Genomic DNA, 132,202 nt, shown 5'->3' on the forward strand with positions numbered 1-132,202 from the left:
CATTCCACAACCCACCATATAGCCAGCCAATACAGCTAACAGCATACATATTCAAGCGTAAGACATACAGTATGGGGTATACAGGATATTCTGCCCTGTATACCATACTGTATATGAGTATACAGGGCGGAATACAGGGTGATACAACGAGAGGGGACAAATTCACCAGCAGCTGTATCAACACCAGCATGTTGGTCATGGAGACGGGAATATACAACTTGTGCTAATGCGGAAATAAATATATTATTCTGCTATACTTGTATTGATGTTAGGAACACCTGTGTGTACTGTTTTGTATACCCTGTGTGTGTGTGTACATCTGTGTGTGTGTATACCCTGTGTGTGTGTGTACATCTGTGTGTGTGTATACCCTGTGTGTGTGTGTACATCTGTGTGTGTGTATACCCTGTGTGTGTGTGTATACATCTGTGTGTGTGTATACGTCTGTGTGTGTGTATACATCTGTGTGTGTGTATACATCTGTGTGTATACTGTGTTGTGAGGCAGGGAGGGGGTGAGGCAGGAGGGAGGGGGGAAAGATAGGTGTGAAAATTGTTTTGTCAAATATATCGTTTAAAGTCAGTTTTATCTAAATAAGTTAAGAATTCTTTGTGAAGGGAAATATATTGTGCTATTCAAATGTTTTTGAGCACCCTGTATGTCGGATTAACGGCCTTGAGTCGAGAGACAGATGGTTAATCTACCTTAAAAGGTTTAGCAGGCGCCAAGGAGCACTAGTATCAGGGAAAAGATCTATCTTGTCATTCACCTCCCGGGCTAAGTCCCCCCTACCATTTAACTAATCCATTTTCTTAACACATATTCCAAAAGTTCCTCTTCCTTAAAGCACCTCTTGTTGTCCTTGATCTCATTTCAGGCTTCATGTCTGGTCAAATGTCTCGCCGGAATTTCTGGGAGTGTCTGAGGAAAAGCATTTCGGATACAGGCTGTTTGATTTTTCCATATGTGGCATTTTTAGATGCCAAAGAAAACGTGGTTTGTAGGTGAAGTTCGCGTAGATTTTTGCATACCAAAAATGGCCACTATCACGGAAGTGAGGCAGAATTGTTTTGATGGTTTCCAGATGTAAATTCCAGTTTCCTCTTTTTCACTGCTTGCACAAACTGTTTCACTAATATGACCATATTTAAATATTGTTCCCATAGCTTAGATTTAAGGTCATTTTCATTTTGTTAAATCTTACATTTTTTTCTGAAAACATCTTTACAAAACTTTGAAAAGTTTTGTTTTAGCTGGTTTTCCCAGAACGGATGAGTCATGAACCTTTCGCAGTGTTGCTAAATGCTGTTCTCATCATCACGGGAGAGTGGTGCGTACCTAGAACATACCTGGGGAGGGTTTCGGGAGTTCTAATATTCCCCGAGCCCGGCCCAGGGCCAGACAGGAACTTAAAACAATCTTTGCTAGAATCGACTTGAGAATGGTCCAGGACGGACCGAAACGTCGTCGTCCCTTCACCTTCTAGTGTGTGGTCTGGTCAACAATCTTTGCTAGAGCCAAATGAGTCAAGAGATATGCTTGCCAAGCTCTTGAGTAAGCATGTCTTCTTCAATTATCTTCAGATGATTTCGGGGTTTTAGTGTCCCCGCGGCCCGGTCCTCGACCAGGCCTCCACCCCCAGGAAGGAGCCCGTGACAGCTGACTAACACCCAGATACCTATTTTACTGCAAGGTAACAGGGGGCATAGGGTGAAAGAAACTCTGCCCATTGTTTCTCGCCGGCGCCTGGGATCGAACCCAGGACCACAGGATCACAAGTCCAGCGTGCTGTCCGCTCGGCCGACCGGCTCCCCACAAGTGCTTTGTCCAGTCCTCTGAAGGTTTCCCAACGTCAAGAAATACAGTAATACAGTTACTGTATTTCACACACAATACAGTCTGTTTAGTCCTGAAAAATACAAAACTCAATGATTTACTAATATTATCGGCATAACATTACAGAATCACCCGTAGCCTGACGTATTGTGCCTAAACACAAAACCAACAAATATACCTGGGTAAATAGGTACCTGGGAGCAGTAAATAGGTACCTGGGTGTTAGTCAGCTGTCACGGGCTGCTTCTTAGGTTATCTTGAGGTTATCTTGAGATGATTTCGAGGCTTTTTAGTGTCCCCGCGGCCCGGTCCTCGACCAGGCCTCCACCCCCAGGAAGCAGCCCGTGACAGCTGACTAACACCCAGGTACCTATTTTACTGCTAGGTAACAGGGGCATAGGGTGAAAGACACTCTGCCCATTGTTTTTCGCCGGCGCCTGGGATCGAACCCAGGACCACAGGATCACAAGTCCAGCGTGCTGTCCGCTCGGCCGGACCGGCCGACTTAGGGGTGGAGGCCTGGTCGAGGACCGGGCCGCGGGGACACTAAAGCCCCGAAATCACCTCAAGATAACCTCAAGATACATTTCAATGCACCAAAACTCTAAATTACTTAGAAATTACTGATAATAAATTATATTCAAACCCCCTTTTTTTAGAGACTGTTAACCCTATTTAGCTAAAACCGAAAGGAAATTAAATAATTTAACAAAATGAGTGGTGATAGACACCTCCGGCTCTCCGGGGTCTGGAGACGTCGCTTGACACTTGCTAGTGTCAAGTGGTGTCGTGTCATGACATCTGTTGTGTCAAACGTGACAGCTACGCCGCATCACAACACTCTACACCTTCTATAGATCTTTCTCATGGCAGGAACGACCAAACGTTCCTCACCATTCTCATCTTCGTAGACATAAGTGGAATTCAGCGTCGTTGGACCACTGAAGTTAGATCATGAGTGCAAATTACAGGTACAGATACAGGTACAGGGACAGGTACAGGTACAGGTAAAGGTACAGATACAGGTACAGGTACAGGTAAAGGTACAGATACAGGTACAGATACAGGTACAGGGACAGGTACAGGTAAAGGTACAGGTACAGGTACAGATACAGGTACAACGTAGCATATACGGTACACATCAATAGAATCCCTTGCTTCCCTTGCCCCCCAACCGGGTAAAAAAAATCGCCAATTCCCACAACTGATAACGCGATAAAAAGATAAAAAAATTAAATAAAAAGCTTTCCACCTTCTCAAAGAGTGGTTCAAGAATGTCCGGATGAGGCGTGTTTCCACACCGGACACTGTGCCTGGTGTGTGTGGCCCTACACCCTGAGACACTCTTAACCGTAGTGCCACAGTCACAGTCTAATAGCCGTCCGTAAAAGTATTTGATGCTATTTGGCGCTTTGTTGTGGTGGTACGTAAGTGCCGCTCATGTGTTTAGTTACTGTGGTAGTGACTGGTTGGTTGTGGTTGGGGGTGGTGTTGTGGTGGTGGGTGGTGGCGCTGGGGTTGTGGTTAGGGGTGGTGGCGCTGGGGTTGTGGTGGTGGGTGGTGGCGCTGGGGTTGTGGTGGTGGGTGGTGGCGCTGGGGGTGTGGTGGTGGGTGGTGGCGCTGGGGTTGTGGTTGGGGGTGGTGGGGGTGGTGTTGTGGTGGTGGGTGGTGGCGCTGGGGTTGTGGTTGGGGGTGGTGGCGCTGGGGTTGTGGTGGTGGGTGGTGGCGCTGGGGTTGTGGTGGTGGGTGGTGGCGCTGGGGTTGTGGTTGGGGGTGGTGGCGCTGGGGTTGTGGTGGTGGGTGGTGGGGGTGGGGTTGTGGTGGTGGGTGGTGGCGCTGGGGTTGTGGTTGGGGGTGGTGGCGCTGGGGTTGTGGTGGTGGCGCTGGGGTTGTGGTGGTGGGTGGTGGGTGGTGGCGCTGGGGTTGTGGTGGTGGGTGGTGGCGCTGGGGTTGTGGTGGTGGGTGGTGGCGCTGGGGTTGTGGTGGTGGGTGGTGGCGCTGGGGTTGTGGTGGTGGAGTCTAGAGAATGACAGCGAGATGTGTGTGAGTGGAGTGGGAGAATGAAACAGCTGAGTCTGTGCACCTCTCCACAGGTACGATGACCGAGGAGGCGGAGAAAGCGTCGTGGAGGACAGGTGAGTACAGCTGACTCACCTTTGTGTAGTCTAAGACCTGGTCTAAGGTCCGTCGGAGCCGGGCTACGAAGGCTACAAGTCGTAGTCCCATAGGCTACAGCAGGGTAGAGTTTCCGTGGACGGCCAGTCTCAGTGGAAAGGGCGGACGGGATAGGGTATAGTTTAATGGTTTACCAGAGAGTGTAAGAGTTTATAATGGTATACAAGAGCGAGGCGGCCAGGTAGCCTCCTTCACAGCTTCGTGTGTTTGTGTATGATAAAAGTTACACACACACACGCACACACACACACACACACACACACACACACACACACACACACACACACACACACACACACACACACACACACACACACACACACACACACACACACACACACACGCACATGTCACAAGCCTTGCATGACAAGGTCGCTAATTGTATATGGCGAGGCTCGAACCATGTAAGCATGAGGAGTGAGGTACACACAGCCCAGTGCACACCTGGGAGTTACACCAGACCTGTCCCCTGAAGCCCACATCAAGACGATACCATCAGCGGTGTATGCAAGACTGGCGAACATGAGAACTACCTTCAGAAACTTGCGTAAGGAATCATTCAGAACCTTGTGTGTGTACCACATATGTCAGACCAATACTGGAGTATGCGGCTCCAGCATGGAGTCCACAGCTAGTCAAACACAAGACGAAGCTGGAAAAAGTTCAGAGGTATGCCACCAGGCTAGTCCCAGAACTGAGAGGAATGAGCTGTGAGGAAAGATTACTGGAACTGAACCTCACGACACTGGAAGACAAAGGAGTTAAGGGGAGATATGATCACTACCTACAAAATTTTTGACAGGAATTGACAGGGTAGATAAGGATGAATAGTTTAACACGGGTGGTACACGAACAAGGGGACACAGGTGGAAACTGAGTACCCACATGAGCCACAGGGACGTTAGAAAGAACTTTTTCAGTGTCAGAGTAGTTAACAGATGGAATGCATTAGGCAGTGATGTGGTGGAGGCTGACTCCATACACAGTTTATAATGTAGATATGATAGAGCCCAATAGGCTCAGGAACCTGTACACCAGTTGATTGACGGTTGAGAGGCGGGACCAAAGAGCCAGAGCTCAACCCCCCGCAAGCACAACTAAGTGAGTATACACACACACACACACACACGCTAAGGGGCCTCGTAGCCTGGTGGATAGCGCGCAGGACTCGTAATTCTGTGGCGCGGGTTCGATTCCCGCACGAGGCAGAAACAAAATGGGCAAAGTTTCTTTCACCCTAAGTGCCCCTGTTACCTAGCAGTAAATAGGTACCTGGGTGTTAGTCAGCTGTCACGGGCTGTTTCCTGGTGTGTGTGTGTGTGTGGTGTGGGGGAAAAAAAAAAAGTAGTTAGTAAACAGTTGATTGACAGTTGAGAGGCGGGCCGAAAGAGCAAAGCTCAACCCCCGTAAAAACACAACTAGTAAACACACACACACACACACACACACACACACACACACACACACACACACACACACACACACACACACACACACACACATATATATAATATGTAGGTGTGTAGACCACTAATCACTGACAGAAGAAGTGTTAAAATCGTCTGTGTGTAATCTTTATTTACTGAAAGACTGTCGCAGTGTTAATGAGCCTTAATGATCATATATTCACTAAGACTAACCTAGCCATGCGCGACACTCAAGTCTTATGACTGAACATGTGTACATAATGCACACATCTTCCCTTAAGAGTTAATCACGGACCACAAAACGCACATAACTGTGTTTTATTGGCGTCATAAACGAAGCAAGTCAACTCTAGGCGCATTTGACCTAAAGTCGCCGCCCCGTAGTATTGACTACTTTGAGGCTACTTTGAGGTGCTTCCGGGGCTTAGTGTCCCCGCGGCCCGGTCGTCGACCAGGCCTCCTGGTTGCTGGACTGATCAACCAGGCTGTTAGACGCGGCTGCTCGCAGCCTGACGTATGAGTCACAGCCTGGTTGATCAGGTATCCTTTGGAGGTGCTTATCCAGTTCTCTCTTGAACACTGTGAGGGGTCGGCCAGTTATGCCCCTTATGTGTAGTAGTTGACTGCGGCGTCTGCAACCCGTCAAGCACGACAGTTGATTGATTGACGGTTGAGAGGCGGGCCGAAAGAGCAGAGTTCAACCCACAGGGGGGCCTCGTAGCCTGGTGGATAGCGCGCAGGACTCGTAATTCTGTGGCGCGGGTTCGATTCCCGCACGAGGCAGAAACAAATGGGCAAAGTTTCTTTCACCCTGAATGACTCTGTTACCTAGCAGTAAATAGGTAAGTGGGAGTTAGTCAGCTGTCACGGGCTGCTTCCTGGGGGTGGAGGCCTGGTCGAGGACCGGGCCGCGGGGACACTAAAGCCCCGAAATCATCTCAAGATAACCTCAAGATAACCCCTGCAAGCACAACTAGGTGTATACAACTAGGTGAGTACACATTAGCAACACATCAACTCCTCTCTGCTTCCTACAACATCTTCAAGAATCATTTAGACACGTTATGTTAAGAAGTGCCGGACCAAGCAGGCTGTAGTGCGGGCCTGCGGGTCGCTCCAAGCAACAGCCTGTTGGACCAAGTTATCCAGCTGTTATCCAGGCTTCCTTGATACCTGGTTGATGGGGTTCTGGGAGTTCTTCTACTTCCCAAGCCCGGCCCGAGGCCAGGCTTGACTTGTGAGAGTTTGGTCCACCAGGCTGTTGCTTGGAGCGGCCCGCAGGCCCACATATACCTGGTTGATGGGGTTCTGGGAGTTGTTCTACTGCCCAAGCCCGGCCCGAGGCCAGGCTTGACTTGTGAGAGTTTGGTCCACCAGGCTGTTGCTTGGAGCGGCCCGCAGGCCCACATATACCTGGTTGATGGGGTTCTGGGAGTTCTTCTACTGCCCAAGCCCGGCCCGAGGCCAGGCTTGACTTGTGAGAGTTTGGTCCACCAGGCTGTTGCTTGGAGCGGCCCGCAGGCCCACATATACCTGGTTGATGGGGTTCTGGGAGTTCTTCTACTCACAATACTACTACTATTCGTTCTACTACTCTTCTACTCTACTTTTACTCACTACTCCTGGACCATTCTCAAGATCATCGACTTGAGAATGGTCCAGGACGGACCGAAACGTCGTCGTCCCTTCACCTTCTAGTGTGTGGTCTGGTCAACATACTTTAGCCACGTTATTGTGACTCCTCGCCTGCAAGATCTGTGGTTCAAGACGTCTTGTTCCCGACGTCTTGGAAAAGCCTTAAGTCAGAAGACTTAAAGTCTAGAGAGCACATTAACGTCGCAACAGCCAGCGAAAAAAATAAGATGGATAAGGAGAAACAGAAGAGAGAAACAGAGAGATAAAGAGAGATAATGTGTACACGACCCATCAGAACAGCCAGCCTGCCAGCCTCTCCTGTAATCTACCATCTACCTGTCCCATCTACCGCCTGTCTACCTGTCCAATCTACCGCCTGTCTACCTGTCCGTACCCCAAGACACGCTGCTAAGACAACATGGGCACGCTTATGTCGCCCTGATGGGCACGGGGCACGTGTTACCTTCTGATGGGATCAGAGTTAAGGGTATTAGTCGCTGGAGCATACCTGGGGCATACCTGGGGCATGCATGTAGCATACCTGGGGCATACCTGGAGCATACATGTAGCATACCTGGGGCATGCATGTAGCATACCTGGGGCATACCTGGAGCATACATGTAGCATACCTGGGGCATACATGGAGCATACCTGGGGCATACCTGGAGCATACCTGGGGCATACCTGGAGCATACCTGAGGCATACCTGGAGCATTCCTGGAGCATACATGTAGCATTCCTGGAGCATACATGTAGCATACCTGGGGCATACATGGAGCATACCTGGGGCATACCTGGAGCATACCTGGGGCATACATGGAGCATATCTGGGGCATACCTGGGGCATACATGGATCATACCTGGGGCATACATGGTGCATACCTGGGGCATACATGGAGCATACCTGGGGCATACCTGGGGCATACATGGATCATACCTGGGGCATACATGGGGCATACCTGGGGCATACATGGAGCATACCTGGGGCATACCTGGAGCATACCTGGAACATACCGGGGGCATACATGGAGCATACATGGAGCATACCTGGAGCGTATATGGGGCATACATGAAGCATACCTGGAGCATACATAGGGCATACCTGGAGCATACATGGAGCATACCTGGAGCATACCTTGGGCATACCTCGAGCATACATGGAATATACCTGGGACATACATGGGGCATACATGAAGCATATCTGGGGCATACATAGGGCATACCTGGAGCATACATGGGGCATACATGTAGCATACCTGGAGCATACCTGGGGCATACATGGAGCATACATGAGGCATACCTGGAGCATACCTGGAGAGGGTTCTGAGAGTTCTACTCCCCGAGCCCGGCCTGAGGCCAGGCTCGACTTGTGATAACTTGGTCCACCAGGCTGTTGCTTGGAGCGGCCCGCAGGCTTACATATCCACCACAGCCTGGTTGGTCCGGCACTTCTTGCAAGAACTTATCTAAGTGTCTCTTGAAGACGTCCACTTTTGTTCCAGCAATATTTCTAATGCTTGCTGGGAGGGTGTTGAACAGCTGTGGACCTCTGATGTTCAGTGTTCTCTGATTGTGTCTATGGCACCTCTACTCCTCACTGGACCTCTGGTGTTCAGACAGTGTTCTCTGATTGTGCCTATGGCACCTCTACTCCTCACTGGACCTCTGGTGTTCAGACAGTGTTCTCTGATTGTGCCTATGGCACCTCTACTCCTCACTGGACCTCTGGTGTTCAGACAGTGTTCTCTGATTGTGCCTATGGCACCTCTACTCCTCACTGGACCTCTGGTGTTCAGACAGTGTTCTCTGATTGTGCCTATGGCACCTCTACTCCTCACTGGACCTCTGGTGTTCAGACAGTGTTCTCTGATTGTGCCTATGGCACCTCTACTCCTCACTGGACCTCTGATGTTCAGACAGTGTTCTCTGATTGTGTCTATGGCACCTCTACTCCTCACTGGACCTCTGATGTTCAGACAGTGTTCTCTGATTGTGTCTATGGCACCTCTGCTAATCACTGGACCTCTGATGTTCAGACAGTGTTCTCTGATTGTGCCTATGGCACCTCTGCTCCTCACTGGACCTCTGATGTTCAGACAGTGTTCTCTGATTGTGCCTATGGCACCTCTGCTCCTCACTGGACCTCTGATGTTCAGACAGTGTTCTCTGATTGTGCCTATGGCACCTCTACTCCTCACTGGACCTCTGATGTTCAGACAGTGTTCTCTGATTGTGGCTATGGCACCTCTACTCCTCACTGGACCTCTGGTGTTCAGACAGTGTTCTCTGATTGTGCCTATGGCACCTCTACTCCTCACTGGACCTCTGGTGTTCAGACAGTGTTCTCTGATTGTGTCTATGGCACCTCTACTCCTCACTGGACCTCTGGTGTTCAGACAGTGTTCTCTGATTGTGCCTATGGCACCTCTACTCCTCACTGGACCTCTGATGTTCAGACAGTGTTCTCTGATTGTGCCTATGGCACCTCTACTCCTCACTGGACCTCTGATGTTCAGACAGTGTTCTCTGATTGTGCCTATGGCACCTCTACTCCTCACTGGACCTCTGGTGTTCAGACAGTGTTCTCTGATTGTGCCTATGGCACCTCTACTCCTCACTGGACCTCTGATGTTCAGACAGTGTTCTCTGATTGTGCCTATGGCACGTCTACTCCTCACTGGACCTCTGGTGTTCAGTGTTCTCTGATTGTGCCTATGGCACCTCTACTCCTCACTGGACCTCTGGTGTTCAGACAGTGTTCTCTGATTGTGTCTATGGCACCTCTACTCCTCACTGGACCTCTGGTGTTCAGACAGTGTTCTCTGATTGTGCCTATGGCACCTCTACTCCTCACTGGACCTCTGATGTTCAGACAGTGTTCTCTGATTGTGCCTATGGCACCTCTACTCCTCACTGGACCTCTGATGTTCAGACAGTGTTCTCTGATTGTGCCTATGGCACCTCTACTCCTCACTGGACCTCTGGTGTTCAGACAGTGTTCTCTGATTGTGCCTATGGCACCTCTACTCCTCACTGGACCTCTGATGCCGGGGCAGGATGCAGGCCGGGCAGGATGCAGGCCGGGGCAGGATGCAGGCCGGGGCAGGATGCAGGCCGGGGCAGGATGCAGGCCGGGGCAGGATGCAGGCCGGGGCAGGATGCAGGCCGGGCAGGATGCAGGCCGGGCAGGATGCAGGCCGGGGCAGGATGCAGGCCGGGGCAGGATGCAGGCCGGGGCAGGATGCAGGCCGGGGCAGGATGCAGGCCGGGGCAGGATGCAGGCCGGGCAGGATGCAGGCCGGGCAGGATGCAGGCTGGGGCAGGATGCAGGCCGGGGCAGGATGCAGGCCGGGCAGGATGCAGGCCGGGCAGGATGCAGGCCGGGGCAGGATGCAGGCCGGGCAGGATGCAGGCCGGGGCAGGATGCAGGCCGGGGCAGGATGCAGGCCGGGGCAGGATGCAGGCCGGGGCAGGATGCAGGCCGGGCAGGATGCAGGCCGGGCAGGATGCAGGCCGGGCAGGATGCAGGCCGGGGCAGGATGCAGGCCGGGCAGGATGCAGGCCGGGGCAGGATGCAGGCCGGGCAGGATGCAGGCCGGGGCAGGATGCAGGCCGGGCAGGATGCAGGCCGGGCAGGATGCAGGCCGGGCAGGATGCAGGCCGGGCAGGATGCAGGCCGGGGCAGGATGCAGGCCGGGCAGGATGCAGGCCGGGGCAGGATGCAGGCCGGGGCAGGATGCAGGCCAGGGCAGGATGCAGGCCAGGGCAGGATGCAGGCCGGGGCAGGATGCAGGCCGGGCAGGATGCAGGCCGGGGCAGGATGCAGGCCGGGGCAGGATGCAGGCCGGGGCAGGATGCAGGCCAGGGCAGGATGCAGGCCGGGGCAGGATGCAGGCCGGGCAGGATGCAGGCCGGGCAGGATGCAGGCCGGGGCAGGATGCAGGCCGGGGCAGGATGCAGGCCGGGGCAGGATGCAGGCCGGGGCAGGATGCAGGCCGGGGCAGGATGCAGGCCGGGCAGGATGCAGGCCGGGGCAGGATGCAGGCCGGGGCAGGATGCAGGCCGGGGCAGGATGCAGGCCGGGCAGGATGCAGGCCGGGGCAGGATGCAGGCCGGGGCAGGATGCAGGCCGGGGCAGGATGCAGGCCGGGGCAGGATGCAGGCCGGGGCAGGATGCAGGCCGGGGCAGGATGCAGGCCGGGGCAGGATGCAGGCCGGGCAGGATGCAGGCCGGGGCAGGATGCAGGCCGGGGCAGGATGCAGGCCGGGGCAGGATGCAGGCCGGGGCAGGATGCAGGCCGGGCAGGATGCAGGCCGGGCAGGATGCAGGCCGGGGCAGGATGCAGGCCGGGCAGGATGCAGGCCGGGGCAGGATGCAGGCCGGGCAGGATGCAGGCCAGGGCAGGATGCAGGCCGGGCAGGATGCAGGCCGGGGCAGGATGCAGGCCGGGGCAGGATGCAGGCCGGGCAGGATGCAGGCCAGGGCAGGATGCAGGCCGGGCAGGATGCAGGCCAGGGCAGGATGCAGGCCGGGCAGGATGCAGGCCAGGGCAGGATGCAGGCCAGGGCAGGATGCAGGCCAGGGCAGGATGCAGGCCGGGGCAGGATGCAGGCCGACAGACCACGGCGGCCGTTCACAGATTAATGTTAATTTATTCCATGTAAATATGAGTCTTCACGTGAGTGCATCTTTGCGTCCTTATCTGCGTCCTTATCTGCGTCCTTATCTGCGTCCTTATCTGCGTCCTTATCTGCGTCCATACCTGCGTCCTTATCTGCGTCCTTATCTGCGTCCTTATCTGCGTCCTTATCTGCGTCCATACCTGCGTCCTTATCTGCGTCCTTATCTGCGTCCATCTCAGTCTTTGCGTCATCCGCTGCGTAGGTTGAGAATATAAGGAACTATCAGGGGAAAGCGCCAATCCATAGCGACTATATAGCACTGGGAAGGGGTCAGGATGAGGATTTGGGATGGGACGGAGGGAAAGGAATGGTGCCCAACCGCTTGTTGGGACGGTCGGGGATTGAACGCCGACCTGCATGAAGCGAGACCGTCGCTCTTCCGTCCAGCCCAAGTGGCTGGCAATATTGTTAGATGAAACTTGACTTGTGAGGTTGTGAAGAACCCTCCACGAGTTTCCAGGAGGTCTTCACAATAGAACGAGGTTATCTTGAGATGATTTCGGGGCTTTAGTGTCCCCGCGGCCCGGTCCTCTACCAGGTCTCCACCCCCAGGAAGCAGCCCGTGACAGCTGACTAACACCCAGGTACCTATTTTACTGCTAGGTAACAGTGGCATAGGGTAAAAGAAACTCTGCCTATTGTTTCTCGTCGGCGCCCAGGATCGAACCCGGGACCACAGGATCACAAGTACAGCGTGCTGTCCGCTCGGCCGACCGGCTCCCTACCGGAGGACCCTTGTATCTGAACTAGAAGAGGTGGCAGTAAACCAGGCGGCCTTGGAAGGGTTCGAAATTACCAGAGATGAGGTCAAGATCTGATAACCTAAAATTATGAGAAGGATTAAAACTGAGGAGGACAGCTTGAGGCTACAAGATGACCTGGACAGGCTGAAGTAATTGTCCAACAAATGGCTATTAGAGTTTAACCCGAGCAAATGTAAAGTAACGAGGACAGGTATAGGGAGCTAGAGGCTATATGCAAGGTACCATTTGGGGAGATGATATCTTTCAAGAATCGGAGAGTGATAAAGACCTGGTGGTTGATATCACGCCAGACCTGTCCCCTGCAGCCCACATCAAGAGGATAACATCAGCGGCATATGCCAGGTTGGCTAACATAAGAACGGCCTTTAGAACTTGAATAATGAATCATTCAGAACGTTGTATATCACGTATGTGAGACCAATCCTGGAGTATGCGGCTCCAGCATGGAGTCCATATCTAGTCAAGCACAAGACTAAACTGAAAAAGGTTCAAAGGTTTGTCACCTGACTAGTACCCGAGCTGAGAAGTATGAGCTACGAGGAGAGACTACGGGAACTGTAAGACTATCGCTAGAAGACAGAAGTTAGGGGAGACATGATCACCCCATACAAGATTCTCAGAGGAATTGATAGGATATTTAAAGGCAATTTATTTATCTCAGGGGCGCACACGTACAAGGGGACACAGGTGGAAACTGAGTACCTAGATGAGTCATAGAGACATTAGAAAGAACTTTTATAGTGTAAGAGTAGCTAGTAAACTGATTGCCCTAGGCAGTGATGTGGTGGAGGCTGACTCCATACACAGCTTCAAGTGAAGATATGATAGAGCCCAATAGGCTCAGGAACCTGTACACCTGTTGATTGACGGTTGAGAGGCGGGACCAAAGAGCCGAAGCTCAACCCCCGCAAACACAACTAGGTGAATACATCCCCTTGTTTGTATCCTCCACTGCGTCCTCCCTTGCGTCCATTTCCTTGTTTGCGTCTTCGAGTTTGCATCTGCGTCAATTTTTCAATGCTAGCGTTCATTTCTTTGTGCGTTCATCTCTTTATTTACGCTCTTTACTTCTATCTCCTTGTTTGCGTCCATCTCTGCGTCCATCTCTGCGTCCATCTCCGTGCCTGTATCCCCTGAACCTTTGGTTTCATAAGTAGCAAAAGAAGGGAGATTAAGCCCATGATAAACTGGCACTGAAAGTCATGCTAAGCGACCAGGACCCGGATTCACAAAGCAGTTACGCAAGTACTTACGAACCTGTCCATCTTTCCTCAATCTTTGACGGCTTTGTTTACATTTGTTAAACAGTTTACAAGCATGAAAACTTGCCAATCAACTGTTGTTATTGTTATAAACAGCCTCCTGGTGCTTCGGAGCTCATTAACTGTTTAATAATTGTAAACAAAGCCGCCAAAGATTGAGAAAAGATGTACAGGTTCGTAAGTGCTTGCGTAACTGCTTCGTGAATCTGGCCCCAGGAATTAAAAAGCCTGAGCCGTTGTTTACAAAAACTCTGGCAGTCAACCTGACTTTGAAGTCGGATTCACATAAATGACTTACTCGGAGCCAGTCTATTAACTACAACAACATTCTATCTGCGTCTAAAATCTATTCTGTTGGAGAGTTTCATGATGGGAATAAATTAAAGTGAGACATGAGGGAGATGGCACAGTGCGGTAAGCATTCTTCCTCCGCCATGCTGAGTCCAGCCGCATCTGGCAACCCTCGCGTATACACATATCTACCTTTTTCCCCTATATTTATCCATCTAATTACCCCATGTGACGCTTCATTAAGTGCACTAATCGTGCCTAATGCTATCGGTGAGCAGTTTCCCGCACGGGGGTTCGACTGTCGCGTGGATATTATTGCGGGAGAATAGCGTAGCTGGCAACTGCTCCGGAAAGTTTATGGCGCCTCTCGCCGGTAATAAAAGTCGCGTCCGACGCCGCCCAAAACCAACCAGGAGCTGGACACCTGAGCAACCTGTGTGACCAATCCACGCCCACCTGGCTCTCCTTACAACCAATCAGCGCCCATTATGAACCTCTTTAACCAATCGCCATCCACGGTAGCACCCGGCGGACCAATAGGAGCAGCTGCTGTGTCGTTACTGCTCTAGGCCGCTACATTCCTACCTGGATGTTTATATATATATTTAAACATATATATGAGTATATTTATATATATATAGTATATTTATACATATACTTTCGGCTGGAATCGAAAATAGACAGAGAAATTAGTTATATCCAAGTGTTTTGCTTGAAATAAATTCCTCCTCGACAATAGCCTCACCGCGGACCTTAAGACTATAGGGGAAATAAATGATATATTCTTTGTTTTTGTTGTATAAGGTGGCGTAGAGGGGGTGGGTGTGGCAGGCGAAGGTTCGCCGGGCGGAGTGACGGCATAAGACATCCACAGCCGGAGTTTATGGCCGCTAACCAGCATTGATTAATTGCCAGAGCCGGCATGATAACGACTGTCTCACACACGAGGCATTTTGGCTCCCCTCAAGAATGATTGATTCTCCCTGAGGGCTACTACTAGTCCCTAGTGGACTAGGGACTAGTGCTAGTCCCTAGTGGGAGCTGCTAGTGGTAGTCCCTAGTGGACTAGGGACTAGTGCTAGTCCCTAGTGGGAGCTGCTAGTGGTAGTCCCTAGTGGTAGTCCCTAGTGGTAGCTGCTAGTGGTAGTCCCTAGTGGTAGCTGCTAGTGGTAGTCCCTAGTGGGAGCTGCTAGTGGTAGTCCCTAGTGCTAGTCCCTAGTGGTAGGTGCTAATGCTAGTCCCTAGTGGACTAGGGACTAGTGGTAGCTGCCAGTACCACTAGCCCCTAGTGCTAGCTAGTACTAGCAGTACCGCCACCTCGATAGCCTCAGCCCCACCACATCAATATATATTACCAAGCAAACACAAATTACTTACTACAAGTCATTAAAATAATTCAGAAATAATTAACTATTGAAACATATTCACAGGGGCTCAGAGCCTAATATTATTAATATTACAGTATTATTATTTATACTTATTCTTATCTATTATCTATTATTGATAAAATTATCGTTATTATGATAGACAATTATATATTTGTTTTTGTTTTGTTGTCAATAATAATAATAATAATAATAATAATAATAATAATAATAATAATAATAGGAATTCATATACGGTTAAAAGGTATAAAAATATATTTTTTTTACTTTGTAAAGTTTTTATTTTTTATTATTATTAATATTATCTTTGGTTGTTTCAAGCTGGGGCTACACTGATTATTGCAAGCTGGGGCTACACTGATTATTGCAAGCTGGGGCTACACTGATTATTGCAAGCTGGGGCTACACTGATTATTGCAAGCTGTGGCTACACTAATTATTGCAAGCTGGGGCTACACTAATTATTGCAAGCTGTGGCTACACTAATTATTGCAAGCTGGGGCTACACTAATTATTGCAAGCTGGGGCTACACTGATTATTGCAAGCTGGGGCTACACTGATTATTGCAAGCTGGGGCTACACTAATTATTGCAAGCTGGGGGCTACACTGATTATTGCAAGCTGGGGCTACACTAATTATGGCAAGCTGGGGCTACACTAATTATTGCAAGCTGGGGGCTACACTAATTATTGCAAGCTGGGGCTACACTGATTATTGCAATCTGGGGCTACACTAATTATTGCAAGCTGGGGCTACACTAATTATTGCAAGCTGGGGCTACACTAATTATTGCAAGCTGGGGCTACACTAATTATTGCAAGCTGGGGCTACACTAATTATTGCAAGCTGTGGCTACACTAATTATTGCAAGCTGGGGCTACACTGATTATTGCAAGCTGGGGCTACACTGATTATTGCAAGCTGGGGCTACACTAATTATTGCAAGCTGGGGGCTACACTAATTATTGCAAGGTGGGACTACACTAATTATTGCAAGCTGGGGCTACACTAATTATTGCAAGCTGGGGGCTACACTGATTATTGCAAGCTGGGGCTACACTAATTATGGCAAGCTGGGGCTACACTAATTATTGCAAGCTGGGGGCTACACTAATTATTGCAAGCTGGGGCTACACTGATTATTGCAATCTGGGGCTACACTAATTATTGCAATCTGGGGCTACACTAATTATTGCAAGCTGGGGCTACACTAATTATTGCAAGCTGGGGCTACACTAATTATTGCAAGCTGGGGGCTACACTAATTATTGCAAGCTGGGGCTACACTAATTATTGCAAGCTGGGGGCTACACTAATTATTGCAAGCTGAGGCTACACTAATTATTGCAAGCTGGGGCTACACTGATTATTGCAATCTGGGGCTACACTAATTATTGCAATCTGGGGCTACACTAATTATTGCAAGCTGGGGCTACACTAATTATTGCAGGCTGGGGCTACACTAATTATTGCAAGCTGGGGGCTACACTAATTATTGCAAGCTGGGGCTACACTAATTATTGCAAGCTGGGGGCTACACTAATTATTGCAAGCTGAGGCTACACTAATTATTGCAAGCTAGGACTACACTAATTATTGCAAGCTGGGGCTACACTAATTATTGCAAGCTAGGACTATACTAATTATGGCAAGCTGGGGCTACACTGATTAGGAGGGAGGTTAAGGGGGGGGGAACGGTCTAGCGATAAAACTACTGATATCAGAAATGTCGCTCCAGTCATACTCCCGTTATATGAAAAGTCTTTTCTTATATGAATGTCATATTCTGAGCGTGGCGCCTTGACATCATCTGAGCGTGGCTTGTTATATAAACATTAAGAATCAATTGCATATACTTTTATGTGGCCGCATTTGTGAGGCATAATTGCGAGTTGAAAATATAATAAAAATAATATTTTTAAGGAAAAAAATAATGTTTTCAAGCGCGATTTTATGGAATAATTTTAGATCTTATTTACCGCCAGAAACGCTATGCGTGTTTACAAGTATGTAAAAATACGAATATTATATAATCTCACGAACCCATTGTACCTTCTTGTAAATATATAAATAAATCCATAAATAATTACATAAATAAATGCATAAATAAATCTTGTACTCCGTTGTTGAGAATAAAACTGTTTAACAAGTTGTACTTTAACCTCGTCGTTCCGTTTTTTGTTATAATATCCTTATAGCAATTATAATGACTTTATTAACGTTAGTATTATATACGATCATTGAGCAAATCCAATATTGATGAGGATTAAACTGTATTTATAATTATTCAGGAATTTTATTTAGTGATTCATTTTTTAGATTTTTAAATTCTATAACTTTATAATATAATTTGATTACATAATTGATTGATCATAATGAATATGATTATTGAATGATTACCAATATACACTATATCTTGATTTACTAATCATAGTAAGCCATGATTATTAATATTATATTAAGTCAATGATCTGTGCATTAATCATGCACATTAATCTGATTATATAATCACTAGTCAAAATTATATAATTTATAATGCACATTATTGGTATTAGTGATTATAGACTAGTCATAATTCTATATAAATCATGATGCACAATTTGTATGGGTGATTACATATAATTATAGATATTGGTAAACTTTCTATCTATTATATATGTTGTACTTAATAGGCCAAGTTGAATAACTGCCGAACAATACAAGTTTTCCTGGAATTATGTATTTCTCTAAAAACAAATTCTTAAGATAAAGCTTTCCATTATTTTTATGATAAAAATATATTTTATAATTATTTTATAATATTCCATTTTTTAATTTGAGTTAAAACTAACAGAAATTTTTATCAAACCTAATCTACCCTACCCTAACCTAACCTAACTAAATTAGTAATTTAGCTTCTTAGTATAATATAATAATCCTAATTCAAGTATACCAGTTTGAAAATAAGTAAAATCACTCTGCCTGTTAGGCAAATCGGGTCTTGTATGCTAGGCCAAGTATTGTATTCTGGCTGTTAGGCACATGTATGAAAGAATTTTTGTTTATTTTTGTTTGTTGGATCCTCTATCCCTGGTTGGATACCAGAGGCTCGGGGATAGCCTCACCCAACTTTGCAAGAGGACTTGCCTGGGGTATGGGATGAACATAGGTTGGTCGGGTTCAGGCCAAGTTAAATGCTTTAAGAAGGATCAGCATTTATAGACACACCCAGCCGACACGGAGCCTATATGATAGCAGTATAGTCAGTGTAGTCTCATATAAGCAGACACGGAACCTGAATGTGGCCCATACTTAGCCAGAGTAAGGATTAATACCTTATCATCTTAATCTTTCCTCCGAGTACCTCTTCACAACAACCATACTGCAGTACTGGTATTAGAACCCAGCCACAACTACCTCTACAACCACAATCAACGCTCGTTAACCGCGTCCATCATATCACCACTACAACCACTCACTCTCCAACAACGATCCTCACAATATGTCGCTACAACAACCATTTATATATTAGAGCGCATTGGCGCGCGGATAGCAGTTAATGTACAGCGTCGAACATGGTCCAGCGCACAGCGTCCGGTGACCACCGTCCAGCGCACAGCGTCCGGTGAGGCCAGGTTCGACTTGTAATAACTTGGCCCCTCTTATTATTATTATTATTATTATTATTATTATTATTATTATTATTATTATTATTTAATTATTATTATTATTTAATTATTATTATTATCATTAATACTTGCCACGACAAGTAGCCGCTAGGTTGGACCGCCCTGAGAACTAGGAGACCGTCCGCTTGGTGTGATCTGAGCTTAGTCTTAGCTCAGCTAAGCCTTAGCTGTGCTTAATATACTTTCAGTCTTAGCTGTGTTTAGCCTTAGCTGTGTTTAGCCTTAGTTGTGTTTAGCCTTAGCTGTGTTTAGCCTTAGCTGTGTTTAGCCTTAGTTGTCTTTGATCTTCGCTTAGCCTTCGGGAGCCGGTCGGCCGAGCGGACTACCTTGGGGGGGCGGAAGAACCTTGATATAAACAATGAATTATTAATTATTAATTAAGAAATATTTAACAAAAGTATTACAATAGTTTCCCTCTTATTTTTCGCTTCGTCGTTTTCTATAGTCCTTATGCAAACTCTTCCATTTCATTATATATTTCTTTATAAGCACATTATCTTCTCTTACTTATTCTGAGAAGGGAGACAAAAAATAAATACTAAGTGTGTCCAAAATACAAATAAGAAACCAATACAAAAACTGCTAGATGCTATTGTTTTACATTCAGAAAACTTGAACAAATCAGAACTTCTGGTTGCAACTCTTTTGACCATGTCGTAGCTCAGTCGATTATGGCAGCGTCTGGGATGCTCTCGGACGCAGGTTCGAATCCTCGTCACGGCCCTTGTGGATTTGTTCATTTGATGCATCACGCTATTGTGATTTCTGTGTGTAATGTCTCAGAAAAATTATTTAAGTCTCTGCAGAAATTTCATATTTTATTTTCATTTTCATTAACTTTGAAACGGAATAACTTATAAATTCTCTAAATGTTGTTTCCGTCAATAATTGTATTTATTATTATTATTATTATTATTATTATTATTATTAGATGTACTTATAACTAGGTTTTTATCTACACTTTGTAATCTTTCATATAGAATTGGGTAGCAGCTCATTGCTGTGTATACTTAAGCTTGTTAATAAAAAGTCCGCCAATTTAAAAATTGAATTGTTGTTTCAATATAATAATTTAATAGTTGCTTCTATATAATAATTGAACTGTTGCTTCTATATAATAATTTAATTATTTGATTTATTAGTTGTTTAGTTGTTTAACTAGAGAAACCTTGGAACATATACACGCTAGAAAATAATAATAATAATTTTATTAATGTAATATAATACATACATTTAGAATCCCATAGAATTTTAATATATTTATATTAATATAAATTTATATTAATAGAATTAATCGATTTTGCTTTTAGAAATATAATTTTATACATTAAAAAGCACAAAACAGTAGAACATTCGTAGAGAGAGAGAGAGAAAGGTGCAACCCGGTCTCGCACTTGCTTATAGTCAATATTTGGCTTATGAATAAGTGCATATGTGACATACTAATATATTGTGAATATTTGAGTTTACCTTGAAAAGCTGAATAGAAAACACCGACCTAACCTAACCTTCTTAGTATATTGCAATTAGATACCAAGATATTGCAATTAGTACCAAGATGACACTTGAGGGCCAGCACTAACCTCCTCCTCGACCTTGCAGGCAAGACTCGAACCAAGGACAAGTACCGGGTGGTGTATAGTGACCACCAGCGCCTCGAACTGGAGAAGGAGTTCCACTACTCCAGATACATCACCATAAGGAGGAAGTCTGAGTTGGCCTCCATGCTGGGGCTCTCGGAGAGACAGGTGCGTTATGCGTCCTCTTTCACCTCACCATTCTCCCTCATAGGCATGCGTCACTACTGTGTCACTGGCATGCGTCACTATTCTGTCACACTGGCATGCGTCACTATACTGGCATGCGTCACTATTCTGTCACACTGGCTTGCGTCACTATTCTGTCACACTGGCATGCGTCACTATACTGTCACACTGGCATGCGTCACTATTCTGTCACACTGGCATGCGTCACTATTCTGTCACACTGGCATGCGTCACTATACTGTCACACTGGCATGCGTCACTATTCTGTCACACTGGCATGCGTCACTACTGTGTCACACTGGCATGCGTCACTACTGTGTCACACTGGCATGCGTCACTACTCTGTCACACTGGCATGCGTCACTATTCTGTCACACTGGCATGCGTCACTACTGTGTCACACTGGCATGCGTCACTATTCTGTCACACTGGCATGCGTCACTACTCTGTCACACTGGCATGCGTCACTATACTGTCACACTGGCATGCGTCACTATTCTCTATCACACTGGCATGCGTCACTATTGTGTCACACTGGCATGCGTCACTATTGTGTCACACTGGCATGCGTCACTATTGTGTCACACTGGCATGCGTCACTATTCTCTGTCACACTGGCAAGCGTCACTATTCTCTGTCACACTGGCATGCGTCACTACTGTCACACTGGCATGCGTCACTATTCTCTGTCACACTGGCATGCGTCACTACTGTCACACTGGCATGCGTCACTATACTGTCACACTGGCATGCGTCACTATACAGTCACAGTGGCATGCGTCACTATACTGTCACACTGGCATGCGTCACTATACAGTCACACTGGCATAGTTCAAGTACGAATAAGCATAGTTGATGTAGACAGTAAGCTCATGCTGATCAGCCTTCAGGCAGCATAGCTTACATTGTCTGAGTCAACTTGTATATTTGTGTGAGAAGTTAATGATAATAATAATAATAATAATTTTTATTTAGGCAAAGGTACATACATAGAGATTTTACAAAGTTTGTTGGCTTTATAGATAGAGCTAGTACATACAATGCCTAAAGCCAATATTACGCAAAGCGTTTCGGGCAGAAACGCAAGAGAAAGGTCCGTAATCTTCACGTTTCTTCCCTGTGGAGGATTGGTTTGTGCTCTCTTGGCACAGTGTATAGTGAGGTGTCCAGTTAATTATATATATGTGGTTTCCTGAGGGCCCAGAGCCCCGCTCCTGGGCCAGGTAAGTCCACTACGGGCTCACCATAGCCCGTGCTACTTGCCCCGCTCCTGAGCCAGGTAAGTCCACTACGGGCTCACCATAGCCCGTGCTACTTGCCCCGCTCCTGTGCCAGGTAAGTCCACTACGGGCTCACCATAGCCCGTACTACTTGCCCCGCTCCTGTGCCAGGTAAGTCCACTACGGGCTCCCCATAGCCCGTGCTACTTGCCCCGCTCCTGTGCCAGGTAAGTCCACTACGGGCTCACCATAGCCCGTGCTACTTGCCCCGCTCCTGTGCCAGGTAAGTCCACTACGGGCTCCCCATAGCCCGTGCTACTTGCCCCGCTCCTGTGCCAGGTAAGTCCACTACGGGCTCCCCATAGCCCGTGCTACTTGCCCCGCTCCTGTGCCAGGTAAGTCCACTACGGGCTCCCCATAGCCGGTGCTACTTGAAACTTTTTGTTCCAAGTAGCTGAATCTAATACAACTACAACAACCTGAGGGCCATTAGTATAAGTGGCCTCGATGAGGACAGAAAGCCGGCGGCTTGACAAAGGTCCCCCCCATTTGCCCTAATGATCTTTTCCAACTGTATTTTAAACCCCAGCAGAGTTTTTGGGGGGTTTACGGCTTTGGAGGGTAGGCGGTTCCACGGGTTTACAACCCTATGGGTGAAAAGGCATCTCCTGTTTTCTGTCCTACATTGTGGCTTGTTGGGCTTGAACTCGTTGCTCCTCGTTCGTGTTACATCTGATGTTTTGAAGAAATTGTCCGGACCAACATCGTCCAAATTGTTCAGTATTGTGAAGGTTTCGATGAGATCCCAACCCGTCCTCTTAAAAATAACGTCACTTTTGGCTGGTATGCGCGGCACTATGGCCAAATTTGGACGTAGTTTGAAATGAAATCGACTCACAAAAGTGACGTTCTGTTCCGTTTTCTATTTGAGTCGTCCGGCTTACGCGCTCAACCGAGATCCGTCCTGTCATGCCTGGTCTGTAGTGCTGTGCGCCCTGTGGCCCTCAACCGTTTCTCATACGTCAGATGACTGTTATGATTTTTGTTGTCCGGTGTTGCACCTTCCTTCTTGAGGTTATCTTGAGATGATTTCGGGGCTTTAGTGTCCCCGCGGCCCGGTCCTCGACCAGGCCTCCACCCCCAGGAAGCAGCCCGTGACAGCTGACTAACTCCCAGGTACCTATTTACTGCTAGGTAACAGGGGCATTCAGGGTGAAAGAAACTTTACCCATTTGTTTCTGCCTCGTGCGGGAATCGAACCCGCGCCACAGAATTACGAGTCCTGCGCGCTATCCACCAGGCTACGAGGCCCCCTTCTCCAGACCAGCTATGTCTTTCTGAAGATGAGATCTCATGCCAGAATGCAATAATCCAGGCGGAGGCGCACTAGAGACTTAAACAATTGAATGACTACTTTCTTTTCCTTGAAGGTAAAGTTATGCTTAATTATTCCCAGGGTTTGGTTCGCTTTTTTGAACTGCCGCTCCCACTTGTTGTGGATAGTTTAGTGAATGATGGATTCTCACTCCAAAGTTCTTTTCTTCATCTACATGTTGTAAAGTAGTGTTGTCAATTTCGTAGTTTTGGTAGATTGTTGTCCCCCACTTGCAAGGTCTTGCATTTATCGACATTAAAAAGCATTTGTCAGTCATCTGACCATTTGTATATTTCATGTAGATCTCTTTGTAAGGTCTCAATATCACCTTCACTTGCCACTTTATTTGTCTCATCGGCAAATGTGATGATATGGTTGCTAATATTCTCATTTATGTCATTGATGTACATGACAAAAAGTGTTGGCCCCATAATGGGCCCCTGCGGCACTCCACTCACCACATTTCCCCAGACAGATTCATTCCCATTCAGCATGACCTTTTTGTTTTCTATGTTTTAAGCATTTCAATATTCTCCCATTTATTCCATGCTTACCAGTCTCTTATGTGGTACCTTGTCAGAAGCTTTAGCAAAGTCCTTATAAGCTAAGGACATGTATATATGTATGTATATATGTATGTATATATGTATGTATATATGTAATCAGGTCGGCCAGTTATGCCCCTTACGTTTAGAGGAAGTGCTGAAAAAGCCTTGGGCCCTTGATGTTGATCTCTCCTAATTACGGGCTCACCATAGTCCGTGCTACTGTAACTAATTGTTCTGAGTAGTTGAATCTAAAACAACAACAACAACTCTCCTATTGCAGGCAGACCACATTCACTCCATACATCTACCACCTACGGGCTACTCATGCCCGTGCTACCTCTTGTGGCGGCTTAATCTTCATCAGTCAGTTCTATTGCACCTGTCTTCCAAGGGGGGGCTGTTCTGCACATCCTGCCATGCCTCCTGGTCTCATGTGATGTTATTTCTGTGTGTAGGTTTGAGACCAGTAACTCTTATATTTTCAAAGTGTAAATTATTATATATATCTATCTCATACACTCTAGAGAATACAGATTTGTTAAATTTATTGTCCCAATAATTTGGATGCTTTTATTGAGTGGATGCCGGCAGTAAAGGACATTGCTCGTTCACCAGATCAGCAACTTCTCCAGTTATAAATGGGGCTATTATTGTGCAATAATATTCCACTCTAGAGAGCACTATTGTCTTAAAGGTGTCATCATTGGTCTGAAATCTGTTGTCCGAAAGGTTATCGTTATCCAACCTGTAATTTTCTTGCCGTTGTGACAGCTACTTTATTGTGTTGTTTAAAAAGGTGTTCCGACATGATTACAAAGTCTTTTTACATTGCTTTTTCATTTTATAGTGATTAGGCTGCGTTTTATACGGGATTTCCGCTTTGATATTTTCGTATTTTCCACACCACTGAAACTGGGATTTATCCTCATTAAACATCCTTTTATTTTTTTGGCCCATTGAAAGACCTGATTAACATCGGAGTGGAAGCTTGCTGTGTCCTTAATGTTGTTAATATCCTCTTATTAACATCCCAGTAAAGACATTGCTTCTCGCCTCACCACATTCTGCTAATGTATTCACATCTCTGAATTGTAAATCCTTCCTTCTGAAGATGTATTATTAAATACGAAATTACTGTCTTAATCATTCCTTCGTAGTTTATAATATATATATATATATATATATATATATATATATGTATATATATATATATATATATATATATATATATATATATATATATATATATATATATATATATATATATATATTATTACAGTATTACATAATACATATTTACAGTATTTACATAATAATTTATATCTTATAATTTACAGCTATATATTTCCTATAAGATTAAATATATGACAATTTTGCGATGATAAATGCAATTCATGTTAATAATTTCCGTGTGTTACCGCAGGTGAAGATCTGGTTCCAGAACCGCCGCGCCAAGGAGAGGAAGCAGATGAAGAAGCGAGACGAACTGCTGCAGAAGGAGAAGCTGGAGAGCGTCCAGTACCACACCTCGTCCATCACGCCCGTGCCGCCCATGGCACCCATGCACGCCCACGTCTCCACCGCCCAGCACCTCCCCATCTCTAAACCTCTCATGATGGACGTCAAACCCATCCTGGGGCTGGAATGACCTGAGGCTGCCTTCTATTGGAGCCAGTGACCTGTGACCTCAAGTGCTTCACCTGACACCTGGAGCCAGGACCTGTAACAGCGTGGTTAGCGGTGGCTTGAGTGTTGGAGGTGTTTTGATCCTGGTGTAGTTATGGCATGAACTGGTATAAGTCGTGTATGCCTGGTGCCTGCCAGTGATGCCTTGTGTCTGACCCTAGTGACGATCAGTGCCTGTCGTGGATGTCGTGACCTGGACCTGATACAAACAATCGGTGGCTGGAATATATTGTTGAATGGCTGTGAAAAAAGCCATTAGAAAAGCCAATATTTCCAAAAAGCCATAGAAAAGCCAATATTAAGACATTATACTATTGAAAAATGAGTTGTAGGGCACTGTGGGGGATAGTGTGTGTGAAGGAATAATAAACTCCAGTTGTTTTAGCTCATAAGTGTGTGTAAACACGCGCAGGTCAACACGAACATTTATGAAAAGTGAGATGCGAAGTGTTCAGACTTATATATATCGAGTGTCTTGTTTGGCCGCAAGAGGCTGCTGACTGGCGTCCGCAGTCAGAGGTCAGAGAAGACACACAATCACAGGTTCAAGGTTGAAGCTCCAATTATTAGGCAAACAGTCGTGATGACCCAAGAAGCATTAATGCTTCTTCACGACCCCAAGAAACATTCGTGTAATTGTTCACGAATACGGAAAGGTGCGAGGAGGGTGCTCTTGCGTGTATATAATGACTCACAGACAACAGACTTGCGTGTCTGCGTACAGACACCGTCGCACAGATAGGATTCTTATCTAGTAAGTAGGCGAGTATGCTGTTGTAATTTTAATATATACTGTTATTAGGAAATGTAGCAAATCAGGGGCACATTTTGGCGATACTGAGAGACTTGAGGGATATTTTCTTTACCCGCCTGGACACTATCAGGGCCTTCAGTGGGGGACTTGGAGGACATGAGAGCTTCAGTCACTGCTGGGTTCCTATCCTGTGAGTCACCTGGAAGTGACGGCAGCTTCACTGACTGCTGGGTTCTGTCAATCTGTTCCTGTCTACGCCGAGACAGTTGGCCAACTGGAGAGGCTCTTCGCCAGCAGCAAAAAGAAAGCTTCAAGCGTGTCCTCTCTCCGCTTCATGCAGCCCTCAACAGATTGCATCGTCCCTGAGCCCATGGCAACATCTGTAGTCATGAAATCTGGACGCCACGGCGAATTTCTAACCTTCAGGGAAACACATACACAACCTCCCTGCTTCAAGAGGACGGCGAGACTGCAAGCAAGTACGAACGCTTATTGGAACACTATAAACAACATAGAAAACAGGAAGAACTGGGAGGTGAAGAACAGGGGAAACTGAACTAAAACCAATTTTTTTCTGAAAGGGGATGCTCTCAGCTGTAAACAAGACACACTGCGGGGTCATGAAGCCGTCATGCTAGTGTGCTTCAGTTGTCTACATTAAGGCCAAACTCAGCTTGTTTGTAAATACCGTAGAGTGAAGACAACTTTGAGTCTGTGGAGGCTGCATCCTGAAGTCTCTGGTGACTGTTAGAGATACGTGAATCTTTACAGTTTTGGTCAGAATCTTCACAGTCTTGGTCAGAATCTTCACAGTCTTGGTCAGAATCTTCACAGTCTTGGTCAGAATCTTCACAGTCTGGTCAGAACCTTCACAGTCTGATGGGTTCTAAGAGAGTCGACGGTTCAGAGCTCCGTGAAGATAAGTTGTGATGTATGTGTCATTTTTGTAATTTATTCTTATCATTATTTTTTATGTCTGGATGACAAGTCATGGACCTATTAGCAGCAGTGTTACACACACCCACACTCACACACGCAAGCACACACACACGCACACACACACACACACACACACACACTCTCTCTCTATTTGACTCCAGCAAGAGTCAAATAGAGAGAAAGATCTGGGGGTTGATATCACACCGCACACCGAACCTGTCCCCAGAGGCCCACATCAAAAGGATATCATCAGCGGCATATGCTAGACTGGCTAACATAAGAACTGCCTTTAGAAACTTGTGTAAGGAATCGTTCAGGACCTTGTATACCACTTATGTCAGACCAATCCTGGAGTATGCAGCTCCAGCCTGGAGTCCATACCTAGTTAAACACAAGACAAAGTTAGAGAAGATTCAGATATATGCCACCAGACTCGTCCCGGAACTGAGAGGTATGAGCTAAGAGGAAAGGCTAAGGGAGCTGAACCTCACGTCCCTGGAAAACAGAAGAGTAAGGGGAGACATGATAACCACCTACAAAATTCTCAGAGGAATTGACAGAGTGGATAAAGGCTAACTCTTCAGCACGGGTGGGACACGAACAAGGGGACACAGGTGGAAACTGAGTACCCACATGAGCCACAGAGACATTAGAAAGAACTTTTTCAGTGTCAGAGTAGTTAACAGATGGAATGCATTAGGCAGTGATGTGGTGGAGGCTGACTCCATACACAGTTTATAATGTAGATATGTGTAGATATGATAGAGCCCAGTAGGCTCAGGAACCTGTACACCTGTTGATTGACGGTTGAGAGGCGGGACCAAAGAGCCAGAACTCAACCCCCACAAACACAACTAGACGAGTACAACTGTTATACAAATACACACAGTACCGTTGGTTCTTACCGTGTTCTTAGTACCTCTGTACCTGGTTTCTAGTACCTCTGTACCTGGTTTCTAGTACCTCTGTACCTGGTTCCTAGTACCTCTATACCTGGTTCCCAGTACATGTGTACCTTGTTCCCTTCCCTCAGACTTGAGTACATTGATCAGACAACCATTGACACCTTAATGGAAATAGATCTTAATAAAATAGATCTTAATAAATTCCAACTGTATAAGCTTGGGGAGCAGATGTATCCTGGCCTGTAAGCTTGAGTGACACCTGTCAACCTCAACCCAGCTGTTCCTTGGGCAAGGGGGGAACAGCTGACCTTAAAGACCCTGAGCTATTGAGAGAAGAATTCCCCTCTCTCTCTCTCTGTCTCTCTCTCTGTCTCTCTCTCTCTGTCTCTCTCTCTCTCTCTCTCTCTCTCTGTCTGTCTGTCTGTCTGTCTCTCTCTCTCTCTCTCTCTCTCTCTGTCTCTCTCTCTCTCTCTCTCTCTCTCTCTCTCTCTCTCTCTCTCTCTCTCTCTCTCTCTCTCTCTCTCTCTCTCTCTCTCTCTCTCTCTCTCTCTCTCTCTCTGACTGGTTGGATGCTCCCCATTGGTCCACCCTCGTACTGTGTCACAGGCAACAGGCTACAACAGGAAGATCTTCTTGTTCCTCACAGGAATGCGGGCTACCTGGCCGACATCGCTCGTCTGGGCCATCTGTAACATGTTAACCTTGGTGTGTCTCCGTGAAGGCAGACTCGGGATGAGGCCTCTCCTGGCCCCTCATAGTGGAGACGGTCATCTGGTGTGTGTGTCTCTCTCTCTGCTGAGCATTTGTCAAACTCTCACAGTTATACTGGTCGACTGGACCCGAGGTCTGCTATACCCCAGATTGACATTCCAGAGGACCCAGCACCCCACATCAGCTGTTACTCCGACACCCACAGATTCACCCACACCTATAGACCTACACACACATTAATAGACCCTCCCACACCCACCCTCGACCACAACCACACCCACATCACATCCACTCCCACACTCACACCCACCGCGACATCCACTCCCACACCCACACAGTTACGGTGAAAGGCTACAAAATTTATACCTCACGACACTGACAAGGTCGGTTCAACGGGCCTGTTGGACCAAGCTCTCACAAGATGAGCCTGGCCTCGGGCTCGGGGAATAGAATAACTCCCGAAATCCTCTCCAGGTATGCTCTAGGTATACTGGAAGACAAGGGAAGTTAGGGGAGACGTCATCGCCAACGAAGGGGACACAGGTGGAAACAGAGTTCCCAAATATGCCACAGAGACATGAGAGAGAATTTGTTCAGAATCAGAGTAGTTGACAAATGGTACTAGGCAGTTTTATGTTATATTATTATTATGTTCTACCACAGACGTCGCCACACATTTACAATGCTAATCAGCATATTTTTGTTCTGTCCTCCATGGAGAGGTGAGAGATGGTTGCATCTGCGCCATAGAGAACCGTTGCACTAGGCTGTGATGTGGTGGAGGCAGACTCCGTACAGCGATACCCCACACACACTCACTCACACACTTGTACACCCACACACTCACTCACACACTTGTACACCCACACATGCACTCACACCCATACATACACTCACACCGACACATGCACTTACTCACCCTCCCTCATACATCCATATTACCATGTTGCCACGTGTACAGGTAACTCATACTCTCAGCTAATACATTACATATGAAAACCCTAATTATGTTTCCAATTATCATACAAAACATTGTTTGTCCTCACGGTCATACTTAATACATGTCCATATCATATTGTCTATTTTTTTAAGAATGTTGTCCATCATTTAGTCATTTTTTTCGAATGTTGTCCATCATATTAATTTTTTTTTTAGAATGGTGTCAATCATATTAATTTTTTTTTAGAATGGTGTCCATCATATTGTCATTTTTAGAATGCTGTTCATCATCTATCAAAATAAATGGTTTAAAACAGGAAATGCCCAGTGAATGTGAGTGTGGACATTGTTGGAACACCACACACACGAGACCAGCTGAGAACGACAAGGAATTTCAAATTTGTAATTTTGTAAGATGTTCAATCCCCCAGCGTGAGTTCGCTTCTTTGTGTACATGTGCAGCTGTTATAGTAAATATTGTAAGAAATGTGTGTATCATTACGCCTTTTTCTTGTGTTATAAATTGGTTGTGTTGAGGTGTGTTTAGTGTCAGGGGTGAGGCTTGGGCGGGAGATGGTAGGATTAAAAGAGTCTACGAATGGGTTGTTATCCAATGCGAGGCAGCACTTATTGGCCCTTAAAAAGTAGATCTTATTGGTCCTTACAAGGCAGCTCCTATTGGTCCATACGAGGTACTAACTATTCTCCTTGTGAAGCAGCTTCTATTAGCCCATATGAAGCACCTCCTATTAGCCTATATTACAGCCCGTCCTCCAAACAAAGATCCAAAAGTGATTCCATCCACCCGCCAAACCCCCAGCTGTTTATGAATGAAAAGCGGTTTACACACGACTCACAACTGCTGACGTTCGAACATATCCGGAACAAGTGCTTCACTGACGAATTTTGTTCGAATCACAACGCTATAAATGCTTCACCCACGTACTACAAATACAAATAATCGCCAACAGAACCTAAACACCTAACCTAACCTATGCCTATATATACACAATATGCTAATATATTATAATATTAATTTATACTTGAGAAAATTCCCGTTTTGAATGAACAGCATGTTAAAATTTATGAATGCGTCTGTGGGGTCGAGCGCTGGATGTAATGGACTTGAGTCGAGGACGGGTTGCACGGCGATAGAGAAAGACTCGTTGACTTCATGCTTCACGAGGAAGATGAACTCAACGTGACATTTACAATCTGAGATACTCTCGAAGCTGAACAAAGGTAAAGCCACATCCTCCGGTGAGGATGGTATCACTTATGATATATTGCGTTTGCTTCCTCTAGTACCAGGGAATCCCCTGCTTGATATGCATAATATGAGCTCTGTTATTGGAGAACTTCCTATCTCTTGGACCAACTGTATAATCATTCCAATTCCCAAAGCCTAATCAAGAGAATGCTCTATGCCCAGTTTTTCTTACTATTGAGGGGTAGAAATAGCCTAAGCTACTCTATTCCTTTGAGATGTATTTCTTTCTTGTCTCAATAAACATATTGAACATGGTCATTACTATTTGCCTTTAGCAAAACATTGGAGAGAATGGTCCTAAACCGTCTCCTCCATAGAGTAAGAACTATGCTATCCCCCCCTAGATATATGGCTTCATGCATGGAAGGAGTGTGCATCATTGCATAATATAGTTGGGTACAGGAGCGTCGACTTCGAACTCCTGTTAGCGGGATGAGAGCTTCCCTCGTCATCCCGTTCACTCTAATAGTTCGACGTATTTTGGCGTATAAATTCCTTAAGGTCAACAGCTGATGTACTAATAATCCACAATAATTATAGCGGCTCACAACATTAACGTGGTGTTCCGTTTTCTAATCGCGGGTCGTCTACTAGGTTAGTACATCAGTTTGTTGACCAAACTACACACTAGAAGGTGAAGGGACGACGATTGATTGTTGCCGCTGAAGGCGGCTAGTTTATTGTGCACCCCATACCCATGCTGTGAGCGGTAGCGCAAAAAGCATTACAGAGGGCACAAAAGGTCTTTATCAGACCTCATTTTAGATTATTTCATAAACAATTTCATCTATCCTTCACACCTTATAGTTACAATGTCAGCTAGTTACAAAGTGCTATTACAAGAGCTACATATTTACAGTAAGTCATCATACATTAATGGTAGGTCTTATCGCTAATACATAATAGTTTGACCAATGGGGATATTACAGAGTCATAGGGGAGCTTCTGTTTATTATTAGTCTTCACAATACACTACTTGTTTCTGAATCTCATATGTCGTTCATCTACTGGAAGCGAAATGTGGATACAGTGCAAGGATTTCAGGTAATTTATCCATGGTAATAAGATAGGTTGCTATATCATACAGCGTGAGCTTAGATTTATCTCTAAATGGCTCAATTTTACTACAATCCAAGATATAGTGTTCGAGTGTGTGTCCCTGTCTTTGTCCACACACTTTACACTTTACTTCATCTAAATCCCTATACAAGCCGAACTGCCAGAGATACTTGTAGCCAAGTCTTATACGAGCTGTGACAACATCTGTTAGTCTACTGACTTTGTTACTTGCCCCATACACGTTTTACTTCACACATTTCATTGTGATGAACAATGGACCTGCTAGTTCCAGTTTGCACAGTTCTACTTTCTTCAAATCCATCCAGGAGTTCTCGTCTAATGACACTTTTAAGGGACCTATTTGATAACTCAAGATTCCGTTCAATACTGTCTTTATTTACTGCAGCCTTAGCAAGGGCGTCAACTTTGTCATGTTCCTGCATGCCAATGTGAGAAGGAATCCACAACATTTTTATATTTACCCTCTTGCTAAGTATTCTTATATATCTACGTCTAGCTTCCAAGACAAGCACGTTATTACTTGATTGCAAACTGTTTATTGCTCGTAGTGAAGAAAGGGAGTCAGAAATAATCAAGCTGTCTACTTCTGGGTTGTCAATAATTTCGAGTGCTACCAGTATTGCTACCAATTCGGCTTGCGGGGGTTCCACCTGAGCAGCCGTAGGGGGAAGACGTGTCGTCTGAACACTCCGGCAGTTTGGGGAGGTTGCAGTTTTTCGCCGGCAGGGGGTGTGGGGGTCTCTTACCCTCCCTGTCCAGTGTTGTTGTCTGCCTGGCTGCGTGCTGACGTGGCCGTGTTGACATGGGGGGCCTGGCCATTCCTCCTGTGTTGCCGGTAAATTCCGTGGGCCTGGAATTCACGTGTAAGGCTGGTTATCCGGCCATTGAGTTAGTTATGTGCGACATGCTTCGTGTCCCGGTGGCAGCTGTGTATGGCGTTGAGCTTGTTCCGGCCCACCGGGTGATTGTCAAGTTCGTGGGGGAGGAGGAGTATCGGGATTTCCTCCGGCGGAACGAGGGGCGTTCATTGCAGTTGCCGGATGGCGCCGGCTCCGTTACGATCTCGGACCGAAGTGGTGCCCTGACATATGTCAGTGTGTACGGTGCGCCCCTGGAGTTCCCTGAAGACCTTCTCCGGCGCTTCTTATGGAGGTATGGTGTAGTCGAGAGCCAAGGGAGCCGGTCGGCCGAGCGGACAGCACGCTGGACTTGTGATCCTGTGGTCCCGGGCACGATCCCGGGCGCCGGCGAGAAACAATGGGCAGAGTTTCTTTCACCCTATGCCCCCTGTTACCTAGCAGTAAAATAGGTACCTGGGTGTTAGTCAGCTGTCACGGGCTGCTTCCTGGGGGTGGAGGCCTGGTCGAGGACCGGGCCGCGGGGACACTAAAGCCCCGAAAGCATCTCAAGATAACCTCAAGAATCTACGACGCTGGTGGTGGCTGACGTACATGTGTCGGCTGTGACGATGATTGTGCGTCTAATTTACCTCCTGTTCTTTCTCCTGCAGAAGGTTCTCCGCAGTGGGAGGTGGTTGCTCCTACAGGCGTGGGTGGTGTGGGTCCTGGGGCGAGCCGAGGCATCAAGCTGGTGCTGAAAAAGGATGCCAAGCGTGGGGGGTCCCGGCAGATACAACGTTCGGTGTGTAGCGAGATTGATGATTGATAAAGATTAAGCCACCTAAAAGGTGGCACGGGCATGAATAGCCCGTAAGTGGCGGCCCTTTTGAGCCATTACCAGTATCAAGAGCTGATACTGGAGATCTATGGAGGTGCGACTGCTCCCTGCGTGACGGGAAATGTCTCCCGTGTGTGTAGCGAGTAGATTATCCCAATAATATACTCGCTCCAAATGCATTGTTAATATTCCTGTCAACCTTTGGAGATGAATGAGGTGAGGTGTTGCCCGGGCAACGCCTCACCTCATTCCTCTCCAAAGGTTGACAGGATATCCCAATAATATACTCGCTCCAGGTGGTTGACGAGGGGCCCAGTGAGGCAGCTGAGGAGGCTCCTAGTGTGCTGCCCATTCCCCGGCCTCTTGGGAAGGTGCCTCTCCCTCTCATCTTAGCCTCCGGAGTGGCGAATGATGCTGACCGATTGATTGATTGATAAAGATTAAGCCACCCAAAAGGTGGCACGGGCATGAATAGCCCGTAAGTGGAGGCCCTTTTGAGCCATTTCCAGTATCAAGAGCTGATACTGGAGATCTGTGGAGGTGCGACTGCACCCTGCGTGACGGGAGATGTCGCAGCTGGCGGGCAAAAATTGCGATTTTCGCCGCTACCGGCCAAATATAGCGCGATTTTCGCCGCTAGCGGCCAAAAACCGTGCGATTTTCGCCACTAGCGGCCAAAAATCGTGCGAATTTCGCCGCTAGTGGCCAAAAATCGCGCGATTTTCGCCTCTAGCGGCCAGAAACTATGCGATTTTTGCAGCTTGCGGCCAAAAATAGCGCGATTTTCGCTGCTACCGGCCAAAAACCGCGCGTATTTCGCCGCTAGCGCCCAAAAACCATGCGATTTTCGCCGCTACCGGCCAAAAATCGCGCAATTTTCGCAGCTAGCGGCCAGAAACTATGCGATTTTCGCCGCTACCGGCCAAAAACCATGCGATTTTCGCAGCTGGCGGGCAAAAATCGCGATTTTCGCCGCTACCGGACAAAAATAGCGCGATTTTCGCCGGTAGCGGCCAAAAATCGGGCGATTTTTGCCGCTAACGGCCGAAAACCGCGCTATTTTCAACGCTAGCGGCCAGAAACCATGCGATTTTTGCAGATGGCGGGCAAAAATCGCGGGAATTTCGCCGCTACCTGCCAAAAATCGACCAATTTTCGCCGCTAGCCGCCAAAAAAGGGGCTATTTTCGCCGCTAGCGGCCAAAAATGGGGCGATTTTCGCCGCTAGCGGCCAAAAATCGTGCAAATTTCGCCGCTAGCGGCCAAAATTCGAGCGAATTTCGCCGCAAGCGGCAAAAAATCGCGCGATTTTCGCCGCTAGCGGCCAGAAACTGCGATTTTTGCAGCTGGCGGGTAAAAACCGCGCGATTTTCGCCGCTAGCGGCCAAAAACCATGCGCTTTTCGCAGCTGGCGGGCATAAATCGCGATTTTCGCCACTGCCGGCCAAAAATAGCGCGATTTTCGCCGCTAGCGGCCAAAAACCGTGCGATTTTCGCAGCTGGCGGGCAAAAATCGCGATTTTCGCCGCTACCGGCCAAATATAGCGCGATTTTCGCCGCTAGCGGCCAAAAACCGTGCGATTTTCGCCGCTAGCGGCCAAAAATCGTGCGAATTTCGCCGCTAGTGGCCAAAAATCGCGCAATTTTCGCCTCTAGCGGCCAGAAACTATGCGATTTTTGCAGATTGCGGGCAAAAATAGCGCGATTTACGCCGCTACCGGCCAAAAATAGCGCGATTTTCGCCGCTAGCGGCCAAAAACCGTGCGAATTTCGCCACTAGCGGCAAAAAATCGCGTGCTTTTCGCCGCTAGCGGCCAGAAACTATGCGATTTTTGCACCTGGCGGGTAAAAATCGCGCGAATTTCGCCGCTACCTGCCAAAAACCGCGCGATTATCGCCGCTAGCGGCCAAAAACCATGCGATTTTCGCAGCTGGCTGGCAAAAATTGCGATTTTCGCCCTGCTAAAAATAGCGCGATTTTCGCCCCTAACGGCCAAAAACCGTGCGATTTTCGCCGCTAGCGGCCAAAAATCGTGCGATTTTCGCAGCTGGCGGGCAAAAATCGCGATTTTCGCCGCTACCGGCCAAAAATAGCGCGATTTTCGCCGGTAGCCGCCAAAAATCGGGTGAATTTTGCCGCTAACGGCCGAAAACCGCGCTATTTTCAACGCTAGCGGCCAAAAACCATGCGATTTTTGCCGATGGCGGGCAAAAATCGCGGGAATTTCGCCGCTACCTGCCAAAAATCGACCAATTTTCGCCGCTAGCCGCCAAAAAGGGGCTATTTTCGCCGCTAGCGGCCAAAAATGGGGCGATTTTTGCCGCTAGCGGCCAAAAATCATGCAAATTTCGCCGCTAGCGGCCAAAATTCGTGCGAATTTCGCCGCTAGCGGCCAAAAATCGCGCGATTTTCGCCGCTAGCGGCCAGAAACTGCGATTTTTGCAGCTGGCGGGTAAAAATCGCGAGAATTTCGCCGCTATTTGCCAAAAACCGCGCGATTTTCGCCGCTAGCGGCCAAAAACCATGAGATTTTCGCAGCTGGCGGGCAAAAATCGCGATTTTCTCCACGACCGGCCAAAAATAGCGCGATTTTCGCCGCTAGCGGCCAAAAACCGTGCGATTTTCGCCGCTAGCGGCCAAAAATCGTGCGAATTTCGCTGCTAGTGGCCAAAAATTGCGCGATTTTCGCCTCTAGCGGCCAGAAACTATGCGATTTTTGCAGCTTGCGGGCAAAAATAGCGCGATTTTCGCTGCTACCGGGCAAAAACCGCACGATTATCGCCGCTAGCGCCCGAAAACCATGCGATTTTCGCAGCTGGCGGGCAAAAATCGCGATTTTCGCCGCTACCGGCCAAAAATAGCGCGATTTTCGCCGCTAGCGGCCAAAAACCGTGCGAATTTCGCCGCCAGCGGCGAAAAATCGCGCGATTTTCACCGCTAGCGGCCAGAAACTATGCGATTTTTGCAGCTGGCGGGTAAAAATCGCGGGAATTTCGCCGCTACCTGCCAAAACCGCGCGATTTTTGCCGCTAGCGGCCAAAAACCATGCGATTTTCGCAGCTGGCTGGCAAAAATTGCGATTTTCGCCGCTACCGGCCAAAAAAAGCGCGATTTTCGCCGCTAGCTGCCAAAAACCGTGCGATTTTCGCCGCTAGCGGCCGAAAATCGGACGATTTTTGCCGCTAACGGCCGAAAACCGCGCTATTTTCGACGCTAGCGGCCAGAAACCATCCGATTTTTGCAGCTGGCGGGCAAAAATCGCGCGAATTTCGCCGCTACCTGCCAAAAATCGACCGATTTTCGCCGCTAGCGGCCAAAAAAGGGGCTATTTTCGCCGCTAGCGGCCAAAAGTGGGGCGATTTTCGCCGCTAGCGGCCAAAATTCGTGCAAATTTCGCCGCTAGCGGCCAAAAATCGTGCGATTTTCGCAGCTGGCGGGCAAAAATCGCGATTTTCGCCGCAAGCGGCAAAAAATCGCGCGATTTTCGCCGCTAGCGGCCAGAAACTGCGATTTTTGCAGCTGGCGGGTAAAAACCGCGCGATTTTCGCCGCTAGCGCCAAAAACCATGCGATTTTCGCAGCTGGCGGGCATAAATCGCGATTTTCGCCACTACCGGCCAAAAACCGTGCGATTTTCGCCGCTAGCGGCCAAAAATCGTGCGAATTTCGCCGCTAGTGGCCAAAAATTGCGCAATTTTCGCCTCTAGCGGCCAGAAACTATGCGATTTTTGCAGATTGCGGGCAAAAATAGCGCGATTTACGCCGCTACCGGCCAAAAATAGCGCGATTTTCGCCGCTAGCAGCCAAAAACCGTGCGAATTTCGCCACTAGCGGCAAAAAATCGCGTGCTTTTCGCCGCTAGCGGCCAGAAACTATGCGATTTTTGCAGCTGGCGGGTAAAAATCGCGCGAATTTCGCCGCTACCTGCCAAAAACCGCGCGATTATCGCCGCTAGCGGCCAAAAACCATGCGATTTTCGCAGCTGGCTGGCAAAAATTGCGATTTTCGCCCTGCCAAAAATAGCGCGATTTTCGCCCCTAACGGCCAAAAACCGTGCGATTTTCGCCGCTAGCGGCCGAAAATCGGGCGATTTTTGCCGCTAACGGCCGAAAACCGCGTTATTTTCGACGCTAGCGGCCAGAAACCATGCGATTTTTGCAGCTGGCGGGCAAAAATCGCGCGAATTTCACCGCTAGCGGCCAGAAACTATGCGATTTTTGCAGCTGGCGGGTAAAAATCGCGCGAATTTCGCCGCTACCTGCCAAAACCGCGCGATTTTTACCGCTAGCGGCCAAAAACCATGCGATTTTCGCAGCTGGCTGGCAAAAATTGCGATTTTCGCCGCTACCGGCCAAAAAAAGCGCGATTTTCGCCGCTAGCTGCCAAAAACCGTGCGATTTTCGCCGCTAGCGGCCGAAAATCGGACGATTTTTGCCGCTAACGGCCGAAAACCGCGCTATTTTCGACGCTAGCGGCCAGAAACCATCCGATTTTTGCAGCTGGCGGGCAAAAATCGCGCGAATTTCGCCGCTACCTGCCAAAAATCGACCGATTTCCGCCGCTAGCGGCCAAAAAAGGGGCTATTTTCGCCGCTAGCGGCCAAAAGTGGGGCGATTTTCGCCGCTAGCGGCCAAAATTCGTGCAAATTTCGCCGCTAGCGGCCAAAAATCGTGCGATTTTCGCAGCTGGCGGGCAAAAATCGCGATTTTCGCCGCTAGCGGCCAGAAACTGCGATTTTTGCAGCTGGCGGGTAAAAACCGCGCGATTTTCGCCGCTAGCGGCCAAAAACCATGCGATTTTCGCAGCTGGCGGGCATAAATCGCGATTTTCGCCACTACCGGCCAAAAATAGCGCGATTTTTGCCGCTAGCGGCCAAAAACCGTGCGATTTTCGCAGCTGGCGGGCAAAAATCGCGATTTTCGCCGCTACCGGCCAAATATAGCGCGATTTTCGCCGCTAGCGGCCAAAAACCGTGCGATTTTCGCCGCTAGCGGCCAAAAATCGTGCGAATTTCGCCGCTAGTGGCCAAAAATCGCGCAATTTTCGCCTCTAGCGGCCAGAAACTATGCGATTTTTGCAGATTGCGGGCAAAAATAGCGCGATTTACGCCGCTACCGGCCAAAAATAGCGCGATTTTCGCCGCTAGCGGCCAAAAACCGTGCGAATTTCGCCACTAGCGGCAAAAAATCGCGTGCTTTTCGCCGCTAGCGGCCAGAAACTATGCGATTTTTGCACCTGGCGGGTAAAAATCGCGCGAATTTCGCCGCTACCTGCCAAAAACCGCGCGATTATCGCCGCTAGCGGCCAAAAACCATGCGATTTTCGCAGCTGGCTGGCAAAAATTGCGATTTTCGCCCTGCCAAAAATAGCGCGATTTTCGCCCCTAACGGCCAAAAACCGTGCGATTTTCGCCGCTAGCGGCCGAAAATCGGGCGATTTTTGCCGCTAACGGCCGAAAACCGCGTTATTTTCGACGCTAGCGGCCAGAAACCATGCGATTTTTGCAGCTGGCGGGCAAAAATCGCGCGAATTTCGCCGCTACCTGCCAAAAATCGACAGATTTTCGCCGCTAGCGGCCAAAAATGGGGCTATTTTCGCCGCTAGCGGCCAAAAATGGGGCGATTTTCGCCGCTAGCGGCCAAAAATCGTGCAAATTTCGCCGCTAGCGGCCAAAAATCGTGCGATTTTCGCAGCTGGCGGGCAAAAATCGCGATTTTCGCCGCTACCGGCCAAAAATAGCGCGATTTTCGCCGGTAGCCGCCAAAAATCGGGTGAATTTTGCAGCTAACGGCCGAAAACCGCTCTATTTTCAACGCTAGCGGCCAAAAACCATGCGATTTTTGCCGATGGCGGGCAAAAATCGCGGGAATTTCGCCGCTACCTGCCAAAAATCGACCAATTTTCGCCGCTAGCCGCCAAAAAAGGGGCTATTTTCGCCGCTAGCGGCCAAAAATGGGGCGATTTTTGCCGCTAGCGGCCAAAAATCATGCAAATTTCGCCGCTAGCGGCCAAAATTCGTGCGAATTTCGCCGCAAGAGGCAAAAAATCGCGCGATTTTCGCCGCTAGCGGCCAGAAACTGCGATTTTTGCAGCTGGCGGGTAAAAATCGCGAGAATTTCGCCGCTATTTGCCAAAAACCGCGCGATTTTCGCCGCTAGCGGCCAAAAACCATGAGATTTTCGCAGCTGGCGGGCAAAAATCGCGATTTTCTCCACGACCGGCCAAAAATAGCGCGATTTTCGCCGCTAGCGGCCAAAAACCGTGCGATTTTCGCCGCTAGCGACCAAAAATCGTGCGAATTTCGCCGCTAGTGGCCAAAAATTGCGCGATTTTCGCCTCTAGCGGCCAGAAACTATGCGATTTTTGCAGCTTGCGGGCAAAAATAGCGCGATTTTTGCTGCTACCGGGCAAAAACCGCACGATTATCGCCGCTAGCGCCCGAAAACCATGCGATTTTCGCAGCTGGCGGGCAAAAATCGCGATTTTCGCCGCTACCGGCCAAAAATAGCGCGATTTTCGCCGCTAGCGGCCAAAAACCGTGCGAATTTCGCCGCCAGCGGCGAAAAATCGCGCGATTTTCACCGCTAGCGGCCAGAAACTATGCGATTTTTGCAGCTGGCGGGTAAAAATCGCGCGAATTTCGCCGCTACCTGCCAAAACCGCGCGATTTTTGCCGCTAGCGGCCAAAAACCATGCGATTTTCGCAGCTGGCTGGCAAAAATTGCGATTTTCGCCGCTACCGGCCAAAAAAAAGCGCGATTTTCGCCGCTACCTGCCAAAAACCGTGCGATTTTCGCCGCTAGCGGCCGAAAATCGGACGATTTTTGCCGCTAACGGCCGAAAACCGCGCTATTTTCGACGCTAGCAGCCAGTAACCATCCGATTTTTGCAGCTGGCGGGCAAAAATCGCGCGAATTTCGCCGCTACCTGCCAAAAATCGACCGATTTTCGCCGCTAGCGGCCAAAAAAGGGGCTATTTTCGCCACTAGCGGCCAAAAGTGGGGCGATTTTCGCCACTAGCGGCCAAAATTCGTGCAAATTTCGCCGCTAGCGGCCAAAAATCGTGCGATTTTCGCAGCTGGCGGGCAAAAATCGCGATTTTCGCCGCTACCGGCCAAAAATCGTGCAAATTTCGCCGCTAGCGGCCAAAAATCGTGCGATTTTCGCAGCTGGCGGGCAAAAATCGCGATTTTCGCCGCAAGCGGCAAAAAATCGCGCGATTTTCGCCGCTAGCGGCCAGAAACTGCGATTTTTGCAGCTGGCGGGTAAAAACCGCGCGATTTTCGCCGCTAGCGGCCAAAAACCATGCGATTTTCGCAGCTGGCGGGCATAAATCGCGATTTTCGCCACTACCGGCCAAAAATAGCGCGATTTTCGCCGCTAGCGGCCAAAAACCGTGCGATTTTCGCAGCTGGCGGGCAAAAATCGCGATTTTCGCCGCTAGCGGCCAAAAAATAGCGCGATTTTCGCCGCTAGCGGCCAAAAACCGTGCGATTTTCGCCGCTAGCGGCCAAAAACCGTGCGATTTTCGCCGCTAGCGGCCAAAAATCGTGCGAATTTCGCCGCTAGTGGCAAAAAATCGCGCAATTTTCGCCTCTAGCGGCCAGAAACTATGCGATTTTTGCAGATTGCGGGCAAAAATAGCGCGATTTACGCCGCTACCGGCCAAAAATAGCGCGATTTTCGCCGCTAGCGGCCAAAAACCGTGCGAATTTCGCCACTAGCGGCAAAAAATCGCGTGCTTTTCGCCGCTAGCGGCCAGAAACTATGCGATTTTTGCACCTGGCGGGTAAAAATCGCGCGAATTTCGCCGCTACCTGCCAAAAACCGCGCGATTATCGCCGCTAGCGGCCAAAAACCATGCGATTTTCGAAGCTGGCTGGCAAAAATTGCGATTTTCGCCCTGCCAAAAATAGCGCGATTTTCGCCCCTAACGGCCAAAAACCGTGCGATTTTCGCCGCTAGCGGCCGAAAATCGGGCGATTTTTGCCGCTAACGGCCGAAAACCGCGCTATTTTCGACGCTAGCAGCCAGTAACCATCCGATTTTTGCAGCTGGCGGGCAAAAATCGCGCGAATTTCGCCGCTACCTGCCAAAAATCGACCGATTTTCGCCGCTAGCGGCCAAAAAAGGGGCTATTTTCGCCACTAGCGGCCAAAAGTGGGGCGATTTTCGCCACTAGCGGCCAAAATTCGTGCAAATTTCGCCGCTAGCGGCCAAAAATCGTGCGATTTTCGCAGCTGGCGGGCAAAAATCGCGATTTTCGCCGCTACCGGCCAAAAATCGTGCAAATTTCGCCGCTAGCGGCCAAAAATCGTGCGATTTTCGCAGCTGGCGGGCAAAAATCGCGATTTTCGCCGCAAGCGGCAAAAAATCGCGCGATTTTCGCCGCTAGCGGCCAGAAACTGCGATTTTTGCAGCTGGCGGGTAAAAACCGCGCGATTTTCGCCGCTAGCGGCCAAAAACCATGCGATTTTCGCAGCTGGCGGGCATAAATCGCGATTTTCGCCACTACCGGCCAAAAATAGCGCGATTTTCGCCGCTAGCGGCCAAAAACCGTGCGATTTTCGCAGCTGGCGGGCAAAAATCGCGATTTTCGCCGCTAGCGGCCAAAAATAGCGCGATTTTCGCCGCTAGCGGCCAAAAACCGTGCGATTTTCGCCGCTAGCGGCCAAAAACCGTGCGATTTTCGCCGCTAGCGGCCAAAAATCGTGCGAATTTCGCCGCTAGTGGCCAAAAATCGCGCAATTTTCGCCTCTAGCGGCCAGAAACTATGCGATTTTTGCAGATTGCGGGCAAAAATAGCGCGATTTACGCCGCTACCGGCCAAAAATAGCGCGATTTTCGCCGCTAGCGGCCAAAAACCGTGCAAATTTCGCCACTAGCGGCAAAAAATCGCGTGCTTTTCGCCGCTAGCGGCCAGAAACTATGCGATTTTTGCACCTGGCGGGTAAAAATCGCGCGAATTTCGCCGCTACCTGCCAAAAACCGCGCGATTATCGCCGCTAGCGGCCAAAAACCATGCGATTTTCGAAGCTGGCTGGCAAAAATTGCGATTTTCGCCCTGCCAAAAATAGCGCGATTTTCGCCCCTAACGGCCAAAAACCGTGCGATTTTCGCCGCTAGCGGCCGAAAATCGGGCGATTTTTGCCGCTAACGGCCGAAAACCGCGCTATTTTCGACGCTAGCAGCCAGTAACCATCCGATTTTTGCAGCTGGCGGGCAAAAATCGCGCGAATTTCGCCGCTACCTGCCAAAAATCGACCGATTTTCGCCGCTAGCGGCCAAAAAAGGGGCTATTTTCGCCACTAGCGGCCAAAAGTGGGGCGATTTTCGCCACTAGCGGCCAAAATTCGTGCAAATTTCGCCGCTAGCGGCCAAAAATCGTGCGATTTTCGCAGCTGGCGGGCAAAAATCGCGATTTTCGCCGCTACCGGCCAAAAATCGTGCAAATTTCGCCGCTAGCGGCCAAAAATCGTGCGATTTTCGCAGCTGGCGGGCAAAAATCGCGATTTTCGCCGCAAGCGGCAAAAAATCGCGCGATTTTCGCCGCTAGCGGCCAGAAACTGCGATTTTTGCAGCTGGCGGGTAAAAACCGCGCGATTTTCGCCGCTAGCGGCCAAAAACCATGCGATTTTCGCAGCTGGCGGGCATAAATCGCGATTTTCGCCACTACCGGCCAAAAATAGCGCGATTTTCGCCGCTAGCGGCCAAAAACCGTGCGATTTTCGCAGCTGGCGGGCAAAAATCGCGATTTTCGCCGCTAGCGGCCAAAAATAGCGCGATTTTCGCCGCTAGCGGCCAAAAACCGTGCGATTTTCGCCGCTAGCGGCCAAAAACCGTGCGATTTTCGCCGCTAGCGGCCAAAAATCGTGCGAATTTCGCCGCTAGTGGCCAAAAATCGCGCAATTTTCGCCTCTAGCGGCCAGAAACTATGCGATTTTTGCAGATTGCGGGCAAAAATAGCGCGATTTACGCCGCTACCGGCCAAAAATAGCGCGATTTTCGCCGCTAGCGGCCAAAAACCGTGCGAATTTCGCCACTAGCGGCAAAAAATCGCGTGCTTTTCGCCGCTAGCGGCCAGAAACTATGCGATTTTTGCACCTGGCGGGTAAAAATCGCGCGAATTTCGCCGCTACCTGCCAAAAACCGCGCGATTATCGCCGCTAGCGGCCAAAAACCATGCGATTTTCGAAGCTGGCTGGCAAAAATTGCGATTTTCGCCCTGCCAAAAATAGCGCGATTTTCGCCCCTAACGGCCAAAAACCGTGCGATTTTCGCCGCTAGCGGCCGAAAATCGGGCGATTTTTGCCGCTAACGGCCGAAAACCGCGTTATTTTCGACGCTAGCGGCCAGAAACCATGCGATTTTTGCAGCTGGCGGGCAAAAATCGCGCGAATTTCGCCGCTACCTGCCAAAAATCGACAGATTTTCGCCGCTAGCGGCCAAAAAAGGGGCTATTTTCGCCGCTAGCGGCCAAAAATGGGGCTATTTTCGCCGCTAGCGGCCAAAAATGGGGCGATTTTCGCCGCTAGCGGCCAAAAATCGTGCAAATTTCGCCGCTAGCGGCCAAAAATCGTGCGATTTTCGCAGCTGGCGGGCAAAAATCGCGATTTTCGCCGCTACCGGCCAAAAATAGCGCGATTTTCGCCGGTAGCCGCCAAAAATCGGGTGAATTTTGCCGCTAACGGCCGAAAACCGCACTATTTTCAACGCTAGCGGCCAAAAACCATGCGATTTTTGCCGATGGCGGGCAAAAATCGCGGGAATTTCGCCGCTACCTGCCAAAAATCGACCAATTTTCGCCGCTAGCCGCCAAAAAAGGGGCTATTTTCGCCGCTAGCGGCCAAAAATGGGGCGATTTTTGCCGCTAGCGGCCAAAAATCATGCAAATTTCGCCGCTAGCGGCCAAAATTCGTGCGAATTTCGCCGCAAGAGGCAAAAAATCGCGCGATTTTCGCCGCTAGCGGCCAGAAACTGCGATTTTTGCAGCTGGCGGGTAAAAATCGCGAGAATTTCGCCGCTATTTGCCAAAAACCGCGCGATTTTCGCCGCTAGCGGCCAAAAACCATGAGATTTTCGCAGCTGGCGGGCAAAAATCGCGATTTTCTCCACGACCGGCCAAAAATAGCGCGATTTTCGCCGCTAGCGGCCAAAAACCGTGCGATTTTCGCCGCTAGCGACCAAAAATCGTGCGAATTTCGCCGCTAGTGGCCAAAAATTGCGCGATTTTCGCCTCTAGCGGCCAGAAACTATGCGATTTTTGCAGCTTGCGGGCAAAAATAGCGCGATTTTTGCTGCTACCGGGCAAAAACCGCACGATTATCGCCGCTAGCGCCCAAAAACCATGCGATTTTCGCAGCTGGCGGGCAAAAATCGCGATTTTCGCCGCTACCGGCCAAAAATAGCGCGATTTTCGCCGCTAGCGGCCAAAAACCGTGCGAATTTCGCCGCCAGCGGCGAAAAATCGCGCGATTTTCACCGCTAGCGGCCAGAAACTATGCGATTTTTGCAGCTGGCGGGTAAAAATCGCGCGAATTTCGCCGCTACCTGCCAAAACCGCGCGATTTTTGCCGCTAGCGGCCAAAAACCATGCGATTTTCGCAGCTGGCTGGCAAAAATTGCGATTTTCGCCGCTACCGGCCAAAAAAAGCGCGATTTTCGCCGCTACCTGCCAAAAACCGTGCGATTTTCGCCGCTAGCGGCCGAAAATCGGACGATTTTTGCCGCTAACGGCCGAAAACCGCGCTATTTTCGACGCTAGCAGCCAGTAACCATCCGATTTTTGCAGCTGGCGGGCAAAAATCGCGCGAATTTCGCCGCTACCTGCCAAAAATCGACCGATTTTCGCCGCTAGCGGCCAAAAAAGGGGCTATTTTCGCCACTAGCGGCCAAAAGTGGGGCGATTTTCGCCGCTAGCGGCCAAAATTCGTGCAAATTTCGCCGCTAGCGGCCAAAAATCGTGCGATTTTCGCAGCTGGCGGGCAAAAATCGCGATTTTCGCCGCTACCGGCCAAAAATCGTGCAAATTTCGCCGCTAGCGGCCAAAAATCGTGCGATTTTCGCAGCTGGCGGGCAAAAATCGCGATTTTCGCCGCAAGCGGCAAAAAATCGCGCGATTTTCGCCGCTAGCGGCCAGAAACTGCGATTTTTGCAGCTGGCGGGTAAAAACCGCGCGATTTTCGCCGCTAGCGGCCAAAAACCATGCGATTTTCGCAGCTGGCGGGCATAAATCGCGATTTTCGCCACTACCGGCCAAAAATAGCGCGATTTTCGCCGCTAGCGGCCAAAAACCGTGCGATTTTCGCAGCTGGCGGGCAAAAATCGCGATTTTCGCCGCTAGCGGCCAAAAATAGCGCGATTTTCGCCGCTAGCGGCCAAAAACCGTGCGATTTTCGCCGCTAGCGGCCAAAAATCGTGCGAATTTCGCCGCTAGTGGCCAAAAATCGCGCAATTTTCGCCTCTAGCGGCCAGAAACTATGCGATTTTTGCAGATTGCGGGCAAAAATAGCGCGATTTACGCCGCTACCGGCCAAAAATAGCGCGATTTTCGCCGCTAGCGGCCAAAAACCGTGCGAATTTCGCCACTAGCGGCAAAAAATCGCGTGCTTTTCGCCGCTAGCGGCCAGAAACTATGCGATTTTTGCACCTGGCGGGTAAAAATCGCGCGAATTTCGCCGCTACCTGCCAAAAACCGCGCGATTATCGCCGCTAGCGGCCAAAAACCATGCTATTTTCGAAGCTGGCTGGCAAAAATTGCGATTTTCGCCCTGCCAAAAATAGCGCGATTTTCGCCCCTAACGGCCAAAAACCGTGCGATTTTCGCCGCTAGCGGCCGAAAATCGGGCGATTTTTGCCGCTAACGGCCGAAAACCGCGTTATTTTCGACGCTAGCGGCCAGAAACCATGCGATTTTTGCAGCTGGCGGGCAAAAATCGCGCGAATTTCGCCGCTACCTGCCAAAAATCGACAGATTTTCGCCGCTAGCGGCCAAAAAAAGGGGCTATTTTCGCCGCTAGCGGCCAAAAATGGGGCTATTTTCGCCGCTAGCGGCCAAAAATGGGGCGATTTTCGCCGCTAGCGGCCAAAAATCGTGCAAATTTCGCCGCTAGCGGCCAAAAATCGTGCGATTTTCGCAGCTGGCGGGCAAAAATCGCGATTTTCGCCGCTACCGGCCAAAAATAGCGCGATTTTCGCCGCTACCGGCCAAAAATAGCGCGATTTTCGCCGGTAGCCGCCAAAAATCGGGTGAATTTTGCCGCTAACGGCCGAAAACCGCACTATTTTCAACGCTAGCGGCCAAAAACCATGCGATTTTTGCCGATGGCGGGCAAAAATCGCGGGAATTTCGCCGCTACCTGCCAAAAATCGACCAATTTTCGCCGCTAGCCGCCAAAAAAGGGGCTATTTTCGCCGCTAGCGGCCAAAAATGGGGCGATTTTTGCCGCTAGCGGCCAAAAATCATGCAAATTTCGCCGCTAGCGGCCAAAATTCGTGCGAATTTCGCCGCAAGAGGCAAAAAATCGCGCGATTTTCGCCGCTAGCGGCCAGAAACTGCGATTTTTGCAGCTGGCGGGTAAAAATCGCGAGAATTTCGCCGCTATTTGCCAAAAACCGCGCGATTTTCGCCGCTAGCGGCCAAAAACCATGAGATTTTCGCAGCTGGCGGGCAAAAATCGCGATTTTCTCCACGACCGGCCAAAAATAGCGCGATTTTCGCCGCTAGCGGCCAAAAACCGTGCGATTTTCGCCGCTAGCGACCAAAAATCGTGCGAATTTCGCCGCTAGTGGCCAAAAATTGCGCGATTTTCGCCTCTAGCGGCCAGAAACTATGCGATTTTTGCAGCTTGCGGGCAAAAATAGCGCGATTTTTGCTGCTACCGGGCAAAAACCGCACGATTATCGCCGCTAGCGCCCAAAAACCATGCGATTTTCGCAGCTGGCGGGCAAAAATCGCGATTTTCGCCGCTACCGGCCAAAAATAGCGCGATTTTCGCCGCTAGCGGCCAAAAACCGTGCGAATTTCGCCGCCAGCGGCGAAAAATCGCGCGATTTTCACCGCTAGCGGCCAGAAACTATGCGATTTTTGCAGCTGGCGGGTAAAAATCGCGCGAATTTCGCCGCTACCTGCCAAAACCGCGCGATTTTTGCCGCTAGCGGCCAAAAACCATGCGATTTTCGCAGCTGGCTGGCAAAAATTGCGATTTTCGCCGCTACCGGCCAAAAAAAAGCGCGATTTTCGCCGCTACCTGCCAAAAACCGTGCGATTTTCGCCGCTAGCGGCCGAAAATCGGACGATTTTTGCCGCTAACGGCCGAAAACCGCGCTATTTTCGACGCTAGCAGCCAGTAACCATCCGATTTTTGCAGCTGGCGGGCAAAAATCGCGCGAATTTCGCCGCTACCTGCCAAAAATCGACCGATTTTCGCCGCTAGCGGCCAAAAAAGGGGCTATTTTCGCCACTAGCGGCCAAAAGTGGGGCGATTTTCGCCGCTAGCGGCCAAAATTCGTGCAAATTTCGCCGCTAGCGGCCAAAAATCGTGCGATTTTCGCAGCTGGCGGGCAAAAATCGCGATTTTCGCCGCTACCGGCCAAAAATCGTGCAAATTTCGCCGCTAGCGGCCAAAATTCGTGCGAATTTCGCCGCAAGCGGCAAAAAATCGCGCGATTTTCGCCGCTAGCGGCCAGAAACTGCGATTTTTGCAGCTGGCGGGTAAAAATCGCGCGAATTTCGCCGCTATTTGCAAAAAACCTCGCGATTTTCGCCGCTAGCGGCCAAAAACCATGCGATTTTCGCAGCTGGCGGGCAAAAATCGCGATTTTCGCCGCTACCGGCCAAAAATAGCGCGATTTTCGCCGCTAGCGGCCAAAAACCGTGCGATTTTCGCAGCTGGCGGGCAAAAATTGCGATTTTCGCCGCTACCGGCCAAATATAGCGCGATTTTCGCCGCTAGCGGCCAAAAACCGTGCGATTTTCGCCGCTAGCGGCCAAAAATCGTGCGAATTTCGCCGCTAGTGGCCAAAAATCGCGCGATTTTCGCCTCTAGCGGCCAGAAACTATGCGATTTTTGCAGCTTGCGGGCAAAAATAGCGCGATTTTCGCTGCTACCGGCCAAAAACCGCGCGATTTTCGCCGCTAGCGCCCAAAAACCATGCGATTTTCGCAACTGGCGGGCAAAAATCGCGATTTACGCCGCTAGCGGCCAAAAATCGCGCGATTTTCGCCGCTAGCGGCCAGAAACTATGCGATTTTTGCAGCTGGCGGGTAAAAATCGCGCCAATTTCGCCGCTACCTGCCAAAAACCGCGCGATTTTTGCCGCTAGCGGCCAAAAACCATGAGATTTTCGCAGCTGGCTGGCAAAAATTGCGATTTTCGCCGCTACCGGCCAAAAATAGCGCGATTTTCGCCGCTAGCGGCCAAAAACCGTGCGATTTTCGCCGCTAGCGGCCAAAAACCGTGCGATTTTCGCCGCTAGCGGCCGAAAATCGGGCGATTTTTGCCGCTAACGGCCGAAAACCGCGCTATTTTCGACGCTAGCGGCCAGAAACCATGCGATTTTTGCAGCTGGTGGGCAAAAATCGCGCGAATTTCGCCGCTAGTGGCCAAAAATCGCGCGATTTTCGCCTCTAGCGGCCAGAAACTATGCGATTTTTGCAGCTTGCGGGCAAAAATAGCGCGATTTTCGCTGCTACCGGCCAAAAACCGCGCGATTTTCGCCGCTAGCGCCCAAAAACCATGCGATTTTCGCAACTGGCGGGCAAAAATCGCGATTTACGCCGCTAGCGGCCAAAAATCGCGCGATTTTCGCCGCTAGCGGCCAGAAACTATGCGATTTTTGCAGCTGGCGGGTAAAAATCGCGCCAATTTCGCCGCTACCTGCCAAAAACCGCGCGATTTTTGCCGCTAGCGGCCAAAAACCATGAGATTTTCGCAGCTGGCTGGCAAAAATTGCGATTTTCGCCGCTACCGGCCAAAAATAGCGCGATTTTCGCCGCTAGCGGCCAAAAACCGTGCGATTTTCGCCGCTAGCGGCCAAAAACCGTGCGATTTTCGCCGCTAGCGGCCGAAAATCGGGCGATTTTTGCCGCTAACGGCCGAAAACCGCGCTATTTTCGACGCTAGCGGCCAGAAACCATGCGATTTTTGCAGCTGGTGGGCAAAAATCGCGCGAATTTCGCCGCTACCTGCCAAAAATCGACCGATTTTCGCCGCTAGCGGCCAAAAAAGGGGCTATTTTCGCAGCTAGAGGCCAAAAATGGGGCGATTTTCGCCGCTACCGGCCAAAAATCGCGCGAATTTTGCCGCTACCTGCCAAAAATCGACCGATTTTCGCCGCTAGCGGCCAAAAAAAAGGGGCTATTTTCGCCGCTAGCGGCCAAAAATGGGGCGATTTTCGCCACTAGCGGCAAAAAATCGCGTGCTTTTCGCCGCTAGCGGCCAGAAACTATGCGATTTTTGCACCTGGCTGGTAAAAATCGCGCGAATTTCGCCGCTACCTGCCAAAAACCGCGCGATTATCGCCGCTAGCGGCCAAAAAGCATGCGATTTTCGCAGCTGGCTGGCAAAAATTGCGATTTTCGCCCTGCCAAAAATAGCGCGATTTTCGCCCCTAACGGCCAAAAACCGTGCGATTTTCGCCGCTAGCGGCTGAAAATCGGGAGATTTTTGCCGCTAACGGCCGAAAACCGCGTTATTTTCGACGCTAGCGGCCAGAAACCATGCGATTTTTGCAGCTGGTGGGCAAAAATCGCGCGAATTTCGCCGCTACCTGCCAAAAATCGACAGATTTTCGCTGGTAGCGGCCAAAAAAGGGGCTATTTTCGTCGCTAGCGGCCAAAAATGGGGCGATTTTCGCCGCTAGCGGCCAAAAATCGTGCGATTTTCGCAGCTGGCGGGCAAAAATCGCGATTTTCGCCGCTACCGGCCAAAAATCGCGCGAATTTTGCCGCTACCTGCCAAAAATCGACCGATTTTCGCCGCTAGCGGCCAAAAAAGGGGCTATTTTCGCCGCTAGCGGCCAAAAATCGTGCAAATTTCGCCGCTAGCGGCCAAAAATCGTGCGATTTTCGCAGCTGGCGGGCCAAAATCATGATTTTCGCCACGACCGGCCAAAAATAGCGCAATTTTCGCCGCTAGCGGCCAAAAACCGTGCGATTTTCGCCGCTAGCGGCCAGAAACTATGCGATTTTCGCCGCAAGCGGCCAAAAATCGCGCAATTTTCGCCGCTAGCGGCCAGAAACTATGCGATTTTTGCAGCTGGCGTGCAAAAATAGCGCGATTTTCGCCGCTATTTTGTCCAAAAACCATGCGATTTTCGCAGCTGGCGGGCAAAAATCGCGATTTTCGCCACTACCGGCCAAAAATTGCGCGATTTTCGCCGGTAGCGGCCAAAAATCGGGCGATTTTTGCCGCCAACGGCCAGAAACTATGCGATTTTTGCACCTTGCGGGCAAAAATAGCGCGATTTTTGCCGATACCGGCCAAAAACCGCGCGATTTTCGCCGCTAGCGCCCAAAAACCATGCGATTTTCGCAGCTGGAGGGCAAAAATCGCGATTTACGCCGCTACCGGCCAAAAATAGCGCGATTTTCGCCGCTAGCGGCCAAAAACCGTGCGAATTTCGCCGCTAGCGGCCGAAAATCGGGCGATTTTTGCCGCTAGCGGCCAGAAACTATGCGATTTTTGCAGCTGGCGGGTAAAAATCGCGCGAATTTCGCCGCTACCTGCCAAAAACCGCGCGATTTTTGCCGCTAGCGGCCAAAAACCATGCGATTTTCGCAGATGGCTGGCAAAAATTGCGATTTTCGCCGCTACCGGCCAAAAATAGCGCGATTTTCGCCGCTAGCGGCCAAAAACCGTGCGATTTTCGCCGCTAGCGGCCGAAAATCGGGCGATTTTTGCCGCTAACGGCCGAAAACCGCGCTATTTTCGACGCTAGCGGCCAGAAACCATGCGATTTTTGCAGCTGGCGGGCAAAAATCGCGCGAATTTCGCCGCTACCTGCCAAAAATCGACCGATTTTCGCCGCTAGCGGCCAAAAAAGGGGCTATTTTCGCCGCTAGCGGCCAAAAATGGGGCGATTTTCGCCGCTAGCGGCCAAAAATCGTGCAAATTTCGCCGCTAGCGGCCAAGTAAGTAAGTAATTATCAAAAGAAGGCACCAAACCGGGAAGGCTATGTAGCACCATCAAATACGCAAAATAATCAGAGGGCGCTAAATATCACCAAGGATGCCAATATGAGAACAAAAACGCATAAGGCGAACGATATCAAAAGTATCCGAGTCACCAAGAATTCTATCGAGGGACAGGTGACCGCGAGGGGCGGTCGGAAAGCAAGACACACGCTCGTCCTGGAAGTCAGGACATTCAAGAAGGACATGCACGACTGTAAGAGGGACAATGCAACTAGGACAATAAGGAGCAGGGCGGCGCTCCATCAAGTGACCATGGGTTAAGCGAGTATGGCCAATATGCAACCTCGCCAGAGCTGTTTCCCACCGCCGGTTACGGTGGAAGGAGGACGGCCACGAGGAAACACAACATTTAAGAGTACGTAGCTTGTTACCAGTAACAGACAACCAAGAAGCCTGCCAACGGGTAAGGACTGAGGAATGGATAACTGCTAGCGGCCAAAAATCGTGCGATTTTCGCAGCTGGCGGGCAAAAATCGCGATTTTCGCCGCTACCGGCCAAAAATCGCGCGAATTTTGCCGCTACCTGCCAAAAATCGACCGATTTTTGCCGCTAGCGGCCAAAAAAGGGGCTATTTTCGACGCTAGCGGCCAAAAATGGGGCGATTTTCGCCGCTAGCGGCCAAAAATCGAGCAAATTTCGCCGCTAGCGGCCAAAAATCGTGCGATTTTCGCAGCTGGCGGGCAAAAATCGCCATTTTCGCCACGACCGGCCAAAAATAGCGCGATTTTCGCCGCTAGCGGCCAAAAACCGTGCGATTTTCGCCGCTAGCGGCCAAAAATCGCGCGATTTTCGCCGCTAGCGGCCAAAAACCGTGCGATTTTCGCCGCTAGCGGCCAAAAATCGCGCAATTTTCGCCGCAAGCGGGCAAAAATCGCGCAATTTTCGCCGCTACCGGCCAAAAACCATGCGATTTTTGTAGATGGCGGGCAAAAATCGCGGGAATTTCGCCGCTACCTGCCAAAAATCGACCAATTTTCGCCGCTAGCCGCCAAAAAAGGGGCTATTTTTGCCTATTTTCGTATCCTGGCTGGGGAGGATTCACTGGGCATCAATCCTGAACTGTAGCCTCTGTTTACCCAACAGTAAAATGGGTAAAAATGGTAAAATGCGACAAGAAAATGGGTACCTGGTTGTTAAACAATTTGGTGGGTCGTATTCCGAGGAACATAGGATTAAGGATTTGCCCAAAATGCTAGTGCCTGTACATGTAACAACTCTTGTACCCGTGCGTGCGTGCATCCACCATTCAATGTATGAATGTGCAGGGCGGCCCACACTAGGACCCATTGCATTGTTAACAGCAGCAAATGAACGGTTACCATATACTGTATATATTTACAGGCACAATGTGTGTTTTGTGCAATTATAAGATTTAGGCTTTTACTTTAGTACTGTATGGATAAATACATGGGTTGCATATGTTTATACAAATAAATGTGTACATAGGTATATTTTCAAAGTTACGAATAATGTCCACCACTTTTGGCACACAATATAACCTGTTACCACTAAAAAAATAGTCGTAAATAATAAAGTGGCAAATAAGTAAAATAAACTCAATAAACACCGAAAATAAATATACAGGTAATTCCCGTGAGAAAATCAACCTGACCAACCAGGATGTGACTCATACGTTAGGCTGCGAGCAGCCGCGTCCAACATCCTGGTTGATCAGTCCAGCAAGGAGGAGGCGTGGTCGAGAACCGGGGCCACGGGGACGCTAAGCCCTGAAATCACCTTAAGGTCAAGGCACCTTGCCTCATTTCTGCTGGAAACACACAACTATCCCCAGGCCACAACAGCTAAACCACAAGATGTTGACTACTGGATTTTCATTCTTCCTGGACACTGATTAACAATGTCAAAGGAAAAAAAAGTTTCATAATTTTGTTTGTGAGCACCACAGGGTTACCACACTTAACAGGTACACACTGCAAGGGTTATGGGCAAGTAATTAATTATCAAAAAAAAGGCACTAAGCCGGGAAGGATTTTTAGGTTTCAAAACGACTAGATTTAAAACTTCAAATCTGTGCAATCGCCTTCAATTATGCCCACCGATAACACTTGAGTATATTATTTTAAATATCCATCTTACACTTGACACTGGTGGTTAATTCTAGTAAAAAGCGAAAGATCACTGCTGTCATAACCATCAAAGACCGATTCTTCGAAGGTCTTGGAAGTACCAGTCGCCACCAGCATGGACGTTCGCCCACACATGTTTTGGATTACAGTTTTGAAAAATATTTTATATGTAATTACTGGGGGCCTTCAAATATGAAAGCCAATAAAGGGTAATGAAACTACCATTACAATAACTATTATTATTCGGAAAATATTCACCGATTCTTAAAAAATAAATACACACATTTAAAAAAAATCCTTTACAATAAGAATCATTCATCCTACTGTAGAATGATGGCATTGATAATTCAATTCAGAATTGCAAACTTCATGTGGTCACTATTTCACCGCTAAATACAAATAAACATCTACAAAAATATTAGGTAATTATACTGTACTAATGGAAATGCCCAGAGCTTGGCTGTCACAGCTCATGTGCCCAGCTTGTTGACACTCCCAGCTGGTGGGTGTGGCCCAGCTGGTGGGTGTGGCCCAGCTGGTGGGTGTGGCCCAGCTTGTTGACACACACCCAGCTGGTGGGTGTGGCCCAGCTTGTTGACACACTCCCAGCTGGTGGATGTGGCCCAGCTTGTTGACACACTCCCAGCTGGTGGATGTGGCCCAGCTGGTTGACACACTCCCAGCTGGTGGATGTGGCCCAGCTGGTTGACACACTCCCAGCTGGTGGATGTGGCCCAGCTGGTTGACACACACGCCAGCTGGTGGGGAATTTTTCACATGAGAGCTGTGACATGTTATTAACTACAACTATGTCCTCAGTTGGAGAAAAATAGTGGACCAGGCGAAGACAAAAAAAAAGGGGGTCTCTGGCAGTGATCATAAATGCAACAGCTTCTTTGTAAATAACTTGGGCTCGACCAGGCTACCTGGGTCTTTTAAGTATGAGAATTTCAGAATGAAATACACATGTCTTTGCATTTAATGTATTTAGTTTTTTGACACTTTAGCTTATTAAACCATTTGTTTACTTATGGATGGTCTGGCGGCACAGTTGTTACTGAATAACAACTCAATTTATATCCACCATCCCTGAGTTTCTCACGGTCTCATGTCAAATTAATTCTTTGACAAGATTCAAGTAATAAAAATGACATAGTTTGCAGTCCTCAAACATACTGTTCTATGTTTTGCCTCCTTCAACAAGGAAATGTGTAAATTATTAAAACAAGTTAGTATGCGGAATACAAGAACCATCTGTGGGTCACACTGTACACACACACATACAGTACGTGCCATGGGTCACACTGTACACGCACATATACAGTACCTGCCGTGGGTCACACTGTACACGCACATATACAGTACCTGCCGTGGGTCACACTGTACACGCACACATACAGTACCTGCCGTGGGTCACACTGTACACGCACACATACAGTACCCGCCATGGGTCACACTGTACACGCACACATACAGTACCCGCCGTGGGTCACACTGTACACGCACACATACAGTACCCGCCGTGGGTCACACTGTACACGCACACATACAGTACCCGCCGTGGGTCACACTGTACACGCACACATACAGTACCCGCCGTGGGTCACACTGTACACGCACACATACAGTACCCGCCGTGGGTCACACTGTACACGCACACATACAGTACCAGGCAGATTCTTGCCTCACGTACTTTCCCTATTAAAAATAACATAACTAGGAAGGAGACCTTAGTGAAGAGTGCTTCTTGAGAATAGCAGTTTCATCAAGTAATTGTTTACTTTCAGAACTATAAACATTTATAACATTTGCGCAAGCAAAATAAATTTCTTTCAATATTTGTTTTCAATGCTGGCTTTCCAACAAACTTTTAAATCTACAATTAAAGAATTGATAATTTTATTTACGATTTTGACTTTCCTCATCTCGACAATTAAAAAAGCATTGGAACTTGTATCATATACATTATACATGTAATTTAAACCAAATCAATATGGTATAAACCTGTATTATGGTGTACAGCAGTGCGGAGGCAGGACGGGACTGGAGGCAAGACGGAAGAGTGGAGAAGAAAGAGGAGTAAAAGGAGAAAAAGAACAAAACAAGACAACAGGATAGAAAAAATGAGTGCTTCACTTTTTTGTAACTAGTCATGTCTTGGAAACATAAAAAAAAACATTAAAAAGTTCAAGATAATGATGTAGTAGACTTGCAGTGTTGTCATCATTAGATACAAACCATCACCTTCATCCATAAGTGTGTTCACCCAATGTACTCAAAGCATGCAGCTGCTCCCATTCTCTCTCGAACTCTCTATGTACTCTTCAACTCGTTAATATCGGGTTGCTTTCTTTTTGGTCAAGATTCTCCATCAAATTTTACTGGAGAAAATGTTAACTTATATTTTAGGGGGCCTTCTGGGCAGTGCTTAAAATCATTACAAAAAGCTGAGTGGGTTAAAACAAATACAGGTTAACCTTACAGGATGATCTAGTTGGGGACCTATGTTAACGTCTTTTCTTCCTGGCTTCTTTTCTGAGATCTCCGTGATAGATAAGGCCTAATTCTTCAACCCGCTTTATAAAGAGGTTGGAAAGCAGCACACCGCTCTTGTACTCCTCAGTGTGCTCCATGTTGTACTGCTGACAGTTCTGGAACACCAGCATGACGTCGGCAATGAACTCCTCATCCGTGGCATATTTCATGCTGGTCAGTTTCTCTCGTATTCTTCGGATGTTCATTGGCTTCTTCACAACTTCGTAATAATCGGGAGCCTGTTTGCAAATAGTTAGAGGTAAGGAATGTTGATATAATGTGTGTAGCATATTATATGATAAAGGTAGGCAAGGGAAGCAATGGTTGTGCCATTTGCCATCATTCTGAAATTTAGCATCCAGTAGGTGAACTGTAATTAGGCTCACAAGGCAATACACTTAATCTATTAAAAATACTAATGGATTCTACCAACTTAGTTTTTTAATTACTTAGGGATAAAGTATATAAATACAATACCTTAACTTGTTCACATCACTTTATTTCTATAATAAATCCTTCACAATGACATGTCATAATGATTTTGATGAAAGATAATGAGCATCAGGGAATCTATATTATATAAAAGTTATCCAAGGTGAATAATAGGATCTAGGGTGGATAACAGTTATCCAGGGTGCATAAGTTATCCAGGATGCATAACAGTTATCAAGGGTGGGAAAACAAAGTTGTCCCTGGTAAGCTAGAACTCTTAACAAAGATTTATGGTGTTACCATGCAGTAACACCATAAAAGTGTTTAGTTGAATTATATTTAATTTTACATACAAGATGAGTCAGCCAGAAAAGATATTTGAGACACCAGACTGTTGGCCTTCAGTAGTTAAAAAGTCACACCTCTAGTGTTAATGACCACAAGTTGACCATCTTGAGGTTATCTTGAGATGATTTCATGGCTTTTAGTGTCCCTGCAGCCCGGCCCTCGACCAGGCCTCCGCCCCCAGGAAGCAGCCTGTGACAGCTGACTAACACCCAGGTACCTATTTTATTGCTTAGTAACAGGGGCATAGGGTGAAAGAAACTCTGCCCATTGTTTCTTGCAGGTGTCCGGGATCGAACCCAGGACCACAGGATCACAAGTCCAGTGTGCTCTCCGCTCGGCCGACCGGCCCCCAGGCCAATTCACATGACCTGACCAAGGGTCAGGTCATGTGAATTGACCTTGCTTCTGCTAAGCTGATAATTGCAAACGGCTGGGTGGGTTGTGCCCATCAAACAAGCCGCTGTTTAAGGGGTGGTAGGTAGAAAGCGGCATGTTTGATGGGCACACAGCCTTGGACAACCATGCCCACGGCAGTCTCCAAGTTTGGAGTCCCTGTGCCTTTTTTCACCAACTTCGAGGTCAACCCCGAACTCACAGTTCCTGCGACGGTGCTGGAACCAATCGTATTGGCGTTTGCCTTTCCATTGGAGACTTGGCGCTGTGGAGAGGGTGGGACCTGCTGCATGGGTAACAGCTTCTCCTCTGTATCAACCTACCCTGGCTTTGCCCCCTGGAGAGGCCACTCCAGACCAACAACCAGAGCACAACTCCATAGTCTCCAGAGACTGATGGGTGCCTACTAGACTAGGTAGAGAGCCTGAGGCTACCTTACTGGTGGGTGGGGTTTAGCTCCCAGATTCCCCATAAATATCCCATGGAATGAACAAATCCACAAGGACCGTGGAGGCTCTCCACTCCAAGCTAGAGTGGACAGCCCTCCGAGAGTACTGGTTTTAAGATTTTAATATACGATTATATGTTTTCAGTTGATACATGCTAACAGCTTTGCTAATTTTATGGTACAGGCAAGTTCCATCCCTTGTCTTGTATGTACTGAACTAGAATGGATGGTGGCAGCCCTTTCTACCTTCTACTCCTCTCCTTGTTCTCAGTCTCTCTCTCCCTCCGCATTTTTTCAAACTTTCCCTTTCACCTGACCACACTCCTCGCTACTCCCATACCCCTTACTCCTACCACCTCCCTCACCCCAAACCCTCACTCATTACTTCATTTATCTTTTCTTTCCATTCGTTTCTCTTATACGGTACATTGCTATGGTCTGATACCTGCTTGATGGGGTTCTGGGAGTGGTTCTACTCCCCCAAGCCTGGCCCAAGGCCAGGCTTGATTTGTGAGTTTGGTCCACCAGGCTGTTGCTTGGAGCAGCCCGCAGGCCCACATACCCACCACAGCCCGGTTGGTCCGGAACTTCTTTAGAAAACAGTCTAGTTTTCTTTTGAAGATGTCCATGGTTGTTCCGGCAATATTTCTTATAGTCGCTGGGAGGACATTGAACAACTGCGGACCTCTGATGATTATACAGTGTTCTCTGAATGTGCCTATGGCACCAATGCTCTTCATTGGTTTCTATTCTGCATTTTCTTCCATATCGTTCACTCCAGTACGTTGTTATTTTACTGTGTAGATTAGGGACCTGGCCCTCCAGTATTTTCCATGTGTATATTATTTGGTATCTCTCACGTCTCCTTTCTAGTGAGTACATTTGGAGAGCTTTGAGACGATCCCAATAATTTAGGGGCTTTATCACATCTATGCGTGCCGTATATGTTCTCTGTATTCCCTCTATTTCAGCAATCTCTCCTGCTCAGAAGGGGAAAGTGAGTACTGAGTAGTACTCAAGACGGGACAACACAAGTGACTTCAAGAGTACAACCATTGTGAATGGATCCCTGGATTTGAAAGTTCTCGCAATCCATCCTATCATTTTTCTGGTCGACGCAATATTTGCTTGGTTATGCTCCCCAAACGTTTAAACGTCGGACATCATTATTCCCAAATCCTTGACATGTTGCTTTCCTACTATGGGCAGATTCGATTGTTTTGTACCCTGTATTATTTTTCACAACAGTGGAACCTCGAGTGACGAGCGCCTCAATTCACGAGTATTTTGAATAACGAGCACGCAGATCGCTGACAATTTGTCTCGACTGGCAAGCGTTCGCTTGATTAACAAGAAAACCACATGGTGCGTTCCCGCTGGTTCTCACATATTCTCGGAACCTCCGACGATGCAAATAACTGTTTCTTTGCATAAACTTGCATAAGCGATAGTTTCAAGTAAAGTTGGTGGTTATTTTTATTGTTGGAAGAGTGTTTTTTTGGTAGTTTTGAGGCTGCGGTCTCACTTTGTAAACCACGCAGTAGCTTTTTTTTGGTTCGCCTACCCAGGCGGGGCCTCGTAGCCTGGTGGATAGCGCGCAGGACTTGTAATTCTGTGGCGCGGGTTCGATTCCCGCACGAGGCAGAAACAAATGGGCAAAGTTTCTTTCACCCTGAATACCCCTGTTACCTAGCAGGAAAATAGGTACCTGGGTGTTAGTCAGCTGTCGCGGGCTGCTTCCTGGGGGTGGAGGCCTGGTCGAGGACCGGGCCGCGGGGACACTAAAAAGCCCCGAAATCATCTCAAGATAACCTCAAGATAACCCTGGTGGTGGCAAGTATGATCAAACTTTACATTTAAAGTCTTCATAGACCATTGCTCCCTGCACCTCTCTATGGGGCCAGGTTCTGGCTTATGGTTCCTGGTAGGCCAACAATAACTCCGCGACTGATGGCTCCTGGTAGTATGGCATTGATCAGTATATGATAGCTTCAGGGACCCAATGAGGCTTCCCCTAGAAATGAACCAGAATATAATATTTAGACCAAAATATGATCTGAAGGAAATTTCTTTCCCTAAAAATTTGGATTTTATTGCAGTCCCTTCCAGAATCTGGACTTTTACTTGATCAATCTGAAATTTGGAGATCTGCCAAGAAAATTTGGTGCATTATTTAGAAAGATCTGTTAAGAGGAGGGGTGGATGTGGGTGGTAGCATCCAAACTGCTAGTTACCAAAGATAGGTGATATCTCTTACTTTCAAAGTCAGTAGTGATCGTTTATCATAAAATATTTTAGTAAATTTTGGTAGCAGTCTTTCCTGTAGACATATATTATTAAATATGACCGAAAAAGTAAGATTAATAATTCTAACACGAATTTTCTCAATCTTTCGTACATTACGCTTCACTGTTGGAGGTAAATAAAAAATCAATTCTCCAAAATTCATTTTTATTTCTAGTCTGACGCGACACGGGCGCGTTTCGTAAAACTTATTACATTTTCAAAGACTTTAGTTCACAAATACACAACTGAATAGAACTTACGTATCTCCGATTTTATATCTACATTTGAGTGAGGTGGAAGGGGTGATGTGGCATTAACACAAGACAGAACAAAATGTGGTATTAATAGGGTATTAATTTCATCAACACAAGACAGAACACGAAACAATGGATATTGAATAGAAGTGTTTGTAGAAAGCCTATTGGTCCATATTTCTTGATGCTTCTATATTGGAGCGGAGTCTACCCACCTCAAGACTCCGCTCCAATATAGAAGCATCAAGAAATATGGACCAATAGGCTTTCTACAAACACTTCTATTCAATATCCATTGTTTCGTGTTCTGTCTTGTGTTGATGAAATTAATACCCTATTAATACCCTTGTTCTGTCTTGTGTTGATGAAATTAATACCCTATTAATACCACATTTTGTTCTGTCTTGTGTTAATGCTACATCACCCCTTCCACCTCACTCAAATGTAGATATAAAATCGGAGATACGTAAGTTCTATTCAGTTGTGTATTTGTGAACTAAAGTCTTTGAAAATGTAATAAGTTTTACGAAACGCGCCCGTGTCGCGTCAGACTAGAAATAAAAATGAATTTTGGAGAATTGATTTTTTATTTACCTCCAACAGTGAAGCGTAATGTACGAAAGATTGAGAAAATTCGTGTTAGAATTATTAATCTTACTTTTTCGGTCATATTTAATAATACATAAAATATTTGTATACTTACAAGTTTCTTGGACACTGGCCTAATGAAAGGCCAACTTGCAGGATGCTTCTGAAGTTCATCTAGTATGGTTTCCAGAGCAGAACAGTTGAGCTCACTGTCTTCACTGACCAATGAACGTCGACCAGAGCCTCGCTTTGGTGGGGTCCACTCTACAGTAAGCGAGAGAGAGAGAGAAAGAGTGTATCAGTTTTTTACTCACCACAACTTCAACTTCCCACTTGACCCAATATTGTCTCCCCCCCCCCCCCCCCCCCACACTAGCAAGAAATCTTTCATACTGTCCAAAATGTAACACTATCACACTGTGAAATTGTAACACTTTCACATGATTTAACCACAAGTCAGCTCCCACACTGCTGCAAACACCAAAGAAAAAGATCAGCCCTAGTTGAGTCACACATGGGGGGAAAACACAAGTAAACATCCATGAAAACAAACTAAGAGAAGAGACTGTCTTACAGGAAATGGTAAGGCTGGTAATAATCTCAAGATGAGGGCAATCTATAAAATAGAAATGTTAGAGATCAAATATGGATGACATCATTCTTCATAGAAGCCATAGGGATTCAGAATAGAAGCTGATCCTTCTTAAAACAAGCACAGGGGTGGCTCTCAACCAGGCTATGATAATCCCATGCCTCCCATGTCTCAGCTTGAAAAGTCTGATAAGGCTAGCCCCAAGTGTCTCACCTCCAACCTTGGATGAACAGACACAGACAGACTCTCTTTTTATAGATACAGACATTACAAAAAGTTTCGGAAACAGTAGGCATTCTCTCTAAAATCCGATACCAAGCATCTCACTCTATCATGATAATACTATTATTCATTCGTCTATCCATGTCTAAGGGGCCTCGTAGCCTGGTGGATAGCGCGCAGGACTCGTAATTCTGTGGCGTGGGTTCGATTCCCACACGAGGCAGAAACAAATGGGCAAAGTTTCTTTCGCCCTGAATGCCCCTGTTACCTAACAGTAAATAGGTACCTGGGAGTTAGTCAGCTGTCACGGGCTGCTTCCTGGGGGCGGAGGCCTGGTCGAGGACCGGGCCGCGGGGACACTAAAAAGCCCCGAAATCATCTCAAGATAACCTCAAGATAACCTCATTCTCACCTGTGGTAAAGTGTGCTTGGGGATCTACAACCCAAAATTACTTTCACCCATTATTACTTAACATAAATCAGCAATTCAAACAAAATCAAACTCTGGTCCCAGACAGTATTTAGCACTCTTACTTCAATCCCTGAATAGTACATAAAATATCAAGTCACTTCACACACTTTCAACTGTACACTATACTATATAACTTAAAACTGCAAGTGGAATTCACCTTCATTTATATATACAAGAGTTCTTACATTCTTGTAAAGCCACTAGCATGTATAGCGTTTCGGACAGGTCCTTAATCCTAATTTTTCCCCGGAAAACGACCCGCCATATCATTTAACAACCAGGGGCCAGATTCACGAAGCAGTTACGCAAGTACTTACGAACGTGTACATCTTTCCTCAATATTTGACGGCTTTAGTTACATTTATTACACATTTTACAAGCATGAAAACTTCCCAATCAACTGTTGTTATTGTTATAAACAGCCTCCTGGTGCTTCGGAGCTCATTAACTGTTTAATAATTGTAAACAAAGCCGCCAGAGATTGAGAAAAGATGTACAGGTTCGTAAGTGCTTGCGTAATTGCTTTGTGAATCTGGCCCCAGGTACCCATTCACTGCTAGGTGAACAGAGACTACAGTTAAGAATTGGGGTGCACCCAGGTTACTAACCCAGGCCAAGGCATTTGCGAAGCACCGAGCGAGTGCTTTACCACTGCGCCACGGGAACTGCATCAACATTTTTGAGCGTAAACATGAGAAGAATACAGGAAAGCAAGAAATTGAAAACACACCAGTTACAAGTAACTTAGAAAGGGTACAAAGTAGACATAATTTCCCAGAAGATGCTGATAGAAAAGCACACAGTCTTACCTTACCTATTAGGCAAGAAGCTTTGCCTTACCTATTGGGTTAGGAGGAGGAGGAGAAAGCTGCAGATAAACAGAGGCTTGAAAAATGCATTACAGTATATACAATCAACAAAATATGAAATAAATGAGAAGACAATCTTACCAGTTTCAAAATCATCCAATTTGAGCTTCTTGGAGATGTGAGGGGAATTCCCCTCACTTCGTCTCTTGACCCCAGACGGAGTCGCACTTTTTTTACTTTTAGTGGCCTTGGTATTCTTTTCGGCACTCTTCGGGGTCTTCTTAGTATTCTTTGCCTCCTTTGTATTCTTGGCGTTCTTTGTCTCCTTCGTATTCTTGGCATTCTTTGTCTCCTTTCCTTTCTTAATATTCTTAGCCTCCTTTTTTCCTTTGTTCTCCTTATTTGTGTCTTTATTAGTCTTGCTGCTCTCCTTGCTATTCTTCTTCTTCTCTGGAGGACTATCCTTCCCTGAGGAAATAATAATTACATAAAATAGCTTTTACCACAGTACTGCCTAAAATATCAAGCTTATTCACTAGCCTCAGACACACAGTTTAGATAAGTGGTTTAATAACTGCAGAGTAACCCAGAGAGCCCCAGAGTAACCCAATGAGTTAAGGTGCCCTGCTTTCTAATAGTCCCACCCAATGAGTTAAGGTGCCCCACTTTCTAATAGCCCCACCCAATGAGTTAAGGTGCCTTGCTTTCTAATAGTCCCACCCAATGAGTTAAGGTGCCCCGCTTTCTAATAGCCCCACCCAATGAGTTAAGGTGCCCCGCTTTCTAATAGCCCCACCCAATGAGTTAAGGTGCCCCGCTTTCTAATAGCCCCACCCAATGAGTTAAGGTGCCCCGCTTTCTAATAGCCCCACCCAATGAGTTAAGGTGCCCCGCTTTCTAATAGCCCCACCCAATGAGTTAAGGTGCCCCGCTTTCTAATAGCCCCACCCAATGAGTTAAGGTGCCCCGCTTTCTAATAGCCCCACCCAATGAGTTAAGGGGGATGACCTCCAGATTTCCCAAATGAAATGCATTAAAATGCATTAAACGAAAACTGGTGCGATTTCAATCAAACTTTTTTGACGAGTTGTACATGAAAAGAGTTTCATCTGGCCCAAGTCTCAGCATCGTAGCATAAATAGGAAGGGAGAAAAAAAATATTGAAGTAGGTGTTAAAATTATTCCAAAATGGTCAAAAACGATTATCAAACACAAGTGTCAACTGAAATCATATCTATGACTCTCGGCTATCTCAATAGCATATATTAAAAATATATTAAAATTAGTTTTATTAGAAAAAAATGTTAAAAAAAAATTTTTTTTTTGTTTTCAAAAAATTTTCAATTTTTTTTTTTTATCAAACGATTTGCATGAAACTTATACACCTGACTGCACATAAGCCTATCTGTAAGGGTGCCAATTTTGGAGAAAACGGGTTGATGTCAACCTTAGCCACAGGGAGGCGGCTGCTCGCAGCCTGGTTGATCGGGTGCCTTCTTGTGACAATTATTTACTTGATGGCTTCGTGGACTCTCCTTTAGCCTAGGTCGGCCGAGCGGACAGCATGCTGGACTTGTGATCCTGTGGTCCTGGGTTCGATCCCAGGTGCCGGCAAGACACATTGGGCAGAGTTTCTTTCACCCTATGCCCCTGTTACCTAGCAGTAAAATAGGTACCTGGGTGTTAGTCAGCTGTCACGGGCTGCTTCCTGGGGGGTGAAGGCCTAGTCGAGGACCGGGCCGCGGGGACACAAAAAAAAAAGCCCCGTAATCATCTCAAGATAACCTCAAGATACCCTTCTAGGTGCATCGGCTTGCTTTTAGTCAGCTCTTGACTGAAGGTATTTACTGGATGAAGCCTGTAGCTCCCAGCACTGCCGCCTGACAGCTGCTACTAGTGCGTGAACAACCTAACTACTGGGTGGATAGCTTCCACATTTATTTAAATATGTTTTGCTTCATTCTACCTTACTGGAGGCAAGTTTCTTGGGGAGAGGTGATCAGGAGATCCTCTGCTCTCTGCACCTCTTTGTGGGATCTAGGTTTTAACCTCCAGCAGGTTATTTTTAATTTTCAAGTGCCTGGTTTGTGTATGTATGCATGGAGCTATCCAGAGCAGCTAACAACAAGTAGTCATCAAGTGGCCCCTCCAGAAAACTATACAGTATTCATAGAAAAAAGTAGAATGTATTTTATTCATTCTTTTTGTATTCATAGAAAAAAGTAGAATGCTTGAAATAGTTATAAAATAATTGTGTACATAAACATATAATCAAAAATTACCTTTGGCAGATGATTTGCCATTACAATGGTGACATGACCAGTTGCCGCGGGGAATTTTCCGCAGGTCGGCACACGACTGGTGAAAGGCCAGGGGACAGGTGTCGCAGCAGATGAGTGTGCCAGGCTTCTCGCAGGCAAAGCACAGGTTCTGATTCTCCCTATCACTGTAGTTGAAAATACCAATGTTTATAATTCCACAGTAACAAAATATCATACAAAGATTAATTTTTAACAAAAAATGAGGAAACACTTTTAGAACAAATCATAACATGGAAACTAATGGGAAAAGTCAATGGTACTATTAGAGATAATAACGGGAACACTGGAGAAGCAATTAGTGCATAACAAATATGAACGGTGAAATTGTTATGTGTAAAAATGTATAAAATGACTGGTTATATTTTTTTATGATAAGAGCATTAATGCATTAGCTGAAAAAGGAAAGTTACAGGGACTGATGCTGTTACATGCAAAAATTATTCCAGTAGATGCAGTGGGTGTGAAGAACTTGTCAGATGATATGTGAAGTGGTGGTGTGCTGTGCCATATATGTGAAGTGATGCTGTGTTGTGCCAGATATAGGAAGTAGTGTTGTGGTGTGCCAGATATGTGAAGTGGTGCTATGAAGCCTTGGCTTCAGGTGCTGCTTGTTCGTTGTCCAAACCTGGCCAGTTTATCTGCGGCTCCGCCTCTTTCAGCAGGTCAGGCCAGTGAGGTACCTCGCTGGTTTGCCTTACTGCTCCGCACTACACATCTGGTCTTTCTAATGCGTGTGTATCGCCATTTATATGGTGATTAGGTGGCTTCTTTGGCGGTGTCCCACCTGCAGTCTTCTTCCCAGCGACAGTATGAAGTTTCTTCGCAGTCTTTCCGTTACTATCTTTCTCTTCGATTTCGGACCAGGTTGTTTTGTCCTTTCTCTCTTGGCTTTTTCTGAATGAGCATCTCATGCCTAATAATGTCGCTTCTTACCGTGCGACACTGGTGGAGCCACTACAGCTTGCGTTCGGGGTGTATGTTGCTTCGCTCTAGTTCCACAAACTTTCACGTGCATTTTTACACCTCCGGTCTGCTCATTCGCCGCCTGAGCCTTCTTGGTCTTTTGACCATGTTTTTTTTTTTCTCTCTCACTCTCTTGCTTTGTTGTGGCCCATTGTCAGTTAGGGATTGCTTTAGGAAGGCCTTGTTTTTGTTGGCCTTGGCCTCTGGGGGTCGGGTTGGAGAGCTTCATGCTCTCCGATGCATGGGTAGTTTTTTTGTTCACTTGCTTCTTTTCTCACGAAAAATTAAACGGCGGGCTTCCGGAGGGGTCCGTTGTTTATGGATGCTTGGTTGGTTAGGTTGATTAGGGGTTATCACATGTTGTGTCCGGTGGCGGCTTTATGCCACTACCTACGGGTCACTGGTTTCCAAGACAGTGGACGGACGCTCTTTGGGGGGATCCGTTTTCCCTAGTTCCCTGTTCCAGGGCTTGTGTGTCTCAGGCTGTCCACAGTGTCATCAAGTCCAGCTCATGGTTCCCGATAGGCATAAGAACTCCTGTGACTAATATAGCACATATCAATTCGGATAGCTTCAGAGAGCCTCCAGTGCTCCCGAGGCTAACACAGTGGCACAAAGTGGTCACGTCCAGATACAATGGAACGTCATCAGGAGGGTGGGCAAGGAGAGCAACGTGCATGGAACAAGACCCAAACAACTTAGGGTCGAAGGTGTCATCGACGCAGCAGGCAGCAAAGTGGAGGCAGAACATACAACTAACGAAAGCAGGCCCAGTAGAGGTATCTATGGTACCACCATGCCTGCAAGGGTTTTCCAGGGTCAACAGGGTGAGTGTTCCCTGCAGATATGCCCAGGCACTTGGAATGCTATGCTGGTACCTCCTATACAGTAGTATAGGCATCCATGAAACCCAATGCCAATGGAAAGGGCAAGAGAGAGACCAAAGGGAATTATCCACACCAAGACCCTAGGTAAAACCTAATAGAGGCAGAAATGGCATGAATAAAACCCTGAAATAAAATGCAGCACAAATAAAACAAAAACCTCAGGAAAGGACTGAAAATTGTAAACAAGTCCTGCAATTCTCAAGGAACCTGACTGCAGTGAACGAGAAAATAAGGAAGAATCATAGACACAACCAGACGTATAAGTTGGAGGGACCACCCCGGCACACCTGTAAGGTCAGGCAAACCAGTGTGCCCAAGCACCCCACACACACACTCCCGACCCGTGGTAAGACAGACAGTCCCAGACAACCGGCTTATCTAGCAAGGGAGGACCACCACAAGAGACGAGATCCCCCTAAGGAAGTGAACCCTGGGCACTACGTGGAAGATAACCTTGACAGGAGAAGGGCAGTACTCAAGGAGTGCACGAAGAAGTACACCCTGAGCACATACAGCTCTAAGTGCATAAACTCCTGGCTCAAGCTGCACAACCATGCATAGGAAAGGCCTCAAAGGCAAAACACTACTTAGTTGACGACAGGAGACTGGAGCGAGAGCAAACCGAGACGACGACCAAGCACAAATTCACCAGTATATGAAATGCTGGAGGAGCAACCGGCTAACCCGGGCAGCCTCCCTCCTCCCCCCCAAACGAAGGGAGGGGAAGTGGGGCAAACTAGCTCACGCAAGTTTCAACATTTTTCGGTCATTTGTTAACTTTGTTGGAAGAGTTCTTTTGGCTGTTTTGAGGCTGTGGTCTGGATTTATAACCAAGGAGTAGTCAGTTTTATTTTACTGACTTTCTGGGTGCCTTCCCTTGGTAGTGGCTGACATGAATAAATTTACATAAAATTTTCCATGAAGCGACTGCTCCTGGCACCTCTCTGAGGATGCCAGGTTCGATGGCACCTTGTAGTCTGACACTACATCAGTATACATCAGTATAGTAGCTTTAGGGCGCCACAAGGGGTTACCCCCAGAAAAAAAAACACTCGCAGGTCCTTAACATTCTTTTGGAGACGGAGCCTAGATACTGGTGGTATCTCTAACATACTAAAACCAGTCGTGAGAGCACCACTCAATAAAGGAGTGAATAAAGCAGATGCAAAAAGTTATAGACCATGCTGACAAAAATAAATAAAGTAAAAAACTTCATTACAAAAATAATTACCACAAATGTTACATTGTCTAGTTGTAATAAAAAACTTCAATGTTTATTTACAAAAATTATATTTTAAATATTCAATTAATGCTACGAGGCATTCAGTATTCTCAGATGCAGTATCATTAAAACACAATAAAAAATAACTACAAACCTCTCGTCGTCTTCATCAGAATCGTCTCCCATCTCGACCTCATCATCCGACACATCCTTGTAAATCTGGCGATTTTTTCGTGGACTCTTTGGTTTCTCCTTTGGTTTACAGCGATCACAGAACCAGTCGCCCGAAGGTATCTCCTAGTAAGGAAAGTGCAACAACCATTCCATCATACGTGTCATTGAAATAATTCAATAGAAATGAACTCAACAAATAAAAACAAGCCTTAGTCTGGCTCGAGTAGCACCCAACACAGAGCCTTTTTAATACAAAGTCGCCTCCAAAAGCCCGTCCTTTTTTATAAAAAGTCGCCTCCAAAAGCCCGTCCTTTTTAATACAAAGTCGCCTCCAAAAGCCCGTCCTTTTTCATACAAAGTCACCCTCAAAAGCCCATCCTTTTCATACAAAGTCACCCCCCAAAACTTGTCCTTTTTCATACAAAGTCACCCCCAAAAGCCCGTCCTTTTTGATACAAAGTCGAAAAGGCAAAGGCAACACAACACCCTAATAGAAAAAACACAAAGTTTGCCTGGAAGGATAGGCCAAGTGCTGTCAATTTTAGAGCCCTGTAACACGGCAGACTCTGTACTGACCCTTTGGGAAATATCTTGGCTCACTATTAACCTTCAAACCACATGCCAAAATTACATACTTGGTCCCCAAGACACGTTAGAAAAAAAAAAACGGCATTAAATATAATGAAATGCTCCTTTCTAGGTAAGCCCTGATGACCTTTTTAAACTATGCTGTAGATACAGCTTCCCAATAATTAGCCACATTAGTCATAGGTGTCTTATTGGCATACCGGACAAGGGACGGAACTTGGTCCCCCCCCCCCCTAGTTGCCAAGAAAGCACCCAGAAAGGAAACAAAAACAATATAAAACAACCACTTGGTTTATGAAACAAAGCCCCAAAACAGCCAAATGACTCCACAAAAGAATCACTCAAAACAAAACAGGGTATAAAACAACTGCCCTAGAAATGCATGTTCCAAGCCACTATTGGCTTTGCAAAGCTGGCACCCCCACACACAATGCCTCGATGTTCAGTCTGTCGTTGATGGGCCATGAACCAACGCATCTGGTAGGTGGGCAGGTTGTGGCTGTTTTTTTTTTTTTTTTTTTTGCAGGGATATTCCTGAGCGGGCCCTAAGCCTCTGGCTAGCCCACTAAATGTTGCTTGTTCCTGTTTTACTTGTGCGGAGTATGAATATTTATTACTCGTATGGTCGCTTCAGTAAGATTTTACCATATATGTTTAACAACAACTTCTGCTCTGTTGAATCTAAGTTGAAATCTTAATGGGTTTGTAAGGCGACAGTATTAGGCACGAGGTGCCAATCAACAAACAATCAGGACAAGAAGGAAAGAGCCACTAGAGCTGACACGCACAAGAAACATGATGAAAAGAGACAAAGAGACAAAGAGGCAAAAACGAGCGCAACAAAACTTCATATTGTCACTGCGATGAAAGATGCAGGTGGGACATCAACCTGCAGGCGAGTCACTTGTGTAGATCAGAGAAGGTTGAACCAGCAAGTTATGCCATTGGGACGATCTGCTGAAAGAGGCAGAGCCATGGAAAAACAGCTGGGTTCGAACACCAGGGAACCAGGGTTGAGCCAGCTACCAAAGGGTTAGAAGAATCACTTTTCACAAGTACATCTCAACCTGGACAGCACCAGGAGCATCAATTGAACTGGGAAAAGAAGTAAATGAACCTTCATCTCGATCAGTTCAGCTGAAAGGTATCCACAGTATGAGCCTAGCAATCGGGGGAAGAGCCATTTCCAAGTCAAAGCGAAGCTGTCCACCTCAGGGTGACAAAACGTCTCTCGGAGCCAACAGAAGGATGTGTCATCAACGGTCCACTCTGTGGAAATGAGCAGAGAGGTAAGCCATCTGTGAGAACATTATACACACCAAACATGTAAACTACACAGTGAACCAAACCTCAAGAAGACAGAAGCCGAGCTACCCAAAGTGTCCAGCACCAGAGGGGGATGACCAAAGCACTCCTGTGATTCAAAGAATCACTGAGGAAGCGAACCCAATACCAACTCTGGAAGGCCTGATATGTTCTGGTCAAAAAGCCCCAACTCAGAGCTGAAACAACAATGAACACATCGAGTGATGGGGGAATGGGGGTCGCACCAAGGAAATGAAACCCCAAAAATGCTAGAGAGAAAGCAACCGAAGCAAGAGTCGACACAGGGTGGACAGGGTCCGAATGCAACGGTCTCGGCAATGGCAAAAGGGGCAGGATCAGAGAAGTCAAACCTTGCCAATGTAAAAGACTATACCGGCTCTTGCCTGTATAGTCTTCAGGCTCCTGCACATTCAACCAACCAATGAGTCACTCAGGGCCACTCCAACACCAGATGGCAGGAGGCAGGGAAAGAGATGCCAACTGCGAGTTCCAAATGAGGTCCAACCAGGCCCAAACCAGGGATGAAATCAACTTGGGCTTTTGCCATTTGACCAGGAATTTAAACCTGACAAGCTGAGAAAGAACCAGATTCCTGGCTAGTTGACAAACCTGGCTTTCAGATCAACTGGAAGCCCAAACCAGCCAGTCATCAAGATAGGCCAGAACCCAAACCTGGGTTTGGGTTTTGTGCACAGTTTTTGCGCTGGGTTGGCCAGTGCACAAACCTGGTGAAGAACTGGAAAAGAATCAGACACCTGGCTAGCAGACACACGGACTGGCTAGGAGCCCAAACCAGCCAGTCATCAAGGTAGACTAAATGCAGGCGATGAGTCACAATAACGTGGCTGAAGTATGTTGACCAGACCACACACTAGAAATTGAAGGGACGACGACGTTTCGGTCCGTCCTGGACCATTCTCAAGTCGATTGTGAATCGACTCGAGTCGAAAGTCGACAATCGACTTGAGAATGGTCCAGGACGGACCGAAACGTCGTCGTCCCTTCAATTTCTAGTGTGTGGTCTGGTCAAGGTAGACTAAAATTCGAACACCCAAAAACCAAGGATAGGTCACCATGATCCAAATTAAGCATGTAACGTGCAAGGAGAGTAGAGATAAAAAGGAAGAACGCGGAAACAGGAAAGCCCAACCCTCATTCTAATTAAATCCTGCATTCCAGACAAAATATGGAAGTGCCAATAACATCCCAAAGTCTGGGGAATCACCCAGGTGCCCAGCTTGAGAACAAGATAAACCTGGGTAAGGGTAGTCAACCGGAAGAAGGGGGCAATGAATACTGTATACAGAGTCAGCCACATAAGATCAAAAAGATCAGATCTGCAAAAAGGCGGGAACCCCACCAGAGACGCCACCCAACCTGCAACGACCTGACGGAGAGCAGGATCGAAGCTTGCCCGCGGACACACGAACCCCCCCCCTAGGAGGGAGGACGGAGCAACTCCAACAAAGGCAGACACAAACTACCCGGAAGACCCACAAAGAATGAGAGCAGGTGCAGGCAATCAAGCCAAATACCCTCCTCACTGCACCATTAACAGAGCGAAACGCAAGAGGGCGAACCATTCATTTCAATTTCCCTACATAACCTTTCTCATCATTGTTGGCCTCGAGTTTGCTCCGTCAGCAATTAATCGTCACTTCACTACACCTAAAGTAATTGACATGATTTTTCAAGAAATTTTTTGATAAGGACATACATTAACATTATGGGAAGACAATTTTATTTTTTGTATAGGAAAAATTGAAGAGGCATTTCAGAAATAATGAGTTAATGTGTGAATTTTTTCTTCACACACACATGGAATGCCTTGTGCAGTGCAGGGGAAGAAAGGAAATGGGTACATATACATACCTTTAATTTTGGTTTTAAACAATAGATATGATGTCCTCTATCACAGCCATCACACAGCAGCATGTTTTCTGCATCAGCCTTACGTTTACAGATACGACACCGAGCGTTGAGAGCCGAGCGAGACCACGTTATTGAGTTCTCTAGTGTGGCAAAATGCAAACACAACTGGAAAAGAAACAAGACACCATTTAATTTTGCATTATATAAAAGATGATGATGAAGAAAGTGAAGCAGAAAGGTGAGAGGCAAAGAAAATACAGAATAAGAAAGAAGATGGGGTAGAATAAGAGGAAGGAGGATGAAGTAGAAGAAAGAAGTAGAAGAGGGGGAAGTACAAGAAAAGGGAAGAGGAGAAATAGTAGAAAGAGAAAAAGCAGAGGAAAGGAGCAGTAAAAAGAAAATAATAAGAGGAGAAATCCCTCCATGGAGATAGAGGAAGAGATGGGAAGAGATAGGAAGAGATGGGAAGAAGGAGAGATGGGAAGAGATGGGGAGAGGGAGAGATGGGGAGAGGGAGAGATGGGGAGAGGGAGAGATGGGGAAAGGGAGAGATGGGAAGAGGGGGAGACGACGAGAGCGGGTGATAGTTAAAGGCAAAGATGGTGATTGCGAGAGATTGCGAGAAAGTACAGGTACGGGGAAAGGCAAAGAAACCTCATTTCATTACGGGAAAACATTAAATTTAAACTGATATTTTATGCCACAATGTGAAGCAATTTTAGTTTTGTGGAATTTCCTATACAAATAAAAGCCTACTTCAGCTGACCTGAGAGAGGCTTGTGCTGGCCATCAGGGATTTCTCCCATCTTTCGATTGGAGTTCTGAGAGCATTGTCCGTCACCACGTCTGACACTCTACTGCCATCTTCCTCCTCGTCAGAATCTTTATCGGACGCTGCTCCTCCATCCTCATCCTTCGCACGCTTTCTACTCTTACGCCTCAACTTTTCTTCTGCTTGCTCACGCGCCTTCCGAGCTTTATCCGTCTCCCCTGTAAACAAAGTGTAATACTTTACTCTCATTTTAAATGTACATATTCTACTGGGTAGAACTATGCTATGCTAAACACTGTTCCATGAAGAATTCTTAACCTAAACTACAAGAATTACAGCAGTGCAGATGTTTGTAAACAAAATTAAAGGGTTGCCTAATGTTGGGGATGAGTACATGATATTTTGGAATAAAGTGCAGATACTTCCACCATAAACTGTGCATATTTTAAATTAATGAAAACAAATGTTACAATCATCAGTGCCCGGAATTCAACGCATGAGGTAGACAGCATTAAAGACAGGAAGACCAAGCTGATATTATTGAAATTTGTTTGTTAGAGGCAGACAGAAACAGAGTAGAACACATAAGAGAGGAACAGGCAGATAGAATCATTGCTGGAGTACAAAGAGAGAGGAAAATATCCACGAGACTGGAATACAAGTCATCAACAAGCGCACAGGTACTACCCCACACAACACCCGCACTACTACCAACACTGGATGAACGACTATCAAAAAGCACACCCTGGATGAGGGTGGAGAGGGGGGGAGAACAACCAAAGCCTACCAGAAGTGACAAGCAATATGGAAAATCATTCATATTTGCAAACATGCAAGGCCCAAAGTCAAAATCAAGACATAAAGTTCATAAATGGCCTCCTAATAGAATCGAACTCAATATTTGGTGCATTTACAGAAACCCATAGGAAAGATTACATGGATAGTGATATCTGGATCCCAAATTATAATCTATATAGATGTGACAGAGTAATTAGGTCAAGTGGAGGAGTAGGTCTGTATATTAAAGAGGAACTGGCATGCACAGCGCTCCTGAACTCTACCAATGAGGTGGTAGAGGTACTTGGATTCAAGGTAGAAAATATAAATATAAATTATTATTCCAATATACAAACTGCCAGATGCAAGAGTTGAGGAATTCGCAGAGCAGATATACAAAATAGAGAATATCCTTGATAACCTAGCAAACCCAATACCAGATATTATCTTCATTGGAGACTACAATCTACCCAGTTTAAAATGGAGAATAGCAAACAATAACATTATAGCAGGAAATCAACTTGGAAATAATCAAACACAGGTCACAGAATTACTGAGATTCTGCCACAAATTCTCACTCGATCTGCAGATTACAAAACCAACTAGGAACGAAAGCACGCTGGACCTGACATTCACAAACAATGATGAGCTAATCAGAGATATTACAATCTCAGATACTACATACCCAGACCACAAGCTCATTGAAATGCAAACTAACATTAATAACGGTAGTTGGTCCAAGAGAATCAATAAACGAGAAGGGTTATTGAATCAATTCAATTTCAACAATCAGTGGGATCGACTGGGAAAAAATAAATATTGACTTTGCAAACATTTAATGGGAAACTCTCAAAATGTACTCTCTGGAAAGGAGACGAGAGAGGTATCATTAATATATACAGGGTACATGAAAGATATGGGAAGGCTAGATCCCAAATTTGCACAGTAGAATAACACCATACTGGAGCGAAAGATATGGATTGAAATGTAGACTAGGACCAGTGGGGAGTAGAGGTGCCACAGTCACAATCATAGAGCATATCTGAACATCAGAGGTCCACAGCTGATCAATACTCTCCCAGCAAGCATTAGAAATATTGCCGCAACAAAGGTGGACCCCTTTAAGAAACAATTAGATAAGTTTGCCTCAGACCTGGTCTCAGGGAGCATAAGAATTCCCGAAACCCTTCTCCAGGTAACATCCAGGAACCAAAAATACCACAACCTTAGATATCAAAAGCCAAAGGAGTAACCATAAATAGAGGAGTGAAAACCCAAAACCCCATCAAGAAACCAAGCTGGCTCAGGAGGAGCATGAGCACGCCAGAAGTGAAAAAATGCACGAGACAAGTCTTGTATTTGGCTCAAGTCTCAAAAACTCAAGATGCAAAGAGCAGAGAAGTGTGAACTAGTGAAGTATGTTGCAGAGCCAATTTGCTGAAAAAGGTGGAGCCACTGAAAAATGTCCAGGTTCGGACATCAGGATAGAAGCACCGGAAACCAGGACAGGACCAGCCACCAAGGTACCAGAAAAATCACCCTCCCTGAATACAACTCCAGACTGGATAGAACCCAGAGCAACATCTGAACTGCGAGAAAGAGGTAAATGCACCTTCATCTCAACCAGTCCAACCAAAAGACATACACTGCAAGAGCCTTGTAATTGGGGAATGGAGCCATGTAGGTGGAAGGTATTCCATGCAATGCAAAGAGATTTACCTTGGAACAATCAAACATCTTGCAGAGTCAATGGAAGGACGCATTGTCAAGGGCCCATTCCATGAAAACAGAGTGGAAGCAGGATAACATGTCCGCAAGAAAGTTGGACACACCCTGCGAGTGAACCTTTACTGCTAGAATCCACTCAGTAAAACATCTAAACTATTGGGACCAACAATAATGCTTAAATTTGTATTCTCGAGTGCAGGCAGAAGAGATACATAATAACTTACATGTGGAAAACATTAGAGGGGCTGGTCCCAAACCTGCACAAAGAAACAACATCACATGAGACCAGAATACATAGCAGGATGTGCAGAATACCCCCATTGAAAAGCAGAGGTGCAATAGGTATTTTGAGAGAGGACTCTATCAACTCCAAAGGCCCAAGACTGTTCAACACGCTTCCGCTACACGTAAGGGGCATAACTGGCCCACCCCTCACAGTGTTCAAGAGAGAACTATCAACATCAGAGGCCCGAGACTGTTCAACACGCTTCCACTACACACAAGGGGCATAACTGGCCGACCCCTCGCAGTGTTCAAGAAAGAACTTGATAAACACATCCAAAGGATACCTTATCAATTAGACTGTGATTTATACGTCAGGCTTTGAGCAGCCAAGTCTAACAGCCTAGTTGACCAGTCCAGCAACAAGGAGGCCTGGTCGGGGACCGGGCTGCAGGGAAGTTGAGCCCAAAATCATCGCAAGGTAACCGAACAGAAAACAAAGAACCAAAAAGCCGTGCTACTTGAAGCATCCACTTTCACAGAGCTCTGGACCGATGTGAACCTTCCCTTCCCTTAATAAAATGCTGGGCAGGATGTAGTAGTACTGTAGTAGTACAGAGTGCATTACAGACTACTGCTGGTCAAGCTGGCTGTAGTCTACAGTCCGGCCAAACTATGTATATCCTGGAAGTTTTCCACGTGTTTATTTAATATAAAGACAGTCCAAGAAATGGATATTTAGTAGTGTGGCAATACAATAGGTACCTAATTAACATGTTGGAAAAGTTAGAAACATTGTGTCTAAAATATAACTAAGTAAGAATAATTTTACTCCATACAAGCTGGAAGTCATGGGATGAAGTCATACCATCATACCTAGAGGTGACCTTAAGTACTTGGTGTCTATGGACTGTCCAAGTTGCAGAATGGCTTGAGCCAAGTTCCTCACAAGTGCAGCCTCAGTTGCCTCAACTAGAAGATCCTCAACATCTTGCTCTTCATTTACTTCCAAGCCAAGTTCTGCCTGAAAAGAGAAATCTTCAATTATCCTTGAAATGAGACATCTAGAACACATTTGAAGCACAGGAGCATGTGAGTAATATATCAAAAGAAGGCACCAAGCTAGTGATTTGTCACCGATTCTCCCTCTGATGGGGGTTATTAACTACTGCTCTTCTCTGCCCCTGGTGAGTTACCCCGTATTATTTTTCTATCTGTGGTGAAACAGCAACAGGGAACTACCACAGGAGACCTTCCAGAAAACCAGCTTTGAATGAGTGACCATGAAAGCACCTCTTGAGGAGGAAACATTTCATTTTACATTCCACTTTAAAAAAAAAATTGTAACATTCACTTCGCTTTACATTCCACTACAAGAATTCTGCAAATATATACAATAAAAAAGTAGTAGATTGGGCAGATGGACAAAAATGACGATGTCCCACCGCAGATACAGTAATGTACCGCGGTAAAATAAGATATTTTATTTACGACGTACATAGACATGTAGAATGCAAACATAGCATAGTGCCAGTATAATTTCTAATCACTGTCATAGAGTGATCGCTTACCTTAAACTGAGAAATACGCTTGCGACCACCAAAGTCTAGTTCAGACCCCAGGTGGTAAATGCCGTCAGTAATGGTTTGTCTCCAGGCATCACGATCCTCCAGTCGAAGAGAACCCAGCATCCCCAGGTGTATTTTCTCCTCCGTCTCGAGGATCATGTCGCGAAGTGTGCACTGCAAGATTTCATCCATAGGTGTCCCTGGTGGAAAGTTTAAGTTGGCATCTTCATCTTTCCTGCTTATTGCATTTCTTTGAGATTTTCGGGTGGCTTGGTCAATCTCTGGCTCCTGCAAAACATCAATACAAATTCAGAAAAATCAGTAGGAGCATCAGGATTTGAACCCGCACACTGGATTCTCCCAAGCACATGCCCTAAACCACTAGACCAAGACATGCTATAAAAGTAATGTGACCTGGGATTCAATATATCATAGCCTAATAATAATTACTTAAGTAATTACCTAATAAGTAATTACCTAAGTGTAGTTACAGGATGAGAGCTATGCTCGTGGTGTTCTGTCTCTCCAGCACACTGATATATAATGCTTTGAAAGTACTTACGGTTTTGGCCTACACCACCACCTCACTTAAATTGTTCCAACTGTCTACCACTCTGTGAAAATGACATTTTTTATATTTATTCAGCAGTTTGTTTAGTTAGCTTAAATCTCTGACCTCTTGTTTTTGAAGTACCAACTCTCAGAAACTCTTCCCTATCATCAACCAAATTGATAAATCAATGTCTCCGTGGTGTAGTGGTAAGACACTCGCCTGGCGTTCCGCGAGCGCTATGTCATGGGTTCGTATCCTGGCCGGGGAGGATTTACTGGGTGCAATTCCTTAACTGTAGCCTCTGTTTAACGCAACAGTAAAATGTGTACTTGGATGAAAAAACGATTCTTCGCGGCAGGGGATCGTATTCCAGGGACCATAGGATTAAGGACTTGCCCGAAACGCTACGCGTACTAGTGGCTGTACAAGAATGTAACAACTCTTGTATATATCTCAAAAAAAAAAAAAAAAAAAAAAGTGTCTCCTAGGCTAGGCCACCTCCGCCACTGTGTCCCTGATCTACACCACTGCCACGGCTATGACACCTGTTGTTCCTCTTCCCCATGGACATAGTCAAGACGACTCATTTTCTGGATGTAGTAACCAGGCCTCCAATACTAGTGGTTGTGCTGTGGCTAGTGACTACTAGTTTTGTGATGTTACTAGGCGGATGAGTGGCGGGTCAGCACCTCACCGTGCCTAATGATGCAGTGTGCTGCATCACACTTCCTGCCAATCAAGCGTTCAGATACGACTCAAACACTTCCAAGTCCCCAAGGAAAGGAATGGATTGGCAGCAAGCCAGGACAAATGAGGGACTTCATACTGATGCCAAAAGGCAGAAGCAGACCCGAACTCAAAGGAGCTAGTCCATAAAGAAAGCATGCTCCTGATCCAGCAGGGAGAACCAAAAAATGTTCTCCCATACCGAGGAAAGCTAGTGGTCAATTCTAGGGCAGCCAATCAAATCCTAAGCTACAAACTATGAATTCAGGAGAGAGAGAAAAAAAAAAAAAAAAAAAAAAAAGCCCACAAGCTGGCAGCTGTCAGACAAGGCAGGCTCAGAGAAGACACACACTTAATGAGAGTAACCATCACAGGACTTTGGGATAAAGGTGGCATTGACCAAATAAGGAGCACAGTGGAGACAGACTTACTGTCTGCATGTAGCACGGCCAACATGCACCCACCAAATTCTCACGCAGTGAATACAGGCTCGATGGGCCAATTCATTATGAGCCACACTACATACCAGTAGGAGAGTTACCAGGGCCTGAAGGAGTGTAATAAAGCAGGAGATGCAGGCATTAGGGACGTTCACCAGAAGAGCAGACATCAAATGCAGCCAGCAGGATTAACTTTGCAATGAAGGGTATCTGCTGCATTCTATATGAAAAAGTGCCCGACCCCTAGTGCACTCCACAACAAAAATAAAAAGCCCCCTAGCCAGTCCCACAGAGTAAGTTACCAGTGCACTACTCAGGGCAAAGCTCTCCATCCCGGTGGCCTCGCCCCTCGGGGTCACTTTCCCAAACACATGAGAGAAGGCACTCTTGTCAGGGCACGAGCAATGCTAAAGGAGTACTCAGTGTAGGGCTGCCCTAAACATATGAAGCTTATAGCACATATAAAACCAAGTCATGCACGTGCAGCAAATACTAAAGGTTAGGAATGAACTACAAGCAAGTGGCCCACACAGGACAACGTCATGGCCTGATGGCTCAGAAAAAGTCAGAATGCTCCGACATCAGCGACAGGACTGAATCATTGCTGGGTCTGAAGCCAGGAGCTCTCAAGTCGCCATCTATTAGTGGCTTTGTACATTAGGTGTTTCAAGCTAGTCGAGTGAACCATTTGAATTAGAGTGACTCGGCTATTTCAGCGCTTCATGCTATGTGAACCTTGTAATTGTTGTACCGCTTTATTTACTTTCTGGATGCAATTCTGTGCCAGTGTGAGGGGACCAGGTTCTCGTTGTGGTCCCCAATATGCCAAAAGGAGTCCTATAGCTGATGTAACTATGTAGGGAGGAAGCCATCGGAACCAGATAGCTTCAAGGAGCCACCAAAAAGCTCCTCCATAAAAGTTGTTAGACTATAATTAACAATCATTATAAAAAAAAAATTGAGGCCGCTAGACCACAAACCAATCAGCGATCAGATCACTCAACACGGACATCTTCCCACTTCCCAGTCAATGTGCTGGCGTGGTCGTAGTTAAATTGCTCCCATCATTCAGCCCTTATGAACACCTTCCCTTTTTGCTACAAACAATTATCAATTTTTGAACTAGTATCCATTTAAGGTCAGTTCTTCAAACAACTTTATTTGCCTTTTCAATAAATAAATCTAATAAAATTCTTATGACTTTCTTTAAACTGTTCTCTTCCTAACTATCCCGAAACTAAGTGAAACTAAGCTATTGATATCTTTGAAAGTCATATTACTACCGTCACCCATATATATAATGTCTGATGGTGATTATTTTGACACTGGCAAAGGAGGGGAGAAGGGGGTACCCGAGACATTGGGTAATCCACTGGCAAGGGAAGGTGTTATCATGAAAAGGTTAAGAACGGCTTTAACAGAGAACTTATCTACCACATATCTCTGTCTGTCAATAGTTCAACTACCACCATAATCTTTCAAAAGATCACCCCATGACATTTATTTCATCAATGGCACATGACTAGTCTTGCCAACAGTTCATATATTTAACTTGCACACCACAACTCTGACAATATAAACCATATATTAGTACCTACCAGAGATGGGTCAAGTTTGTATATTGGACAGGACTTCATGGAAGTTTCAATGGTAGTCCTATAGCATTCTAAAGTGTCCTTCAGTTCTTTTTCTCGGCTACCACGGTTATTAAGAGATAAAATAAGACAATCCAAGTCCCTTATTTGATGAAAAAAGAACCATTTGTGTCGATTAGTTCTGTTACAGTGCACTGGACAGTTTATGGGGTCGGCGGTACACAAGCCAAATATGTCTGGCAAAGGTTCACTACTGTTCACCGGGTCTTCTTTAACCTTTGCCAGCTCAAACTTTACTTCACCATTCACTACTACAGGCTTATTTACATCCATCTTTAACTCAGACTCTGCACCAGTGGTGGTCGAAGATAATATCGCCGGAGATTTCTCATTCTTAACCAGATTGGAGGGTCGAATGTGATTGGGTGTCTGTAGCAATGTTTTACTGGGAGTGCATTTAGCCTGTTTGGCAGGGCTCTCACTTGCTTCATTTTCTTTGTCACTATTATTCTTGTCCTCCTTTTCAGTCATTATTTCTGTCAAGTTCTTCTCTGCTTGAATCTTGAAGAGCTCTTCAAGACCCTCTGTCAGCTCGGGGTTGGACTGGGGATTATAGGGCGTTGGAGTCAGTCGACACACTCCTGGGTATAGCTCATAGTCTTCCACGAACAACCCAGGAAGGGAGCTGAACAACCAATATCGACGATACGCTCTGTCCTGGCCTAAAGGTATCCAGTTGATGCCCTGAGCCATATTAAGTACCTGAAAGTAAGTGTTTTATTAATTAAAATGTTTTACATAAATATATTTGCATAGGAGGAAACAGAAGCCAAACCAAAGGTCCATAATACAATTATCTCTTATACAAATGGTGCCATAATGCTTGAAAAAAGTGATAAACGGTTTTAAAATTGTAAAAACAAATGCAAATGAAAATACACGATATGAAAGGTCCACAAAACAAATGTTTGTAGTTTGGAAACACTGTAAAATTAAAAAAAAAAATTTTTTAAAGAAAGGAAGATGTATACAATCCATGAAGCCCTGGTACATCTCAAAGGTGTGGACTGATTAACTATGAGTATAATTATGGCTTTGATCCAAAATCTTGACAACTCCACAACAGCTAAACCAAAGGTGCCGGTCGGCCGAACGGACAGCACGCTGGACTTGTGATCCTGTGGTCCCGGGTTCCATCCCGGGCGCCAGCGAGAAACAATGGGCAGAGTTTCTTTCATCCTATGCCCCTGTTACCTATCAGTAAAATAGGTACCTGGGTGTTAGTCAGCTGTCACGGGCTGCTTACTGGGGGTAAAGGCCTGGTCGAGGACCGGGCCGCAGGGACACTAAAGCCCCGAAATCATCTCAAGATAACCTCAAGATAAGGTGACCCACACTGGTTCAATAGAACCATAGGGGTTATCCCATAGTGGATGACATTTAATCTATCTACTATCCTTTGATGTGAAGAGTGGCTTAAGAAGCCACACTCAACCGCACAGCTGCAATTGAGTGAGGCTTGTTACAACATTTCTTTCTTTCTTGGTTTCTGCAAGGAAATTCGTAACTCTCAAATCAAGAAACACAAAGCGAGGCCAAGTGAAGTTTGGGCTTTGCTAGTGCTTGATAATGCCCCTGCCCACCCCAGTATTGTGGCCAAGTGAAGTTTGGGCTTTGCTAGTGCTTGATAATGCCCCTGCCCACCCCAGTATTGTGGCCAAGTGAAGTTTGGGCTTTGCTATTGCTTGATAATGCCCCTGCCCACCCCAGTATTGTGGCCAAGTGAAGTTTGGGCTTTGCTAGTGCTTGATAATGCCCCTGCCCACCCCAGTATTGTCTCCTTAACCTCACACGACGACAACATAACACGTAAACATGGCACTTCCTCCTAATACCACCTAACTCGTCCACCCCATGGACCAGGTTGTACCACTAAGAGACTGTATACTATGAAGATGCTCAGCAATGTTTTGGTGGTTTTGCCTCTCCACAAGATGAGGAATTTGGCATGGATACTAGGGCCAGAAAAAAACCTTGAAATTTTAAAAACTTAAATCAAGGGAAATGATTTAATGAATTAAAACTTAAGAGGAAAGGGAAAGGACAGGAGGGAAGGAAGGGAAGGAAGGCCAGAAGGGAGGGTGTGAGAGGTGTATAGAAGACAATTGGAACTGACAAATATGGAAGTGAGCTGATAGAGGAACCAACTCAAACACGTCCAACCTGCTGCATTAGCTCTCTCTCCCGTTTTAAGAAGTCTTGTTTTCTAGCCGCCTTGTTTTTCTCCTCCTTTTCCTCACGAGCAGCCTTCTCAATCTCGTCCTCTTCCTCCTCCTCCTCCTCCTCTTCATCCTCATCCAGTTCAATAGGTTTGTCAGCTTCTCCTGTCATGGCAGCTGCTGCAGCTTTCTTTTCAGCCTCTTTAACAAGACGCTCGCGCTCCTTCTGCTTACGTTCACGCTTCTCCTGCAGCCTGGAATACACAAATTTTTTTTATACAACTGCTATTCCACTCCTTCCTTGACTCTCATGTACGGAAAACATCAGAGCTACAATTTGGGCTTCAAGCCATGTTCCAACAACCATTTTAGGTTAGAACCTACCCATTATTTATCTTATCAACCCCCCCTATCTGTTATATAAATCGTCATCCACTCTTCTGTGGAAATAAACATTCCATTCACCTGGACTGTACGGGGTCTCGAATCTCGGCAGCAGGATGCTGCTGCTTTTCTTTTTAAGACTACTGCTTTAATTTTCCTTTTTAAGACTACTCATAGCCCAGTCGATAGAGCCTCGGCCTCACACTCGTGGGGTCCACAGTTCGCGCCCCATACAGCCCAGGTGAATGGAACACCTATCTGTTATACTTTCAACACCATTTTCTCTTATAATAAGCTAAATAAACATCAGCCCCCCCCCCCCTCATGACTTCATTCCAGTCGAGGGATGGAATCCATCCTATCCTATCTACTCACAGTCGAGAGTGGCTTTATGCTGGGTTCGGGGAGTAAAAGAACTCTCGAGACCTTCTCCAGGTAAACATCAACATACATGGAAAATCCAGACCTTAATATACAGTGACCAAGTTGACCATCACTTCATCAAGTAAAAAAGTAACAATTATGCAGCTTTGCTGTCAGGGTATTGGATGACATGTGTCAATGTTTACAATACACAAATCCATTAACATAAATAAGTACAATATTTTAAAATACCATGACAAATGATTACTGACTAGTAAATGTGTGTATAGGCTGTATAGTATACTGTATTGTATTGCTAAAATAAGATTGCAACAGGAAAACACTAAAATGTGTACATAACTACAGTTGGGCTACTGACAGATCATGCAAAAAAATAAAACTTTTAAGTTTCCTGTGATTAAAAAGTGCTGCTGTTACTGAAAGTTTCATTTCCTAACTTTTTAGCTTTAACAGTAACTTTAATAATATTTCCCCCAAAACCACCAGCCTATCCTGCTTGATACCTGGTTGATGGGGTATTCACTGATATTTGAACATTGTACATAGTCTTATCACAGTCAGGATCATCTATGAGACTATCATTGAAAAATAAATGCAGTTACATATTTGATTCAGCATTATTAAGTGGTGCTGTGAGCGCCTGCTACATGCACCAGCCCCGGGCGCTCTCTCAGTACAGAGACTCTCACAGCCAGGAGGAATGCAGACATTTTTTTTTAAGATGGCATCTACTTTCTAGAGTCCTAAGGCACAGGATGTGAGCTCCATGTATCCGCAGGAATTTTGAATCGCTCCCTTTACCTAAAAATGCCTTAAGGTGTTGTGCGCACCACTGGTCGAGCGCTTTAAGGCGCTATGTGCAGTGCAAGGGGTTAAGTGAGAATCATCCATGTAGAATATTGCATAAAAATTGAGAAGTGGGGAAAATGATACCTGGCAGCATTTAGCTCTTTCTCCTTCCTGATCTGGGTAAACTGATGCAGGCGCAGCTTGTTCTTCATCTCCCTCAGCTTCTCTATGCTGTCATCGATGGTGTCTCGAACTGATGCATAAGTCAGGATCTGCCCCACCAGCACATTCAATATTTTCAACTTATGGGCTGAAATAAAGTAAAAAGTTTCACCCACGTTATGTTTTTTTGCAAAAAGGTAAAATAAAATACACAACATACTCAAGTACAATACAGTACAGTAACTGGAAGCCAATACAGTACTGTAGCATCTTAACTTTAGGGGATTGAGTCAATTCGGTTACTTTTTTTTTTAGACATTTCTTTCTATTGCCACTTTAACCCTTAGGCTGTGGACATCGTCACTTGTTGATTCACAGGGTAATGCAGTTATCATATGAAGATTGAAACAATTAATGACTGGGTTTTACATGTATGATGTAAATAAAGCAGTTGGCCCAGACGGAGTCTTTACATGTATGATGTAAAATACATGTAAAATGTGCATCCATATGATGCAAATATGGATATAATAGGTCTATGTAAATGTAATTGAGTTTACCTTAACCAATGAAACAAATCCTGCTACCATTGCATGTTATGATTGCAGTTATTGACATGAATGTTACTAGGGGAATGCGGTCATCGTCATATGACGATTTAAACAATTTTGTCTGGGGTTTTACATGTATGATGCAAATATGGATATAATAGCTCTCTGTGGATGCAAATAATTAAAATCAAGTGTTAACAATCAGTGAAACAACAGAGGATAAAACAGGAAGCATCAGTAAAGTCGAGCACAGGGTGTTGACAAGTGCCTGAGGCAGCCTTGTTGACAAGTGCCAGGGGCAGCCTTGTTGACAAGTGCCAGGGGCAGCCTTGTTGACAAGTGCCAGGGGCAGCCTTGTTGACAAGTGCCAGGGGCAGCCTTGTTGACAAGTGCCAGGGGCAGCCTTGTTGACAAGTGCCAGGGGCAGCCTTGTTGACAAGTGCCAGGGGCAGCCTTGCACAGCGCCTTCACTCAGTGAAACGATAAATATTCACTTATTTTCGTACTTGCGTTTTGCATACAAATTAATAATCCTATAACAAAAATTTTTTGAATTATTTTTTTTTTATATTTTGTGCAGACGGGTATGAGCATTTCTCCATAGCTGCTGTCTAAGGGTTAAAACCCTGATTATTAGTTGCATTTTGAATTTTACTTGAAATCAATTTTATTATATTTAGTTCTAAATAATCTTGCAATAATCACGAGTTGCCAATTTGCTGTGCACTGTAATTTTTTTTGTGTGTGAAAATATAAAACATTTAGATTAACAAAATACGGTATAAGTCACATTGGAAAAAATTTACAAAACAAGTTAACAACTACACGGCAGTGAGAAGAGAGGCGGAAAGAAATTTTCAGAAAGAGATAGTGAACAAATGCAAAACAGGATCAGGCCTATCCATTAAACTCAATAAAAGCAAGTTGCATATAAAGTATAAAATGCAAAGGTTGAAAATGGGAAACAGATTCACAGAGAAAGAAAAGAAAATGTGTGAAACACTAAATGAACATTTCTAAAGTGTGTTTATGCCAAATGAGATTTTCTGAGAACCAAACACAATACAGATGTCAGAGAACAACCGAGTACATAGAGGTCTCTAGAGATGCAAACAAAATGCTCAAGGAGCTCGATAGAAATAAAGCAGTTGGCCCAGACAGAGTCTTTCACCTTGGGTTCTGAGGGAATGTGCACCCCGAGCTGAGAATTCAAATTCAATTAACTTTTAGGAATCTTTAATTACAGGAATCTTAAAAGATGTATGGGAAAAAAGGCAAACAGTTCCAATTCATGAAAATGGTACCAGAAAAGACCATCTATATCATAGATCTAACTGCTCAAGGAGCTACGTTAGCCTAGCAGTTGGCCGAAACTAGCCAGTCATTGAGGCAGCCAAACACATTAACCTCACAAATACACAGGGAGCCACAAACAAGCCAAATGAAGACCCTTGAGGCAGTAAGCCTGATGCCCCACAATGACACCTAACTAGCCCTTGAACCCTGGATTAATCAGGACATGCCAATATGTATCCTTGAAATCCAGGGACACTATCCAACCATACATCTATAGCATTAGGCAAACCTGAGCTGTTCATGCAGAAGGTCGGACAGGAAATGAAGCTATTCAATCCCGATAGATCGAGGATATACCGTAGTTCCATCCTACGGGACATCCGGTACAGAAAGATGAGGGGCCCTTCTATGGTAAAGATAGAAGAGGGCCCCTCTACAGTACAGAAAGAAGAAGGCCCTTCTACAGAACAGAAAAAAGAGGGCCCAGGGGCAGAGCCAAGAATCCTGTCAAATACATGAAAGGAAAGCAACAACAGCAACAGCCAAGACACTGTGACCAAGGGGTGGAGAAACCCCATGTAGCCCCCCTTAAACATGTCAAGCTCCATGGAAAATAGACTGAAGGCCTATATACTGCCCTGGCGAAAGGATGGAGATGGCAGGCACCTCACCAAAAAGGGGTGGGGGATGCCAGAAAGGAGTGCAAATGACTATCATCTGCAGCAACCAGCATCCCAACTACCTAACAGGCAGCTCAAGGACATGTGCACCAGATAAGGACTGCAAAAGTAACACGAAAAGCTCTGAAAAGTAAAGCTGCCGCCACAGCCCCAGGGAAAACATTACTGTGGATATTAAAGATAATGAGGAGCTGAAGCACATACATTCATGAAGCACATGAAGCATTGGGGGCCATACTCTGGCCCCCAGAGTATGGCCCCCAAGAGGAGGTAGGCAAAAGAAGCAGACGCCCGGATCTTCTTCCAGGTGGGGGATGGGGATGATGACGATGACCAAATACAACAACTCCAGCAGCAACTAGAGAAGGCAACTCTGACCACCTAATAGCTGAGGCGAACAAGTGATCACACGATAGGTCACCATGAAAACCTGTATATGAATGCCAGTGAATAGTGTTCAAAATCGGAGTGGTGTTGCCCACAGAGCTGGTCGGAATCAGAGGGGGGTCAGAGCTGTAGTGCATTACGTGTGTGAATGAATGGGGTAGCCGTCTCCGACCCATCGGTTAGTGGAACAGGCACCCGGTGGCAAGGGCATGAAGCTAACGACCAGTTGGAAATTGATAAGTGTAAACAGTGTGATTTAGGGTTGCAAATTTTGTTCCAACAGTTACGTGCACTCTACCATCCTAGAGGTTTGCCTTTCAGTACTATAGATGATTTAGTATGCCCACTCCCCTACTGCAAAAAGTAGGGAGGTGAAGGCCTAAACCTGCCTTCTACCGAGAGGACCATATGCTGGTCCTGACCTCCAGTAGGCACCAATGATTGATTAGAACTTGATGTGGTTCTTGGGATTGGAGAAAACTGTATGCGAGTGGTACATACCAAGGGAAAGGTCATATATGGTCTGGGTGGCCAGGGACTTTATGATGATTGGCTCCTCTAGCTTGAACTGCAGTCCTGGATCATCCCAGTTCTTGAAGCCTCCACGATTGAAGTGCCTGTCAAATGAAGGTATTACATTTCTTTGCTAACTGTTCACCTCCCCTCATATTCATTATTTTATTGTAACTAGATTCAATTTTTATTCACTTATATTTAATTTGGCAAAATAAGATAACCCCACCTAAAAATTGTTTGCCGAGAAGAGAGCACAAAATGTGATGAAAAGCTAAAATGCGAAACAACCTTTTTTTGAAAGTGGCATTTTGCCGGTAACACCATTAAATTTAACATACAGAGCTTAGAGAATAAAAAATGAGAAGGGTTACATCAGTTGACAAGGATGAGATATGAGAGATATTGCATTGCAATTTACAATAATTAGGTATTCATTTAGATATCACTGTTTTTTGTCATTATATGTCAATACATTGAGTTATTGGACACAGCGTGTAAACTAAAGTGAAAGGTCTTTTTTCCATACTGAACACACGGGTATGGCAACACATTGAAAAAAAAACCAGCGATTGTCATTTACTTTTTGAATACAATAGAAAAATCCCAAACATGTGGCACTGTCAGTGCCATAAATTGCCAAGACAAACACCTAATTTGTGACGACCAAACCACACACCAGAAGATGACGAAACGACGACGTTTCGGTCTGCCCTGGACCATTATCAAGTCGTATGTGCTCGACTTGATCGACACCCCATACGACTTGATAATGGTTCAGGGTAGACAAAAATGTCGTCATTTCTAGGCCCTAAAAATATATACCACACACAACCTACAAATTTTGTGAAAAAGCTTTAAAAAACCAGCGTTGAATGTAATGAGACATCATTTTCTGGGTGGAGCTCTGGAGGCTCACTGGAGCTATTGGACTGATATTAGCTAATGTTAGTATGGGGTTTTAATCATATGGAGTTGTCATGCCTACCAGAGACCACTAGCCAGAACATGATCCCCTCAGAGAGGCGCAGGGAGCAATGGCCTATGAAACTCTCATGTCTGAAAGTATTCGTGTGTCCCATTGACCAGGGTTGAGCACCCAGAAAGGTAGGTGCTTCAAAACAGACCCATCCTAGTAGAAAAATTGCAACCTTAAACCAGACACAAGCTAGAAACTCCCCAAAAGAAAAACAAGTTAACAAGCAACACATCATGCCGCGCGACGCTCATTCGCGCTGACCACCACAAGAAGGGAAGAGGGGAGTCCCGGCTCACCAAGCCAGCAGCCGGACTGTCAATTTGGAGACTGAAAACAGAAATAAAACCCGCCGACCAGGGAAAGAGAGGGTGCCAGGGAGCCTCCAGGGGTTCTACCCAGAAAATGATGTTTCATTACATTCAATGCTGGTTGTCTGTGGGGAGCCCCGTCGGTTCCTGGGAACTAACTACCCAAAGAACAGGAAAAAAAGGATGTACGCAGGAAGAGGCTGTACCGCACAACTCAAAAGACCCTCAAAAGACCGCTGAGGGTCCTGCAACATTAACAACAGGCAGCCAGGACCCTGTCCAAACTCTAAAACCCCGGACACAAAAATGAGAGAAAAAAAAAGTGAGAGAAAATGGCCTGTGAGATTTTTGTGAGATCAAAGTTGGAATATGCAGTGACTGTGTGGTGCCCATATCTAAAGAAGTACATCAACAAACTGGAAAGGTGCAAAGACATGTAACTAAATGGCTTCCGGAACTAAAAGACAAAGAGCTACAAGGAGACGTTGCCTTGTGTTGATTTTGGGGATCAACATCCCTGAGGCCCGGTCTCTAATCTGGGCTCCTGGTTGATGGTCAGGTCAACCAGGCTGTTGGTTGCTGCTTACAGGTTAGAGGCATTAAATATGTCAAAACTAAAAGATAGAAAAAAAGGAGGTGATTTGATCACTGCATACAAAATAGCAACGGGAATCGACAAAATTGATCAAGGAAGAATTCCTGAGACCTGAAACTTCAATAACAAGAGGTCATAGATTTAAGCTAACTAAACAAAACTGCTAAAGAAATACAGTAAAGTATAAGAAAATTCACTTTTGCAAACAGTGGTAGATGGTTGGAACAAGATAAGTGAAGTGGTGGTAGAGACCAAAACCATCAGTAGAAGCGTTATATGACAGAGTGCCGTGAAAACAGGACAACACGAGCATTGCTCTCATCCTGTAATTACACTTGGGTCACACGTGAGACCAGGAGAAATAACGTGCAATGCCAAACAGCCCTGTTGAAAAGTAGAGGTGCAATAGGTATACTGAGAGAAAATTCTATCAACATCAAGGGCCCAAAATTTTTCTAAACATTTCCACTAAACATAAGGAGAATAACTAGCCTACCTCTTGTGGTATTCAAAAGAGTAACTGATGAACATTTCCAAAGGATACCTGATCAACTGGGCCGTAATTCATACGTCAAATTGTTAACACGTCAAACATAATTATTTGTATAAAACATACATCAACATTTACCTCCACCGTCCATTGGCAACACTGGTGGCCCCTGATGCCAGAAGATGCAAACGCAAAATCTCCGTGACCGTTAGGGCATCCAGTGGCATCTTTTGAAGTGGCAGTCCATGATACTGTTGGCTCCAGGTGGACGCTCTGTTGGCTACCCGCACTGCCTCCTGAATAGAGATGTCACTCGTATCCACTTCCATTACTACAACATAAGGAAATAAATATTTTTCAAAATTTCACATTATACTGTATTTCGGCAACAACTATAAAACATGCATTTCTTATCATGACAACTGATCTGTTTCCCAATTATATAAGCAAAAGGTAAGGGAATATAATGGGCTACCTGTCTAGAAAAGACTATTACGTACATATATTAAGCAACAACAGTCTTCCATATTTCCTTCCATAAATGAACAAATCCACAAGGGCCGTGACGAGGGCTCGAACCTACATTCGAGAGGATCCCAGATGCGCCTTTATCAACTGTGCGATCCTCTCGGACATAAGTTCGAATCCTCATCCCGGCCCTTTGTGGATTTGTTCATTTGATGCATCACTCTATTGTGATTTCTGTGTGTAATACCTTCCGTATCTTGTACTACCACATGAATCTGGTACCACAAGACAAGTAAAATACCAATAACACTTCTGAGTACTGTATACTTATTCTGAATTCGAGAAAAAATTGACATGGTACCAGAGAAAAAGCACTACAAGCACAGGAAAAATGACCTAAAACTTACGAAGAGCATCCCATCTTTATCTATACAGTATCTGTAGAAAGAGGTCGTCAGTGTGAGGTTGGAAGCCAGACACTTAGAGCTAGCCTCATTAACCTCGGCACAATTAATAATACCGCCTTCGTGAAGTTGATGCACACGAAATTTGCAACCCAAAGTCTATAGAGTTTAGCATGTATAAATATTAGTGTTCATATTCAGATACCGACTTGCAAAAAGTATGTTCAGGTGTGTGTGGAAGGAGACAGGGTGTGTTGGGGAGGACAGGGAAGGTATGTGCATGAGCGGCAACAGAAAGGGTGTGCATTGGGGAAATGGGAAGGGTATGTGTGGGAGAGGAGATAGGGAGGGAGTGGGGGAAGACAAGGAGGGTGTGTGTTCTCACCTAGTTTTTTTTTTTTTTTTTTTTTTTTGAGATATATACAAGAGTTGTTACATTCTTGTACAGCCACTAGTACGCGTAGCGTTTCGGGCAAGTCCTTAATCCTATGGTCCCTGGAATACGATCCCTACCACGAAGACTCGTTTTTTCATCCAAGTACACATTTTACTGTTGCGTTAAACAGAGGCTACAGTTAAGGAATTGCGCCCAGTAAATCCTCCCCGGCCAGGATTCGAACCCATGACATAGCGCTCGCGGAACGCCAGGCGAGTGTCTTACCACTACACCACGGAGACTGTATCCTGTAGTTGTACTCAATTACAGGATAATTAATTTCAATTAATCCCTAGTTGTGCTTGTGGGGGTTGAGCTTTGACTCTTTGGTCCTGCCTCGTGTATGTGTGGGTGATGGAACTATCAAGGGAAAGCACCAAGCCATTATGACTATATAGCCCTTAGAAGGGGTCAGGATAAAGATTTGGCATGGGATGCAGGGGAAATTGGAATGGTACCTAACTAGATGAAAGATCGGGAATTGAATGTTGACCTGCATGAAGCAAGACCGTCGCTCTATTGTCCATCCCCAAAGTGATTGGGTAGGGGGGAGGGGGAAAGACAGGCAATATCAGACATCAATCACCACTACCTGATCAACCTGGCTGTGATTCACATGTCAGGTTGCAAGCAACTGCATCCAACAGCCTAGTTGATCAGTCCAGCAACCAGGAGGCCTCGTTAGGGACCTGGTCGCGGGGGACGTTGAGCCCCGAAATCCTCACAAGGTAACCTCAAGGTAACCAGGGAAGCACCCAGGAAGATAAGCAAATCAAAACTGACTACAGCCTGTACTGCTTTTTTTTTTAAACGAGACTGAAGCCCTAATATTGCCACAAGAACTTCCCCACAATGTAAACAACCAAAACTTTTTAACCATGCAGTGGTGTGTTATGTTTCGCTGACCTTCTGGGTGCCCTTGCCTGGTGGTGGCAGATATGAAATACTTTAAAGGTAAGGTGTTCATAGTGCCACTGCTCCCTGCACCTCTCTCTGAGTGAACCAGGTTTTGGTTCATGGTCCCTGATTGGCCACTAAGAACTCTGTGATGGACAGCACCTAGTAGTATGGCACTGAATCAGTGCAAAAGGTTTGGGGAGCCTCCGGAGCTCACCCAGAAATTGACTTTTCATTATATTCAATGCTGGTTTTTTGAACGGCCAACCACTTGGGCTTATATATATATTACAGTATCCCAGAACTGCAAAACTTTAAGCCAACCTACTGCTTTAATTCTCCGTCAACAAGGAACATGGAATATAGTACAGTAATACATATGAAGGTTACACTGAAGCACACCTTACACCCAAGTACATACACACACGAGCCTTCATTAATCTTTACTAGTTATTAAATAATGAATCTGGCAACCCTTTGAAAGCATGAGCAGCCAATGTAATTTTTATGCCCTATAATCCTAGAGAATATAAATGTAAAATTTGGAGAATATAGGGAAATATATAAGTGTTTATCATGAGAAAACAAAAACATAAGAGTTGGGTCTCCTCTCTCTGCAATATACCCAACAAGAATGCACACATGCATTAAATTTTAGCTAACTTCATGCCCGATACATATGAGAGCAGGAAGGCTAGTCTCCTGTAATCCCACCTTATACCCAAGTCACAATATGCAGGTGGGTGTCTTGTAATCCCACCTTATACCCAAGACACAGTATGCAGGTGGGTCTCTGTAATCCAACCTTACACCTAAGACAATATACAAGCGAGTCTCCTGTAATCCCACTTACACTGCCAACTCTATATGGAAGTAGGTGTCCTGTAATCCCCCTTTTATACCCAAACATAATATGCCGGTGGATCATCTGTAATCCCACCTTAGACCCCAAAAACAATATGCAGGAAAATCTTGTGTAATCATACCTCATAACACAGATTTCACATTCAATACACATGAATAGGGGGGGCCTCGTAGCCTGGTGGATAGCGCGCAGAACTCGTAATTCTGTGGCGCGGGTTCGATTCCCGCACGAGGCAGAAACAAATGGGCAAAGTTTCTTTCACCCTGAATGCCCCTGTTACCTAGCAGTAAATAGGTACCTGGGAGTTAGTCAGCTGTCACGGGCTGCTTCCTGGGGGTGGAGGCCTGGTCGAGGACCGGGCCGCGGGGACACTAAAGCCCCGAAATCATCTCAAGATAACTTCAAGATGACCTAAGTGACATACCTTCTTCTGCAGTGTTATCAGCCTCCACCTCGTCATCTTCCTCCTCCTGCAGCATGAAAATGGTCTGCAGCAGGAGCTGCATCAGATCATTGAACACACCTGCCCAGTAAATACAATAAGATATGAAAATCCACAAAACATTTTCAATTGCGATATGTTGCTTAATTTACTAAGCAGACATATATTTTTGGGGTGCCAAACACGCATTTTATGTTCACAGACAATACAAAAAGATGTTCTGAACATATTGTATAAAAAATAGGTTCTGAGGATTAACATTTGCACAGCTCCAATCTTTTTAATCCTTATATTGCTCCAATCTTAGTAACCCTTACACTGGGAAACAGATTCACAGAAAATGAAGTAAATATGTGAAACATTAAATGAACAATTTCAAAGTGTCTTCGTGCAAAATTAAATCTTCAGAGAACCTGATACAATAAGAATTCCAGAGGACAACATAGAGCACATAGAGGTGTCTAAGAGATGAAGTGGAAAAATTGTTCAAGGAACTAAGTAGGATCAGATTAATGAAGATTAAACCACCCAAGAGGTGACACGGGCATGAGTAGCCCGTAAGTAGGTAGGAACAAAACAGTTGGCCCACATGGAGTTTCACCATGGGTTCTAAGAGAATGTGCACCTGAGCTCAGCATTCCACTTCAATTGATTTTTCAGCCATCCCTGTGTACAGGAGTCCTAGCAGATAAATTGGAAAAGGCTAACACTGTTCTACTCAACAAAAGTAGCAGCAAGGAAGACCCTCTTGGTTATGGACCTGCATGTAATATTATTCCAATATTAGAAAAAATAATTAAAACCAAATGCATAGAATTCCTGGAGAAAAATTATATAATAACAGAACAGTATGATTTTCAAACCGGAAGATCCTGTGTAATGAATTTACTTAAGTTTCTACAATAGAGCCACAGAGATTTTACAAGAAAGAGATGATTGGATTGACTACATTTATCTGGACCTAAAAATACTTATTGACAAGAGTCCCCACAAAGAGGTTGTTCTGGAAACTGGAACATGTGTGGAGTGTCAGGGAGGCTTCTAACAGGTTGTTCTGGAAACTGGAACATGTGTGGAGTGTCAGGGAGGCTTCTAACAGGTTGTTCTGGAAACTGGAACATGTGTTGAGTGTCAGGGAGGCTTCTAACATGGATGAAAAGTTTTCTAACAACAGAAAAATGAGGGCAGTAATCAGAGAAACTATCGGAGTAGAGAAATGCCACGAGTGGAGTACTCCAGGGTTCAGTTCTTGGGCCGGTAATGTTCACTGTCTACATCAATAACCTACCAGAAGGAATACAGAATTACTGTATATAAACATGTTTGCTGATGATGCTAAGATGCTAGGGAAGATAAACTTAGAAGATTTTCATGCCCTTCAAGAAGACCTGGAAAGAGTGTATGGAGCACAACTTGGCAAGTTGAATTTAATGTGAATAAATGCTATATTATGAATGTGGAATAGGAGAAAAATAGACCACATACAACTTACAAATTTTGTGAAAAAGCTTTAAACAATTCTGATAAAGAAAGTGATTAGGGAGGGTTCTAACTAGAAAACTGTCACCTGAGGATCATATCAAGAACATTGTGCAAGGAGCCTATGCTATGCTTTCCAATTGCAGAACTGCTTTTAAATACACGAGATGGTGAAATACTAAAGAAATTGTTCACAACATTTTTGAGACCAATGTCTGATTATGTTGTGATTGTATGGTGCCAATATCTTAAAAAACACATCAACAAACTGGAAAAGGTTCAAAGACATGCAACTGAATGACTTCCAGAACTGAAAGACAAACAAGGAGAGGTTAAGAAGCATTAACACTTTGGTTTCGGGATACCGTTATCGCAGTCCTTAAATCAATACACGTAGTTCGGCAGAGAACATTAACGGCATCCACAAATAAAATAGTTGTAAAAATTCCATTTACTGTCAGATTATTATGGGGTCTTGGAACGCTATTCTATTGCCAACAATTTGATACTAAAATGAACGATGCAGCTTGAGTATGACACACCTTATCACGAAACGTAAGGTCAGAAAACTGGAAAAAGAGAAACATTGAAGTGTGACAGAGAGTTCAAGGACAACGCCCGGCCGACTTTGACCTTTGCTGGGCGGAGCGTGTATGTGCCAAGGCAACTTATAGGTGATGCATGCGCATGCCATGGCAACCTATAAATGGTGCGCCAGGCCAGAACCAGCGCAGCCAAAGTGTTAATATACCAAAACTAAAGGATAGAAAATAAAAGAGGCAATATGATCCCCATGTACAAAATAGTAATGGGAATCAACAAAATTGATAAGAAAGAATTCCCAGGACCTGGAACTTCAAGAACCAGAGGTCATATATTTAAGCTAACTAAACAAAGCTGCCGAAGATATATAAGAAACCTCACATCTTATTGGGCAGCATGGTTTTAACATACAAATAATGACATACAGTACCCAGAAAAGCCAGACATAATGCCTAAGTAATGTAAGGTCAGACAGACTAAGTTCTCACACAAGAAACACACAGTCACTGTGCAACCTATCCTCCTACAGAGAACCTCGCCTCTCGCTCGTATGCATTACACAGGGCAAAAAAATTTCGTACTAGAAAATGGAAGTGGCTCGGGAAAGTGATGTACTGTCCCGTTTTCTGTTTTGGGCCCTCTGACTTAGTTTGATAGGTTAGGAGAGGACACTTAAAATTGATCGTTTTCTTTACTTTGGGAAACCTTAGAACAGGCTGCACTATGAATGCCAACACAATAGGTCTGGATGCCACAGAATAAGTGTCACAAACTACTTTGTACAATTTATAGCAGTTATAAAGACATGAGACTGTAAACATCCAATATAAGTGTACAGTTAAGCAAGTGCCTTGAGGCCATGACAATGGTTTCCTTACAAGCAATTCACTTGGCTATGAAGAGACACAGGACTGGAAAAATACTGTCAGTATTACAAAGACAAAAACATTAAACAAGAGGAGATTTACCCAAGAAAACACAATTTACAGGAATACCGAGTACTGAATATAAATTAATCTCACCTGCCACTTGCTTTTCAACTAATGCATGTTCCAGCACATCAAAGGTGATGCCTTGTGGGTATACATCCTTAAGCTCCACCAGCTCAGAGAAAACATTGATGAACTCCAAAACCATCACAAAGCTGCCGAACATTTCATCTGGAATGCGACATTGGACAGGGGCAGGCTTTGGCAAGTCCTGTAGGAGAAAAGAAGTAACAAATTTATAGAATCAGGAAAATATAGTACAACATCACACAGAGATCACACTAACGCGATACATCAAATGAACAAATATGAATATTTGTTCATTTGATGCATCACGTTAGTGTGATCTGTGTGTGTAATGATGTAAGGGCGAAGAGGGAGAACGGCCTGTTGACATAGCTCGGGTGCAGGGGGGGGGGGGGTTGTGTAAAAGCCTGGTTTGTGCCTCGGAGAGGCTACGGGATCCAGTAAGTTCAGTAGAACTTCGTTTTCAACCCTTTTAACCCTGTCATAGCTCAGTCGATTAAGGCAGTGTCTGGGATGCTCCCGGACGCAGGTTCGAATCCTCGTCACGGCCCTTGTGGATTTGTTTAATATAGTACAATATTGGCCCCTCTACTGAAGATGGTCCAGGTTTTTTGTTATTAATATTATTATTATTATTATTATTTAGTAATGGTACAGTAATGTCTTATCACAGACATAATAATACAGGATAAAAACCCACACTTATGAATTTGTGTATTTTATGGAGAGATTTGAACTACATCGTCTTTCATACTCTCCTGAGTGCACTATCAAGGTCTGAGTACTGTATGTGGTTTGGACGAATACGTTTAATAATAGCAACTCCAGTTCTTTGAATCCTAGAATGACAGGAAGGACAACTGATCATAATTCCCTGCAAGACATCCCCGCAGAAACATCAGCAGTGGTAAATGGAGGCGACACGGTCAAGTAAGAAGGTTAACAGGATTCGAATCCTGGGTTGCCACCATATTAGTCATTGAGATGCAGTTTCATCCTAACCATAAATGCAGACCTTAATACTACACTCAGGAGAGTGCAAAATACTTGCTGTAGTTCAAATCTTATTATTTTTAGTATCCTTATTACCATTAGTAATAGTAATGGTAATAAGAACTCTTATTACCATTACTGTCCCAGAACTAAGAACATGACTCTTAGTTTTGGGACAAGTCTAGTGGCATACCTCTGAACTTTCTCCATCTTCATATTTGAAAAATAGAATGAACTGAGAGGCCAATTCAATCCACAGCTTCAAAAGTAGATACGGCATTTGAAGGTAATCAAAAGTATAATTGCATTAAGTGTTGCACCCATAGAGCTAACTATTCTTACCGACAACCATATATAGGTAATAAACAGAGTGTGCTGCATACAATATGGCTTTATACTCACCTTGTGGTCATCACAGTCCAAATCATCCCGCACACGCTTCCACTCCTTCATGTACTGTACACAAAGACGCTTCTGCTCCTTCACAATCTCTCTCTGTTTCATACAATATGGCTTTATACTCACCTTGTGGTCATCACAGTCCAAATCATCCCGCACACGCTTCCACTCCTTCATGTACTGTACACAAAGACGCTTCTGCTCCTTCACAATCTCTCTCTGTTTCATACAATATGGCTTTATACTCACCTTGTGGTCATCACAGTCCAAATCATCCCGCACACGCTTCCACTCCTTCATGTACTGTACACAAAGACGCTTCTGCTCCTTCACAATCTCTCTCTGTTTCTTTTTTTCTTCTTTCTCTTTTACCAGCTTCAGCTTAAATTCCTCTTTAAGTTTCTCTTTCTGTTCTAGCGTCAGCACAGTCTTTCCTTCCTTAATCCTGCAATGTTTTCATTTAAATATTATGAAATAAATTTAATATAGCCTCTATCCATGACTGATCCCTATACATATATTCCACAGAAAAACTGATAACAAAACTTAACTTCCAACATCAAATACCTAGTGCTCAATGTAATGAAACGCGTCTTTTCGGTAGAATCTTAGTGGCGCCTCCAAGCTAACCTGTTAAGATTTCTCCATGTAAAAGGTCACATCAGTCGTAGAGGTTCTGTTTGACCTACGAGGGACCAGAGCAAGAACCTGTCCCCTCCCCCCCCCCTCCCACTCAGTCACAGAGAATGACAATTTGCCTCCCCACAAGGAAAGCATACAGCAAAGCTTTACAGACAACTGGAGGAGTTTACAGAAAACGAATCTTCGAAACCACTAAACAACGAAGAAAGTGATACGAACAAAACAAAGGATTTACTCAAACTAGCTCGAAACTCATTATTATCATACCCCAACACCAGGTTATCTTGAGGTTATCTTGAGGTTATCTTGAGATGATTTCGGGGTTTTAGTGTCCCCGCGGCCCGGTCCTCGACCAGGCCTCCACCCCCAGGAAGCAGCCCGTGACAGCTGACTAACTCCCAGGTACCTATTTACTGCTAGGTAACAGGGGCATTCAGGGTGAAAGAAACTTTGCCCATTTGTTTCTGCCTCGTGCGGGAATCGAACCCGCGCCACAGAATTACGAGTCCTGCGCGCTATCCACCAGGCTACGAGGCCCCCTCGTGGCCCCCAGGTGGCTCAGCTCCTGCCTACCACTGGCTATTGAAGGTAGTTCTGGAGCTAATGAACAACACACTGACAAGCCAACGACCCTGGAGGAAATCAGGAAGCCACGGGAGCTCTACCAGAAAGAGTCCCTTTATTACTTTCAATGCTAGGCTTCTAAGGGAATTTGGTGACTCCCTGAAGCTAACTTACTACAGGGAATAAAAATTAACCTTACCAGGGGGTAGGAGGAGGAGAAGAAGCAGCAGGAATGAAGACATAGAAGCGAAACCAGGCCAGGGGACACACCTCGAGGAAAACACATGATAGACTGGGACCCGGAACATTGATTAAATACCAGGCCACCAAATTCCTGTTAGAACTCCAAGACCCCTCAAGCCCGGATATCACCAAAGGACATGAAGAAAACTGCGCCAAAGCCATATATTTGTGGTCAAGTTGTGATAACTGATATCAACACGAGCGTAGCAGGTTTTGAAAGAGAAATTGAAAACATGCCCATGCACTCAGCTCCGGGTCCAGATTCATGGAATTCAATATTTATAAAGAAATGCAAGGTGCCAGTAGCACAGGCACTCAGTATAGTGTGGAGAAAGAGCTTAGACACGGGGAAGATACCAGATGCACTTAAAAGTAGCAGACATTGCCCCTCTACACAAGGAAGGGAGCAAAGCATTGGTAAAGAATTATAGACCAGTTGCACTAACATCCCACATAATATAAGTATTCGAGAGAGTGATTATTAGTCAGGTCACAAGTTTCATGGAGACCAATGGCCTCCACAACCCAGGCCAACATGGATTTCAAGCGGGAAGATCGTGCCTCTCACAGTTACTTGACCATTACGACAAAGTCACTGAGGCATTAAAAGAAAAACAGAATGCAGATGTGGTATACACGGACTTCGCAAAGGCATTCGATAAATGTGACCATGGAGTGATAGCACACAAAATGAGGTCAGTGGGAATAACCGGTAAAGTAGGACATTGGATACTCAGTTTTCTGTCAAACCAAACACAAAGAGTAACAGTCAACCATATAAAATTGAGTCCGAGTGCAGTTAAAAGCTCTATACCTCAGGATACAGTCCTTGCACCACTGCTTTTCCTTATTCTCATATCAAATATAGACAAAAATACAAGTCACAGCTTTGTATCATCCTTTGCAGATGATACAAAAATCAGCATGAGAATTACCTCTGCTGAAGACATTGAAAAAGTTCAAGCAGATATTAATAAAGTTTTTGACTGGGCAACAGAAAATAACATGATGTTTTACATCAATAAATTCCAGGTACTCAGGTACGGTAAAAATGAGGATCTTAAACATAATACAGGGTACAAAACACAATCAAATGTGCCCATAGTAGGAAAGCAGATGTAAAGGATTTGGGAATAATGATGTCTAACGACCTAACATTTAGGGAGCATAACCAAGCAAATATTGCGTCAGCCAGAAAAATGATCAGATGGATTACGAGAATTTTCAAATCCAGGGATCCCATCACAATGGTTGTACTATACAAATCACTTGTACTGCCCCATCTTGAGTACTTCTCAGTACTCACTTCCCACTTCAGAGCAGGAGAGATTGCTGAAATAGCGGGAATGCAGAGAACATATACGACATACATAGACGAAATAAAGCACCTAAATTATTGGGATCGTCTCAAAGCCCTCCAAATGTATTCACTAGAAAGAAAACGGGAGAGATACTAAATAATATACACGTGGACGATACTGGAAGGCCAGGCACCAAATCTACACAGTAAAATAACAACATACTGGAGTGAACGATATGAAAGAAAATGTAGAATAGAACCAGTAAAAAACAGAGGTGCCATAGGCACAATCAGAGAACACTGTATAAACATCAGAGGTCCAGTGAAGAGCAGAGGTGCCATAGGCACAATCAGAGAACACTGTATAAACATCAGAGGTCCACGGTTGATCAACATCCTCCCAGCGAGCATAAGAAATATTGCTGCAACAACCGTGGACATCTTCAAGAGAAAACTAGATAAGTTTTCTCCAAGGAGTACCGGACCAACTGGGCTGTAGTGGATATGTGGGCCTGCGGGCAATTCCAAGCAACAGCCTGGTGGACCAAGCTCTCAAGTCAAGCCTGGCCTCGGGCAGTAGAAGAACTCCCAGAACCCCATCAAGCAGGTATCAAGAGCCGAAGAGTAGACCGCAGCAAAACCAACCTCTCTGGGCCAATACAGCTAAATCATAAGAGGTAGACCAATACAGCTAAATCATAAGAGGTAGACCAATACAGCTAAATCATAAGAGGTAGACCAATACAGCTAAATCATAAGAGGTAGACCAATACAGCTAAATCATAAGAGGTAGACCAATACAGCTAAATCATAAGAGGTAGACCAATACAGCTAAATCATAAGAGGTAGACACTTTTGACTTGTATTTTCGTGCTTCTTGATGCTAATTAATAACGTCAAAAGATAAAATTAAGGAGAGGAGAGGAGAGGTAACAAGGGGAGAGGAGAGGTAACAAGGGGAGAGGAGAGGTAACAAGGGGAGAGGAGAGGTAACAAGGGGAGAGGAGAGGTAACAAGGAGAGAGGAGAGGTAACAAGGGGAGAGGAGAGGTAACAAGGGGAGAGGAGAGGTAACAAGGGGAGAGGAGAGGTAACAAGGGGAGAGGAGAGGTAACAAGGGGAGAGGAGAGGTAACAAGGGGAGAGGAGAGGTAACAAGGAGAGAGGAGAGGTAACAAGGGGAGAGGAGAGGTAACAAGGGGAGAGGAGAGGTAACAAGGGGAGAGGAGAGGTAACAAGGGGAGAGGAGAGGTAACAAGGGGAGAGGAGAGGTAACAAGGGGAGAAGAGAGGTAACAAGGGGAGAAATAATATACCAGGGGAGCAACAGAGTATGGAAGAGTAAAAATACAAAGGGGGGTAATGTAATGAAAAAGATACCTATAGTAATAAATTTATATAAACTAATCCAACCATACATGTACATTAACAGATATATATGAATAAAGTTACTGATTTATTGACTGATTGCATTACATACAATAAGAGATGCTTCAGGAGCCATTTCACCAAAACATGAAAGACAACTATGATTAGATTTCTTACATCTCTAGTATGTAATTTTCATATAGAAATATCTATCATGGAGTAACTCATGGGGGTGGGAAAATCTAATTTTTTGTAACGAAATTAACCAGCCAACTAAAACAACAGAACATACATTTTTTTGCGTGCCTCCTTCTCGTCTGTCATTAACGGCCGACCTCGCTTCTTAATGTCCAAGTCTGGATTCTTCTCGCGAGCTTCCTTCCTTTCTCGCCGCCTTTTCTCAGCAGCCAGCTTCTTGACCTCTTTTTCAGGATTCAAGTTAACGGGCATTTTCTTGCACCGTGTTTCTTGGAACTTGGGAGGTTTCCCAAGGAATATGTCTGAATATTGAACGTTGGCCAGGTCATATCTCCTTGCAATCTTGTCCTGTAATTATCAGAAAAGTTAAACCTCTTAGTACAGTATATAAAAATATACCCCCCCCGTGTAATTTCAGAAGCTATTATTTACAAACGCCCCTTAACCCTATGTAAATGTCTTTAATTTGCCATATAACGAATGAGTTCTGTATAAGGTATGTCTGGAAAAACCTGGGATAACACTGGGTACTGCCATTCTCTGAAGAGGGCTTACTAATTCCCATATTGTTATATTTTTATCCCCCCTTCCCATAGGTAAGGATGAGTAAAAACAAGCTTGTGCCCTTACACTGACGATGTTGGTATGGGTTGCCACCTTGGTGTCCTATTTGCTAATTTTTATATAAGTACCATAGAACAGATACTGTGGATATGTAGACAACATATTCCCGCAGGTGCCCGATACTGAGCACTTGCTGCGGCTTAAGGATGCACTCAAATGAAATTCAGTGCTAAGGTTCACTGACAAAATTGAAAGCGGAGGCAGACTACCTTTCCTAGATGTAACAATTTCGGAAAGGAATGGTGGCTTGAACACAGCAGTCTACATTATAGCAACCAACATAGAAATGTGCCTTAATTCTAAAAGTGAGTGCCCTGATAGCTATAAGCATAATGTTCTCAATACCCATGCCAATACACACAGCTCCAGTTGGAGGCAGGTAGACAAGGAAATTGGCAGAGTGAAGCAGGTCCTGATCAATAATGGCTACTCAAACACATGTCGAGGAAATCATCAAAAGAAAGGCGAGCCGCCATGCTACCTTTGATGAAACCCCCCAACAATACATTACCAGTCTCTCCTATTAAAACATTCTAAAGGAACCTCTTCTCCAAGGGCCACAAACAGAAGAGAGGTTCCTGAAGAACATTACTGATAGAAATGTGACCCACAATGACACCAACCAGATGATTCAACTAACAGTACACTATAAAAGCAAGAAGACTGCCGACTTGCTCATGGAAAACTCTCGTGACACTTGAATGAGACGAATGTCGTCTTTGCCTGCACACGTCCACTTGGGGACTGTCAGTCGCAACAAACTCAATATAAAGACAAGACATCATCATTTCTTTTGAGGCACCAAACAATGCACAACAGCAAGCCCTATCAAGGTACATACAGTCTCTTTACATAACCAGATCGTCACCAGAGATATCCTTAAAACAACACCAAAATAATTGACAGATACAGCAACAATTCACAAGACTGGACATTGGTGAGGCATTATACACCAAACAACCCAGTCATCTATCAACACACTACAGCTTCGCTCCTGTGCCAGGTAAGTCCACTATGGGCTCACCATAGCCCGTGCTACTTGCCCCGCTCCTGTGCCAGGTAAGTCCACTACGGGCTCACCGTAGCCCGTGCTACTTGCCCCGCTCCTGTGCCAGGTAAGTCCACTACGGGCTCACCGTAGCCCGTGCTACTTGCACCGCTCCTGTGCCAGGTAAGTCCACTTACGGGCTCACCATAGCCCATAGTATTTGCAACTTTTTGTTGTGAGGAGCCGAATCTAAAACAACAGCTTTGAAACAATTCGAACTCTGGATTCGATAATTTTAACAAGAATGAATGAAATGCATCTCTTAGTGTCAGGCCAAACAAAATAGTTAAAATTAACTTTACAGTTAATTTTTCAACTTCCTTCAACTTCAGTTAATTTTTCAATTGAGTGTAAGAAAAATAGAGGAGGAGGATTCATGCTAGAATCATTGATCTCGCCATTTGTCACATTCAATAATATATGCCTACAAGAAAGACTACAACTAAATTTTACTAACATGTGTTAATAGTGAATGACTCGGATTAACCACTGTACTCCGCACACCATAACATGGGGTAAAGGGGTGCATAAACCAGCATATCACGTTTATTAATATATCGTAAGATTCTATATTCCCGTGGATACACGGGGCTCACATTCTTATCCTAAAGTCTCCGGTAAACAAATGCCATCTTGAAAAAAATTGTCTGCATCCCTCCTGGCTGCGAGAACCTCGGAACACCCAAAGCAGCCAAGACTGCCACATGTAGCTGGAGCACACAGCACAGTTGCGAAAGTCAAGAGACACAGCACCATTTAATAATGATGAATAAAATAAACAACTGCAATTATTTCGCTTGATAGTGTCATATACGGGTCCGACACTTTTAAAAATTATGTACAAGGTTCAGATATCAGTGAATATAATGCTAGTTATGATGTTCACAGCAGCAGGCAGACATTCACAGCACACAACGGAGGTTTGTGAATCTACGCATCATGCAAAGTGACCTTTGTGTTCCTTTAGAAAATAATCTTGTAGGAAATTATTTATATTCATGATTTAGTGACAGGAATCTGATACTAATAGCAGTGTCTGAAGTACAAACTCTTAAACAATTGATAGTACAGAACAAGCTTAATAATAATTTTTAGAATATAAACGAATGACAATATGTCATCCAATTGGATGCAATACCAATATGCCATCCACTCACCTTACATAATTTACATCGTTCATGCAGTAACAATGCTGTCAATCTTATCTTGTGTGTTAGTAGCACAGTTTTCCAATCTTACCTAAACTACATTGTTAACACCCTTCCTCTTACAGCTTCCAGCACAGACAAATACACAATTATTCTCAACTTTTGACTGCAGATTCTTCACTTTAAAGACATAACACTAACCTATACAAATGTGTCAACAAAATCTAACGAAGTATAGGTTATCTTGAGATGATTTCGGGGCTTTAGTGTCCCCGTGGCCCGGTCCTCGACCAGGCCTCCACCCCCAGGAAGCAGCCCGTGACAGCTGACTAACTCCCAGGTGCCTATTTTACTGCTAGGTAACAGGGGCATAGGGTGAAAGAAACTCTGCCCATTGTTTCTCGCCAGCGCCTGGGATCGAACCCAGGACCACAGGATCACAAGTCCAGCGTGCTGTCTGCTCGGCTCCCATAGTAAGTTCTTACTATGGGAGCCGCTACCTACCTACTACTTGCTTACTCCCAAGTAAGTTCCAATCTGCAGAACAAGTAGCCTGTGAAACCAAAGAACCTTGACTCGCCATTAGCGCATATACTGTACAACTCTTACCTTAATAACCCAAAACCCAGATGGAGAAAGCTGCACACACTGTTTGAGGAACAGCTTACACTTTTCTCGGGTGAAAGTACTCTTCATACGCCGTATCTGCTCCCAAGTAACGATATGTTTCTGGAAGAAAAAATTGACTTAATCATAAATATATATATATCATAATTCCCCTTGTCAGGGACAGGAAGACGGTATATATACTGTATACTATATATATCCTATACTGTATATACTGTATACATATTTTAGGCCTGTATCGCGGTCCACCCCTAGGTTGAATTACTAACCTTCCCCACAGTATGCAACCCTACAAAGAGTTTCCTAGCTCCCAGGTACCAATTTATTGCTAGGTGAATAAAGGCATTAGGTGAAAGGAAACGTACCCGTCCCACACGGGAATCGAACCTGGAATCCCAGATTGTAAGTTAGAGACAAAAGCTAACAATAAAATGTATGACATGTAATTTTTTAACAATACAAAAGTCAATAGCTAATTTTGCCATTAAATGGGGGTAAGGAAGCATTTGTCCAGATAAAACTTCAAGATTAATATATACAAAATATATTTAAAGTGACACTGATCAATTCACACTGCAGTAATTTCCAAATACAGTAGCATCAACTTCCCGCAGGCCCACATATACCTGGTTGATGGGGTTCTGGGAGTTCTTCTACTCCCCAAGCCCGGCCCGAGGCCAGGCTTGACTTGTGAGAGTTTGGTCCACCAGGCTGTTGCTTGGAGCGGTCCGCAGGCCCACATATACCTGGTTGATGGGGCTCTGGGAGTTCTTCTACTGCCCAAGCCCAGCCCGAGGCCAGGCTTGACTTGTGAGAGTTTGGTCCACCAGGCTGTTGCTTGGAGCGGCCCGCAGGCCCACATATACCTGGTTGATGGGGTTCTGGGAGTTCTTCTACCCCCCAAGCCCGGCCCGAGGCCAGGCTTGACTTGTGAGAGTTTGGTCCACCAGGCTGTTGCTTGGAGCGGCCCGCAGGCCCACATATACCTGGTTAATGGGGTTCTGGGAGTTCTTCTACCCCCCAAGCCCGGCCCGAGGCCAGGCTTGACTTGTGAGAGTTTGGTCCACCAGGCTGTTGCTTGGAGCGGCCCGCAGGCCCACATATACCTGGTTGATGGGGCTCTGGGAGTTCTTCTACCCCCCAAGCCCGGCCCGAGGCCAGGCTTGACTTGTGAGAGTTTGGTCCACCAGGCTGTTGCTTGGAGCGGCCCGCAGGCCCACATATACCTGGTTGATGGGGCTCTGGGAGTTCTTCTACCCCCCAAGCCCGGCCCGAGGCCAGGCTTGACTTGTGAGAGTTTGGTCCACCAGGCTGTTGCTTGGAGCGGCCCGCAGGCCCACATATACCTGGTTAATGGGGTTCTGGGAGTTCTTCTACCCCCCAAGCCCGGCCCGAGGCCAGGCTTGACTTGTGAGAGTTTGGTCCACCAGGCTGTTGCTTGGAGCGGCCCGCAGGCCCACATATACCTGGTTGATGGGGTTCTGGGAGTTCTTCTACCCCCCAAGCCCGGCCCGAGGCCAGGCTTGACTTGTGAGAGTTTGGTCCACCAGACTGTTGCTTGGAGCGGCCCGCAGGCCCACATATACCTGGTTGATGGGATTCTGGGAGTTCTTCTACTGCCCAAGCCCGGCCCGAGGCCAGGCTTGACTTGTGAGAGTTTGGTCCACCAGACTGTTGCTTGGAGCGGCCCGCAGGCCCACATATACCTGCTTGATGGGGTTCTGTGAGTTGTTCTACTGCCCAAGCCCGGCCCGAGGCCAGGCTTGACTTGTGAGAGTTTGGTCCACCAGGCTGTTGCTTGGAGCAGCCCGCAGGCCCACATACCCACCACAGCCCGGTTGGTCCGACACTCCTTTGAGAAAACAGGCTAGTTTTCTCTTGAAGATGTCCACGGTTGTTCTGGCAATATTTCTGATAGTCACTGGTAGGACGTTGAACAACTGCGGACCTCTGATGTTTATACAGTGTTCTCTGATTATGCCTATAGAACCTCTGCTCTTTAATGGTTCTATTCTGCATTTTCTTCCATATTGTTCACTCCAGTACGTGAGCATGTCTCCCCGAAATCTCCTGTCTTCCAGTGACGTGAGATTCAATTCACGCAGCCTTTCCTCGTAACTCATGAACTTAGTTATGGACAAGTCTAGTGGCATACCTCTGAACTTTCTCCAGCTTCATATTTGAAAAATAGAATGAACTGAGAGGCCAATTCAATCCACAGCTTTAAACGTAGATACGGCATTTGCAAGTAATCCAGGGTATAATTGAATTAAGTGTTGTACCCTTAGAGCTAACCATTCTTACCAACAACCACAAACAGTATAGGTCACATTTGGTCAACCACTGATGCCACCTGACAACTACAAAACACATACCTTTACTTCCTTGTAGTCCCATGGTTCCTTTTCAATTACTTCATACTTGAAAGTAGCAAATGGAGGATAATTATTGTCACTATCTGCCTTCTTTGCTTCCTTCCTCTTTGGGGAGACCTCCTTGATGATTTGGATATCATCATCATCATCCACTTCCATACTTTCATTCTCTCCATTCATTTTGCTCTCGTGGTTATCTTGATTCTGCTTGGGCTCACCATTTTTCTCCGAGCTTTCGGAATCTTCATCAGAATCAGCAGTTTCTTCTTCATACTTGGCCACTTCTTCAGGCGAAGGGTGGATTATACGAGTTACCTAAACAGTAATCATCATTAATATTTGTGTAATGTGAGCAAATAGTGTTAATATCCTGAAATTTTAAATTTACTCAATTTTGAACCGATTCCACAAAGGTCCACATTACTGAAGACCAAACTCAAGAACTTTTACAGTACTATATAAAAATTACCGATACTTTCACAACCTACAAAAAATACATAACGTAACCAACACTGGACCAAGTTTAGTATCCATACCTTGCAATCATACCAGTGCTTCTTAACTATGGCCTCGACCTCCTCCCCGACAAAATACCGGTCACGGACGAAGTTGAAAACATCTTCACTCATGTCTATGTAGCGCCCACGGCGAGTCAAGGTAGCTATGTACAATATGGGCTTCCGAATTAGCTGTTGAATATAAATATATTATAAAACTTATATTGAATACAGTTAAGCATTTGGTAAAAATAACACAAATGTTTAAAAATATAACCTTTCTTGTTAATTGCCACCATTGTGAGAAGACAATTGTCTGCCCATACCCAGTCTTTCATGATTAATTACAGAACAAGAAAAACATGAAGAACAAGTTGGGTATGCATGATATTAACACAAACTAGGAAGACTTTGAAAGAGAAACTGACAACATGCCCATGCACATGGCCCCTGCTTCTGACTCAGGGAAGACAATATTCATAAAGAAATGTAATGTACCAGTAGCACGAGTGCTCAGTGTAATATAGAGAAAGAGTATGGATACAAGGGAGATACCAGCTATATCAGCAGATACAGCTCCTCTGCACTAAAGAGGTATTCGAGCTTTGGCAAAAAATTATCGACCAATTGCACTAACATCACACACGTAATAAACATTTTCGAGCGATCAAAAATCAAATTTCCAGTTTTATGGAAAATAACGGACTTCACAACCCAGGACAACATGGATATAGAGAGGAAAGTTCCTTTCTGTCACAGTTACTCAACCATTATGACAAAATCATAGAAGAGAAGCAAAATGCAGATGTTGTATACACAGACTTTACAAAAACATTTGACAAATGTGACCATGAAGTGATAGCCCATAAAATGAGATCAATAGGAATAACAAGTAAAGTGGAACGTTGGATCTTCAACTTACTATCAAACAGAATGCAAAGAGTAACAGTCAATCATAAGATCGACGATATGCTACCTTAAATACGACCCATTACTGGCTCTTGAATATATTCGTCCATATATTTGGCTTTCCATAAACTGTGGCGAGAGTACACAGTAGGCGAGCAAAAAGGGGCAGTTGTGTGGCGGCGCTCATGTATTATGGGAGTGTTGGTGGGAATAAATTGTGAGGTGGAGCATGCGTGTTTACCTGCCAGTGATCACTCATGAGATAATCACACACCGCCCATAAACCAGCCATAACCCGCCGCCCACCACACACCCAGAGGGGTCACTGGATGTCCCCCAGGCAGCAGCCTCTTTATCTTTACCACAACCCATTCTGGTTTGCTTACACCACTGCACCAGACACCTCCCCCTACACCACCGCACCAGACACCTCCCCCTACACCACCGCACCAGACACCTCCCCCTACACCACCGCACCAGACACCTCCCCCTGCACCACCGCACCAGACACCTCCCCCTACACCACCGCACCAGACACCTCCCCCTACACCACCGCACCAGACACCTCCCCCTACACCACTGTACCAGACAGTCTAAGTGCAGTGAAAAGCTCTGTATCCCTAAGCACAGTCCTTGTACCACTGCTATTTCTAATTCTTATCTCAGATATAGACAAAAATACTAGTATAGTAATAGCTTCATATCATCATTTGCAGATGATACAAAAATCAGAATGAAAACTTATGCTGTAGAAGGCACTGAAACACTACAAGATAGTATTAAGTCTTCGAATGGGCAACTGAAAATAATATTTAACCCTTAAACTACTCAGCATAAGGGGGGCAGGAAAGCAAAAAATATTTGAATTATGTAAAAATGACTTAAAAATGTTAAACAAATCTCCAACTTATTGGCTTCAGCGTCGTGAAACTTTCGTCAAAATATTTTCAGAAATTGATTTTAGATGAATGTTTAAAAAAATAATAATGTCTTGTTGATAAGAACAGCTGATGGATAATGCAATAATAGATGTAAGCATCTGTCCAATGCACAAAGAAGAAGAACAGTAGTGAGAAGTGTCCACATAGTGGACATACAGCTAATGCCTTTATAGCATTGCTGAGTAATACATAATAACACAAATAATAATGACTGTTATTATGATCTATTTTGTTATATATCACATATATACACATTGCCCAATGTTATTATCAGTTCCTTTCAACACTGTCCCCCAAAAAAAAATTAAGGGAAATTTGGTTTTTTTTTAGGTTTTTAGTTTTTTCTCTCCTTTGTGTATTATTTGAATTTGTTGTAACCTTTACATCCTGGAGCGTGCATACCCGTCCCTAACTATGTGAAGACATCCTGGAGCGTGCATACCCGTCCCTAACTATGTGAAGACATCCTGGAGCGTGCATACCCGTCCCTAACTATGTGAAGACATCCTGGAGCGTGCATACCCGTCCCTAACTATGTGAAGACATCCTGGAGCGTGCATACCCGTCCCTAACTATGTGAAGACATCCTGGAGCGTGCATACCCGTCCCTAACTATGTGAAGACATCCTGGAGCGTGCATACCCGTCCCTAACTATGTGAAGACATCCTGGAGCGTGCATACCCGTCCCTAACTATGTGAAGACATCCTGGAGCGTGCATACCCGTCCCTAACTATGTGAAGACATCCTGGAGCGTGCATACCCGTCCCTAACTATGTGAAGACATCCTGGAGCGTGCATACCCGTCCCAAACTATGTGAGGACATCCTGGAGCGTGCATACCCGTCCCTAACTATGTGAGGACATCCTGGAGCGTGCATACCCGTCCCTAACTATGTGAGGACATCCTGGAGCGTGCATACCCGTCCCTAACTATGTGAGGACATCCTGGAGCGTGCATACCCGTCCCTAACTATGTGAAGACATCCTGGAGCGTGCATACCCGTCCCTAACTATGTGAAGACATCCTGGAGCGTGCATACCCGTCCCTAACTATGTGAAGACATCCTGGAGCGTGCATACCCGTCCCTAACTATGTGAAGACATCCTGGAGCGTGCATACCCGTCCCTAACTATGTGAAGACATCCTGGAGCGTGCATACCCGTCCCTAACTATGTGAAGACATCCTGGAGCGTGCATAGCCGTCCCTAACTATGTGAAGACATCCTGGAGCGTGCATAGCCGTCCCTAACTATGTGAAGACATCCTGGAGCGTGCATACCCGTCCCTAACTATGTGAAGACATCCTGGAGCGTGCATACCCGTCCCTAACTATGTGAAGACATCCTGGAGCGTGCATACCCATCCCTAACTATGTGAAGACATCCTGGAGCGTGCATACCCGTCCCTAACTATGTGAAGACATCCTGGAGCGTGCATACCCGTCCCTAACTATGTGAAGACATCCTGGAGCGTGCATACCCGTCCCAAACTATGTGAAGACATCCTGGAGCGTGCATACTCGTCCCTAACTATGTGAAGACATCCTGGAGCGTGCATACCCGTCCCTAACTATGTGAAGACATCCTGGAGCGTGCATACCCGTCCCTAACTATGTGAAGACATCCTGGAGCGTGCATACCCGTCCCTAACTATGTGAAGACATCCTGGAGCGTGCATACCCGTCCCTAACTATGTGAAGACATCCTGGAGCGTGCATACCCGTCCCTAACTATGTGAAGACATCCTGGAGCGTGCATACCCGTCCCTAACTATGTGAAGACATCCTGGAGCGTGCATACCCGTCCCTAACTATGTGAAGACATCCTGGAGCGTGCATACCCGTCCCTAACTATGTGAAGACATCCTGGAGCGTGCATACCCGTCCCTAACTATGTGAAGACATCCTGGAGCGTGCATACCCGTCCCTAACTATGTGAAGACATCCTGGAGCGTGCATACCCGTCCCAAACTATGTGAAGACATCCTGGAGCGTGCATACTCGTCCCTAACTATGTGAAGACATCCTGGAGCGTGCATACCCGTCCCTAACTATGTGAAGACATCCTGGAGCGTGCATACCCGTCCCTAACTATGTGAAGACATCCTGGAGCGTGCATACCCGTCCCTAACTATGTGAAGACATCCTGGAGTGTGCATACCCGTCCCTAACTATGTGAAGACATCCTGGAGCGTGCATACCCGTCCCTAACTATGTGAAGACATCCTGGAGCGTGCATACCCGTCCCTAACTATGTGAAGACATCCTGGAGCGTGCATACCCGTCCCTAACTATGTGAAGACATCCTGGAGCGTGCATACCCGTCCCTAACTATGTGAAGACATCCTGGAGCGTGCATACCCGTCCCTAACTATGTGAAGACAGAATTAAATTGGTCAACAAATAAATCGGTTACAACTCTCAGAACTTGGCACTTTTGAAGTTTTGGGAACTGATTTTTTCACAGGTTTCAAACTCTATTTCCCTTGTTTTTTTAGGTTGTTTTGATGATTTGGGGGACCAGATTAGGGCTTTTTTTACTTGTATAAAGTATACCCTAAATGCAATTGACGATCACAAAACACTGATCATTTTTATGCGGAAAATCCAGAGAAATGTGAAAGGAAGTGAATGTTTCGGCCTGATTAAAGTCACTGTCAATACATAGACTGACTAGAGGAAAGAGAGGGAGGGTACAGGCCAACACCTGGAACCTGACCAACCCATCTCTAGGGGAAAAAAAATAACCAGAAACAGGTATAGCTTAGCTTAGAATAGTCAAAGAGGATTAAGCAGTCAGAAAATAAGGATGGAAGATTAAAGAAAAACCTCATGAACACACAATATATGAATATAAAATTGTAATGAAACATTGTAAGCCCCCCCTTTCAGTTTTTTCTTAAACTGTTGTGCAATATTATAACTTAAAAATGGATCAAGGTTTGTATACCCTAAATATATCACCTAAATCATAATTATTTTGAGTATCCCTATATTTAGTTCTTTGGGGGTTATTTTTTCTTGACTTTCACATATTCGAGTACAAATGCCAAACAACGTTTATTAAAACATACAAGTAAGTTCATGAATTAGAACTGCCTTATTCATTGTCGATAACTTCAACTTCAATTACATCTAACTAGAATTTCACTTACTTCAGTATCTAAAAATCTAGTTTCTGACTAATTCTCACCATTTTTACATATAGTGTGCACAGCTGTCTGTTCTACAATCCCTATAGAATTGACTTTTCATAAACTCTAAATGTTTGGAGTTATAAATTTCTGTTGTCTAAATTTATGCATATTTCACAAATGCCATAGACAAATTTTTTTACAGTAAACTATACTGAAAACCTATATCCTAAATAAATGAAAATGAAGATCATATGTTATTCTGAGAGCATAACAGCACCAAATGAACAGTTGGTGATATTTTATATTTTTGCAGCCGATTTCAAAATCTGAAGTTTTCAATGTTCAATTTTATAATTATTTTTTACTCTCTTGTTTTTCAAGTTACACTGGAATCATCTAGACAAAGTTGGAGCATTTCCCTAGTAGATTATGCACAAAACATTTGAAAGTTTCAGAAAATTTAAAAAACTGAGCTCAAAGTCACACTTCATATGACGTTTTGCGCAGTTTAGGGGTTATCTTGAGGTTATCTTGAGATGATTTCGGGGCTTTAGTGTCCCCGCGGCCCGGTCCTAGACCAGGCCTCCACCCCCAGGAAGCAGCCCGTGACAGCTGACTAACTCCCAGGTACCTATTTACTGCTAGGTAACAGGGGCATTCAGGGTGAAAGAAACTTTGCCCATTTGTTTCTGCCTCGTGCGGGAATCGAACCCGCGCCACAGAATTACGAATCCTGCGCGCTATCCACCAGGCTACGAGGCCCCTGTAGTTAACGATGATAAGTCCCAGAAACTTAGATATGATGGAAACGAGGAACTTAAACGAAATACAGGGTACAGGACACAATCAGACCTGCTCATAGAAGGAAACCAACATGTAAAAGCTCTGAGAATTATGATGTCTGACAACCTGACATTTAGTGAACATAACCGAGCAAATATAGCAGCGGTCGGGAAAATTATAGGATGGATTATGAGAACGTTCAAATCCAGAGATCCCAAAGCAATGCTAAAACATACTATTAAATCACGGGTGTTGTCCCGTCCTGAGTACTGCTCAGTACTCACTTCCCCTTTCAAAGCAGGAGAGATCTCTGAATTCGAGGGAATAGAGAGAGCACGCACAGAGGCGATAAAAGATCTAAATTACTGGGACCATCTCAAAGCTCTCAAAATGTACTCTCTGGAAAAAGACAAGAAAGTTATCAAATCATACATACAGTACTGCACATGCCAGATACATGTTCCCTCCCCTTTGACTTTCACACTTCCTCTCTCTAACGAGTTTGTTGGTTTACTTTCGTGTACCATCTCACCGAATTCCCGATCCCTATCGCCATGTAGAATTTCTATTCTTATCTAAATGTTTCGTTTCAGCAAGATTCAGTTTCATCTTCTCTGTCTTCCTTACAAAGGTCTCGTCTTAATGACCATTATTTCCCATCCTCATTATTTTACAACTTCTTGGCATTCCTAAGCACTTCTGTCATTTGCTTCACTCCATTCAATGCCACCCTTAAAGGTTGAGTCTTACACTTTCCTATTCTCCAAAAATCACTGACATTTTCTTTCATTGGCAGGTCTTCCCCTAAACCTACTATTTCCTAAAATGATTTTTTTCCTCTTTAGATGCTCTGACCACCCTACATGGTACAGTATCTCCTTTTCCAAACATCCAAAAATTATTATAGACTTACTTCTGTCTACAGTGTTCAGTATCAATTTACTGCTAATAATCAGCTCTTTTTTTTTTTAACTGCTTGTCTGATGTCAGATCCTGACTTCTCATTTTTGTTCCCGGCTTCCAAACATACTTCTTTGAGTGTCTCTTTCTCTTTTACAACTTGTGCATGTTTTTTTTTCATTTCCTCTTTGCATTTATCCAAATCTAGTAACTTCTTTCATTTGAGTTGCCCATGGATTTTCTTTTAAGAAATACCTTGCCTTACTTTATCCTTTCACTGCTCTGTACAGTTTCTCTTAATTCTTGTCCATATCTTTTTCTTTATTTCTTCAAATTCCTTCCTTGTCCATCTCCAAGTCTCATATTCTTTCTCTAGTTCCTTGATTTGTCCTTCCTGGGGAACCAATCTCAGAGGATTCTGACAAACCCCTAGCCTAGCCTGATATTTCAATTAGGCTTATTAGTAATTGATGGGGGAACTAACATTAGTTAGTCGAGTGTAGATCATCAATTGTCCGAGTTGCGGTCTTCTGGACTGTGTCAGCAAGTAGTGTGTGTGTATACCTGACTCCGGGCCGTGTCAGTAGTTATTCCCCACATTCAGATAGAGGCTGCAGACCATATTTTGAATTGCAAGTGTAGGAAAAGCAGACATTCCTCCACCGTTTTGTTGGGCCGAGTCAGCACTAGGGGTGAGTGACAATTGGTGTCACTGGGTGGTGGGGGTGTGAGGATGGAGAGCCCAGATGCCCGTCTAGTGACCCGTGCCACTTGGGGTACGACCAAGTGTTGCAACAGCCACACCAAACCTCCCACCCTCCCCAATCCCCCATTTGTGACAAATCTCTCGTCTTTCCCTTTATACCTTACAATTTTCCACAAAGTTATTCCAGTACAGTAATTGAATTTTTATGTCTAATTTGAACACAAAGAGCTTCTTGTATTTGAATACAAAGGGCTCTACAAAATAAAGTTAAAAAAGTTAACTAAATATTATGTAATTCTTTGACAAGCCCCCCAAAGAATTACAAGGAACTTGCCTGAGGAACATTAGCAAGGCACTTTCTGGCTCTTCCTTCACTTTCAGTGGCTTCAGCATAGGTGAGGTTGGGACGGCTGGTCAGCTCACACGTCCACACCATGGCATTACACAGTACTAACCGCTCCCAATATTCACTGCAAAACCAAAAATAAACATTAGTCGCAAGAAATTTGTTTAAAATCATTCTCGAAGTAAAACCTGATCTGTACAACTCCTTCCTATTCCTACCTTTTTTTTTTTTTACATTGTTTCTTGACTTTATTTTGTATCCTTGTATACACTTTTTTTATTGATACTAAATACACTAATACCCATATTTCACCCTAGTACTCTTTTCCTTGTATATAAGGTACCATAATGCAGGCGATGAGTCACAATAACATGGCTTAAGTATGTTGACCAGACCACACACTAGAAGGTGAAGGGACGACGACGTTTCGGTCCATCCTGGACCATTCTCAAGTCGATTGTGATGAAGTAGAGACAGGCAATAAATTGGACAGGCAATTTATCGCCTGTCTCTACTTCCTTATCACAATCGACTTGAGAATGGTCCAGGATGGACCAAAACGTCGTCGTCCCTTCACCTTCTAGTGTGTGGTCTGGTCAACAAGGTAGAATAATGTCCTTAGCCAGTTCATCTGGCATCTCACCCTTTTAACATGCCATCAAGACATACAAACATCAGATTGGGGGTTTGCTGTGTTGTCTACTACTGTATATTCTCTACTCTCATGAAAATCCTAGTGTCGTCTGCAGTAACAGGCAAGTTAAATTATCATTATTATTGCTGTTATTGTGTTCAGTCTTTTGTGAAAAACATTAGAAAGTTTCCTTTTGCAAACAGAGTGGTAGACGGTTGGAACAAGCTAAGTCAGAAAGGTGGTTGAGGTCAAAACCATCAGCAGTTTCAAAGCGTTATACGACAAAGAGTACTGGGAAGATGGGACACCACGAACGTAGCTCTCATCCTGTAACTACACTTAGGTACAGTAATTACTTTATTTTTGTCCCTGGAGAGGGGAGGGGTGCCTTTCTTGTCATAGTCCACATCTATATTTTTCACTAATCTACATACATTATATTTTCTTCATTGCTCTACACTTTTCCTTTTGATAGCAAGTGTGAATTATATAAACCAGTGTGTAGTGATTTGACTAATGAGACTTGTCGTTACAAAGCTAATCTAATCCATTATTACAACAAAAGACGCGGCATTGCCATTTTGCACATTCCACCAAAGTGAGGGGGTAGAGGAATACTTTTCCTCGACTGTACTTACGGTAACCTCTTGATCGAAAGCACGTACAGTACCAGTATGCAGTGACGGACCACCAGTAAATCAGTTTTTGTACTATTAATTTTATAGTCCAGAAATAAATCTAGCTAAAACCCAAACTTAAATATTCCTTGGCCTAGTATAACACATATACATGTACTATATTAGTTCTAAGATAGCATGTATCAAGCCTAGGATTGCTAGCAGAGGTTAGGTCTTATATGTATGTTGCCGAGAACGAGTTTCTGTTTTGTCCAAATTACGAAAGTTTGTCCAAAATTACGAAAGTCAACTTTGTGGTGGTCCATCACTACATATTAGTACTTTGTGGTGGTCCATCACTACATATTGGTACTTTGTGGTGGTCCATCACTACATATTGGTACTTTGTGGTGGTCCACCACTACATATTGGTACTTTGTGATGGTCCACCACTACATATTGGTACTTTGTGGTGGTCCATCACTACATATTGGTACTTTGTGGTGGTCCATCACTACATATTGGTACTTTGTGGTGGTCCATCACATGTTGCTACTTTGTGGTGGTCCATCACTACATATTGGTACTTTGTGGTGGTCCACCACTACATATTGGTACTTTGTGGTGGTCCACCACTACATATTGGTACTTTGTGGTGGTCCACCACTACATATTGGTACTTTGTGGTGGTCCACCACTACATATTGGTACTTTGTGGTGGTCCACCACTACATATTGGTACTTTGTGGTGGTCCATCACTACATATTGGTACTTTGTGGTGGTCCACCACTACATATTGGTACTTTGTGGTGGTCCACCACTACATATTGGTACTTTGTGGTGGTCCATCACTACATATTGGTACTTTCAACCAAATAGTTACTATAAGTACTATCATTTTAGGAGGTTGGGCTGTAAGTATGGTAAGGTTGGGGTTAGGTAAGGTTGGGGTTAGGTAAGGTTGGGTTGTGTTAGGTAAGGTTCGGTTGTGTTAGGTAAGGTTCGGTTGTGTTAGGTAAGGTTGGGTTGTGTTAAGGTTGGGTTGTGTTAGGTAAGGTTGGGTTGTGTTAGGTAAGGTTGGGTTGTGTTAGGCAAGGTTGGGTTGTGTTAGGTAAGGTTGGGGTTAGGTAAAGTTGGGTTGTGTTAGGTAAGGTTGGGTTGTGTTAGGTAAGGTTGGGTTGTGTTAGGCAAGGTTGGGTTGTGTTAGGTAAGGTTGGGTTGTGTTAGGTAAGGTTGGGTTGTGTTAGGTAAGGTTGGGTTGTGTTAGGTAAGGTTGGGTTGTGTTAGGTAAGGTTGGGTTGTGTTAGGTAAAGTTGGGTTGTGTTAGGTAAAGTTGGGTTGTGTTAGGTAAGGTTGGGTTGTGTTAGGTAAGGTTGGGTTGTGTTAGGCAAGGTTGGGTTGTGTTAGGCAAGGTTGGGTTGTGTTAGGTAAGGTTAGGTAAGGTTAGGGTTAGGTAAGATTGGGGTTAGGTGAGGTTGGGTTAGGTGAGGTTGGGTTAGGTAAGGTTGGGTTAGGTGAGGTTGGGTTAGGTAAGGTTGGGTTAGGTAAGGTTGAGTTATGTAAGGCAGGGTTAGATAAACATGGGTAAGAATATGTTGGTTTAGGTTAAGGGTAAGGGATGGGTAAGAATAGCCTAGGCTAGATAAAGTTAGAATAGGTAAGATTAAGGTAAGGGTTTTAAAGTTAGTCCCTGGTGTATGCTGGGACTTCAACCCCTGCTTGGTGTGAACCTCAAGATAACCTCAAGATAACCCACTTGTTAACCTCAAGATAACCCGCTTGGTGTTAAGCTCAAGATAACCAGCTTGGTGTTAGGCTCAAGATAACCTCAAGATAACCAGCTTGGTGTTAAGCTCAAGATAACCTCAAGATAACCCGCTTGGTGTCCAACTTACTTATAATCGGTAAAGACCTCATTGGTGATATCACAGAAGAAGACTTTATCTGTGGGCTGAAGGCTGAGGGGCGGCTCATTCTTCACGAAGGCTTTCTTGTAGAGGAGCGGCATGATGGTGGTGGTGCTCTAGTGGTGGTGGTGCTCGGCCAGAGATGCTGGTGGTGGTGGTAGTGCTTGTCTCCCACACTGGTGGCATCAACCACGATCTTTTCCCACAAACACACAAGTCCAAGACGATCAGCTGTTTGCTTTCAGATTTCCCGCGTTTTAGCGCCCTCTACGGCAGCCACCAGCTCACACCGCAGCCTCTGCCTCCTGGGCCTCCTTCAGGTTGTTTCCTAAGAGCATCCCGAGCCAGAGGAAGGGTTTAATGAGAGCGAGAGCGACGTCTCCGCCAGCCACACAAAGCAACACTCTCAACAACTCAAGTCACCACCTTCGAACTCCAAACTTTCCCGGCAATTTCTTGACAAGGTTTTGAACAGCACTTTTCTCTCTCCTGGAGACTCCTGTGCCCTCCATAACGCACTATTTAGCTACAATAGGGATTCCTTGGCAATGGCTCGATAATGAAACTGGTATGAATGCCGTATATAAGGAAATATTGTTTAAAAACAGAAAGGGTAGGCGAGGGAACCAGATGTTTTGAGTGTGAGGAGGGGGCGGGGCTTGGGATAAAGCGGGCGCTGATTGGCTCTCAGCGTCCCACAAGCCCCGGACCACAATATCGTACATCCACCATGCGCTTCCCGCCAAATTTCGTAAACACGTGACTAGAGGATCACGTTTATACTATATATAATACAATAAAACACATGTTATATTTGTTTCCAAATCGGTAAAAAAAAAATGATATTGCCGATTGGATGAAAGCAATTACATTTATTTCAAAATTAATATAAATTACACTTATTCCCAAAATGTAGCCGAAGACAAATCCTATATTCTCAAGCCCTACCTTAACCAAAACAAAAAGATGCAATTACAAAAAGATGCTTTCCAAAACTCTAAGCCTCTGCAACAGTCACTGTCCTCTCCTCGCCAAGCAAGTAACTGCCGAAAGATTAAACAATCCCTGGCTCACAAGTGGCTCAAAGCAATCAACAAGAAATGTGAATATGAAAAAACTTAGGATTAACCTAGTTGCAAAAGAAGTATGTAGTTAAGAGATACTTATCAATGCTTACGAGTATAATAAGAAGAGGGAAACTGTCCTATTATGAGAGTAGAGTCAAAGAAGCAACAAGAAAAGTATGTGGAAAACCATTTCTAACATCCTAGGATTTAAACAACATTCATATAACCAGATAAAATTTTATCGCAACCAGATAACCTCTCCCACTCAACTATTAACTGTAGGGGTACTACAGGGCAGCATCCTAGATCCTCTCCTTTTTATACAATACAATACAATACAATACAATTTTATTTAGGTAAGGTACATACATACAATAAATATTTACAAGGATTGTTTAACTTATAGGTATAGCTAGTACATACAATGCCTAAAGCCACTATTACGCAAAGCGTTTCGGGCATGATAAACTTAAATGACAAGCTTAATACTAATTGAGCATAATGAGTAGAATGAAAACAAGAAATGAAAACATAGATGAAAAAGCAGCACAAATACAATTATGTCGACAAACAGCGCTCTTTAAAGAAAAAAACAGACATTGGTTGACAATAGAAGGGTAAGGTAGGTTACAGGGAATTTATTAGGTATAGCTTCGTTTTTATCTTAAACTGGTTGAGAGAGGTACAGTCTTTAACATGGTTGGGAAGGTCATTCCACATTCTGGGCCCCTTGATTTGTAGAGCATTTCTAGTTTGATTAAGTCGTACTCTAGGAATATCAAAACTGTATTTATTTCTGGTGTGATGCTCATGGGTTCTGATACAACCTTCTATGAAGCTTTTGAGATCAGGATTGGCATTATAGTTTAGCGTTTTATATATGTATAATACACATGAGAGAATGTGCAGTGACTTAATGTCTAACATATTCAGAGATTTAAGTAGGGGTACCGAGTGATGTCTGGGGCCAGAATTGGATATTGTCCTAATAGCAGCTTTGTGTTGAGTAATTAGAGGACGTAAGTGATTTTGGGTAGTAGAGCCCCAAGCACAAATACCATAGTTGAGATATGGATAGATAAGGGAGTAATAGAGAGTCACCAGGGCAGGGCGTGGTACATAATATCTGATCTTAGAAAGAATGCCCACAGTTTTTGAAACTGTTTTTTTTCTTATATATACTTCATTGATCTGCCTAATGTTTCTAACATTCTTAAACCTGTATTATTTACTGACAATACTACCTTCATCTACTAAGACCCCAACCCACACACACTAAATACTGTTGTAAATAACGAATTAAAAAATGTCCACTCATGGATGTCAACCAACAAACTCACACTAAACATAAAAAAAGACCTACTACTTATTATTTGGAAGCAAATCAACAAATGCAATTCAGCTTCAGATAGATAATGTTAACATCAACAATAAAATTGATGGAAAGTTCCTTAGCCTATACTTAGACAAGAGACTCAACTTCAGCACCCACATACAATACAGCCAAAACACTCAAAAACGGTTGGTATACTTACTAAAATCAGATATTATGTTCCAAACTCTGCTCTCCTCTCAATATACTATGCGCTAATCTATCCCTATCTTACATACGTTATCTGTGCATGGGGTTCAACCACTGCAAACTACCTCAAGCCCATCATCACTCAGCAAAAATCTGCTATCAGAACAATGTGCTCCACACCCACCCAACTGGGCAGCAGCTTTACAGTCATGTGCTCCAAACCCACCCAACTGGGCGGCAGCTTTACAGTCATGTGCTCCACACCCACTCAACTGGGCGGCAGCTTTACAGTCATGTGCTCCACACCCACCCAACTGGGCGGCAGCTTTACAGTCATGTGCTCCAAACCCACCCAACTGGGCGGCAGCTTTACAGTCATGTGCTCCACACCCACCCAACTTGGCGGCAGCTTTACAGTCATGTGCTCCACACCCACCCAACTGGGCGGCAGCTTTACGGTCATGTGCTCCACACCCACCCAACTGGGCGGCAGCTTTACAGTCATGTGCTCCACACCCACCCAACTGGGCAGCAGCTTTACAGTCATGTGCTCCACACCCACCCAACTGGACGGCAGCTTTACAGTCATGTGCTCCACACCCACCCAACTGGGCGGCAGCTTTACAGTCATGTGCTCCACACCCACCCAACTGGGCGGCAGCTTTACAGTCATGTGCTCCACACCCACCCAACTGGGCGGCAGCTTTACAGTCATGTGCTCCACACCCACCCAACTGGGCGGCAGCTTTACAGTCATGTGCTCCACACTCACCCAACTGGGCGGCAGCTTTACAGTCATGTGCTCCACACCCACCCAACTGGGCGGCAGCTTTACAGTCATGTGCTCCACACCCACCCAACTGGGCGGCAGCTCTAGTCATATGCATGCATTACCTACAGTAAGCTATAAGGATACTTCGATAAGATTCCTAGCAGCACATCATTATAAATGAAGTACTTACACATTTCTTGGACACTATTGATGGTGTTATCTCTAAATTCCGCGATTTCACGTTTCGTATCTTAGGTTCCACAATGGGTTCTCAAGTCCCAATGGGACTCTTATGCTGTAGTTAAATATTCAGCGACTGGAAGCAAAAGTTCCAAGTAGCACGGGCTATGGTGAGCCCGTAGTGGACTTTTACATAAACTCTGCCCATTGTTTCTCGCCAGCGCCTGGGATCGAACCCAGGACTACAGGATCACAAGTCCAGTGTGCTGTCCGCTCGGCCGACCGGCTTTCCCTCTAATCACATCATCATTATGTCAATAATAGTATTTCATGGGCATCCCAAGATTGTTCTCATGGCTTCATTTTGTACCTTCTCTAACTTGTTTAGTCTACCTTTAACAAAACAAGACATGTCAGGGACCTCGTAATCAATAAGTGATCTCACAGTATGCCATGGGCCATGTAAAATATGATTCATATTTGTGTACTGCATAGGTTTGTGAGTCTCTTAAATAGACGAGGGTAAAAATAGCCTTAGCTACTCTATTCTTTTGCGATGTATTTAATTTCCTCCATAAACTTACTTGAACTTGATCTACCCATTCTCTCGCTGCACCAGTGAGGCGCGCTGAACCCTTTGGAAAAAACACTGCGTTATATAATATGAAAATATATAACGTACCATAAAGCACCAATGCTTCAGTGTGTATGTTTTTTATTTATAACAATTAAAATAATAATAAGAAGCAAAATTAAAAAATTGAAGTTAAATTGAAAATGTTTACAATTATATTTTTTCTTCACATAAACGTTTTGTCCATTGATTAAACAAGTGTTCTTTTGTGACAGGGATCTTTGTTTGTAGTCAATTAGTATATCTAATTTTACACGAATTTTCCTTTTTATTTTTAAAACTTATTATAAAGTTAATAATGCTCGTAAGTATAGTATTGTAGACTCAGCATAAGTAAGGTGAGGTCAACTACGTTTCGTAACTTAGCTTCTGCAATGAGATTCAGCGACTGGAAGCAAAAGTTCCAAGTAGCACAGGCTATGGTGAGCCCGTAGTGGACTTGTACATTCCCTAGAAAGGCGAAGAACTCTGGGTGACATGATAGAGGTGTACAAGTGGATGAATGGCCATAATTATGAACATAAAAAGGAAGGTAACTGCAGAAGGCCTATTGGCTCATACGAGGCAGCTCCTATTTATATCCACCCAATCTCATTCATATATGTCTAACCTACGCTTGAAACAATCAAGGGATCCTACTTATGTTACACAGTAATTGGTTCCACAAATCAGCAACCTTGTTACCGCAACCCGTCCTCTTAGAATAACGTCGCTTTTCACTCGTATGCCCGCTCAAATAGTCAAACTGAAACCAAATAAATCCCCCAGGGCCGGATGAAGTGTTTGCCAGGGTGGTTAAGGAATGCAAAGAGGAGATTTGCGAGCCACTTTCTATCATATTTAATAAATGAATTGAGTCAGGCTGAGTGCCAGAGTCATGGAAGGTTGTTAATGTAACAACTCACAAGGTAATCACAATTACCTCTTACGTAAACTCCATCATTATGGAATCCAAGGCCATGCAATGGACTATATCCAATCCTATCTTAGTGATAGACACCAATGTATAGCCATCAATAATATAACCTCTCCCACTCTACCAATAACCGTTGGAGTGCCACAGGGCAGCATCTTGGGACCTCTCCTATTTCTTATATACATCAATGATCTGCCTAATGTCTCTAACATTCTGAAACCTATTTTGTTTGCTGATGATACTACCCTCATCTACTCTAACCCCAACCCACATACACTAAATAATGTTGTTAATAATGAACTAAAAAAAAGTCCACTTATGGATGTCAACCAACAAACTAACACTTAACATAGAAAAGTCCTACTACATCTTATTTGGAAGCAAATCTACTGTAGCGAGTAGATTATCCCAATAATATACTCGCTCCAAATATAGTGTTAATATTCCTGTCAACCTTTGGAGATGAATGAGGTGAGGCGTTGCCCGGGCAACACAGTGAGGTGTTGCCCGAGCAATATAAGCAGCAGAATAGCAAACATTAACTAGTCTACTTTCAAGTGTGGTCTAGAGCAGACACTTGCGAGATACTGTACCGACGCTCAGTGCGCTCAACTCACACCAAAGTATCACCTGTGTACTTCTGTATATTCGACCAAATATATATATAGTATCTTAGTGTCTGTGTTTATTTGTCACCATACTTTACGTAACAATAGAACCGTTACACTACAAATGCAATTCAACTTCAGATAGATAATGTAAACATTAGCAATAAAAATGATGGAAAGTTTCTTGGCCTATTCCTAGACAAGAGACTCAACTTCAGTACACACATTCAACACATAACAAAGAAAGTCTCTAAAGCAGTTGGTATACTCTCCAAAATCAGATATTATGTACCTAACTCTGCTCTCTTTTCTCTATATTATGCACTAATCTATCCCTATCTTAATTATGGTATCTGTGTATGGGGTTCAACCACTGCAAAATTCCTAAAGTCCATCTTCACCCAGCAAAAATCTGCTATCAGAACAATTACAAATTCTGCTTTCAGACAACACTCAGCCCCCTTGTTTAAATCCCTAAACTTGCTAAACATAATCTCACTCCACAAATTCTCTTGTGTCACTTACATTTACAAAACCCTGTTCTTAAATGCAAATCATGCTCTGAAACTCTCCCTGGACAGATGTAATAGGACCCATTATCACCACACCAGAAATAAATATCTTTGATATCCCCAGGGTCAAACTTAATCTGTGTAAACACTATGCAAATAAAGGGACCTAGTCTATGGAACTCACTCCCTAATGAATTGAAAAGCTGTCCAACTTTTGCGTCATTCAAAAACAAAACTAAAAAGTACCAAATTTCATCTTCATAGTTTTTTACCATTTGATTTAAAATTACACTGTATCTATTGCTACCCAATCTCCCAATCCTTATGTGCCCAATCTGAACATCTTTACCATTGTGATCATTGCTGTCTTCTTATATGGACTAGGTCCCTTAATTTGCATAGAGTGTTTACACAGATTAAGTTTGACCCTGGTGATATCAAAGAGATATTTATTTCTGGTGTGGTGATAATGGGTCCTATTATATCTGTCCAGGGAGAGTTTCAGAGCATGGTTTGCATTTAAGAACAGGGTTTTGTAAATGTAGTTGACACAAGGGAATGTGTGGAGGGAGTTAATATTTAGCAAGTTTAGGGTTTAAACAAGGGAGCTGAGTGTTGTCTGAAAGCAACAGAAAGAGTTTGTTATTATTCTGATAGCAGATTCTTGCTGGGTGATGATGGGCTTAAGGTGGTTTGCAGTGGTAGACCCCCATGCACAGATACCAAAATTAAGATAGGGGTAGATTAGTGCATAATATAGTGAGAGGAGAGCAGAGTAAGGAACATAATGTTAAATAATATTGGACTGAGGACACCTCACTGCACGGTACTTATTTTGAAGTTTCGGGTTACACTCCTATGTGCCTGGAAAAAAACACAGATGACTTCCTATTGGTTAAGTCACCCCTGCTCCAACAAAGAAGCCGACCACCAATATTCATTCTGCGGTTGGAAGAAAACGCTCACTGAGTGGGGGGACTTGTTTATTTTATAATAATAATAATAAAAATAAATAAATAAATAAAATGTTTATTTAGGTAAGGTACATACATACAAGGGATTTTACAAAGAATGATTGATTTATAGATAGGGTTAGTACATACAATGCCTAAAGCCACTATTACGCAAAGCGTTTCGGGCAGGAATAATTAATTAATAATAATTAGATTCAGATTCAGATTCAGATGTTTATTCAGGTAAGGTATATACATACAAGTGATGTTACATTAATGGATTGATATATAGATAGAGCTAGTACATACAATGCCTAAAGCCACTATTACGCAATGCGTTTCGGGCAAGAAAAACATTAATATCTAGAACTTAATACTAATTGAGCATAAAGAATAAAAAGTGTTGAGAACAATTATTATTTAAAACAAAAAATTAATTAATAATAGTCATAATTAAAGATTTAATAATTGATAATCCTTAAATGAAGAAGCCTAGTAGCTCATTATAACGAATAAATAGACGATTAAAGTGGAATTAATTATGGTGACTAATAATGATTAGTGAATAACCATAATGAATGACCTTCCCAACCATGTTAAAGACTGTACCTCTCTCAACCAGTTTAAGATAAAAACGAAGCTATACCTAATCAATTCCCTGTAACCTACCTTACCCTTCTATTGTCAACCAATGTCTGTTTTTTTTAAAGAGCGCTGTTTGTCGACATAATTGTATTTGTGCTGCTTCTTCATCTATGTTTTCATTTCTTTTCATTCTACTCATTATGCTCAATTAGTATTAAGCTTGTCATTTAAGTTTATCATGCCCGAAACGCTTTGCGTAATAGTGGCTTTAGGCATTGTATGTACTAGCTATACCTATAAGTTAAACAATCCTTGTAAATATTTATTGTATGTATGTACCTTACCTAAATAAACATTTTATTTTATTTTATAAATTATTATACAGAAATAAAATTAATGGATAGCCGTACACTAATATTCATTCTCGCAAGCTCACTCAAATTAACATGTAGGTTTGCAATATCAAAGACAGACTTGAGATCTAGGAAGGTGGTATATGACTTTTCAGTGTGCAGGGTAAGAAAGGTGGTGATGCAATGATGCACACTCCTTCCATGCACGAAGCCATATATCAGTTTAGACCCAAACAAGCCCCTCCAACCACAGGTTCCAATGAGTTAGCAACAGCAACATCCCCAGCCCTAGATAAATGCATTCCATCCTGAGCAGACATGTCATTTCTTCCGTAGAAGTGTTCCCAGTTATCAAGGAAAGATATTGCATTTGATTTAGAATATTTGTCCAGTCGACAATTGACAACAAGTGCCCTCTAGTCACATCATCGTTATCTCATTAATAGTATTTCATGGGCATCCCAAGATTGTTCTCATCGCTTCATTTTGTACCTTCTCTAACTTGTTTAGTCTACCTTTACCAAAACAAGACATGACAGTGACCTGTTGCAACCCGTTCTCGCACTTTCTTTAAGTCAATATTGACTTATTAAATAAGTGTATATGTGACATACTAATTTATTGTGAATATTTTAGTTTACCTTGAAAAGCTTCATAGAAAACACCGACCTTACCTAACCTTCTTAGTATGTTAAAAGAAGCATCTTATTGCTTCGTATCAATAAGTGATCTCACAGTATGCCATGTATTTACCATTCGAATGTGAAATGTAAAATATGATTAATATTTGTGTACTGCATAGGTTTGTGAGCCCCTTCATCACAGATAGTGATGAAGAGATGAGTAGTATTTTTAATAAATATTTTGTATCTGTATTTACTAAAGAGGAACTTAACAATATGCCTTCAGCTGAACAAGTCTATGTGGGTGGGGACGAGGACAGGTTGACGAGTTTAGCAGTTACCAGGGAGGATGTTCTTAAACAAATAGTAAAACTCAAACCAAACAAATCCCCAGGGCCGGATGAAGTGTTTGCTAGGGTGCTTAAAGAATGCAAAGAGGAGCTTTGTGACCCACTGTCAACCATATTTAATAAATCAATAGAGTCAGGCAGAGTGCCAGAGTTTTGGAAAGTTGCTAATGTGATACCAGTTTTTAAGAAAGGAGATAGATCACTTGCGTCTAACTATCGACCAATTAGCCTAACGTCTATTGTGGGAAAGTTACTCGAATCTATAATAGCAAATAAAATTCGTCTTCATCTTGAAAAACATAAATTAATAATTGAGTCGCAACATGGTTTTATAAATGGCCGTTCATGTTTAACAAATTTGTTATCTTTTTATTCTAGCATTGTTGAGGCAGTTGATAGTGGTAAGGATTGCGATGTTGTATACCTTGACTTTAGCAAAGCTTTTGATACAGTGCCACATGAAAGACTGATTAAAAAGATAGAGTCTCATGGTATTGGGGGTGCTATATTAAGCTGGATTAGGGCATGGCTATACCAAAGGAAACAGAGAGTTAGTATAAATGGAATCAAGTCAGAGTGGGAAAATGTTGTAAGCGGAGTGCCTCAAGGCTCTGTCCTGGGACCTCTGTTGTTTATAATATATATAAATGATTTAGATTCAGGTTTGAGTAGCAACATTTGCAAATTTGCCGATGATACGAAAATCGGTAGGGAAATTAATTCGGAGGAGGACTCACTATCACTTCAAGTTGATCTAGATAGGGTTTTGAAATGGTCAAAGGATTGGCAGATGCAGTTTAATGCTGATAAATGTAAAGTTCTGAGGTTAGGTAATGATGATAGAGTTACAAGATACGAGCTAGATGGTGTTGTGATTGCGAAGTTGGATTGCGAAAGGGATCTGGGAGTTATGATTAGTAAGAATTTAAAACAAAAGGATCAATGCATAAATGTTCGTAATAAGGCAAATCGGACACTTGGATTTATTAATCGCAGCGTTAGTAACAAGACACCTGGTGTGGTTCTCAAGCTATATCTTGCTCTAGTTAGGCCCCATTTAGATTATGCAGTTCAGTTTTGGTCGCCATATTATAGAATGGATATAAATTCACTTGAACGTGTCCAGCGTAGGATGACTAAGTTAATTCCCCAAATTAGAAATCTTTCATATGAAGAAAGATTAACAAAGCTTAAGTTGCATTCACTGGAAAGGCGAAGAGTTAGGGGCGACATGATAGAGGTTTAGCATAGAATGGAATAGACCAGTAGGAGAAAATTCTGTTAAAGTGCCAGATTTTCGAAAAGCTGATTTTAATAGCCTAAGAAATTTTTTGGGTCAAATTGATTGGAAAGGCTTGGGTATGGGGTGTGGGCCGGTCTTGGAGCGAGACATGAACCCAGCGATAGGTGACATAAATGGGAATTTCGATGTGGATTCAATATATAACTTATTTAAGAATATTCTAAACAAAGCACAGGAACGTAGTATACCATACAAATTGAATAGATCGTATACTAATGACCCAAAGTGGATAACAAAGAATTTGAAGAACCTTATAGGTAAAAAGAGAGCTTGGTACAAAAGGATTAAAAATGGGGAGGTCACTTTAGAACAGGAATTCGTACAACTGGTTAGAAATGTTAAAAAAGAGATAAGGAAAGCAAAAAGAAACTATGAAGTTCGCATAGCAGGGCAAGCAAAGACAAATCCTAAAGGGTTTTTTCAGTTATATCGTACTAAGACTAGGGAAAGGATAGGTCCATTAAAAACTGAGACAGGTCAAATAACAGATAGTGATGAAGAGATGAGTAGTATTTTTAATAAATATTTTGTATCTGTATTTACTAAAGAGGAACTTAACAATATGCCTTCAGCCGAACAAGTCTATGTGGGTGGGGACGAGGACAGGTTGACGAGTTTAGCAGTTACCAGGGAGGATGTTCTTAAACAAATAGTAAAACTCAAACCAAACAAATCCCCAGGGCCGGATGAAGTGTTTGCTAGGGTGCTTAAAGAATGCAAAGAGGAGCTTTGTGACCCACTGTCAACCATATTTAATAAATCAATAGAGTCAGGCAGAGTGCCAGAGTTTTGGAAAGTTGCTAATGTGATACCAGTTTTTAAGAAAGGAGATAGATCACTTGCGTCTAACTATCGACCAATTAGCCTAACGTCTATTGTGGGAAAGTTACTCGAATCTATAATAGCAAATAAAATTCGTCTTCATCTTGAAAAACATAAATTAATAATTGAGTCGCAACATGGTTTTATAAATGGCCGTTCATGTTTAACAAATTTGTTATCTTTTTATTCTAGCATTGTTGAGGCAGTTGATAGTGGTAAGGATTGCGATGTTGTATACCTTGACTTTAGCAAAGCTTTTGATACAGTGCCACATGAAAGACTGATTAAAAAAAATAGAGTCTCATGGTATTGGGGGTGCTATATTAAGCTGGATTAGGGCATGGCTATACCAAAGGAAACAGAGAGTTAGTATAAATGGAATCAAGTCAGAGTGGGAAAATGTTGTAAGTGGAGT

General features: G+C 45.0%; 2 protein-coding genes across 2 annotated transcripts in view; one reads left to right on the forward strand and one right to left on the reverse strand.

The window, feature by feature from the left end:
- LOC123771381 (caudal type homeobox) overlaps positions 1–30,458 on the forward strand; it is an 85,993-nt gene extending 55,535 nt beyond the window's left edge. Inside the window, exons 3-4 of the mRNA XM_045763889.2 lie at positions 20,731–20,876; positions 25,461–30,458. Coding sequence (XP_045619845.2) covers positions 20,731–20,876; positions 25,461–25,685 — 371 coding nt within the window. The 3' untranslated portion in view covers positions 25,686–30,458. The remainder of the gene's footprint in view (positions 1–20,730; positions 20,877–25,460) is intronic.
- A 24,048-nt stretch (positions 30,459–54,506) lies between these two features.
- On the reverse strand, positions 54,507–121,251 carry LOC123771258 (ATP-dependent chromatin assembly factor large subunit). The gene is made up of 23 exons (XM_069305185.1): positions 120,576–121,251; positions 117,417–117,552; positions 109,745–109,897; positions 109,209–109,523; positions 106,816–106,935; positions 103,481–103,734; positions 99,078–99,519; positions 97,689–97,866; positions 94,627–94,725; positions 91,271–91,463; positions 88,749–88,864; positions 85,316–85,481; positions 83,619–83,868; positions 81,399–82,157; positions 78,085–78,369; positions 77,390–77,537; positions 73,781–74,004; positions 73,015–73,179; positions 69,209–69,351; positions 65,944–66,107; positions 63,803–64,129; positions 61,682–61,830; positions 54,507–57,056 (listed from the first exon to the last, which is right to left on the reverse strand). Exons 1-23 carry the CDS (start codon positions 120,686–120,688, stop codon positions 56,790–56,792), a joined length of 5,166 nt encoding a protein of 1,721 aa, XP_069161286.1. The 5' UTR covers positions 120,689–121,251; the 3' UTR covers positions 54,507–56,789.
- Positions 121,252–132,202: the final 10,951 nt, after the last annotated feature.

This window comes from Procambarus clarkii, chromosome 54, assembly GCF_040958095.1.
Source record: "Procambarus clarkii isolate CNS0578487 chromosome 54, FALCON_Pclarkii_2.0, whole genome shotgun sequence".
NCBI classification, from domain to species: Eukaryota; Metazoa; Arthropoda; class Malacostraca; order Decapoda; family Cambaridae; genus Procambarus; species Procambarus clarkii.

Bases quoted from the DNA above. Each gene is read 5' to 3' on its own strand.
- LOC123771258 (XM_069305185.1), bottom strand. From the start codon at position 120,688: ATGCCGCTCCTCTACAAGAAAGCCTTCGTGAAGAATGAGCCGCCCCTC. The intron at 109,524-109,744 runs GTATGGATACTA...ATTACTGTTTAG, and splicing joins AGCACTGGTATGATTGCAAG to GTAACTCGTATAATCCACCC. The intron at 69,352-73,014 runs GTATGTATATGT...TTTCCTTACTAG, and splicing joins GTTTAAAACCAAAATTAAAG to GAGATACCTTCGGGCGACTG.